The sequence below is a fragment of the Plectropomus leopardus genome, chromosome 21 (genome assembly GCF_026936395.1).
Source record: "Plectropomus leopardus strain MGB_pleo_1.0 chromosome 21, ASM2693639v1, whole genome shotgun sequence".
Lineage (NCBI taxonomy): Eukaryota > Metazoa > Chordata > Actinopteri > Perciformes > Serranidae > Plectropomus > Plectropomus leopardus.
Genome location: NC_142196.1, coordinates 13224076 through 13368254, shown reverse-complemented (window position 1 = coordinate 13368254; position 144179 = coordinate 13224076). Strand labels below are relative to the sequence as shown.

Below are 144179 nucleotides of genomic sequence, written 5' to 3'. Positions count from 1 at the left end.
CATTTCACTGCGGAGAGGAAGCCATTTAAAAACCGCACAGAGCCCCTCTCACCCTCATCCCCCTCTTAGCCAGCCAAAAGCAAACACACTCTCAAGGGATCATGCTAAAATAGGCCTCCCTTCCCTGCTCCAAAGAGTGACTTGCAATATTAAGTACACTTCAGAAACTGTCAGGGTTAATCAGGGAGATGACAGATAAAGGCTACAGAACATCAAGGCAATTTAAGATAAATTGCAAGCAAAATATTTCCGGTCAAGGCATATTTTTGCTTGTTCAACACAAAATCCTCTGCTTTTGACCCAATTTTTTAAAACCTTTTTTTGTCTTTCAGATCATGTCCTATATTTTTTGCCACTTTGTGCACCTCCCAACCCATTTTGAGATGAAACTCAATCCAGGATAAACAGTTAAATGGCAGCTTACACATCTGCTGTGTGTTGACCACTTCATTCTTGTGCAGGTCCTCTGTGGGGGGCTTGGTGGGGGCTGGGGCGGGGAGGCTAGGAGGCTCGGGCTTGGGGGCCCTGGACCGGGGCTTCTGTGGAGCGCGGGGGGCCTCCGGCTCAATGAAGTTGTTTTCTTCCGTTTCCTCTTGAGGAGGGTTGGAGCTGTCATCTTCAAGTAAAGTCACAAAAACAGGGTATAGTAAGCATATTTTCCCTCGGGCTTTCTGGCTCTGTCTTTCTCTATTTTCCACACACATACCTTTGTAGCAGAGGTTGTCTTTGCAGCCTCCTCCATAGCTGGGAGGACAGGCAGAGCATGGGGTCCCATGTTTGTAAGGCGAATGCCCCCACCAGTTTCCCCTGTTCAAGTCATATAACAAACAAGGCTTTTGAAAAAGAAAACATGGCTCCTACAGACTGTAAGATTTCAGCAGTCATAAGTTTAGTGCAGCTACACTGTGCTACATTGATGTAATAGACTTGGGTAAGACATATGCAGACTGTATGATGACGCCTGCTGATACGCAGGTTACGATACACATATGAACAAATGTCATCAGTGTACACAGCTGTAGTGGTAAGAGAAAAATGAAAAGAAACATGAAACATGAGTCTATTTGTTTTGGAGAGAACTTTTGAAGAGACCTCTGTGGATAATTCAGCTCCTGGTAAAAAACTGCTAAAAACTGAACTCTGAAGGAATTGTAACCAGCAGCTCTGGTTACTGGATACTTGCCACATGAGGAGATGTTTCAGCTGACTGCAATCTGCAGTTCTCACAGCTAGAGCCCACTTAATCTTACACACTGCTCCTTTAAGTATAACTGATAACCCATTTTTCTTTTCTTGATTTTAAATTCAGCAGCAAATGATTATGAATTCTCTTTCAACCTGTGTGTCAGTCATGCAGCTGTTGAAAGAAAACCATAACAAATATGCTTACTTTGGTGAATAGTTGCACACAAGATAGACGGCTTTGGCCCAAATCTGTCCCCACACATTCATATTGTAACACATGTTGATGGCGCAGCCGATCCGACTGCTGGTGGCCCACACCAGCTGCAAAAAATGACAAGACAAATCATGAAAAAGCGATTATTAGTTGTTACAATAACTGATGGATTAAGTCTAAAGAGGATGATGGGTGAATAAATGGTATGATCCAGACCTATCTACCTGTGTATAATGAGTACAAACTGGGCCGGAGCATCTGAAGGGGCAATAGGGGTTACACTCCTGAGGGTAAGGGAAGGTGTAGTCTTTCACTTCATCATACCAGGCCTGCACATGGAATGTGGGTGGACGATACCTGGAGAGATGAGTAAGCGTACCTCTGATGACAATGTTCCAAAAAAACCCCAAACAGTTCTATTGTCTTGTCTCTTTTGGTGTAGGAGTTGGTATTGTGTGTCAAAGCGGTTTTCTCCTCACTGCAAGTCCTCTTTCTAAGACTCCTATACAAGGTATACCCATTCAGTTTATTAAGTTTAATTTAAAAAAGATACATGTGAACATTATTCAACTATTTACATTTACAAAACAACTAAGTTTCAAAAAAGGTTCTTTAAAATGTGTTCAGATGCAAGCAGCAAGCATGTCACAATTTAAAAGTATAGCCTGGCAGTGTGACTCCTGGCAAAGTAATTTATACTACACTCAGCTATACAACATATGCATTTACCATCTGCAGTTAGCACCCATTGGTAACCACAGCAATGTAAACACATCTGCTGCCATTAAGCTGCTCGCTGGCAATCAAACATTTGTGCTCTCTAAATTAATTGCAGTGACCGAGGGCTGACACTGATTCGGCACCAGGTGTTGCCAGTTAATCTGATTAGAATCAAGCGGACATCTTGACTGTGAAGTGATATGATTAGATGTGGAACAAGAGACTCTTATGTGAAGCGGTGCTGTTTTCAGACGCTCTGTGGGGGACTGAGTGAACAAATGAACAAACAAATGAACACAAGTCACAGCAAATTTATATTAATATGTCCTCTGCATAAAGATGTTAGTGCTGGGACTTACTGAAATGCTATGTACAATGTGGATGTAATGCATTTTAGGGTGTCATATAAACAGTGCACCTAACAATCATGCTTGCTAGCAGTTGTGCAAATCTAAAGATAGCAACACATTCTTTTTAATCGCACATAATTTGAAAAACGTTGAAATGACAAGTTTTATGGGGAGTGTAACAAGTGGATTTAATGCATTTTCATTGTTGAATTGGTCTTGGAGGCTGTCCTGGCCAACCTCAGCAGTCAGCTGGCTGACATGGGCCGGTTGTCAGCTTGATCTAATTCACCTGGGCATTCCAGGCTATAAAAGCTGGTCCATGTGCATAATCAGTCTCTCCTTTCCTTACAGCTGGTATCCACCTGTATCATTGTCTTTTGGTTTTGCACCCTCCGTACCTACACAGCACACATGCCACATCTACACGTTGCTTGACGTGTTGATAGTGCTGATCTACACACACATTTTTCATTTAAGTTAACCTTTCTGTGTTTATCTCTTGCGTGAAATCCCGCCTTTTTACATTCCCTGATCCAGTTTGTTTATTCATTTGAATTCATAAACGGTAGAACTTGGAACTTGGCAAATGCTGCTGAAAAAAAGCTTGACCAGTTTAAGATGGTTAAGCTGGTTGACCAGCTTAAGGTATGTTTTCACATCATTTTTGATGGTTTAGCTGGTAATACTAGCTTGAGATGGTCACTGTAGTTGGTTTCAGCAAAGCTATTTTTACTCACAACCTTTGAAAAAAAATCAAACTCTACAGAAAGTCTGTACTAAATTATTGTTTACCTTCCCCAGTGTGCTCCCAGGTTCTGTCCAATCTGTGGCAGTAAACCGGCAGGACCATGCTCCCACAGACAGGTCTCTGCCCACTCCTCCGCTGTACGCTCCAACTCTGTGTCCCATACCTGCGCAGGATACGAGATGGAAAAACGGTAAGAAGTTGTTTTCTAAATTATATTTGAAAAGAAGTGGAAATAAACTGATCCAGTACAATGCAAAGCCGCTTATATTGCTACTAATGGGTGATAAGATACAGTAATGTCAGGTCAAAGAATGTAAAACTGGAAATATTCATGGTTTGTTCAGCTGTTAATGATGTGAGGATGTATTAAAACACACACTGAACAAGGATTACTTATCATATGTCATGATAAGTAATGGGGACTAGGAGCTGCTACGGCTAAGTAACTGTGCTAATCTCTAAACTAAGTGCAGCAGCATGTTGATGTGTTGCTGCTGCTGTATAAAGAGCTTTTTGACTCTCTTATTGCTGCACAGCTGACTTTCCCCAGATGGGTTTTCCCTGTAGGATCGGGTGTTATTCAAAAAATGCAAAAGCTGTTTTTCCTTAAGTAATACCTTCCATATGTCTCTGGTGAGATGTCTGGGTGCAAGCTTTTGTTTCTCTCTGGATTGCCCTCTCAGTTAAGTTTGGCTCTGGTTGGATACTGAGGGATCATATTCCCATTCTGGGGTTTTCTGGGAATGCAGAGAGTGTCCTTCCTCTCTGCTGACCTACATTTTACCATAAAAAAAGTTAGAATAACACCAGCTGTAATTCCTCTGAAGGACACTGTGTGTTCCTTTAATTGCACACCTTCACTTTCACCTTCAGTGTGGGGATATCTAACAGGTTTCTACGAGAAAGTCAATTAGTTTGCAAGTGTGTGTGTGTGTGTGCACACAAGTGTGTGTGTGTGTGTGTGTGTGTGTGTGTGTGTGTGTGTGTGTGTGTGTGTGTGTGTGTGTGTGTGTGTGTGTGTGCGCAAGTGTGTGCGTTAGCATTAGTCTACAAGCGGAGGTGTCAGAAGTTTTCCCATTTCACACATTGGGCCCTGGAAGTCATAGCTTACCCTCACTGAAATCTCATCTAATAACAGACACTAAAATAACTCCCCCGCTTCCACCACCGCCTCCTCCATCGTCCGTCACCCACTTCCAGTCCCACCAGAAACAACTGCTGTTCTCTGCATTATTCCCGAAACACACACCTACCTAACAACAGGATGTCTGGCAGTGCTGCAAATTAACTCTTAACTGAGCACTTTTTGCAACTCTTTCTGGTAATCCAGCAAGCTGCTGAGATGACCTATTTGTTTAAATAAACAAGGTAACATTGGCGGACTCTTCTGTATCAGATTTCAACCTTGATTCCTTGTAGAAATGTTACATAAGTGACATATAGAACAAATAAACTGTCGGAGGTGTGGAGTATATTTTTCATTCATCTCAACATGTGCAAAGTGGGGGCCTATCGGTGTTACAACAACCCCATTTGTACCACCTGTGGTCTGTCTTGCACACTCAGGCCAAATGATGACTGACAGAGCCAGGGCTAAACAGGACTGAGAAATTGTTTACCTGAAATTCTATCTCAGCTCACAAATGACCTCTGTTGGCAGTGAACTGCAAATAAATGTCAGTATTGTCATATCTTGTATCCCTTTTTGCAACTATAATGGCTTATGATGCCAAAACAAAAACATTGAAGAGATTTAAGCCCAGTCATCATCAGCAGTGGAAGAATGCAGATGGGAGCCATTCGCTTTCTATCTGAGTCATTTTCCCCTTCGATTTTCTCGACGAGTGACCTCCTTGCACAAAAATAATCAATGTTTACACTGATAAGCAGAGTGAAACACATTGCATTGAGCTGTGGTAACAACCGAACGATCTGCAAACCGCAGCATACAGGACGTTCTATGCTTGAGCAGGGTCAAGACGATGTTTTAGACCATTAATGGATGGTTATGGGTCTGAAAATGTTTAGCTGTGGCCACAAGTACAGTAGCCAAAACCAGTGACAAGCTAGAAGTTACAACCATGACCAAAACTCTCTCCATTGTCTTTGGGGGGGGGCTGATTGCAGTTTCTGATTTGTGATGCTCTTGTCTTAAACAATGATAAATACAAGCATCACCTTTCCAGCTGAGGAATTCATTCCATCGTCCTCAAACGTGCAGAGAAAGCAGTGTTGACCGAAACACATATTTTTCAGCTGTTGTATCTGGTGCAGGGCGCAGCCAGCTTGTCAAACTGCTGTTGTTTGCACAGTTAGCCCAGCAGGGGAGGCCTCATAACCAAGAACCCCCCTCCGCCCCACACCACCCACCCTGACCACACTTCTGCTGGGGCCCGTAAAGAAAAACACCTCCACTGCTTAAGTCTTTCAGCACAGTGCTGTAGCATTGTGTATTTCGCTTAACACTTCATTTGCGGCCAGGTTTTTTGGAGGGTGGGGGGTTCTCTTCTTGGTCATCTGGTTGCATTCCAAAGGGTAAAGAGGTGGACTTCCTTTGTAAGTTTGGGTTTCCTGTTTGTAATCAATGGTGCATGCAGAGAAATAAAAAAAGGAGGGGAATGATATGGGAATTGGAAAAAGTTAAGTTAAGGAAAAGTAGATAGAAAAAATAAACTTGACAGAGAATAGAGGAGGAAGAATCAATACGATGATGTCACTAAAAAGATGGGGAGGCCAATGGTTAATTGATCAATAGTAAAACTGCCTTCCCAAACCACTACACTGTAAAATCTGCCAAGTTGATCTTACTTTAAAAAAAATCAAGGAAATCTATTGTCTTGAAAAAATGTACGAAATACAACTATAAATCTTGATTTATGTTTACTTTGTAACTTTATATAAGTTACTTAATATTGTGAAGTTGTTGCAACGAAAATGACAAATTTCATTAAAGCAATCTTTCCAAGTGTTAACACCTTCAGTAAACCAAGTATACTGTGCTTTATATCCGTATTCTGCTGGTTCAAACTATCATATTTGTATTTTCTTAAACATTTTAACAAAACAGAACTTGCAGATCTCCTAAGTACACCTTCGGCGAAATCCAATTTGTCAGGATCAAGTTAGACAGACTAAATTGATTTACTAACACTCAAGAAGACCAATAAAATAATATTAGTATATGAAAAAAATGACACATAAGAGAGGGAGAGATGCTTGGTGACAATAATAACAATCACATAATATATAACAATGGTAATAGACATATGAATATTTATAAATGTAGCTTATTATTGTATGTATATTACAATATTTAATGCAGTGCATTCTACTTACATCAGAGGTCCTGGGCCTAACCATTGTCTCCCATTAACAACTTATAACAGGAGCAAAGTCCGACCAGAGCAGCACAGCCAGTTTGACTTGAACAGGAAGCTGTCTCATGTACTGGGCATCATAAGTGAGAGAGACATTCGATTGGGTCGGATTTTGGTAGACTGCGTCTTCATTATTGCTCATATTTTGCTGGAATTTGCTGATTTGATCTACATGTGTTTTGCATCTCTGAAAAGATTTACCACAATGTGCCAGGCAGGCTATTTAAATACTGATCACTTTAAACCCTTTGCCTCGCAATCTTCGTGGTCACATCTTATTGCTTCTTCTTCTATTCTCTGCCAAGTTTATTTTTTCATGTATCTACTTTTCTTCACTTTTGCTCCAGTGTTGGTTAAAGGTGATGTTGTTGCAGGCCATTCGTTTGCATTTAGAGCAAAGCTCTGTTTACATTCCTTTACATCAAGCAGGTTCGGTACGAGCACTGCACTCCTATACAATTACATCTTGTCTACTGTTCCTGGACAGGTTAAGGTTGGTGCAGGTGAGGCCCAGAGAGTGTCCAGCTTTGGGACTTTAGGGTGGCATCTCTGCTATTTTGGGATGGCATTGTCCTTTTGGCTTCACTGGAGTGTGACCTTGGATGCAGTCTGGAGCTCTGGAGCTACAGTATGTTAGTTTGGAGAACCCTGGGGTGGAGGTGTAAACATTTAGGGCTCAGTCCACACCTATGACAGTCGGGGGACATGCTCCCCCATAGAGATTTTTTACTATTTACAGCTATTTTATAAATCATTTGAGATCATAGAATCCTAAAAATATGTGTATCATTTGAGAAAAACATGATGTTGACAAAGAAAAAAACATCCTGTAAAGCCTTCATCCTATTTTTGCATTTTATTGTTTTCCAGCTGTCGTCATCACTTTAAATCACAACACAACAGCTATTTAGGATTACTAATTTTCACCCCTGCCACATAAAAATAGGCAAATACTATTTTAAATTGCATAACATAGGTAGGGTAGGAATTCAGCATAAACAGCATTACTCATCTTGAAACCTATTTTTGTTATACTGCAGAGTTCACAAAATGAATGTTAGCTGACAAATCCATGCCACATTAATCTGAGCTGCTATAATTGCAAATCAAGGATCCCAAACAATGCCAAGTAAATGTCTCCAGTACTCTAAATTCAATATTAGGCCAACAAACAAATTATATTAGATTCCTTTTGAGAGTAGCATAGTAGGAAAAACAACAATGGCACATATCATCTGAATGGCACAAAGTTAAAGGCATCTTAAAAACCTTAAAGATTCAGGGCTTTTGAGAAAACATTCGGGACTGGAGCTCCAGAGGCTACTCCACCTCCTCTGCCACTGAGGACCTGCATTTTTTCCCATATTGTTCACGATAATACTGCTATAATTTCTGTTATGATATGAAAAAGTCACATTGTGATATTGGCAATATTTCAACTTGTTGATGTAATGACATCGGACGGTTACCCACAGCACCAATACGCATGGCTCCACTGTGGAAGTTTGTTTGTTTTTTTGCTGTACTATTTATATTTTAAAACTACTTTTTTGTTGAAACTGTATATTATAGAAATTAACAAAATATTTTTCAGTATTTCGTCATATCATCAAGAATATTGTTATCGCAAAAATGCCCTTAAATATCATGATAATATTTTAGGGGTATGTTTTGAGCACTTGTTTTGGATGCCGCCCCGGGCCCCTTTTTTCCTGGGCGTAGCCAGCTGAGTCAAACCCAAGACACACAAAAGAGATTGTCCTGTGAGCTCTGAGGAAATCTGCAGTAAAACAAACTGCATAAAGTTGCCACTGGTGTCTGATAATTTCTTTAAAATGAATGTACTTGGCAATTTTATTAATCTAAACCACTTTTTCCTGACACTGAAGCTGTCTGGTTCACATGCTTGTACACATTACCATAATTAAACATCTTGGGTAAAGTTAATTCAAGGCTAATTTATGCGTCTAGACCCTAATTATTGTCTGATTGGACAGCCACATTATCCAACAATAAATTAAAACGGCCAACGCTTGCAGCAACAACTCTGACTCAGCCTGCAACAGAAAACTGTCAATACAGCTTTATCTTAAACCACTAACATCGCCGCCACCTCAGACCTGAGCGCAGCCCGGCAAAGCCAAGTTAAACATCAAGGCAGGTGGGGCGCTTTCTCCCAAGATGCCATCTGTTTGTCTTGCCGAGCTTCAAACACTGACACTCGTCTGTTTATACCTGTGGGTCAACATTTGAGTGAGAGGCAGAACCGCTGCGCCCCCCCCTCCTTCTGAAGGCGCATTGAAGCTTTGTGGATCGCTACGGAGTGTGAATGCTTATCCGGGGAATTCTTTGGGCCTCTGTGTTGGATAATGACAGAATGGGAACGGAGCCACAGGGATAAGGCAGAGGGAGGCAGAGAGAGAGAGAGCGAGGGGGCAAGAAAAGGAAACAGATGAAGAGAGGAGGAAAGAGGGGAGGGATTTGAATTGATGTTATCTCTGAGTCTCTGTGATGATTGCCACAGAGGGTCACCCGGGTTATGGTTTAATACAATGGCAGACAATAACAGCGCTGATGGGCAAATGGCCATGTATATGCGCTTGCTCAGATATGTGTATGTGTGGTGTGTGTGTGTGTGTGTGTGTGCATCTGCATGCATGAGTGTGTAGGGAGAGCAGAAGAGCATGTCTATGAAGTCTTCCAGTACAGTGAAGCTGTGAGGTTTCTGAAAGGTGACAGCAGTTCAACACAGACAGAGGGAAAATCTGAGAAATATGGAGCCCCTTTCAAAATACAGCACAGAAAATCACTGAAAATCCACTTTACATGTGACCTGAACACTTCCTCGCCTGAAAGATATCGACATCTGCAAGACTGCAAACAAGATTTCAGAATGATCCTTACAAGTCATTGTCTCTTGCCCTTCCAAATGTCTCCATCTTTCTTTTACTCCTTCTCATTCTCTTTTCAATTATTGTCACACCTTTCTTATTCTGTACCTGCCTCTCGTTTCTCTCCTTAATCATTTTTACACCTCTGTTTTTATTTACCTACCGTATTCTTTCCTAGCGTTCACTCTCTTTCTCTCACCTCATGTCCTCTTGTTGCATGCCTCTCCATATTTCACCCCTGGGTGCCCCTGGAGCTTAAAAAAAAAGTCCAGCCAACTGTAACAGGAGACAGTAGAAAGGAGCTGTGTGCTGCTGGCTCAGCATTTCTCCACTAGAGTGTGCCTCAACCAGAAGCCTGCCAGGCAGAGTGCTGCTTTCACACACGTACACACACATACACACAAGGGGTCCTCAAGTCCAACCTCTCAATTATACAATTACACAGTCCAGCAATTGCCCCCAGCAGGAACTGTTTATTTGCCTTTACCACCGAATAATACTGCCTTTTGTTCTGTAGCTCTTTAAGTGGCGATGAAAGGACGATAAAACCTCATTACTTTCTGCACACTGTATTGATTTTTAACCTTCTAAGTGCTGTTGGTGGCAACGCACTGTGGCGATGAAGCAGCGCCTACACATGTAGTGTATTTGGAAAAGTTCCAGGCTTTCACAAGGTGTGGTGTGCATGTGTGTGTGCACATGTTTAGTGGGGGGTAGACAGCTGGTAAAACAAGCCGCGGTGCCGTGCTCTGATTCTAATTGCGCTGTGAAAAGTGATCTGGCACTGTACACACACGTGATGGCCAATGGATAAAGTCAAACAAATCTCTGAGCATGAGTTTAAAAAAAAAACGCAGTAGTAATGTGATCATTGGCAAGTTGGTGGAATTCTTTTCTTCTGGCAAAACAACCAAAGTCACATGGGTGCAGACTTGCGTGTGTGTTGGGGGGGCGGGAGGGGGCTCATGTGTGAAGGTGCTTAGATGCTGGCATGCTGCTTGTGTGAGAGCCAAGAGGGACAAGTGCCAGGCGGTCTGGTGACTGGGTCAGGTCACTAAGCTATATGGTCGACAAGTGTGCAAGACTCTTAGGGAGTTCAGAACAGGGTCAAAACATTTTAATACATAACTGCTTGAGGTATAAGTGCATGAGAATCTTAACAGACAAAAATCCTCCATCCTTCCACCTACCATGTGCTCCATGTTGGAAGCTGGAGGGTAAACCTGGCCTCTGAGCTTGTTGTGAAGGTCCAAGATGAGCTGAGCATCACTGTCGGTTATGGCTCTCTTCCCCCTCTGTTTGGCCTCCCACCAGTCCCCCTCCTCATCCAGATACTTGTCCAGAATCTGCCCCCAGCCTGTGGAGTTTGGAAGCATCACCATGGAGGTGGCCGTCTGGAGCAGCAGAAGCAGGGACACACCCCTCAGCCAGCACAGAGATACACGCCTCATCCTGGAGATAGTGATGGGGATGATCCTCTAAAACTCAGGCGAGGTGGATGGGGTGAAATGGGGAGCGAGCCAAGCACAGAAAGACACTCTTCTCCGTCTACAGTGTGAGCTGGCAAAAGAGCCGAGAGGAGAGAGCAAAACAGGATTATTGGACGGATTGAAACTGGTGTTCTGTATCAAATTTGCTGAATAACTTGGGTCAATATTGAACTTGGTGAGGACAGCGCATTGGCTTGCAGACACTTGGTTTGGTGCAGTGCCACGGGTAACCTCATGGAGTTCACTGGGGGAAAGCTGGCAGACTGGGAATGACTAGTGAGAGTGTGGATTAAAGAAATCACTACTGGTGTTGAGCTTCCTTGATTTTACAACTTTTTTCCTAAATAAAAAACAAGTTAAGACAAGCTTGGGAGCTGTTCAAAATAAATCTCAAATCATATTAAGCAGTACAGCTGTAATAGAAGCGTGTAGAATGATGCATAAAGTAGTTAATGCATTCACAATATTGTATGTATACATATATTTTCAGCTGAACTTTTTGGTATGCATGCTGCAGTGCTGATAGAAGCTGATATAACATGCCAATACCTAATGGAAAACGTGAAGAGTAATGCATATTGAAATAGAAATGGAGTGTTGTGATTTAATGTAGACTTTGGAAATAATTTACCTTTAATGAATTGGAATGCAGCCCGCTTCTTGAGCTCTTGACAGAGATCTGGCTGGGAGAAAACTTCAGCAGCAAGAAGAGGAAGAAGAGAAAAAAAAGTTCGCCTTCAAAGTAAGTTGCAGAGCTCAGGTGGCGCGGTGATGACTGTCGCTGGCTGCCATATGACATAAATCAAAGATGTGGTGTGGTCGCTTCACTCCGTTTTGAGAAAAGAGAGAGTGGGTCTTTCTTCTTTCGGGATTCTTGCACGAAAGCCGCTAAAGCATCACTTATCCACATTTTATCCTCAACTTGGCTGCGCTTCGAGAGTGCCGCCCCTGACCACGCCTCTCCAAAAAGTTGGAAACGGCCCACTCGATCATGCCAAGACCTCTGTGCGCGTCCGCGGTCGTGCGTTTATATACTAAAGGCAGAATTTTTTTTTCTCCATTGTTGTACACGTTAACCTCTGAAACGCACAGAAAGTCTCTTTTCCAATATAAAAACAGACTCTGTCATGTCCCTGCAGACACTTCTTTCTCAAAAGTGATTTTATGATGACTTTACTGCACCCATTGGCATTATACATTATTGTAGTTGTTATACATATTTTTGTGGTTTTGAGTCTCCTACTGGTTGTTTTGTGTCTCTTTATAGTTATTTGAGCTATTTCACGAATCTGTGAGGTAGTTTTTTTTTTTTCCTTTTTGTCACCTTGTACTCAATTTGTGACTTTAAGTGGCTGTTTAGTGTCTTTTGGGGGTCCATTTTTGTAACTTTGTGCCATTTTTGCAGTTGTTTGAGTGTCTTTGAGCTAATTTTGTATCTGTTTTTTGGCCGTTTGGTCACTTTGTAGTGATGTAGTGACTCACTGCTTAGTGTGTCTTTGTAGTCAATTTGTGCCTCTTCATGGCTGCATGGGTTTCTTTGAGCTAGTTGGAAATTTGATGGGGGGGTTTATGCAGTCATTTTGTGACTCCCCGTGGTTGTTCAGTGTCTCTTTGTAGGTAATGTGTGTCTCTGTGGTTATTTGGGTCATTTTTGTAGAGCTAATTTTGTATATTTTTTTAGGTAATATTTTCATTGTCTACAGGTTGTTTTTTCACTTTGTTGTCATTTTGTGACTTGCTGTGGTTGTTAAGCATCTTTTTGTAGTCATTTGGGTTTCTTAGATACAATTTGGTTTCTCCTTGTAGAGGTTCTATGTCTCTTTGTGATTGTTTTGCTTGTTTTTGTAGTTATTTTGTGGTTCTTTGCAGTTTGTTCGCATTTTGTTGTGGTCACTTTGAGTCTACCTCTGGACAGTACGTGTGAATTTAAATGACATTTTGCAGGCAAAGACCAGAAGCACCCCAACACTTGGATGACACTTTAGTAGTCCATCCATGGGTATTGATTATGGTACTAAATCTTCAATATGTCTCTATAATCTGAGAAGAGATAGAAAACTGAGATGAGATTTGTATCTTATATTTAGTTTCTGTTAGTTTCTTCGGCAATGGCTCATCTTCAAAGCAGTAACATGCACTTAAAGGTTGTTGACTGACTGATGCCCTCTTACCTGCTAAATGCTTTGGTCAAAAATACATTAATTCAAACCAGATCTTCCTCCTTTGTGGAGCCTGCCAGCAAAAGCGGCCCCATCCTCCCGGGGTCTAACTGTTCACAGGTGACTCTTTTGGGGGGATTATAACACAAACCAACTCTCTGTTAATTCCAAACTCCCAACTTGTCGTCACTATTTCCCCTCCCGCCACAACACAGTGCAAATTCCATAATGGAAACAGGCAGGTTTTGTCTTTTGTCATCTGGTCATTTTCACTGGTAGCTGTGGCACATGTGGAAACAGTAGCTAATCACCAGGCCTCTGTGTGTGTGTTTGCCCCCTGTACAGACTTATTTTCCACAAGGGGAGACACAATCTTCTAGTATTTTAACTGACAAACATAATAAACCATATGCTGGCCAAGCAGACCATGTGCAATGCTTTTCTCTGTCTTTTTCAGTAAATCCCCTTGTTTCCATGACTCCCTAATGTTTTCATGCCTTGTTTTGGCCTGTTGCCCTCACCCATCAGGTGAGTCAGGGACTGAATGAACGGTTCTGTCACTGATGTATGGATATAGAGTTGAGCTTTGGGATTCATAATCTGTGCCACATTTCAGTTTCAATGTGGTCACTGTAAGCTGGGGGACATGTCAATTGGTATATTGTAGAGTGAAAGGATAGGACATGCTTTTGTTTTTAAATAGTGTACATTTTTAAGAATCCTCCAGTCTGTTGTGGAAAAAGCAAGCATTTCAGTTGAAGTACCAATACCACAATGTTAAACTACTCTGCAGCAAGTAAAAGTCATACATTCAAAATCTTTCTTGAGCAAAACTTTAGAGTAATTATCAGCAAAATGTGAATATCAAAAACAGAAGTTCTTGTCCGGCAGATAATGATGACTATGACTGATATATTGTCATATATCAGTATTGGGCTGTTAGTACTGATGCATGGATGCATAAGTACCATTTAATGTCGTAGTTCGTCAAGATTGAACTAGTTTTATTTATCATTTACAGTTAGTTAAGTCCAGTGGTTCCCAACCTAAGGGTTGGACCCCCTCTTCTGGGTCGCAAGATAAATCTAAGGAGCCCTGAGATGATTAATCTGATATGGAAGAAGAAAAAATAGATTTGTGATAGTGGCTGTTTAATTCATATTCACATTTTGGACAATTCTCTAGCCATTTTTAATAACTGACTGAAGGGTTGGTACCAAATTTTTGTGATGATGACGTCCCAATATTAGTGGTAACCACCATAATGCTGGGTTCACACTGGATATGGAAGCGCCCTGATTTGATGATTTTCTCGCAGCGGCCCATCAGCAGTCGCCTGGCCGCTCACACCAGGAGTGTATTTTTCTGCCCAGGTCAGCTGCGATTCTCTGTTTCCACTGCTTTGTAATCACACAGAAAGCTCTGTCCTTGTCTCGCTGTCCCTGCTTGTTTCTGTGTTGCATACAAAACATTTATTATCAAACAACCTGAGAAGTATGGAGGGAAAATGTGTCTTTTGTGGAATTGCAATAACTCATAGATATCTAAACTCTCATGCGCTGACTTGTTTGTAAAGAATCACAAGCCATAGAGGTTGGTAACCACTGGTTTAATCTTTAATAATACATTGTATCTTAGAAGCTCATTATATGTATTAATGTAAAATCTCAGTAGTAATCAGTAACTTGTAATAGAGCAAAAATGACAATAGTATCCTCCAAAATGTTGTCAAGTAGAAGTAACATAAAATGGAAATATTCAAGTCAAGTACACAAATTGCATTATTTTATCGTACTTGAGTGAATGTACTTAGTTACACTCCACCACTGCCCGTAGTTAAGATGCACCAGATGAGTGTGAGTACCATAGATGAATATAAAACCCTCTCTTCCAGGGCGCCTTTGCTGTCTAACCTACTTCTGTATATGTACAGAACATGATACAAGAGCTCTCACATTGAGGACCCACCGCATTCTGAACTTCCATAAACCCAGGGTTTACTGTCTGCTCCCTGGGTCAGTAGCAGGGGCCTCGGCCACAGCCTCAGCAGCGGCCCTCTGTCTGCGGTCAGACCCGGCAGCCCCCCCCCAACCCACCCCTCTTACACCGCAGCTGAAATAGCAACGCTGTAACTCCCTGGAGGGAAGCGCTGCCGAAAACACTCATTCATCTGCTATAGAATTAATGCTGCTCTACATTTAGATGTGTGTGTGACAGGGAGGAAGAGAGTCCATGTTTGTGTGTGTCTCTGTTTGACAGTAAGAGAGTGAGAAGTGAGGCAGCAAAGGAGTGACAGGGTGCATGTGTGTGTGTTGATACACATGTCTTCATAACATAAATAAATGAGTCAATACATAAAAGATGCAATTATTTTAAACACTCAGAATAAGTTTTATGGCCTTGGGATATGACATGACTTATAATACATTAAGGTTAAGGCTGAAGTACACAAAGACTGACTGTACAAGCATGTCTCTGACCCTGACTATAAAATGAAATTGTGTGGATAAAAGAAATATTTACCAACTGCTCAGGGATTTCTATGATTTACAGTGTGGCAATTTAGGTCAAGCCATCTGTAACAGACGGGGTATTCTCTGATTAATGTTTATTACAATGCCTGCTAGTAAATAAACACTATTTGTGCCTGCGGTAGAGCTATATAAATGATTTCATGCTTGGGTTTCTTGTGTTAGCAGCCTTTCACAAGAGTACTCTCTATCATCCCTTCTTTTTTTACTACATCTTTGGTTTTTCCTGATGCACTGCCCATCTTAATATTTCACATTTTTCCTTTGCTTTGTACCTGACGTTATCTATCTGTATGTTTCTGTCTACACACACTTTCCATTCCTCTGTTTGTCATTCTTTCTCTCTTCAAGCTGTTTCTCCCCCCTTTGCTCTTTCTATCTCACCCACACAGTAATTGTTAAGCCATGGGTCCAGATGCTCCACTTGGTACCTCCTCCATTCAGCATGTGGTCTTGCGAGAAACCCCATGAACCTAGCAGAATGCTTCAACTGTCTCAGACTCCGCATCCACACAACAGTAGCCTCTGGAAACAACAGCAAACCACACAAACACTCTTGAAGAACACTTTTTGTTGGCCAATGTTATCTGGCACGTTGCTCTCTAATGGTTCTGGTTGAGCTGAATTGAGGTCAGAGCATTGGAACGGCATCGGGGTGAGAATGAGAGCAAAGAGCATCAAGGTCATTTGGCAGACGTTCTACATCATTGCTTTTGTGACATTATCAGCAGTGTTTAGCAGAAGGCGGCCTCAGATATCTACTTCAGGTCAGCCAGGCTTTGTTTGTCTGCCTCTACCCCCTTGTGGTGAAGAGGTGCCAATGCATCTGTGAGCATAGGTTATAATGTACTGAACTGTGAGTTGTTCTTTGGTTCGATCACAGGTGCTAACTGCACAATTGTATAAACATCAACATCAACCGCCCTTTTTGGTGTTGCCATGTTTGAAAAAAACAGCAGATGTGCACTCTTGGGTACCTCTTTGGTAGATAAAACATGATGATAGGATACCCATTCCAGTAGTGAAAATATGATGATGTGCCATATGGTGCATTTAAATGGAAAAAACGTGATGAAGTGCCCTCCAGGCTATTGTTGCAGTGGAGAAAATGCATCAAAATGCCATTTTGGAACATGGTAAATGGCCCTTTTGGTTGCCATGACAGTAGAGAAAATATGATAAAATTCCCTCTTAGGTGCCCTCTCATTGGTGAAAACTAGATCAATTGCCCTCTAGGGTGCTGTTCCAGTAGAGAAAATATGAACTGCCCTAAAGGGTGCCCTTGACTGGAGAAAACATGCTGGAGTGCCCTTTACGCAGCCCCTTCAATAGACAAAACACCATGAAATGCCCTCTAGACTGTCATTCCAGTAGAGAAAATGTAATGAGGTAACCTTAAACTGAAAAAGAAAAATAAGTAATTCTGTCTAGCATACTTTCCAGTGGAGAAAAATTGATAAAGTGCCCTCTTGGGTTCTCTTTAGCTAGAGAAAAAGAGATATTTGCCCTCTAGGGTGCTGTTCCAGTAGAGAAAACTTCAAGTGCCCTCTTGGGTGCCCTTAAATGGAGAAAACATGATTAAGTGTCCTTCAGGCTGCCCTTAAATTGAGAAAACATGATGCAGTGCCATATAGACTGCTCTAATGCACTGGTCCCTCACCACATGCAGCTGTTGCTCTCTTTGAATATTTTGCCCCTGCCCTTCAGACAGCTTTATTCTACCACAGACACCGACATCAAATGCCCTTCCTGTGGAGAAAACACAATGGCGTGTGCATTCACGCCATTCAGTACTATACATGTACTAATGTACTAATGTTCTAAGTACTTAGTACTCATATACTAAACATTCAGTATTATATCCTTAATTTAAGTAAACGTTAAAGTTCCACAATGTAAAAATACATCATTACGAGTAAAAAACCTGCATTTCAATTTGTACTTGTCAGCACAAAAGTATCAAAGCATCAAAATTAAACATTCTGGTCATGCAGAAACGTGTGGCCCCCACAAGTGTTAGAATATATCACTGAATTATTATTACTGCTGCATCCATGTGTTAACAGCATCTTACTGTTGTAGTTGTGGTTAGATGGAGCCAATTGTAGTATTTAATACACTGTTTGATAGTTTACTCCTGAACAATACAACAAATTTTATGTCAATATTTATTTTTTTGCATGTTCCTGCACTTTATCTCTTTCTTTAAACCTATTATCCTTCTCATGTAACACAGTTAACTGCTGGCACCTGTGTGTTTTTTAAATTGTATAGTACCTCAATGTGTTTTCCACAGTGTCATCAGTCACCACTTGAGGAAAACCTACATGGCATCTTCCATATATCACCTGATATGCTTTATGTACACAGAAACATGAGGCATACATCTTGCATATAAAGTAAATCCTTAGGTATAAGCGGAAAAAAAAAACAACTTAGAGCAATAGTCACAATACTAAATGAGCAATATGCAGACAATTTTCTTTAATCTTTCATATGTAATCTATGAAATATCTAAGATTTTTCATTGCTATAGGGAACAAAAGGTTTTAAAAGATTTATGCATTTCTGTTGTTAATCACATCATACCACTGACTGCAATCTACAGTCAGCATATGACACACAGTAGATAACTGAATTATTCTTGTGTTTTTTTTCTCCTGAACAGGAGTGTATAAATTCAGACCACTAGCACACTGTTCACATAACCACCAGGTGTCAGTGTCCTTCAACATACAATTAGCATGCTGCATATTGAATGCATCTCTTAGGGAACTAGGTTGGAAAACAAAACAAAAAAAGACATAAAACTAGTCCATGATGACAAACTAAAATGTATGAGCTCCCCCTCTCTCGTACCACAAAGGCAACTCTTGGCATTTTCTTGCAAAACTGAGGATCTTATCCATCTCCACGTCTGTTTCAATACAGTCCTGAGCCAACACAAAGACTAAAATTTTGGTAAACCGATGATGTAGAGGCACTGGGAGCTGGGGAATTGTGGGTACCCAAATTCTCTTTGTTTTATGTCAAATTGTATGGAGCTTCCAATTAAGTAATCCTGCCAGAAACTTCTATTACACTGTGTGTTTTGCTGCTCTGTGCTGAATGTTGAATGGATTGCTTCTTGTGGTGCAAAGCAAGAAATTTCACAATAAATGCAGACTGTCTTCTTGAGAAAATGTCCTCCATGCATTCTCTTTTGATATGTGGGTTGGTTTGCCACATGGGATGTCAAAATACTCTCTCTTTTACGTGGTCATAAATATGAAAATGGACTTTGCTAGATTTTATGATTCGAGGTAATAGAAGAGAGACATATCTTGTGAGCTTCTTGTCTTTACACAGAATGTTAGAGGGAATCAGGTAATGTCACAATACACCATGAAACCAGAGAGGTCCGTTGGCCAGTATAAGCATCAAAGCTTCACTGAGCTTGTTGACTGCAGGTACAGAGAGTTGAGAGTGAAGGAGGAAAGCCCATCTGATTATGCAGTGCTTTCCCAGCACTGTGCTCCTGAGAGGACATTGATTTTGGCCCACATCTTGCAGCTGCAGGATGTCGCTCGTCTGAAGTCCCTGCTAGGCCCCGCTAGGAGGTTATCATGGCCTCGTCCAAAACAAAGACTACAGTAGGATACGGAGGGCAAACATAGAACACGGGCCGCCTTAGCCTCAGTTTATGTACTTACACTGAACCAGAGGGGTCAAGTCTAGTCAGGGTTGGACGTACTGTAGATTTTTTCGTATAGCCTCTGTGGTGGAGATAAACAGTGACAGGGTCTGACGTGTTGGATCGACAACTTGTCATTAGTTTTAATGTCACATATGAGGTGAATACAGACTATACAGTTTTATTGCATAACACCAGCTTATGTCCTTTGTCATAAAATGGAATATCTATACTGAGGTATGCCAAATATGCTTTATTTATATTTAACTAGACCATGTGAGGAGCTTACTTTGCCAAGGAAAAGTCACTAGACAAGAAAAGTGACCATAACATAAACTAAAACAGTGTCTTGTTTCATTGTGGCTGATGAATCAAGCATCAGCACCTTGCTAGCATAGGGAGAATGTGTAAATGCAACCATGAAAACCTGGGAAAAATGAAATATATCCCCACATGTTATGGCAGTACCCTCCTAAATAAACACCATTATGGACCAAAATAGACACCTGAGACACCGCAAAAGATTTGTGTACCTAAAAAACGTTATTTTTTACCCCTTGTTTGAAGTAAAGGCATCCCACTCAAGAGACGAAGGAGTGCAAAAATGAGCCCTGCAGTTAACTCTGCTGCCCTGAGAGATTTATGGTCGCAAAAAGGGTTTTAACATGTACATGCCAACATTTGAGGAGATCCCAAAACATGCTTCAAGTAGCTGACATCAGTCTCTGGGAAACACATATGTCAACATACTCACGTCTGACTTAAGCACATGTCAGAAGTGTGAATACAGCAAGTTTTTCTCTGTTTAAAAGTTATATTTCAAGTATCTGTATACGTTCTGTTTAGAGGTTGAAAATGTGTTCTACTTTTCTTATTCTGTGAAGCTGCATTGGGTACTTGAAAGATGATATATGAATCCCAGTTTTTATTATTATTATTATCATTATTATTATTATTAGTTGTAGTAGTAGTAGTAGCAGTAGTATTAGTAGTATTAAGTAGCCATAATTCTACTGAAGGAAACACACAGTATTTGTCTGATGATTTCTATTAAATGCCCTACCAATACATAAACATAATATCACTAATAATATCAAATAAGCCTGTTTTTTTCTCTCTCTTTCAGTCAAATATAATTTAACTGTAACAGTAATTTTTGAGTTTGACGGTCTTGATCTTGGACCTTAGATGACAAAAACTAAATCTCAACTCAAGGTATACTCACTGACTTGTTCCAGAGCTTTTAACAGTAACACTTGGTTTTCCTCAGCCAATGGGGTTTGCTCTGTTGTGATGGAACTGTTAAAAATTAATCAAATTATTTTTTAAATTTAGGGCAGCTTTGGCCTCCTGGGACATAATCTTTAGTTTGGTGCATATTTTTAATTTCTCCTAGCAATTTCTGATTAGTAGGACCCAATAAGTATATAAGTATATAAATAAAATCAAAGCACTGTCTTTGAACAGGAAGGAGTTTTTGGAAAACAATGATATCCTCATGTAGGGACAATGGGTTCATTTTTGATAGTTGCCAGTATTAAATTGTTTATCTCAATTTATCTCTATATGCCAAGCTAGAAATGTCCTTTTTGTCTGTAGGAAGTCTGACACATCTAATTGGCTGTGTGAAATAATGCAATAATTCAATAATATAGTCCCAGTGTCCTCAAAAAACACCATTTAGCATAAATAAACAAGATTCAACTGTAGTCTGATTGGGTTCTGTGCCGTGTCCACTTTTGTGTCAGAAAAAAAATATGAAATGACTTGGCAGACATGGCAGCCATTATTTTTTTCTTTTTTTTTTTGACATTATAAGTGTATTGTGCTTTTACTACCACTAGATGGTGCAAAAATGTCCACAGTAAAGGACAACAGGTCTTAGATAAGCAGAATGAAGTATGAGATGCAGCAAACCTAAAATGCAATGTCCTCATACTGTATGAGGATGCAGGGTCACAGAGGGTTAAAATATGCTCAAAAGCTCCAGAGCAAGCATGTAAGTGGACCTTGAGTTGAGACTATAATGTCAACTGCTGTGTCCCAGATCAAGAACAAACTGTAAAGGTCAACTTCAAGTCTTTAAAATTTACAGAATAATAAGAGTTATCAATATCTATAGTTTCATGACAACTGAGCAAAGTCTATGTGCTGATGAAGACTGTGCTGTATGGTCAAAAAGTTCAGAACAAATAAGTAAGTGGACCTTGAGTTGAACTGCTCATGCTTGGATTATGATCTGAAGGTTGATATTATCCATAACCAAATTCAAAGTATTGTATTTCTAAATTGAGAATGAACTCCAGCTTCGTTCAGATGTCCTCAAGCTGCGGTGGCAGTTGTACATTTTGGGGAGGTTTAAGGACAGGGGAAGGTTTGAGGACAGAGCAAGTCTTGGACTGTTCACAGGCTGCATTTCCGATGGTTGAGCTGCAAGGGGAGCAAAATAAACATAGTTGTTGCGCTTCCAACAGAGACGGGAGGAAAAGAAAAAAATACAATGAATTAGAAAGAAGTCTGTCCCAATATCCCCCTCGAGGCACAGAGAAGCCAAGTTTTCAACCATTCAGTGCTTGATGTCAGGGAGGGCACTGAGGTTGTGGAGTACAGAGACGATGAAGGAGAGGAGAGGAGATTTCCTGCAGCTGCACAACAAACATCAGAAAACCTCTAAACCATTACCAAGCTCCCCTCCACAAAAGATTTATCCTCCTTTTTCAGCATTGTACTCACTCACACTCTTTTTCATACCTCTCTCCATTATTGGAGTTGGATGGCTGCTTGCACATTTTGGAAACTGACTCCATCAACCTCACCCTCTCCCTGTTAATAATCGATCCCCCTGCCGTGGTCCCTATGAAGCCTCCATCTTCTTTCCAAATAAACGTTTCACCACCTTCACACAAAAGTGTTTTAGCAATAACAGTTTATCTGACAGGTCAGTATTTCACGTGTGTTATTAGGAAGAGTGGCGCACCTTCAGATGAGCTTACAGATGCGTCATCGTGGCCTCAGTAAGTGTTGGCACTGGCTGATAGCATATGCCAGTTGGAGAGGATTTATTGCTGCAGCAACTGGAGACTTAAAATCTGTTTCTTCTCCCTGTCTTTTTGATTTCATTTCTCCCTCCTCTTTGTCTTCAAGTGAGCAAACTGAAGATTGTATCCTCCTTGCTTTGGTGAGGAATCCATTAAATAAAACAAGAGTACTATCAGACTACGTAAAATGAAGACAAACAAGAGAAAGTTATATTTTCAGAAGAAGATTAAGATATGCTTGATGCTCAAATAGAGAAACATTTGAAGTTGCAGTTGAATTACAGATGCTGATAGAAGAACAAATAGCAGTTAAAATGGAAGTGGTGAGAGAAGATGAAGTTTCAGTTTAAGTATAAGCCTTGATCAAAGTTGAAGTGTCGATTTACGTGTAAGTGCTGAGTCAAATAGAAGTGTCAGTTTAAATACAGCTGCTGAAAGCTGCTGACGATTTAGCTGATGTTCAGGCACTGAAAGGAGCTGAAATATCAGCTGAAGTGTGGGTGATAAATTGAGTTGGAAGTGGAAGACCTGGAAGGAGTTAGTGCCGGTTAAAGTGTATAAATTGGTAGATGATGTCAGTTAAAGTTTCAGCTGAAGTATAAACACTTAAAACAGCTGAATTAAATAAATTGTGTTTTGAACCATGGAACTTACGTGAGTTAAAAGAGCTTAGGTTTTTGTTAAAGCCTGAAAAGGTTTGTCTATGTGAGACAACTGGAATTGGAGACAAAAAGATGCATGCAGTCTGCGTGTCAGTTGACGTGTAGGTGAGAAATTCAGTTAAAATGTCATTTGTAAAGAAAGACATGAATCAGTTTATTTTATTTTATCTGTGTGAGTGCTAGTGTGGGTGTGGTCTCTCCACCTGACATCCCTGGCTCCTGGCTCTGTTCATCGCACACATCTGTCTGCTATGAGCTCATCAAGCACACCTGCCTGTCATTAGTTCATCCACATGCAGTATTTCTACTCCTGCTCTCCAACCACTCACTGCCAGATAGTTGTTCAACCTTTTGAGGTAGTTACACATGGAGGCCTAATGTGGTTTTTTGGGGTTTTTTTTTTGTTTTTTTTGCTTCCTAGTCTTTTCCTGTGCTCCAGAATCACCATTCACTTGCCTGCCAGCTTTACCTGCTCTCTTCGATTCTCTCCGTTGTCTACTCTCGCAAGCCTCATCTAAAGGCCCAAGCAGACTATTGGCTGATGGTCAGCGTTGGGCCATTGGTGAGTGTCTGTCTCCATAGTTGCTTCGATTTGTCCCACACCATTGGCCCTTGTCTGCTTTTGTTTTATGAATTCAGCATGTCGGGACAGCCCATCAGTGAATGAAATTACTCTGACTGCTTGTAGCTAGTTGTAGCTGCAAGTAGCCCCCCGGCAAAGCATGTTGAGTATCCCTGAAGTAGAATGTAAAAGCTTTAGGTGATGTGTAGGCTCTGTTAGTTCAAGTGTCACTGACATTGTGGTGGGTGGTTCATTGAGAGTGTAAGTGATGAAAGCTGTTGAAATTTCTTTGAAATTGGGACAGGTGAATCTTTACACTACACATTCAGGTGTTCATTGTTCTTATCACTGAACAAGCAGACGCTGCTTTCATCCTGAACCAAAAATCCATATCATTACCCTTTGCTCTGCCTCTTCTACTGATGGAAAAGCCAAGTAAATGTCAGCAGCAGGTTGTCTAACTCATCAAAACATCTTGCTCCTCATCCCACTGATGTACCCTCTAAATATCCACCAATCATCTGTTTGGCTCGGGGTCAGTCATTTGCTCAGACAGAAGGATTTTTCCCATGCATACTAATGTGTTCCTCGAAAACTCTGTGCTGGCTGATTCCTGGGACTGTGCTGGTCTGTTAGCGGCTGGCTGCATAGATGAAGTTTCTTAATAAAGTGCAGGAAGCGGTTTGAAAACCCTCACGCCATGCAATGTTTAGCATGAAAATGTGAGTGCAGCTCAGACTGGAAAAAGGTTTTCTGCAACCCAAATTGCACTTGAACTAATACAGATGTTTATGGTCTTTTGTTTTGCTTGATAACCTGTTGATCTAATGCATATAAATTTAATGCAAGCTGGCCCAGAACCACATCCTGCAATCCCAGCTGGAGAACAGAGCAAAAACTGCAGCATCTGCCCAACACATCAGAACATTTATGGCTCTTCCTCTATGTTCGTCCCTCTTACCAACTCTCTTACTTTCTTATCATCCTCCAAACAATAATTTTAGAGCTGTAGATGCTGTCAGTTTTTTTAAGACTGTCTTTTTTTCTTGCCCAGATTTTGATTTAGTCTCTATGTATGGTAGTGACACACATTCTCCTTCATTCTGCTTCTAGCATTCCACCCTGCTCCCTGTCTCTCCCTCTGAGGTCAACGGTTTCATTGGACAAACTCAAACAAGAGGGTCCCCTGAAACCCTATCAGCTGTCTGTTCATTTGTGTAGACATGGACAGCTGGGTCCAAAGTCAACCTTCTCTTATTAGGATTCAGATGTAGCCCCAGCGTGTTTTCTCTTCTCCCTCTCAGCCTTTGATACGCAGGATGTGGGACTTTGCAATGGCACTGTTTTAATTGAAAGTGAAAGCTGAGAATCAAAGAGCTGGAGTGGTACTGTGGGCAGAGCCTCTAATCAGTATCAGACATGAGGAAGCACTCAGATAAACACAGCCACAGACAATGGACAATGATACCTTTCTGGCCAGAGGCAAGGTACGGGCTGAACTGTGCAAAACAAAAAAGGACACAATCAAAATAGAGCATTTTATTACAAATACAAAATGCAACAGGAAAAGCGCAGTTCATTGCACAAATAGCTTGTTGTTAATGTCAATTTCAAAAACAGTCAGTGCGGAAAATGTTCCTATTTTCATGCATAGTTTACCACTAAAGTTTGCGTCAATGGCAACATTTTTTGTCGTTGTTGTGTTGCTGAACTGTCCCTATTTGGGGAAAAAAAAAATCTAATGCAGTTAAAAGTTAAGTGTAGAGGCATTTGCTTGCCAATATTACCCTAGTGCTTAGTTCATAGAAATGTACCAAGTAACTTAACATTATGGTCAATTTCCTTCAACATTATAAAAGTTGACATGCAAATGAACCATATTCAGTACTTTTTAATCGCTCAGACATATTTACAATCCTTTTACAAAACAATAAAAAATGAATATCAATTAAATATTTTTCCCATATAAAAATGAATAACTTACAGTATAGTACTTGTTTTAGGATAGTCAGAATATAATGATTATCTACATGTACAAAAAAATAATAATTTCCTTGTATTTTGGAAATTTAGAAAACAATTAAGGTGCACTCAAGTGCCTAACTCCGAAAACTACATCAGTGATCATAACAAAATATAAACAATAGATTTGTCCAATATCAATATATTGGTATATAATATACAAATATGATTATAAAACAGATACATGGGTCAGATTTATTGAATGTGCTTTTGTTAGCATAAATAACCTGTGAGAGTATGAAACTTGTGTGATGAAACAACTTAATCAGTGCAGATTAAAACTGCAGATTCACTGTATGAATGCTGTAACAAATAGGGCTTTTGACAACAGAGGCAACAACAAATAAAGACCCGATCTAAATAATGTATATTCCCTCTGTTGTAAATTTTCAGTTTGAAGTAAGAGCACTTTTGCAAGGCACAAATGGAAATTGCAATAGACTTTGAGTCTGTAGTGTGTTGTACCTATAGCAGCTACAAAGCTGACACTACCGGTGTAGGTTTTGCCCTCTGAGGTCAAAAGCTTTGATCTGTATATCACAGCATTCCTGTGAAGGCAGAGCACACAACATGAAGGTGTGATGCCCATAGCACCAAAGTGAGCAGGTATGAGCAGCTATGATCCTGTTATGCCCTTAATTACCACATTGTCAGTGGTAACAAGTGAAATATGCAGCACCACATACAGTATAGACTGTGTTTAAGGACCCATTCTACACATAAATTACACTTCATCATTTCAAATGTAACAAATTAATTTACAATTTATTTACAAGTCATCAAAATCGTCTGCTGCCATCAGATGTGTGTTTGTGTCTTTAAATAAGCCCATATATACAAAATAGTGTGGTCCACGACTGTTGTGCAAATCCTTACGGGATTAAAATAATGTCTCTGTGGTACTGTAGGTTGTCAGCTTATATCGAGAGGAAACCTGTGTTTATTTGAACCAGTGCAGGTAGTTTGTCTTGAGAGCGGGGAAACACATGTTGTTGCTGCAAGAGCCCCCATAGCTGGGTGGGCAGGCAGAGCAGGGCACGCCTACTTTGTAGGGAGCCTCTCCGATCCAATTGCCCCTAAAAGACAGAAATATAAAGAGTCAATGGAGGTAGATGTGACCTGAGAGTTATTTTCTCATAAGATGTGAGCTCTAATCAGTGTATATTTTCCAGTCTAAAAATGCCTGAAATGCAGGGGTAGAAGATGATGAATGAATTCGTTTCTATTGTCAAGATACTTATTATCAAGAATAAGTTAGGGAAACTATTTGTCAGTTTCAAACATAGTTAAGATGACTGTATATAAAGATGGTCGACATGACAGCTCCACACAAGCAAGGCCAAAACATCTTCATTGCCCCCCAGGTAGCTGGCTGCAGTATAGTTTATAAAACCTGCCTCCTCCATGTTAGCAGATGGGACGAGCGCTAAACTCAAAAAATCAAGTCCAAATCAAATAAATCTTCCAAAAGGTGGTTTAGGTCACAAAGGTCACTTTATAAAAAAAAATAACTGATATTTCTTCAACTTTTCGTTTTAAATTCATAATTTGATGCAACTTAAGGGGGATTTGACAACATGACTGACAACTGTGTGCCAACTGGTGCACTTGTCATCAGTGGTGCTGCTCGTGATTGGTTGGACGGATGTATTGTGGAAACTTATTCCGCAGATATCGCTACTGCCCACTAACGCATAGATGGCAGTGGCCAAATGTGTGATATTTTGGCTTCATGTTGTACATTGGTAAGATGTGCAAACATGTTGTCCGGCTTTATATACAGTCTATGGTTTCAAAGAGGAGAATACTGACGTTCACTCTTAGTATTGAAAACAGCAGATGAAAAAACAGTCTCATCTTAATGCCCATTTAGTTGCTGCTTTAGAATTTTCACTCATTACACATGATCTTCATCTGAAAATTAAGTTTGTAAATGGAAATCTATAAATAAATGACAGCTGTTCAAAATCTTTATGCTGATGATCATGTAATATGATTGAAAGCTCCAGAAGACCATAGGACAGACTTTGAGATTATATTAAAATAATGTCAAAATGAGATGGTTTTGTCAAGAGCAGATAATCACTTAACAATCTGTACAAATGAGAAAAGAGCATGTGAATTAGTGAGACAGAGTGCTATAAGGTGTGCATGGAAAACAGCTAAATTCAATCTTGACACCATCCAGACTCAAGATGCAAGTGCCAATTTGCAGAAAGTTGACATTTGCAGAAAGCCTGGTCCAAAATTCACTAAAAGGAGGCTGTGTTTAAATTAGTAAGCTAAAACAGGTCATTGTTGTCTTGAGCTGCTTCCCATGCATATGTCACAAACCAGTGGGATTAAAGAACTTGGGTCACAAGTCAGTCACAAGTCCAAACAGGCTTTGATTCTTGGAATTTTTTGAGAATTTTTCTTAAGTTTCATGGCTCTCCAGAGCTTTGCTAATATGGTACCGCTTCACAGGCTTGTATCGAGGTTATCTGAACCTCCCGAACAACATGGGTGGCATTTCACAACTCAGCACAGAACAGAGCCGTCTGTGTCAGGATTAGGCCTGTCGTCATCCTATCGTCATCAGGTCGATAGGTTCATTAGAATGAAAGTAGAGTATACTTACTTGGGGGAGTAGTTGCAAACTAAATACGTCGCCCGTTTCCACACCGAGCCCCATACGTTCATGTTATGGCACGTGTGAACAGCACACCCTACTTTGTTGGATGTTGCCCACACCATCTGCGGAAAAAGGCAGATTAGCAGCCAGTTAAAGGCATTAATAAACCAATTTATACTATATTCAAGAGATTTTTTTGTGTGTACCTGTGTATAATGGGTGCACATGGGTCCGTAACATCTAAGAGGGCATCGGGGGTTGCAGTCTCGGGGGTATGGGAAGGAGTAATCTTTGACCTCATCATACCATGGCTTCACCAGCTGCAAAATGGATCGATAGCTGTAAACAGAAGACAGACATGCTCAGTAAACTGCTCTGTACATGCTACAGCTGCTGATAAGCAACTAATATGGGTTGACCTTGTCACCAGACATCAATCAATCTTGACTGACTTGTCAATAATAAATATATTTTAGCAAAAATTAGTCAGAGGTAGTTGTGCAGTTTGGCTGCAGATGTATTCAGGGTTTGGAAACACAGCAATCTTTAAGACACTGACTTGTAGAGCTCCTGGGTCCAAATCTCTGTCCTGTCCCAGTGTGTGTAGCATTTGATATTTTTTTTCTATGTTTGTGTTCCTTCTAGATTCTCCTGTAGTATACATAAGCTACTGAAATGTAGTACCAGCAACTTAAAATAAATAAATAAACAACTCTTCAATTTAATTAGTTATGATTTCAAATGTATTCTGTGTCTTTTATGGTATTTACTGACATGCAGTTCGAGTAGAGAGAAATCTAAAATGCTGTGCCATCGTGGACGGGGCCATCAAAAACTGTGAAATGAAACATTTTAGTGTTGGATGTTAGTTGCTGCTGCTGTGTTAGCTCTTGCTAATCAGGCAGACATTGAACTCGCCAGAAGGAGAGTGACTCCAAAGATGACAACAACAGAAAGTTTGCTGATCCAGTGGGGAGTCATGATGGTCCAGGATCAGACTTCAGATGCAAAAACGATTTAATGCATTTATCGTTTGACATTTAGTACTTCTTGGCACTGGGTTATTTCAGTTTAGAGGGACATTGGCCTGACAGAGCAAAATGACTGCAGACCCCCATGACCCTGGATGTGACTGAACAAAGTTTTCTGCACCAATCTAAATTAGGGTTTAAGGGTGACTAGAATTATATAGCTGCATCATGGCACAGGCGCTCTAAAAATGTACAGAATAATAATTATCAAAGTTTTGATCTCCAGCAGGTGACCTCCAATTAACGGAAAAGTTAGTCAAGTTAGTTAAAGTAGATAACTATTTCTTAATAAACAAATCTAAGCATTGATTTGTATTATTGTCTACAAGTCAACAGGAAGATTTTGCTACTTTTAAGTAGTTCTCTCAGCGAGTCACAAGGAACGGTCAAAAGAAAATATATTCCTGTGAGTCTCATGCTGCTCCTCAATAAAATCTAAAAGTGTAGGAACATGTGAAGGTGCCCTGTGTTTCCAAATGGAAAGTCAAGACCCACTAAAGGGATGCGCTTTTGTCCTCAGGGGTCATGTCTGAAAACACAACTTTTGTTTATTTGAAGGGTCACAGGAGCATTCCTCAAGCAGTCACTGGGTCACAGTTCACCTTTAGGAGAAAAGAAAAAGGGGGTGGCAAGGCAACGACCATGACTGCTGAGAGAAAGAGAGAGAGACATCCCTAAGAGGAGCAGCAGATGTCAGTGAGGGGGAGGGGAGTCAAAGGTCACTCACCGTCCTGTCCTGACAGAGAGGTTTTGACCCAGGAACCTGAGGAGGTGAGGTGGCCCGTGCTCCCACAGGCAGGCATGAGCCCAGTCCTCAGCCGTCTTAGCTAGGGTGTCGTCCCACACCTAAATACACAGGGACACGGATGGAAACATAGAAACCCATTACATAAGTGATGGAAAACATCAACACTAGATCTTCATTCAGCAGCGAGATGTGAGATAAGAGTCGGCACTTGGGTTCAGAGCACTGTTACAGGTGTTGCCATGGCAAGGCGCAAAAGTCATCCATCAAATCAGTTACGTAAGAAAGTTAGTTGCCTAGTGTCCAATGTAACTTTTCACTGAATAGACAGGGAGTTGGAAAGCCGAAACTTAAGAACACCAGATATCCATCCACACTTGTCATCAGCCACACTCCTGTATGGTGTCACTGGGAATGGATTGTAACTGGAGCAAGGAGGAGAGACTCTCCCTGCTTATGTCATTCTACAGTAGTTTTGTCAGGAGATGCCTCCATTGCAGATTTTTACCAGTGCAGTTACAGAGGAAAAAGGTTTTAAAAATGGAAATACAGTTCAGTTGCTATTTTTGGTTGAAGCAGCTGCTGGAATATCCTTTCAAAGTAAAATGAGCATTATACTGCTTCATGCAACATAATTTTTTTAGCTCAAAATATAAGCTTTAGATAAGTCAGAGTCAGATATTTTGGGACTTATCAAGCGAGTAACAGCTACTGCTCTCTCCATGTCATGCTTCCAATGGGCTAGTCTTACCACACATGACCACTGTTCCTTAGGAAGTTACTACTTTGGTGGTCTCCTGCAGTGCAATCTGCTCAACAGCTGAAGGTGCCAACAAACTTGGAGACATTTGTGACTGTGCTTCATAAAATCTGATTCTCCATCTCTTCCTATGGCAAATAATTTTACTTGATGCATGCAGTTTGGCTACTTGCAGAACATGCATAAAAATCTACTGAAATACAGGAAGCATACAGTGCATGGCCACAGGAGTATCAATTAGAGATTTATTCAAATGATTTAAATTTTTAGTTTTCACTCACCATGTATTCCATGTTGGATGCTGGTGGAAACACCTTCCCTCTTACTTTGTTATGGTAGTCAAGAATCGCCAGCATGTCGTTCTGACTAATATAACGCTTCCTCCTGGTTTTAGACGTGGTGTCTGTTCCATAGCTGTGCGCTGCGCCAAGATTGGTGAAATTGGCGGCTGGCAGGGAGACAGGAGCAATAGTCGTGGCCAGTGCACTTGCTCCGCAAGATATGCACAAAAGTACGAAGTCTATGGCAAATAACTGACGTTTCATGTTTGCTTTTTAGGAAACTGAAAAAAGAATATCCCGCGTCTTGGAGTGATCTAAAAAGAAGGCAAGAAGGAAAAATTAAAGTGGTGCGCGCAAATGTGGTGTACTACAGTTCAGGCATGCTAGAACAAAGCTTCAAACCTGCAATTCTGGACAGAAATGCCGGTGACATTCCTCCATACAGTCTTTGGTCCTACCTTTTCTCGCGCAGCGGTGCCTTGTGCCTGCGTTGCCAAGGCTGTGTCACCTCCAAAGCCTCAGTAATGGGTTGGAGGGAGGGAGGGCTGCAAGTGAGCAGTTTTTGCGCTTTGCAAACTTTGAGAATGCTTCAGGAGAAGTCGGTCTTTGGGGGTTTATATAGGCTATTGCAGTGGACGATGCAGGAAGTGCGCCTGCCTCGGAGGTAGACGCGCAGCTCCTCCTTGTCACCTGAAACAAAGTTAATTTTTTTCCTAACCGATTCCTGGTCAATTTCATCACGACATCTGCTTAACATTTGCGCAGCTGCAAGGTGTAGGACAACAATTGATTAATAAACTACACAAAGGTGGATTTGAGCATATTAAATGACAAAAAATGACTTCTCAAAAGCAAATATTTATTATGCATTTTGTGGCTGTGAAGTATGTTGCCAATTAGGATGCAATTTATGTTCATATTTGAAACTTTATCTTAAAATACAGACCCTCAATCCATTGGCATAGATTTCAGGGGTGCTGCAGGGGACAAGTCCGTTAAATATTTAGAAAATGTGCATTTGACCCCCTAATAAAAAACATAATAATAAAAGTCTTTTATTTTGACAAAATTAGCAAAATTTTTGCCGGATATTGATGCAGAAAAGGCACTAATTGGTGGATAAACATTTGCAAGAGTGCAGGAAATTAAGTGTTTGAGTTCAAAATTTCCTTGGGGAGGACCCCTCTATATATGGTCCAGTGTTGAAATGGACCCTTTGCCCTTGCCTCAATCTCACAATATTACATGGCTTGATTGATCGAAGCTCTTAACAGTCACATTGTCACATGAGCTCTACATGCAGGTGAAAACCTTTGCACTTTCCTCAAGCGCCGCTGGTCACTGCTCAGGACATCCACATAAATTCATGGAAAGCAAGCAGTTTTATGAGTCAAATCAGTGCGAAATCCGAATCCATGTGTCCTATCAGTCTTCTTTGTCGTATTCATTATACTATAAAGATTACACTTGTTCAGTGCGTGGCTCCAGCTGTTTGGTTTGCCAGCTGCAGATGCAGAGCCAGGAGAGAAAAAAACCCTCTGCAGGTCATCATTTTCATTGGCAGCTGGAGAACAAATTAAAGAAACGTGACGCAGGAACAATTTTCCTCCCCCTCTTTTTTCTTCTCCCTCTTGCTCTTTCCCTCCTCCTCTCTTGTTGCCGACAACTGGTGCTTTCCCAAAAAACCTTCTTGGAAGTGATGGACTTTTCAGGTGCTGGAATTGGTGAAAGGGATATATCACTCAGAGCGAAGATTTTCTCCTCCCTTTTACTCCATCCATACATTTTAGCTCCGACTCTCCACTCTGCTCTTCTTCAACAGACTGAAGGTTTCATTGGGATGGAAAATTGTCCGAGTTAGATAAATCACGACAGATTAGTTGAATATCTCGACTTCCTAGACCTGATCCAGGGGTCTGCTTAATGCCAGGACACTAAGCAGAATCTCCTGACTTGAATTTTAAGGACAAATATTTATAAGTGCTGGCACTTGAGAGGACTGGAGATGTGATGTTGGATTTATTTATTCCTAATAACACCGCTGACACCTTAGCGGGCAGCCAGGGAGGAAAAGTTGGTGTACAGTCAGAAAGCATAGGACTACAGTTTTAATTTCAAACTCAAATAGACCATCAGCTACCTCTGAGTGAACTCTTAAATACTTGCAGTGCAATACAAGTTGAACAGAGCATCTTTGGGGCAGTTTAAGAGAAAAAAAAAGGCTTTTTACAATATTTTTAAACAATTTCCCCTCAACAACCAATATATTAATTTAACCCCTTAAATATATTTTGAGATATGATGTGATTTTGCTTTCTTATTTCCCCTGTTATGACTATGCAGCATCACATCTGCTCAGTATTTTGACTCATCCTCTCATCTGGTATCAATAGTGAGGCCACTCTCCAGCCAGCACGGCCCGCCGGCCAAGGATTCTGATCGACACGGCGCTGAGATTGTATCCCCATGGTTTATAGCCATATTATTGTCCATATTATCAGATTATCTTAACATACACCTGTTTCACAGCATTTCATATTATCTTTATGTCTATTTTGCCTGAGGTGTCTATTCCGAGACTAAACAATAGAGTCAAAAGTTGAGTTTCATTGTGGAAAACCAGGATTTAATAGAATACTGTACTTCCACTGTAAGTCCCTCTCCCCCTCTCTTTTTCCCCTACACACAAACACACACACAGTTTCTTCACGTGCAGTCTCCTCAAGGCCCCAGATGATATTCCCTCAGTCTCAGTGTGCTGGTACTTGTTTGCGCAGTGAACCCAGTGACTTCGAAAGAGGTCGGAGCATTATTATCATATTATCAGAGTAATTAGGGCATTATTTGGGGCACATGCTACTCTGAGGGGCCTTGGGTCTGTTTTGGAAAGGCATTCTTTTTCAGACAGAGCATTTATTTACCTACAATATATTGTTCCAAGTCCCCCCCCCCCGTGCTTCTCCCCCTCTCCGGAGGCCTCTCGAAGCCCAGTGTTGGTGCCAGTAGAGGTGCAGTGGTGAGCAAGAGCAAGAGGGAAAGCAAGAAAGAGGAATAGCATACAGACAAAGAGACAGACTCAACAAGTGTTGCAGGGGTTATGATTCTAGATGCAATCGAAAACTAAACTAATTTGCGTAACCAGAACCTGCATTGTTTTGACTAGCATGGAGCATCATGTGCATGTGCAATAAATCCAAGATGAAAACCACCAATCATCTGTTTTTCATGCAAAGCAGATAAGCGTTATTGGACATATCTTTGACCCAGGTCTGCAGGATAATGTACTGACCTGGACAATTCAATATGTAACAGAATCTCCTAAAGATGACTCCTTGCTCTGTCCACTATTCCAGCAATCAAAGCACATGCTGTAGACTCCAACTCAGCTGTGCACTCCACCCAAGGCTATTGTTACTGTGCTGGCAGACTCCATGGTGCATGGGAAAGTCACTAAGAGATCGGCAGCATTTGAATGGATGAATGAAAAAAAATAGAGCTCTAATGTACTTTGAAAGACCAAAACTTTTAGAAGCGGTCTGAAAGATGAGATAGTAAACTGTGGATCAAGTTGTGTGGTTGTGGTGGTTTATAGTTGGATGTGTATTTATTCTGTGACTTATAAATTTGATTTAAAAGAATAGCTCAACATTTTGGAAAATATGCTTCGACTTTTTGCTTTGTTGCTTAGGTGTCTTCTTGGAAAGCATGAGACTCTGCTACCAATTTTTCCCAGAGGCCACTTGTGGTATTGCAGCAAAAAGTTTCCTATCGATGAAAAAGTGTTTTCTCCATAGAACAACATTATAAAAGGAATGTCTGGAAAACTGTTGACAGGACAGCTTGTATATAGTAAGCTTGTACGAATTAGTGCCCTATGAATCATGTCGTGTACTTAACCTAAAGTTACAGAGATTCGGTTTTGGCTACTACAGCTACTGTGGTTAGGTTTCAAAGAGAAAAACATTGTGACAACATACAGTAAAATGACTTAAAGTTCACTCAGTGTTTACACCAACACGTTCTCGTCTCAAGTTGTCACATATTGCTGCTTTGCAGTGGACTTCAGCATCTACTTATTACACTGTAGGTATCCTTCTGTGTCTGCTATTTACATTCCAGGATGATACTACCATTATGTCAACACAAGCACATGGTGGAATTACGCTGCACATGGTTATGTTTAGGCAGCAAAAGCACCTGGCAACCAACACTGGGGTGTCTACAAAAGCACATGCTGCCACAGATGGTTAGGATTAGGAGAAGGAGGCAAATGATAAGGCGTAGAAAAAAACGTCACATTCATATGGGAAGCAAACACTGAACTCCCATATGAAGGTGTGTGGTTCATTGGACACATCCGCCGCCCCTCCTGCCTGCCATAAAGGGACTCTTGCGCCCCTTTACATCATTACTGGCAGCATTTCAACCTGACGCCATTCTGTGGCGTGTCATGTGGTTTCATCCGACCGTGTTCTTAACTGCTGCCATCCATCTGTGTATCAGGCTGCTGCAGAAAGTGCCATCCAGCAATCCAGGCACCTAGCGGCATTTAATAACAATCTGATGGGTGCTTTCCAGCCACATTCTCAGCTGATGCCATCCAGGGACATATCATACTGATGCAAAAGGTAGCTTTATTGTTGCAGTTGTTCGCTGAAAGCATTGTCAATGAGGCAGTATTTGACAACTTCAGAATAAGAATGGGATGTTAACATGATGCCAAACAACGGTCTCCTTGGGAAAGTCCCATGTCCCAGTCCTGTGTTTTGTTAACAGCCTTCCAAAATTTGTGGAACATGCATGAATTACTGGCTCATTATTTCATGGGATATGTAAGAATTGTGATGCATTTATTTTTGTAGTAATAAATAGTCCATGAGAACAGCCTGAATTATGACTCTCTCTATTATGATTTTTTGTTTCATGGAGGTTTATTCTTGTAAAACTTTGCAGCATTAACCTCAAATAACAAAAGCACCAGAGACTCTTGCCGGTAGAGCAGCTAACTCACAGTTTATCCCTCTGTTAACTTGAATGAGAATAAAATGAAATAATTGTGCAGCTCTCCTAGATTCAAAATGATATCACACAGAATAGATCAACTACTGATAGTGGAACAGATCATTTCATCTGGGTTATGACGCTCAAAGAAAAAAGTTTCCACACATTTACAGACGTCTCTTTCCCAATGCAGGTCTATGAGAAAGAGTCTTTTGGTGCCAAATGGCTGCATGTGATGGACCAGGAATTTGTAGTTACACTGTTTGGCCACTTTGTAACTTCAGCTTCAATGTCCGGTGCACTTCTTGGGTGCCTGCATGTAACCCATATAAACCACAAAATCTTGTTGTTAAGATTAAACGAAGACACATACAGTAACATGTTAATTAGTTGGCTGCTTTTGTTACCATTGAGCAGAGTGAAGCGAGCTCTTTCCCTCTTTCCAGTTTCTTTATTCTAAGCTAAGCTAACCACCTGCTGGCAGAAGCTTCAGTATATTTACCGAACATTCAGACATGAAAGTGGTATAAATGTTCTCATCTAACTCTCCGCAAGGAAGCAAATCGTATTTCCCAAACTGTTGGACAGTTCTTTTAATCACCCGTGCCAAGTAATGCAAATATATGGAGTTTGATAAAAGAGAGTACTCATTACTACGAAAATAAGTCTTACTGTATATTGGCTTTTTGAAAGGCAATTGTATTGGGGCAGCTGGGAAGTTGTTATGTCATGAGTTGGTTATTGTTGGCCGGGGGGGGCAAAAAGAAAAAGTGACATTTCAAGAGTGGCTTACATTGGTAAGAAGCCCAGTCTCTAACTTCAAGCTGTCCAGGCTTCTTTCTTCCACACACAGCTGTTAAACATTGTATCAGTGGAATATGCAGTTACATAGCAAATACTGTATGTTTCACACAGTCTGCTAACTTACGACGGGGCGAAGGCTTGTTGACAGTGAAGAAACCTGTGGGTGAGAAAGCTTCAACCCTGTGTCCCCGTCAGAAGTTCAGGAGTGGATTATTACTCCTCCCTTGTCCAAAGAGTAACAAGCAGGGTAATTAAGTCAATAAATATCTGAGTCTTCTGATCAAAGAGCGCCCTCGCTGAGCTTCAATTTAATTCAAAATTAAATTCCTGCTGTGTTTAGAGTGTATATAGACCAAGGTGCTAACATAACAACACTGATAAAATATATTTTTTCTCACAGAACTGGCAAGAGACTAACCGCAAAGCCAGCTGGTACTGTAACTACAGTACTTATTGCTGAAAGATCACCCAATATAACCCAAAGCCACACTGTCTCGTGTTTACCGAATAGCGACCTCCACAAACATGAGCGTAGAGAATCTGTTCCAGACTGGATGTTTTCCTCCTGTTGTCTAGATACAAGTCTGGCTGTTGTTTGGCTGCTCAGCTGAGGTGACTTTGTCCCCAACCTGGGTCACAGGAAGGAAGCAGACAATAAAGACCATAAAGGCAGCATGAAGTCTTAACAGCAGATGATAGCGAGAGACATTCAGGTTCAGATTATGCAGATTATAAGAATTATTTTTTTTTTGGTAATGGATAAGTAGATTTTCCCAGAAGAATATGTCAAAATGTAGGGGAAACAAAAAAATAGCAAGTTTCTGCGCCATTAGCTTTATGCAAGGGCCTGTAAAGTGCTTCAAACAATCTTAACAAACATTATGCAGACAGAACATACACAATTAACCACCCTTTTCCCCGAAATACTGTTTAGACTGTGGGAAAAACCTGAAGGATTACTAGCGGTGGAGGGGGGGCTTTTTTGTCAAGAATAAGTAGCTCAGCTTGTGCATCTATTTTTGACATGTTACATTCCTTTGCCCCCAGATATTCTCACCCATCTATAAGACATTTACAACCATCTTTGATGCTCAGGCCTTGTAAGACTGCACAGAGACGGGGCTGTGGTCACACACAGACATTTCTCAAGAGGTTCAGATGTCAGCTCAGAGGGAGAGAGACAGGCAAACATGAAAAATCCAGCAGGGCCTAAAGTTAGAGCTGAGGCGTTTTATGATGTATCTTCATGACAGCAGGTAACAAAAAATATCACCTGGGACTCAGGAGGGAGCTGCCAAAACCAAAACAACCTATGCAGAGTTTTCAGAAGAGCTGTGATGTACATTTTTAACCCTTTGAAACTTGAGCAAATTAGTTTGATTTCTTGCAAAAATAAGGGAAGAAGGCAATGAGCAACTTAACAAGACATGGTCCAAAAATTATCAAGAAATTATTTATTAGTTTCCTGGACATTTTTTTTTAAAACTAACTAACTTTAAATTATTTTTTAAATTTTCCTTACACTTATTTTAGGTGGCTCTTTTGGTCACCTTATACTAATTTCTTGTAATGTGTGGGACATTTCTTGCTCGCTGCTTTTCCCCATGTTTTCGAAGGAAATCAAACCAGCTTGGTCAGGTTTCAGAGGGTGAAACAGCTTGTAAAAGGCGTCTGAATGCAGGGCAAGAAAATTGATGTCGCTCCAGGTTTCAAAGGGTTAACCTGAAGACATTTGCACATATTCAGATTGGTTGCTGATTCTTTTGATAAAGGTGGATTTCTTGTGACCTGCCTCAGCCAGTTGGGAGCAAAAGAGATGGTTCGATGCATGCTGGCTGGATCAGTCTGTGGCTGGGTAGGCCTGGAGGCAGTCTAGACAGCAGATGAGCAATGAACTGGGCTCTGGCAGACAGGCCCTGTGGCTGGGACTCTCTTGGGCAGGGCAGGGCCTTTGGGACTCCTGTCCCTGGCAGAAATAATGCATGCATTGGACTACTCTGAGGTCAAGACACCCGAGTCTTTGTAATTCTAATACATGCTTTTGATGAAGTTTAACACAGATCATATATTAGTTGCTGCCTCCGTCCACTTTTATACCTCCCTGATCCCTGTTCTGCTAAAATCTGTTTTTCCTATAACCAAAATTATTTATGATTTGGCTGAAAATTTTCATAACTCTTTATGAAGAAGCGGTCATTATCACAAAGTGAAAGAAAAGCTTCAGTCCCAATCCCTACGTGGGTGGTTTTAAGGCTTGATCCTTGCTTACTTGGCACCTGGTAAGAGCTTTTGTGTGGCTGGGAAAGCACTGGCGAGCGCTGCAACTTGCAGAATTTGCGTCCAGAGTGCAGCGGTGACATTTGGTGAACCGTACCATTCATCGTTAAAGAATATGCAAATTGTTATGTCGGATTATTTTTTATGTCAGCTTTTCTTCCTTGATCCTATTAGAGCCCGTTCAAGCAACTACCTGCCAGAAAACCGTGAAGCAAAGTACAATAACACAAGTGATTCCATTGTTACACTCGTTGGTTGCTCCTTTCGTGATCTAAGTAGACACTATTGTTACAGAAACCTTCATCTTGCAGTAGTTAGGTTTAAAAGTGGATTTGTGCACTATGGATTTGGCACAGTAGCTTCAACAAGATGTTGGACTTTATTTTGTCAATATTGTAAGTTGATTGGACGTGCCAGGACATTTTCCAGCTGTAACATGTTTCAAAATATTGTGCAGAGTGTTGAAAATAAATGTTGTGTTTCTTCCAATATACAGTATCGCTTGGTGGGATGCTTTGTGCTAATCTTCTGTATTAGCTCAGAAGGAGCAAATGAGGCCACAAACAATTAGACCTACAGAAAAAAAACTGTTATTCAGAATTTTTCCTCTGCTCGTTGGTGTTCACTCTCTTGATTTTGGCCTTGAGGATGACAGAAATCTGGGAATCAAGCCTGAAACGAGAAGAGTTCAGAAGGCCATGTACAAAAAAAGCAATATCGCTGGAATTAAAACAGATTCACATTTGATTTGTGAGTAACACGATATCATAAAAGAAACTTAAGATGTTCAGGATCAGACAGACTTCTTGCGTATCTATCTCACTTGAGTTTGGGTCAATGACGTCGAAGGAATAATCATCCATCTGTCATTAGCAGGCTCTTGCCCAGGCCATATTTGTGATGACATCAGTGTTTTCGTTGGATCCAGCTTATCAGAAAAGCTCGAGCTCTCTTGTGCTCTATGTTCCATGGAAGTGATGGATTTCAAGTTAAGATGAAGCAAACTCTCTGAGGATCTCTGGGAGTCCCCCTTCTGGCCTCTCATTTTCGTCATCCTTGCACTTGGCATTGTGCACTTTCTAGGTTTTCCCAACTGCAGTTGATGGGACTGGTCAAAGTGTCTCATACTTATTGAATATTTCCCAAATGCTCGGCCAGAATCGTCTTGGAGTGTGGGGTCAAGGCTGGAAGCATGTTTGTCGCACTCTTTTGTGTTGTTTCATCAGTCAAAGTTATTGAAAATAACCGTCTAGGGGTTTAGTGGTCACTCAAGACTAGGTACTTCCTCTTCCTTTCTCTCAGACTGTTTTGGTCCAAACAACATGATCTCAGATGTTTTGCACTGCACCCCTCTTTGTGAGGCTTGAACCGGCTGCGGCAGGTGGCACCCCTCGTAAGAATTTACGGCTTGGTTCTTCTGGTTCAGTGCAAACAAACCAAGTTTTATGGAGCAAATACTAAGAGTTCATGGCCCCTGCAGTCTGGTTGTACCATGACAGAGAAACCTGGCTTCATTTATCCAGTTGCGCCTCTGAGACGTTTTCAGAAATGTGGACTGATACAAATTTGGTACACTAATGGATATCTAATGCCCTTAGAATTTGGTAGGGACCGGGGTGGCATACATTAGCTGTCACAAAATAATAATAGAATAAATAAATAAATAAGTATTCACCAAAAAATAAAGAAAACAATTTACAAAATATGTAATAATGTTCTGATCAACTGAACAGAATTTAAATCACTCTATGCTAATTTAACACAAACTGAACAGAAGCAAATGGACTAAACTGACCTAAAATACTGAACACAGAGGGGAGCATATTCCATATTGGCTGATCAAACCATTTTTTGAACAGAGAAGTAAACACAAACTGCTCCAACTTATCTACAAATAAAGCAAAAAGGACATTACACTCAGTATAACACTTTTATCAAACTAATATAATGTAAAGAAAAAAACAAATCTCTAAACCAGTCTCCCCCATAATGTGGGAAGTACTTGGTACATTCTGATTGGCCACTTCCTGTATTTAAGAGCTCTGATTTATCTTCTACTCTTTTGCTTCAGCCTGTCAAGATGCCCCTCCGTCAGCAGCAACCTGCAGTGACACCCTCAAGATTGGTAAGTCAAAAAAACAGAAATAAGAACAACTTAAAGAAGCTCTGTAGGACATTCAGAACATTACAACAACAAACTGTTTCCGATGTAAAGTCAAGCTCTCTCTGTGTGTGTTTTAATCCGAGCTTCTCTGTTCTTTGTTTTGGTTGACAGCCAAACGTGCATGCATGTTGGTGCATGCAAGTCCTTGTGTGTGTGCATAACACTGGCTAGCTGATTGGTGCTACTCTGTAGTGGGCTCACATGGCAGTTATTATTGTTAGCTGCAAGCTGCCAGCTCAGCAACCTCCATGTTGAGGGCTTTGTGCAGGCAATCTCTGAATCATAGATATTCTCTGTATGGCGTAATATAGAGCTCTAATCTAAAGACAAACTAAAGGGTGATTGAACAGAAGTTAACAAAATGCCTACCCTGGCCAATTCACTGCCAGAAATACTAAATAATGAGTATGATGTATGAAACAAGAGCTATTTGTCATCATTTTTTTTGTTTGCTGATGTATGTGCAAGAGGTCAAAAGATCAACCTGCTCATTGAAGAAAAAAATGTTGTGTGTAAACCAGGGGTTTTCAATGTTTAATCAGGCCAAAACCTTGGTGGCTGAAAGAGAGACGGACCAGGAACCCCTTACTACATATACTGAATAAAACTGAGCTCCACCGGGCAGATGGAGGCAGGCAGAGGGCCATATCAGCCTCAGGCTGCAGTTGTGACCTGCATTTGCTTCTCAGGTAGGTGAGTATGAAACTCTGCTTTACAAATATAAGCTGTTGCAAAAGGCAAAACCTGTTGGATTCATGTTAATATGTATTTTCAGACATATTTTCATTTTTGATAATTAAAAAAAATCCAAAATGATCAAACAATAATTTGGCGGCCCCATGTAGCAACTCTGAGGCAGGGGTGCATCTAGGGAGTGGTCTGAGTTGGCACAGGTCACCGCTGAAAATCTGATTGGCCATCCTATTATGGTTGGCCATGTGCCTAGTCAGTTTGAACCATTTGACTAGTAAACTGAATTATTTTTTATAGGTGCAATTCGGTGTAAAACCTCAGAGGCAATAATGTGCCAGAAAGGTAGATAGGGGTAGTAGAGACAAAAAATGGTAAAGCTATGCCAATGAATGTGCTTGCAGCATCACTTGTACTCATGCCACCCCTGCACAAGTCAGTGCCCCATTTGGACTACTGGAGTTACCAACATTTAGGCCTGAATCTGTTGTGTGGTAGTGAATGCAGCCATCACATAAATGTTTTTTTGGAATTAACTCAAACTAAATTATGGTGGTGATGTTCCTTGCAAAGCAGGAGCATGCCATTTATGCCATCCATAAAAGTTTTGGAATAAATTTAGAGGTTTATGGCATAAAGGAGTGTGAGTAACTCCATTTTCAAGTGAAAGCTTGTTTGTCCAAAGAAGAGTGATGACAGTCCATAGTGTGTTGTATTTCCCCTTCCTCGTAAAAAAAACAATCATTTCTTACATTTGTCATGATTGTGAAGAAAGGTTCTCTCCCCCTTCTCATTTCTGATGTTTACATGAATATGAACTAGAGTAGCTTTTAATCAACATTGTCTTGAACCCAGGTTCAAATTTCTGATATTAATGACCTCTGTCAAACTTTTATTCAAAACCTTACATCATACAAGCACTGTTTTGCAATTCTACCCTTTTGAATCTTTCCACATAGTAAACTTTCTCTTTGTTTCCATAAACCTTTGACCCATGTGGCGTAAATATGCGGGTGTGTGTCTGGCTGTTGTGGATTGCTGTGGTGGTTTTAACCTGCTTTGCATCAGCAAGTGTTTTGACTCTTCTCTGCAGCTTGGTAGCTTTCCCATTTGTCTCACGGTAATCCCATCTGCCAAACAGTTTCACACCCTACAGACGGAGGTGTAATCATCTGAAAAAAGCAGGTGATTCAAATCATCCAATGCATGCACATGTACAGCTCATCACATGAGTGACCCTTCCACTGACATACAGTCTGCGGCGCATGCAAATGATCACTAAATTTCTAGAAAACAACACATTATTACTTCACTTCCTATCAAGCTTTCCCAGTTTTTGACCTAGTTAATAGAGTGGCGGCAGATACGCATATGTTTCTCTCCTGTAGCACTGAACATCCAAATTTCACAGAAAAGAAAGCCATCTTACTATGAGCACCATCCAAAGGTCATCATTATTTTTCACGTCATTGTTGTATAACTGAAAACCGCTCCTATAATTTTGCCCTGTACCTGACCTGAGCAGCGTGTTCAGTTTAATATATCAGTTTTTTGCCTTTGATGTGCTTGGCAAGAGTTGTAACCTTTTGCTGTGTTATCACTTTTGAAGGAAAGTCCCAGACTTGGTTAGTTTTAAACTATCATATGACCTCAGTATGTGATATGTTTTTTTTTTATGAGCAAGTCCTATGATTTAACTTTTATGTTTAACTTTTATGTTCCTACCTCTCTCTTGCGACGCCTTTCTGGCTCTGGATGCACTTTGCTACCCACATGACAAAATCAGTTTCAGTGATCCCCAAACACACATTTTTTTCACAATCTAGTGAACTAGTTTTGAAACATCTGAATATTTACACATACAGAGAAACATTAGCTTTCATTTAGAGTTGTGACTGACAAATGTAAGTCCCATATTCACGCTTCTTTAGCCTTGTGCTTCATTCTAACAACTCTTGAGGCAAATATCTTTAGCTGCTAAATGTTTCACAATGCTGTTTGGTGTTGGGAAAGTAGCATACAGTTGGTTTGCAACCAGCTCAATATCTGGCTCATTAGCAGCTAATATCACTTTTATGTTCTCCAGCTAGTCACTTATGTTGCGGTTTGGTTGTTGTGTGGTGCTGGGCAGAAGTGTGCACTGGGTTTTTCAGTGCATTTTTGTGAAAAATTGCTACAGCTGAAAGTAGTGCTGATGAGAACTGTTAGACTGAATGGAAATGTTGCGAGTGGTAAAAACCCCCAAAAAGGTAAACAATGTTAAAATGTTTCATAAAGCTATAAGAGAAAGTGCAAGGTGACAATTCTCTGAGTCTGTCATCACATGCGACTAAAATAAAGCAGTTATTTGGTAGAACTTTAAGGCCGATTTTTTAAAACATTACATCTGGCATTTTGTGTGACAGTTTCTGGAAAAAAAAATTTAAAAAACTTAAATAGTGGATAGGTCATGTTGGTTTGACCTATCCACCTCCCCTCCCGCCTGCGCCCTTGTGCTCCTTATATTATGTCCTTACTGACATTGATCAACCTGACACCATCCTTCTGTGTTTTATATGCAAACGACAAGTTCCATCTGGCCGTATTCTCAGGTGACGCCACTTGTGTGTGTATTGGGCGGACACCAAAAGCACTGACAAATTGGCTCTATGTTACCAGTTTGGAATGAGAAGGGCTGAAATGCCTCCACAGTGACTGAAGAGTCTGAAAACAGAGATAATTCTTGATGAACAAGAGAAAACAGGGCTGCGTATTATATCAAAACCTATATAAAACTATATCAAAACATCTGTTTTAAAACTCCCACACAACACATGCAGTAAAATGCACATCTAATATATCAAGTCATATGCTCAGTACTTCCCAAACACATGCATTTTTACTAAAGCCTTACAATTTAAAACACTTATGCTTAAACAGTCCCACGCATTGATGAGTAGTATACCCGTGTGAGTACAAGTGTGAGTATTTGAACTCTGCTCAATTAAATGCACAAGCAGAGATCCAACTTGTGCACTCGCCCAGGCATGCTATTCATATGCTGAAGTGTCTTTAATACGGTTTTAGCATTATGCATTTGTTTTGGAGGTACTGAGCATACGACTGGATATGCGAGACCTGGATTATACTGTACACATTTAAGAGACGTTTTAAAATAGTTTTGATGTTAAGTGCAGCCCCCTCTTACTTTCGTTCATTGAGAATTTTCTCTTTTCTTCTTTACAAATTCAAGGTAACGCAGGGTGAGTAATTGATGTATAAATGGTCAATTGGGTTAAATGTTCCTTTAAGTGCAGACCTTTCCTTCACACACCCTTCTGAAATGTTTAAATAGCATTCAGAGTCAATCTTCCCAAAGCTGCGTTGCTTGTTGTGACAGAAATTGCTTGTTATCAACCAGGAAATTTGTCTGGGTCTTGCTAGGCCCTGGATTGGTCAGCCCTGGGCCAAAACAAATCCAACCAGCTGCTGGATTTCTGCTCTAGTTTGTTCGCCGGTTAGTGTGTAAGATGTATCCCAGCATCCCCAAGCCAATGCACATTTCCTGTCCCTGTTTCCTGCTGAATATCAAAGTGCTATAGAGACTCATCAAGAGACGCTGCTGCTGCACAGGCAGTCAGTGTTCCCACGAGCTGCACATGGTTGCAATTAGTGCAAGGTCTTTTCTTGTCTTATTGTCTGTTTTTATTGCCTTTAACCAGATGAGCATCATCACAGAAATTGAGGCCACAAGAGGAATGAAAATAGAGCAAACCTAAACTGCAGATACGTTGCTTTCTGGGATTGCTGGCGAGGAAACCGAAGAATTTGTAGTCCTTGGAACAGTGGTGTAAATGTATTGAAAAACCTACAGCTGGTCAATGAGAGCAAATTCACAGTGGTAGGATTCAATGAAATGTGCAAAGGCAGAGAATTCAAAGCCATGCTCAGTTTTCACTGCAGTAAATCAAACTGTTTGTCATTTTATAGGCTGACATTTGTCCAAAAATGACAAAAAAAGAGAAAAAAAAACATAGGGTGATTTGGTTGACAGATGTGAAACGGTGATTTCCTCTCCTTCCTGCCAAAATATCCACAACTGTCCTCACAACTCATCAAGAGGTCTGATGCTATGACTGCCCGTGGCCTGCCTAACACCCACACACATTTTACTACTAATTTACATTGTGCATTTATTTTGTTACACTGCCTTTAAATTTAGAAAATGAGCTTGAGCTCTTTAACTGCTTCCCTTTCATGCTATAGCCCATTTTAAAGTCTCAAGAGCATATTTAATTATAAAATATTACATGATCTTATTTTGCTGTGCATAATAAACCCATAACCTCATATGTTCTTTCTCTTGCTTTAAGATCTCAGCAGGCGGCCCTTTATATTTGCCTGAGGCAATAGTGCCTCTTTTCTTTAAAATAAAGTGGGTATCAAAGTTATGAAGTTCAGCTGGTCTGCTGGTCTACCGCTGTCTGCCATGTACCCCGCTGGCCTCCTCAGGTTAGAGGATCCTGTGCTGCTCCTTCTACTGTCTGGGAGTGCCGGGCCTCCTCCATATTTCAAGTTTATTTGCCCACGACTCCAAACTCCCAGCTTCCCAGTGCACTAACCCTATTCTCTCTAACCCCTATGTGCTTGGCACAATGTGAAGAATAGGTGCATAGGTCCATGGGTGCATTTTATTGGTCTCTTTTTGAAATTTCTCTTCACTTCCCTTAATTTTTATGCTTCCACCCTGGCGATAGCTGAGGCTGGAGGCGTGTTTTCAGGTTGTCCGTCCATCCTTCTGTACATACGTCACGCCCGTTCTTGTGAATGCGATATCTCAAAAAATTCCTTGAGGGAATTTGTTCAGATTTAACACAAACATTCACTTGGACTGAGTGATGAACTGATTAGATTTTGGTGGTCATAGGTTAAAGGTCAAGGTTACTGTGACCTTGTCAGTCTCATTCTTGTGAATGCGATATCTCAAGAAAACCTTCAGGGAGTTACTTTAAAGTTGACACAAACATACACGTGGACTCAACGATGAGCTAATTACAATTTTGTGATCAAAGGTCAAGGTTACCTTTGCTGCATTCATCCTTCGCCATTTTATACCAAAATGCTTAATAAATAACACTGATTTGCTTCTTCTGTTGCACATAGAGTCAGTGAGTGAAAACATGGACAACGCCACTCTGGCACTGCAACCCACAGTGTGGTCAAAAGTGGGATTGCAGCTTGAATGTCTGCATAAATGTATAGGTCTGTGGTCTGCACAAAGTTTTTGTGCACACATCTCCTGACATCTGCATGGAGTTGCAGTGCATATATCCTCGGTCTGGATTAGTATGACTAAATTGTATAAACTGGACCTTCAGGGCTGGAGTTAAAGTGCCTAAAATCGATATTTCTATGATAACAATGGAAGAAATGACAATGGTAAACAATGTGACAATGTAAAAGGAGTTGCTTGTAGTGATGAACATGCAGAGAATTGTCACCAGAATCTGCAGCTCTTTCAGATCGAACAAGCATCTAGTTCTCCGTATAAGACTACCTATTTTTTTTCTCCTTTACATTAATCATTTGATAGGGCAGAAACTTCTCTGTCTCTGTTTATTTATTTATTTTTTCGGTTAACTAAGGTCATGTTTTTATTCCCGCACATTGTTCATGACAGCCATTCCCATCAGCTTGCATTACACCTCCTCCTCTATGTCTATTGTTATTGCTGGATGGATCATGGTTCAGCAGAGTAGCAGTGTCCTGCTGAGGTATTTCTCAGCACTGTTGTAATGACAAACCTTTCTCTGCCCTCTGACCCACAGAGCTCAGTCCCGAGACACACAGTAGCAAAGTGATTCCAGATGGAAGGAGTCTGAGGTAGAAAAGGCGTCACTGTTAGAGCGTCATCGCCACAATTCTGGGTTTCAAAACCCAATAAAAGCAGTGACCATCGAAGTTGTGAATATGTATTCAGATTTAGAGTTATGCCCCAACTTGCCTTAAACAGTTTCTATTTAAAAAGCAGTTTCCATATTTCAGCATCACCTGTTTGAGTGATGCAGACTCGCTGACAATCAAATCCATTACTTAAAACAGTACCAGGTGTTATATGTAAGAGAGCCTATTTTCCTTTTCCTCTCTCAAAGCTTTATAGCTTCTGTGAAAGTAATTCCAATCAATGTGCAGTACAGTGTGTGTACAAGGGGTTTAGTGAGTCCACACTATCGAATGACTTCTCACCCAGTTAAATTTTCCCTGTGCCAATAACGCAGTCTGTGAACTTCAAAACCTCAAACTCCAGTCCAACAAGTGTGGATACACTAATGGTATAAACAAGCCCATCAATAAGAAAAACAGGTGCTCTTTCAAATGCGCTCCATTCACATGTCAGGATGCACTTCAGCTGCCATGATTGCGGTCGGTAAGAGGAAGAGGTGGTCCCGAACCCTGGTGACCTTTGGGAGGAAGAGACATATCCAAAAAAGCTTTAGTGGTCAGTCTCGAGAGTGATCATTCAATCTGGAGCAGTCACGTTCTCTCGCTCATTCTCTCATGTTTGGCTGCAGAAATCACTGGGAAAAGGTCTTTTTTGGACGCAGATCCAGTTGGTGTCAACTGCTGTGAGGACGCATATGCTCAACAAATTATGTAATACTACCTACTCTTAAAATTCGTCAGTGAGATCAGTTGGCAAAATATCCTTTTCTTTTTAAATGTCTTTTCTTAATGCACTCTGAGTTACCAGCATTTCCATGAATCACACACCAGCTGGATTACTGTTCGCTTTTTGGCGGCCTGAGACGACTATATTGGGTTTATATTTGAAGTAAAAGTTGAAGAGGTTGGAGATTAAGATCTCTTCTGATTTAAAGGAATACTTATATATGCTTATTTGCTGTTTTGCCAAGTGTTAGATGAGAAGACAAATACGAATCTTGTGCCAGTATGTTACATTTGAAGCTAGAGCAAGCGGCATTTTGTCTTAGTTTAGCCTGTTAAACTACAACTTGTTATTTTTACTGTGCTGTTGGACCAACCAAACAATTTAAATTATTTAAAACCACCCTGCTTAATTATTTTACTGCTTGCTGTGTGCCTCTGCAATTAAATGTTACAGATATAAATTTGTGTATCTTCCAGTTGTATTTATGCTATGAGAGAGACATTATTTTTTTAGTACAGACACCACAGTATGTTAAACACGGGCCAACTGTACATAAATATCTCAATTTAGCATTCAGCTGTATCCAAGTGGCATCTAAGTGGGAATCTACAGGCTGCAGAGCTCTGTTTTAACTGGAAGACTTTGAGCTCCAGATTTGCTTCAAATCCCCTCCAGCTGGACACAGAGACAGCCTTAACACCAAGCACCACCGGGTGTGAAATGGATTATTTAATAAAGATTTCTTTACTTTACATATGCTCTCTATCCAAGATTCTCCACGGCTCAGAGATAAAGCTGCAATATGGGAAAGAGTCAAATGCTGTCTAATGGCATGTTTGGATTTGGTTTAAAGCACACTAAATTGGGGATTTCCAGCCTTCCAAAATCTGTGAGTTTTATTGCGTTAGTGTCGCTCATTCTGGGACTTTCACTAGTTTTTACAAAGTGTAACATATTCATCATCATATGGAGTGAAAAGAAATTAGATGTCTAGCCAATACAAGTAAAGTCAGCCATCCTGCCAGTAAAAGAGGGACCTGGCCTGGTCTTCTGCCATCAGTCTCATTTATTTGACTGTCATGGAAAGAAACTGAAATGGTAAATCTGTTTCAACCCAGGAACCATGATACTGCTACTGCCACATCACTTCCCCAAGATGAAGACTTGAATTAAATTCCGGTTTTGTTAGTTTTTTTAATTATAGATTACAGAGTTTAAAGCAAAAGTTTTCAGTTTTAATGAATAGGCTTATAAGCTTTCATACCAAGAGCTGGACAAGACAAATAGAAATGACAATTTGTGGTTTGGGGGCGGGAGGGGTGCTCCTGCTTGTTGTTGGCCAAGGACAGTGACTTCCTGAAGTTTTTGCTGGTTGCCTGGTGACCTCAAAGTGACAACAAGGCCTCAAACGTCACATCACAACTTTATGTTTCACACTTTGTAGAATTGTGTGAACACGTTTGCTGTAGACAAATTTTATTACCTTTGAACAGTCTTTTTGCTAAACTAACTGGCTTTAGCTGTTTATTTAACAGGCAGGAGTTTCGTATCAATTTTCTCATCTAGTGAGTAAGCTCATGTCCCAAAATATTGAGCTAAAATTTTAAATGGCTCTGCCAACTTGTCAGCCCATTCTCATTCCGAATTAATAAAATACCGCCACTTTGACAGTGCTTTTGGCATGATATCACCTCAGAAAAGGAACCTTTTTGTGTGCGCATGAAATACCACTAAACAGCATCTGGTGAGAACGCGGCCTGACAGAACCAGTCACAGAATTAATATATGCCATCGGACGGCCAGACAGCCCCAGCCGCGTCCGCCTCATACGCACACGGGCGGCGTTACTTGAGATCATCGCACAAAACGTGTTGCACGTGTATGAATCACAGCAGGACAGCGTTAGATTGAAACGCTGCCAGTAACGACATAATATAAGGAGCACGAGGGCAGTCAAAGAGATATTAAAAACAAAAAAAAACAAACAAAAGTTTTGCATATTCTCAAAAGTACATCATCGGCAATCAGAAAGCCTGACTTTTTAGAAATTCAAGGTTACCATCAAACAACACTGAAAACAGTATCCATCCTTCAAGCGCTTTAAGCCTTGAGTTGTCGGTCCATCTCTCCAGCATGTGCAGTGTCAGTGAGGTGACCCATGTCATCAAGAACAGGCTAAGGAAACGCATTCCTGGAATCCAGCCACATGTGGAGGAAAAGCAGTGGGTGGTAGTGACGTAAAACATGCTCAAAGAACGTACTATTAAGACCCCCAAACAACATTCCCTTCTTGTCTGCTTTCCATCTCATCCGTGCTCCACAGGTTGGACTTATCAGAGGGCACTTTAGGCATAAAAGTGGCAAAAAAAATGGCAGAGAAAGATGGTTTACGCATGTTTAGGTCAGCTGCAGAATATTAGTGCTGCAAGATTTTTGTTCCCCCTCGTTTCAGTTTGCTCAATGCTGGTTGTGTTGTGTGCTCTTATGTTTCTGCATCTCCTTCAGGGAAATGACTCCGACAAACTAAACAGGATGGATGTCACGGCTGTGAAAGTGTGCTCACCTCAGTCATGTTTCCTTCCAGTATACCACATCACGTAGTTTCACTAGTCAACAAGAAATGTCGTCAAGAATATTATTTAGTTTTTGGCAGTTTGCCCCTAAGAATAATATTTTGAAAGCTGACACAGATAATGTTTTTTTTATGTGAACGCTACCAACGACAGATGATTCGCAATGTCTCATTAGTGAGCTTTTATTGAACCCAAGAGTACCCATGACTGGTTCTTTTCCCAAATCTGTACAATTCCCAGTGGATGTAGCTGACGTAACTTTGCCAGTGTTTTTGCAAAGAGCCATTAGAGAGATGACGCAGCCTGGCACAAATGCTGGTGTTGTAAAATACATGCAATTCACACACACACACACACACACACACACACACACACACACACACACACACACACACACACACACACACACACACACACACACACACGCACACCACTAGGGCATGTTATGTACAGTGAGAGAGAGATTGTAAAATGGACCTGTGGGGATTGTTGGCAGAACCTCCCGGAGAGAAAAAATGAACTAGTACATGTCAGATGATAAGTGTGTGTGCACGAGCTCATATTGGCATGTACACACGATTGTGCAGGTTTGTGAAAAAGCACATTTTATGCAGTGAATAAGTGGATTTGTGACTTTGTTGCAATTGAGACCAATAAGAATGATTTTCTCTCTGACTTAGTTCAGACAGATTGAGCTGAGAGCTCTGTGCCTCACCATTTACGCTCTTTAGAGAGGACCTATTAGGTTCATTTCCAGGTTCATACTTGTATTTGAGGTTTACCAGATCATGTCTGTATACTTTAATTTTCAAAAAACACCCTTAGTTTCCCAGTACTGTCTGTAGTGAAACACCTGTATTCACCCTCTGTCTGAGACACTAAGTTTTATCAACTGTCTCTTTAAGCCCCCCTCCTGAAAAATTCCAGTCAGCTCTGTTTGGTCAGAGTTGCTGAATCTTCAGAGTGCAATGAGCAACTTAAGAAGACACAACCTGAAAATTAGTGAGAAATTAGTAAAACGTACGAAAAAATAACCTGAAAATTTGCTAACATTAAAAGAAAGATTAAAAAAACAAAGGAAATAACTGGAAAAATGCTTAAAAATTAGACAATTCTGAAATGGTAATTCTATAACATAATTTAAAATATGTTATTAAGATAATTACAAATATAGTTGACATTTTTCCCTAGCTTTTAAAACATTTCCAAATTTACTTATTACTTGCAAATAGCTAATTACCTTTTGCCAAGTTCATCATTGCCTTTTTTCCCAGTGTTGAACGACATTTTTAAAAAATGCTCAAGGTTCCAAGATTAAAAAACTTGGGAAGGATGTATGATTGTAGGACAAGAAAAGTGATGTTGATCTAGGTTTAAAGGGTTGAACAGGCTTTATTGCAACAATTCATACATGTTCTACAAATTTTCCATCAAAACCTCTAATGTGGTGGCCTTTTTGCTCAATGTGACCTCTTTAATAGTAGTATGAACCCTTCATTGAGAGAAAGCGAAACTCAGCGAGCACATTCTTGCTGAGGTTATATTTGTACAGTTATAATCCATTCACTAAGCCAGTATGCTGCAGTGTAATGGAAATAAATATCCAGCACAATACATCATCCAGCCCAAAATCAAAATAATGGTTAGCCACATTTTAGGCCAAATAAAGCCAAGCACAGATTTCATTGCCTGACATACAATCCCTCATTACCTCATTTTACCTCTTGGATGTCTAGTTATACTTTACTCAATAAGATGCGCATTCTCCCTCTGAGACAAAAAATGCCCAACTGTGAAGGCGTTTCCTTTTGTTTATCTAGAGGGTTTGAGTTTCAACTCCTTCAGCTGATGATGGGGTTTATTTTGCTTTGGCCCTACGGGCACAGCTCCTGCTGCTGGTTAGCCTGTCGCTGTACTTTAGGTGAGCTTCAGGACACGAGACGTGCAATGGCTGGCCAGGGGACAGCGGTCACACTCTATGTTGGGCTGAGTCTAGTCTGGACTGGCTGGGGATGGACAGGGCAGGGCAGAGTGGACCAAGCAGAAGTCTGAATAAACTGAATCTGTGCATGACTGAACTTAAAAGCCAGAGCGTGAGGTGAGGGTGAGAGTAGCATTACAGTGGACAAGAAGTGCTTCTTTGCTCCTCCCCTGTATGTCTGTCTGTGGGCTGATTTTGATACCTTAAAATATATATATATTTTTATAAATGCTCTTCCATACAAAAGTGCTGTTTAGCACTGCCCTTCTTCACATTCTTTCATCCACACACAGTCTCTCTTTGCTGCCAGTCAGAAGATCAAGAGTTGTCTCCTCTTGGCCACTCATATGTTGAGGAAAAAAAAATGTATTATTTCTATTATGCTGTGGAACATTTTTAGCAAACGGCTCCTCCTCAGACTTTTAATAAATAACAGAGAGTTGTCATCTTGAATTACCCATAATGCATACAAGCCTTGCATACAAACTTTTGCTGAATTTTGACCAGTGTCTTGCAGCGGTTGTATCACTTGTGCTTGTTATACATATTCAGCAAATAAGACAACTATGTAAGTGAAGATCTTTATGAAGAGATTACTTACTTATTGGTATTAAAAGTGTAGTATGTTCTCTGGAGAGCGTAGTTGATTGTTGAGTCTTATCCCCGGGTCGTCAAATACACATGATTTGGGTCGGTACTTGGACCGAACCACCAACCCAAAGCGTTGCCCACACACACTGTTATAAAAAAATATATTTATTTCAGAAGCACATTCTGACTCCTCTGTTCTTCAGTTTAGTGAAACTGCACATTTATGTGTAAACATGTATAAAGTCCTGTTAGCAAGGTTAGAGTAAGCACTATTTTGGTCACATTTCCCATTGCACTAAATGCGGCCTAATTTTTGATGCCTCATCAAGGAGATAACGACACAATACAAGCCAAAAACTCAATAGTCAAAACAGAGTTTCTGAAAATCTTAACCGTAGGCAAAGTGGTTCATTTTAGGGACCAAAAAAATGCAGTTTGCATGTGGACAAAAAGGCCAGAACACGTTAAAAAAGCTATGATTACATAAATACCCATGTCCATGTGGACTAAGCCTGAGTCATCTATCAACTACCTTTCTCCGGAGTTGCACTCAGCGCTTTTAAGATGCCGATTCTCTGTTATTTTCCAAGAAGCCTGAGGAATAGCCCTTTGCTCGAGATGTTACACAGCATTAAAATCCTCCTTATGGGAGCTATTTGATGTGTGGATCTATTTGTTTCAACCCTGCCAGATATTTCTTTGATCCAGCACCCACTCCACTGGGCACTTGGATGTGGATGTCTTTTTTATCACTCCTCATATATTGAGCTGACATATTCTCGAAAATGTTTCATGAAATGATCCTCAAATACATATCAAAGTTACGTACACAAATGCGCAAAAAATGTTTCTTTCATTATGAATATATTTGTATATTAAGGAATTTTACTCAAACATAATGTACACAAAATCTTGAAAGTTTGAACTTTGGTGCAACGATGGAAAAGAAAGTTTAGTCATATCTAAAGTCATTGCTTCCCTTTTTTCAATCACATTCACCATATGAGATGGATTCTAGCTGTCTGGATGAGGACAGTGTTTTTATTTTTGCTTTATATTTCACTGCTTAATATTGGTCCATATTTCTGATATTTTATTGCCTCCCTATTCAATTTTTTGTACATTTCCTTCTCTCCTCCTCTGTCCCAGGGTGAGTGTAGAGAGAGGGATGATGGATGGGAAGAACAACAGAATTACTCTGTTTGGTCCCATCTGACTTTATTCCTATAGCGTTTAAAGAGTGGGGAATATGGGCACACACTTGAACACACACATCGCAGCATTATGAATGCTCCAATGTGCGTTGTTGAAGGACAATATAAATTGCTTCTCCTGCATTCACTTTTAACAGCTGTGTTCTGCTTATTAAGTACAGAAATCCCACAGCGTCACATTTCCTAAATATCATCTCAGAGTGAGTTTCCACCAGTGTTTAGGTCCAGCTGATCTTGCCAAATGCACACAGAATAATACAACAGTGTGTGGAGGCATGACTGAGATGGCAGCGGTGTATCATTTTCTGAGAGCTCTGACTCACAGGACTGAAACGCTGCATTTACAGTTTGTTGGTTTCAGTGCAAGTCCACATCAGTGCAAATGTTTGTTAGTACAGTACTGCCATCCAGGAATGGAGCCCTCACACCAGACCTCCAAAAGCATGAAGCCCCTCAACGTGGCCTTCCGCTTCTCACCCCACATGCTGTCGTAATGGCACAGAGGAACACATGGCTAATTGTCTCACTGACAACTCATTTTAGTCCATTTGCCAGCCTATAGAGCTCCATTGTGAACCCGGAAATGTTGAGTACCCCAAAGTTTTACGTTATTTAAGTGTAGTATGGGACCCCAACATTAGGAAACTGCCGGATGCTAACTTGCATATGTGGGACAACTTGCATAATATACCTAATTTGCACAAATCCATTACCAATACTTTCACATTTCAGAATTACATTTTACAGACAGGTAACTTACTCTGTATATTTAACGTATGTGAAATAACTGAAATAACTTCAAATTAGTTATAAATAGTACTATAATTATAAACACATGAATAGAACAATGATTGAAGTTAACATTTGAATTCACAGACCATCACACTGAGTTGATACCCAGCTGGTAAATGTTGGTAAGAAAGGCAGGAAGCATGGCAATGAAAGTATAATAAAGTCATGTTTAACAAGTGGTACACACAAGTCCTAGAAACAGTTTTTGTTTGGGTTTTTTCTTTAAACGAAATTACATCCAAAAATATCAGAGCATTATAGAGAGAATTATATGTACGCTAGTTACACATGTTATAACAACTTATCAGAAATTGAAGATCTGTGTTGAGGCCAAAGTTCGACATGCTTACAAGATTCAAACAGTGGAGGGCAGTGCTGTAGCATAATTCATCCTAGATAAATTTCTACCATCATTTGATAAAATCATGGATGTAGGCACTCTGACAAAATCATTTGGTTTGTGGACTCTCCTTTCGAAGTTCGAATTTGGCATTTTCACTGATGCCATCTTGGTTTTTTGGAACCAGAAGTGACTGTATTTGGCGTCACCCCCGAAAACACTGTCCGAGCGGCGCTATTTGAATAGTTTGGAGTGAGAACAGGTAGGCCTGTCATTCAAAGTTGCCACACCCTTAATCATATGTCATTTTAAGTTTTAGGAAATGTAAAGAGTTAAGTTATATGGTGATGGTTCAGGCAGTAGTTGCTCCCTTCTGGAGGCTGTTTGGAGCCCATCGATGATCCCAACATCACATTGCCTGGTCAAGAGCAGTTCAGACTTTCCAAAGTCCAAAATTCTCAGTTCTCTCGCTGCCGTTTGGAGCTGGGGATGTGCAAAATAGGAGGCAAGTGTGATGTTTGTCAGCACGTCACCTTTTCATTATGAATGAGAACGTGATGATGTTAACTCGACAGCTCAAAGATGCATGCTAGCTTGAGGCCACAGCAGTTGTTCTAATCTAGAGCGATGAATGGCAGCCATAAGCAGTGACGAAAAAAGTACCAATACCACCCTGTGAAAATACTCTTACAAGTAAAAGTCCTGCACTGAAAACGTATTTAAATAAAAAATAATTATCATCAGGAAAATGTATTTAAAGTACTAAAAGTAAAAGAAAAGCATATCAAGAACTTAAAATTATTAGAAAAAATAGAAAAAAAAAAACCACCCAAATAACTCAAAACTATTGAAAAAGAAGAAAATAACCAAGAAAATCAAAATTTTCCAATAATTGCCAACTATTTTGATAAACATTTAAGTCTTTTTTATATTTATATTATAATATATACTATATATAGTTTCAGGGTGTTGCGTTTTGGGTGTTCATATACGTATATGTGTGTGTGTGTGTGTGTGTGTGTGTGTGTGTGTGTGTGTGTGTGTATATGTGTATATCTATATGTATATGTGTGTATACACACAGACACAGACACAGACACACACACACACACACACACACACACACACACACACACACACATATGAACACCCAAAACGTTAAAAAAGAAACACCCCAAAACTCAAAATTCTTTTAATTAAAAATAAAAAAAAAACTCCCTGAAACTATATATAGTATATATTATAATATAAATATAAAAAAGACTTATATGTTGGCAATTATTTTTCTTTGAATTTACTGTTTAATCAACTAATTGAGCTGGACTTGTAAAAAATGCTATATAAAAAATTAAGATTAATTTTTGGTAATTTTATACTCTCTTCTAATGTTTTTCTCTGCGGAAAATCTTGATTTGTAAAGCAACTAAAGCTGTCAAATAAATGCAGTAGTGTAAAAAGTATAGTGTTTCCCTCTAAACTTTAGTGAAGTAAAATATAAAGTAGCATGATAAGAAAATACTAAAGTATAAGTCCCTCAAATTCATAGTTAAACAGTACTTGAGAAACTGCACTTAGCTCCATTCCACCACTGACCATAAGTAAACACACATCAGCTCCTGTGGTTTAAATCAGAATCAGTACACTTCATCTCAGACCAAACCATCATGTAGTTTGACTCTTCTCTTATTATTCAGTAACTACAATAGCATGGCGCACTCCAAAACCCAGTTAGATTAACCTTCTCCAACACTTGTGTTTTCTCTCTCATTAACCGAGATCGGACACGTCGTGTTTGTCTCTTGTCTATTGATCCAAGGAAGTTATTAAAACGCAACAAGCTCGGTCTAATAATGCACAATCTTCCTGAAAGCATCTTACAGGAAGAATTTCACTGTAAAATCATTACTATCACTTCCCTTGCCCTCATAGGGTCACAGTTAGCACTCTGTCTCCCTCTCAAGATTGAGAACTCCGAGCAGTAGGGGAAAAAAAGCCTGGTGTTAATGGGTTCAGGCTACTCAGAGAAAACAGAGCTCTCTAATCCTCCATGGATACAGCCATGTCAATAAAACCCTCTGCCATTTAATGCCTCTCTTTGTAACAGTGAAATACTGCTGAGATACGCAGCCAAACGAGAGACTTTAAAAGGCCATTTTATTTTCAGTTGAAACAGCATTTCTATCTTTTTTTTTTTTTTTACAAGTCAACAGAATTGAAATTGGCATCGAATAAACAAACACAGACGCGCTGTGTATGGATCTCTTTGTTTCTGGTCGAACGAAATATTACCATGCAATTTTCCCTCGTCTCTCTCCCACAGATGCATTAACTCTGAAAGCCCAGTGTTGTAAACTGTTCCAGAGATGGTAGCATAGCATTGACCTTTGGCATCGCACAAACCCACTGACAGAGTGATTGTGCTGACGCCATTTCTTCCATTTAGCGTTTTGCCACCATACTCAACATGCAGAGGCCGTTATAAAGTTCTGATTATGGTTATTTCAACTGATTTATGTTACATTTGTTCTTGGATTTGCACAGAAAGTTGTTTATTCATTTGTTCTTTCCACAACAGTATGTCATTTTGGGCATGTCTGTCTGACTCCAGAAGGGTACTGAAGAGAAAGCGTTCACAACGAGACAGCAGTTTAAATGTAACTCTTTTTTTCATATCATTGGTAAGCATTCCTCAGAATACTGTACGGCTCACCTCGTGTTCTCCAGTCATGATCTACACCTCTCAGGCATCTCTGGAGCAGACAGACCTTTAATCTTTATGGGAATATTTTGGTGGCTCTGAGCCAAGGCCACCAAACATAATCAATGTTAATGATATACAGTAAAATATGAGCTCCCTCGGTTGCTTTTGAATGCTGTGAGGCTCGGCGGATTGTTCATTTTGAAACAAGTGTTTCTCATTATGTCGAGTATTGTGCTTGGCAAGCAGGCCACGCGGACCCTGCCAATGCAAAATCTGCTTTCCAATGCCTGCTTAGAATACCATATATAGTTTCACCTGTTATCCTGCTCCATTCTCAGAGATAATCCACACAGTCAGCATGTTCTCATGTCTTTGTTAAGTTTTTGGAAGTATTTTATGGCTTATGTCATGTGAAAACGGTGTTTCACGCATGTATAGTTAATTTAATTTCAATGCTGAGGTCAAAGTTTTCTTTTTGTTATTTATTCTTTTTTTTTAAGTTCAGATTCAGAGCTTAATTCTCTGAGTTCTTTGGTTTATCCCGAGTGACCTCTTGAATTTGTTGGTAGTACTGTAGGTACTATTTGAACTTTGCACTTTGAAGAAAGTGAAACCATGCAACAGGTAAAAATGCTGAGCAGACCTTAATTAACAATAATGAGCACAATTATCATAAAATTAGTGTAGCAATCATATTTTATGATTTTAAAGAAGAAATTCTGCATAAATTATCTATTTTGGATTTTAAATGTATTTAGTGCCATTATTAAGTGCTCTGCTCCCAATGAAGCTTCTTTTCTGGCAGCCATCTTGAAAATAGCATGTTGGTTTGTAGCAGAGACGTGGAATTTGTGACACACCGATGAGAGTATCCCGGCTTTGACCCATCTCTGTAAATTTAATGTCTCTGAAGATATGTGGACATTTAAAGAACTATACCACCAGCTCAGATGTTGCACACCACACACACACAAACACACATAACGCACCACCCTCCTTTAAGTGGATTTGTTTTTCAAATCTTCACATTGTCACAGAAGACTCCCCTTAGGAAAACATTTCTGCAACTAACAAAAGTCAGATTGTATTGCTGTGTTGAGTCAGGTCATAGAGGACAAACTGTTTGCTTGCGCACTAACAGTACGACTCAGCTGATTTTGATCAATTCAGCTCCTGACATGAGTTTTTTTTTTTTTCCGTCTTGATCTTGAGTTTCTAAATTTGAGCAAAGTTTTCATTGATATGATCCGACTATTGGAGATTGTACTATAATAAAAGAATAAAGAATATAAATATTATGGAACACTATGAAATTGAATCTAAAAAGATAAAAGATCACAAAAGAAATTAAAGGGGACCTGTTATGCTTTACTGTATATTGTGTCTTATACATATTGTTACAATGATGCATGTTCATATGAGACGTAGCTAAAGTTTCAAAAAATGAGTTAAATTTATGCAAAAGTATTCCCTGTGAGCAAAAAACTCAGGCTTCAGACTGTTCTCAACACTGACGCCAATGTTTTATTCCACTCTGGCTAAAGTATGAAGTCATCATGTGCAGGATGTCTTTTTTTTTTTTTTTTGACGTCATCTGCTCCAGGCACGCTACTGCAGGTGTTAAGTGGCCTACACTACCACATGTAGCTACATGCTAAGGGGAATGTGATTTTTTTGTTGTTGATGTAGTTTATTTTTCCCCCATTTTATATCATATTCCTGCTGGAAAATGTCCTGTTGTGTTTAGGTTTATTGGTGGTTGGTGATTTTTCACCATAAAAAGTGTTGCTATTCTCTGTTATCTTCATTCCCCTGGCTCTAATATGGATGCAGAGCAGATTGGGCTTTTTCAGAAGGGGGGGCTTAAAAAGACAGGTGCTAAAACAGAATGTCTCAGGCGGAGGGTGATTCCATGTGATCCAGCACAGACACTATAAGAAAAATAGGTTTTTTTGGCCGTTAAAGTATGTACTAGTAGAAACATTAAATACAAGTAAAACACATTCTTAGTATTAATACAGGAAGGAATTTACCAGAGAGATAGAGCAAAGAGTGTGAAAATCGTTTACAAAAACAATGATGAACAATATGTGTTGGTAACCTTTTTCACACAAGAACAAATAAAAAGTATCCTTAAATTATGAGAACAATGACTAAGTGTGCAAAAATTGTGGCCCACAAATGAAAACTAACTCAATAATCTAAAAGCAAACATATTAATACAAAACTAACCAAAACAGATGATTAGCATTTGACTTAAACTAATATGCATTTTTGCCAAAAGACTTTAATAAAAGCAGGTGCCAAAATTAATCAACAAGCAAAGGCCGGTGCAGTGTGAGAGCTTGCATGCATGTTTGCAGAGAGCCAAATCTGCTGATGTTATGATTGGCTTCAGTTCATTGATCTGTGATTGAGGAGACTAGCCCCTTGAGCAAAAACAAAGTCAGCAACAAATGAATCATTCATTTTACCATGTTTGTGTGCATGTTGCATATTCAGCAATGGTGTATCAGATTGGCAACACTGGATTCAAACAAGTTCACCACTTACAATAGCTCAGATTTCATGTTTTTCCTCCTCCAGTACATGGCAATACAGACTCTTTCTAGGAAATGAGAAGCCAAACACCATGTGGTTTCACCAAAAATGAGTTGTCAGCAGTGACTGATTACTGCAGATGTCGGACGTTTTTCAAACCACAGCGAGTGCTATTTTGGTATTGAAGCTCTGAGCACGAAAATGTTTTCATGCTATTATAACAGGTCATGTAGAAATCTATATTGATAGTCAGTGTGTGAGATTTTAAAGTTTTGACACCTAGAAACAAATCATATTTCATTTAGATCATCAATACTACTGTTATGTCCTTGGTGTCAAAGTCAAACTATAAAGCAAAAATCTATAAAAAAGAGCTCAGTGTCCTGGATATCTCATAGGAAGTTGGACCTTATTGCTTATGCGTCCTCTGTCTGCCGACAATCAAAGAAAATACCTGGGAAAATCATTTCTGCTTTGCTTTATGTCCCCGCACTTCCACTAAGCCTGTGCCAAACCTAGGGACCCGTTAGACAGTTATACTTGATATCTCCGTAACCATTAAGTCTCTCTTCCTGTTTGATTCATTTTGAAATTATTTTTCGGTCCTTTCCCAGTTGGAGGCCGGGTATGTAAAAGCTACATTATCTTGACTGGAGAACGTGGACCCATAAATTTGACCTAAATATGTGTGAAATTCAGAACGCTGTGCAGACTTTATAAGGGGCTGTTAGTAGTAACAGAGAGTGTAAATCTCTTCATGTGTCCTCCAACTCACTGGACACATCAGTAGCTTTTCTGACCTGATTGCAAAGTGCTTGCAAGAGCAGTGACCATGCCTGTAGGTACCTTGGCTAATCCAAGTAAACCCCTATTAATTTGATATTTTGGGAGTTGTCTTGTTTGCTGAGCAGGAATGTGATTCCTATATAAATGAAAGAATGTTGTATCTTAAAGGCAGGTGGATCCAGGATACATGCAGTTCTCTGGTCTTATGTGTTCTTAAGTTAACAGTTCACTTTTGTCAGTTTTTACTGTCTGTGATTATTTTTCAAGGCTATTCTTCTTTTTAGCAGATGACTGGTGTTGTATATTGTTTCTGATTGCTGAGAAGTTTGGGCCTTATTGCTTTAGGGGGTCACGGGTGAGGAAGTGTTTTAGAAACGTGAGTTGAGTTCAGTGTTTACACTAGGATATCCGTTTGTATGGCCTCAGCTGCATCCGGCCCCCTCACAGGGTTTGTTCGCTGTGACAGTTACAGCAGGTGGAGCGACCTTCACTGACCTCGAGGACCAGACAGACAATCCATGAAAGCATCAGTGACATTAATCTGTGTCAAGTTGATGCATGGATGTAAGAATACACACACAGACACACACTAGCCTCCTTAGTTGCATGAGGGGACTATGAGACAATGGACCCCTGGGCACAGATATGTAAAGGGCCCCCTACCTCTTCTACAGGAGCAAGAAACACAGACTTTGTGGTGGTTTTGCCTCTTTTTTTCTTTACTTTTTTTAGCGTGTCTTTGTCATCACTGTGCATTCTTAAAAGGTTTTGTGACTCTGTGATATATTTTTTGTCTCGTTGAGAATATTTTGTGCCTTTTTGACTGTTTTTTTCGTCACTTTTTTGGCCGTTTTTTTGTCTCTGTAGTTATTTCTATGTCTCTTTGAGGTAATTTTGATCTTTTTGGTTATGTGTCTCTTCATAGTTATTTCCATCTCTTCGTGGCAATTTTTCTCTCCTTCAGGTCATTTTGTGTCTTTTTTTATCATTTTGTATCTCTTTTTGGCTATTTTGTGTCTATTTGTGGTAATTTTGTGTCTCTTTATGGCTATTCTTTGTCTCTTTGAGGAAATCTTTTGTCTTTTTTAATCATTGTGTGTCTCTTTGTAGTTAATTTGTGTCTCTTGGGGGTCATTTTTGTCTCTTTGGGGTCATTTTTGTCTGTCTTCTGGCATGTTGCATCTTTTGTAGTTATTTTGTGTCTACTAGTGATATTTTTGTGTCTTTTGAGGCTATTGTGTATTTTTATGATTGTTTTGTCAGTCCTTTGTAGTTATTTTGTTTTACTTTGTAGTAATTTTGTGTCTTTTTTTTGTTGCTTTGTGTCTCCTTGTAGTAATTTGTGCCTCTTTGACATAATTTTGTCTCTTTTTGTGGTCAGTTTGTGTCTCTTTTTAGTTCCCTTACATTTCTTTGTGGTTATTTTGAGTCTCTTCCTGGTTGGTACATGTCTCTTTCAGGGACATTTTGCAGGTGATGGCCAGCAGGAGTCCTGACACTTTGGGCCTCTGGGCCTGTGTCCAGTGAGTCTGTTCTGTATGCTTAGTTGTCATCTCTCTTCTTTTTCAATATGGTATTTTTTATTACCTCACTTTTACCACTTTAAACTGCAGTTACTCAGATTACAGGTGTTTCAGTTGTCCAGAAATTGAGCAGTATCTCCTATGACACCAACTGTCAAGTTTGGAAACTTTCCATGCAGACACAGAAGAGCTGGAAAACTTAGAAAAATTATTTCTTCCATCACCTCAGATCGCTGCTGAGATCACTGTGGTTAATTTACATGGTAGTGGCATGCCTATCATACACAGAAAATTCATTAACACAATAAAAAGCTGATAGTCTGTTTGCCTTGGCCACATCTGGCCAATTGAGCACAGATTTATAAAGCAGCAGGTCCACTCCAAAAGGCGTTGGGTATCATCTCTCCTGCACGGCAGTGTTTATGTAGGCCGAGTTTAAATATTTGAGGAGCACATGTGGGGATGAATGGTGGCACTGGATTTCATCATAAAGCTGTGAAGGGCAAGCCGGCGGGGGGTCATTTTAACAGTAGTGTCAACATCATGAGATCCCACCTCTTGTCGACTCAGCAAACAGTATATCGCAGACATTGTGAAAGGCGGTGACGGCTGCTTTCTGGAAAGGCCCGGTGGTTTTCTCAGAACACCTTTGATGGTGCCAACAGGCTCTGGACATCTTCCCTCATTGAGTCAGAGTTGCCAAAGTAACCATGAGAGGAAAAATAACAGTGAGATATAGGAGAGAAGGATTGAAGACTGATGCAACAATGCTCAGTTGACAATGGTGACAGAAGTGCTGTTGACACTGTACAAAGAGCAAAACAGCTGCTGCTCCATTCACTGAGGTACTTCATCTTGCCTCGTCGTTCCTGTGTCATTACGTAATGTAACATTGCGTAATGTCGCAGGAAGAAATGAAGCTCATTATCTTCTACATCTTTTCCTTCTGTCTTGACCAGTTAGAGGGCGAGTATTGTGCTGGTTTTGCAGATGTGACGGAGAATATTAGATGCTGCATTCCTAAAACATTGTTCCTCTTTTCTCATTGTTCCTCTGGTTTATGTCACAATTTCCCCTCTGCCCGAACAGTATCCCATCCCTCCCTAAATCCACCACTCTACCCATGCAGCTCACAGCTCCTGACTGCAACAAGTGTCTGGAAGTTTCCATGCTCCCACTCACTCAGTCGCTGGTGCAAGAGCCACATCAAGCGGGCTTAGCTGTCAGCTCCTGCTGCGTGGGTTTCTGTTTACCCAGCCTGCCTGTCTGTGGACATCTAACACAGCTTACATATCATCACTTCACGGTCCACCTGCCTCTCTCACTTAAAACACAGTTTCAATCCAGGAAGAAATCCCTCCTCTTAAAGAATTATTGTTGAAAATTATCACTTGTCCAAATAATTTCTGCTTCTGTCCCTCTCACTTTTCACTGTGCATATTTCCATCCATCACTCCCAGCCTCCCATGCCACACTCCACCACAAGCCACCATCTTTCTCTCTCTCCACTTTCTGTTTGTCTGTCTGTGGGCATGCATGTCTGCTGGGCCTTTCCATGCAACTCTCCCTTTCCTAAAACACCTGCAGTACCCCACCCATCCCCTATGACGTAGACACTCCCTACGGGGGAATGTCAAAGAGAAGAACGGTGTTGAGAGACAAGGGAGAAAGAAATAGAGGACGTCTGTGACGCCTTGAGTCTCATTCATTTTTGTTTATTTGAATGGCAGTGAAGAAACTGCATACAACTCTCTGTTAGTGGTCTGACCTGACGCCAGTTACCATCTCTAATGTACACCAGGGGGGTTTAAAGACGCTCTAAATGGGAATACAAATAATCCACCAGTTGGACTATACGCATTACAGTACAACAGAAGCTTTGCTGCAGAGGTGACTCAAGTCTAATGCCACATCATCACAGATGTCAGCCACTGTTTGGTTTCTCATCATTCACGCTGTAGAATTCACTGTAGAACCTTTGACATGGCTTAGACCTGGGCAAACCTTAAGTAGATACAGATGGGATGTTAAAGCTGCCATGCATGTACCTGGAAGCTGCCAAATTCATCTCTGCATCCTAACCTCAGTCTGTTCTTTACTCACAATCATAAGGTGGCTATAAGATGATTAAAGGCATCCTTTTTCTTCAGAGTGCCTGCTGGAGATGAGGAGACTGCGTTCGAAAATTTTTGTGACTTTTTGAGAGGGACAGTCAGTTCAGCATGCCCACTTTCATCCCATTCTCATCCCAACTCGTCAAATACCACAGGATCTACACAACAAATACGGTGCGCTAGGTACCCTACTGTGTCAGTTTTGGACATTCAGGGATTACATGTCAGTTGACGCTTGCTATATGCATGATGTCTTTTCAAAAGGCACGTCTGTTTTCACAGGAAATGTACAGTTTCTGCTTGTAACATGTATAAAGACCTTAGGTTTAAGTAACAAAAGCGCACAGTTAGATTTAGAAAAGTCATCATTAAAATAAATAGCCTGCAGTTGTTACTAAGGTCATGTAACATCACGTGACATACGTCATGTGACATCATTGCATAGGATGCTACACACACTAGCACATTACATTGTTCTTAAAATCACTCTATTGACATTGAGAAGCAAACATTGGGCTTCTGGGTAAATGTTTGGCATTTGTTTGGCCATTAACCACTCCTCCCACCCTCTCTATACAGAATTCTTTAAACGACAGTATCTGCTACTACTGCGCGATGCACATTATTCCACCGCAAAAAGCTGCCTTCGAGCATCTGCGTCTGATGCAAACATCCACTGAAAAAGCAGCTATATTTGACAAGTTTGGTTGTTGCTTGGTATGTCAACAATGTGCATATCATGTACATGCATGGTGCATATCATAACGTAATGAAAGGTGCCTTTGTGCATCTGTGCTTGACACTGAGTTCACTGACAAAGCAGCGTTATTAGATGGGTTAGTAGTGATAACATACAGCCACTTAACAGTGATTAGTAGTGTACAGAGGAGAAAAAATACTTGGAGCAAAACAAAGTAAATGCCTTTGAGGAGAAAGTGTACATAGTTTTCTACATTTATACATTTCATCTAATGTGGCTGTTGAGTACAGGTATAAGCACTTTGTCCAAACCATCATTTGAAGCATATTGAACCCTTAAACCTCTTTAATCCAGCCTTAGCTTTTTTCCATTAAAAAAACTTCAGAAGACTCTGCTCTCCTACTACTTTGATTTTTTTTTTAAAGTTTCAAACTGTTGTGACAACTTCTCACCAGCACAGATCCAAGCCTAAATCACTGTTAATAACATTTAGCAGCTCACTAATACAGCTTGAAAAGCTTAAAATGTGAGTGCTTTCCTGTGGTTGCCTTCATTTCGTTGCTGTAGATCTGGCTGGCCACATTTTTCAGTATCATCACCTAAAGTAGAAGCAAAGCTATTAAAATCAAAGTCATTTTACAACTCTGGCCCCAAAAATACTTGACAGAGGTATTTTCCAAGTCCCTACTAATCTTCATTCTGCACATTGCAATTTGTAGATGTCACAATAAACCTTCCTTTAGCAGGTAAATTAATGTGATTGACAGCTTGGGTTCAAAAAGGAATCTGACATGTTTCTCCAAGGTGTCTCAAGGTCTGTGATCCACATATTAGTAAAAGCCAAATAAATATTGAAAACATGTCCTTTAAATGTCTCTGCTAATTTATCAAACCTGTCAGCAGCTGCTATAAACACCCGACCCACTGTTTAGAGCAACTCAAATATTTAGTTGTATGTGTCTGGCCAACGTGTTCAGGACTGTTAAATGATACAGTAATAAGCTGACAGCTTCTTCTAATATCACATGACATTAACATTGCAACAAAAGACAAAAAAAAGAAAAATCACCATTGTTTTTGCAGCCTGAGTGCAGAGAGCTTTGTCCAATTATTGTGACCCACCTGTTGGATTTTAAACAACAGAATAGCGAGATGTCAGAAACTATCATTTACACAGAACCTGACCATGTCCAGCCCCAACAAGAGGTTTATATTGTCAGCTGGACGAAATGTTGCTGGCGGCAACTGCGATTCTAATATGTAGCAGTCCACACAAAAATACAGTTCTCCAAAATGATGACGCTGCTTAAACGGCATGCATATCACCCCACATGATGTTAAGATTAAAGGCATTCTAAAAAAATAAAAAATAAAAATACAGGTACTTTAAACCACACACAGGGAGTTTGCCCCCCCTCCCTATGAATTATGGGAGTGATGGTGTTCTCCCTATAGTTCAGAGGTGAGAGTTGTTGAGGAAATACTGCCCCCTTGTGGGAAAAGGTTTATTTTTTTCAGCGTCATCAGATAGAAAATGCAATGTCAAGTTTTTTGAATGGTAACACCATCTAAAAAAAAAAATCCAATGTGTTATTACCAAGGCTATAGACAGTTTAATCAATATTTGTGAACATGTGTTACTTTCTCAGAAACCAGAAACCAGAGAGGGAAGTCTCAAACTTATGTATAAAGTCTAGAGCTGCTCCATTGACAATGAATGGGAGACTGATTTTGTAGATGTTTGTTTTCATTTTAATACTAAAAATGAGCTTAATTATAATGTATTGTTCTTAGTTCTGAAACTGAAAATGCACCCATATACTCAGAACATTCTCCTTGACTACAATTACATGCAAATAGTTTTTTGCCCTTATTACAAAAGTGACAATATTTCTGCGAAGCTTTTTACATGGCTCAGGAAAATGAATATTCCACTAAAATTTCCATTTATATGCAGCTGTGCATACCCTGATTAATGTGCCCTAACAAGCCATTTATCATGTCAAAACAGGGGAAGGTGGAATGGCTGTCCCTTGTGCCAGGATTTTTATAAAGTTTCCTACCAGTGGCGGACTTGTTTGACCCTTCAAACACAGCCTCCCTCTTTCATTCCTTAAACCGCCTCTTTGAAAAGGTCAGTGTTGCAATATTTGTGCATATCCAAAAACCTGTTCTTGTCTTTCATAATGTTTAAAAGTATGTGTGTTTCTTCTTGTGACTAATAATGTGGACTTTTCTTTTGGGCATGCATCTCTGACCCAGTTTTGCAAACTGTTGTCGGTTTGTGTGTGTACCACATACAGAGCTTGCCTGTTTACAGTGTTGCAAACTACAGTAAAAGCCCAGATTAAGATACATATTCCAAATGCTTTTTTTTACATGTCCAAAGAATGCTATTAAAACCTGAATAATGACATACAGTATGTTACACGTCTTAGTCGGAAAAAGGCCTAATTTGAAATATTCAAACAGAATACGCTGTTTACATGACGTATCAAATCCAAAAATTGTCATATTCAGAATAATGGTGGAATATTAGTGTGCTTGTAAACATATCCTGTGTTATCCATAATATCTTGCCCAATTCATTGTCTATGAAGTATCTCCAGACAGTATGCTTGTTGACATCACAAATTTGAGTTTTAGCCTTTAAGTTCTAAAAAAACTTTCTTAGATTAGAGGAATAACATGTATGATTTTGAAAATACGTGCAGTTCCCCTTTAATGGCAGTAGCAGAATTGTTTTTAAGGATAAACTCTATAATGTCAATGATAACTATTAAGGTCAAAATTGTGTAACATGCAGCTATTATGTCTTAAAATCAGCTTAAATATGTCTTTTAATAGGGTTTGGTTCATATATTACCATACTTTGTAACTCACAGTTGTCTGTTTATAGAGTTTTTGTAGTTTAATTACACCATGAATCCCTCTAACAGACCTCAGTGAATGATCTGCTGAGATATAAGACATTAAATGCTACTTTATTAAATTTGGCAGTAGTCTAATTTTATTCATAATAAGGCACAGTAGCACCTAAAATATAGATCATAAACTCTGTCTCTGCATCAGAATTTATACATTTCCATTTTATTTATGACTTTGAGCCTTATCCCTTAAAATGACACCGGTGTGATATAACCTCGCAGCAAAAATGATGTCATTTTGGTTGCCATTTGCAGGTGTATGATTTTCCAGAGCTAACACACTGGTATGAGGTTATGGTTCTTTGACAGCTTGGCTCACATGTGGCTTTAACACGTGTTAGGCATTTCTTTGACAGCTACACTACCCAGCTCTCTGGACACTGAAAACAAAGGCCGGGCTTTGTTGAAAGGTCTCGCATGCATCTGTGTAATGTGAGGCTGAGCTCACGTGAGGAGGAGTTTAAATCAAAGCTGAGCATATGTTAAATGTCAGTGTTGGCCTGGAGGTCCTGACTGAGCAAACAAATTACTGAAGATGTTGACTTACATCCAGACCCTGGGGAACGTGATTAGTTTTTAGATGTTTCCCTGAAATGCTTAAGACCTTCACGATATATGATAGTTTGTTAAATGATGCTGAGTTGTGAATTCTTAATGCCATTCTCAATTATACCTGATTGACAGGAAACACTGCAGATTGTTTGGAAGCAGTTTAATGTCACACAGATGTTGAATATGATGGTCTGAAGAAGATGTAAATGATGTTGGAAAGCATCCATTCATATATTGTTACATAGAGAATAATTCAAACAATTATCCATCAGTCATACAGTAAAACATGAGTGCACGTGTGATAACTGGGAGTTCCTATAGAGCCTTTGTCAGATGTTGACACCAGTTTTGCTGGCCGATCAGTTTGTTAAATGCTGGCAGACTCGGTCACAGAAAGCAGACTGCAGGCTTTTATTGTACTTGTTTAAAAATTCTAACATGCAAATATGGATGACAATAAAAAAATAAATGTCAAAGCACATATTAGGCAAAACATTAGGCTCTTAATGGTGAGCTAGGTTAAACCATGCTGGTATTTTTGCACATTTTAGCCCATATATTATAAATCACGTAAGGCTTATATTAGTAGTGATGACCAACAGTACAGTAAGAAGATCTACATGCACCGTATAATGTGTGTTATGCTTCAATTGCATGACATACAGGCAAAAGCCTTAGGACATGTATTTTCTTTTTTCTGAATGTATGTTTTTGTGTTTTTTTAAAATATATATATTTTCTAGCTCTTTTTCTCCATTTTTTAAATTTTTTTATTTCACTCTTTTCTCTTCTTTATTTTTTGCTGCACAACAATTTTCCACACAATAAATAATGTTCTATCTTATTTTATTATATGGATTGCAAAAACAAATTGCCCAGCTAAAAGATAGTCAGGCAACTTTTATTTATTTATTTTTGATATTTGATTTTTTCCATACCTGTTAACATTACATGGATTGTCAGTACAATGCTGTTTTGAAGCTGGAGCGTAAAGGAGCTTTATACAACATTCAGCATGAGCCGGGATTGTCTGCACACGGCTCTCAACATGGAGGTGGCTGAGCTGGTAGCTAGCGGCTAGCAGCAATGCTGACAGAGCTTATAACATTAACATGTTGAGGGGAACCGGGGGGGTGCTGTCCCACCATCATGAGACTGTGTGACAACCCCAGGGCCTCAGCCAGGGCAGTGTGTGTTGCTTGTTGTGCGTTGTGTGTGTTTTTAGTGCTGCTTGTTCCTGTAGCTGGAGGTTGTTAAGGAAATGGAGGCAGCTGGCCACAAGATGCTTAAAATCAAACCTATCCCATATATATATATATATATATATATATATATATATATATATATATATATATATTTAATTCTTTTGCTTTTGTGTTTAGCCTTGTTTATTTTTGCATCATGCTAGTTTACCTGGTAGCATATTTTCCTGCCAGTATCTGTTAGAAACTTCAAAATTGTTACATAAGTTAAAATTTAACCTTGGTTAAACAAAATTCCTTTGTTTTAGTTTATCCCTCAGGTGTGTTTCCCTTTCTTGTTATGGTCTCAGAGTCGGGCTATTACAGGTGTTATCAGTGGTAAATGCCGTATGCGTGCAGTGCAGAGCTGTGGCGATTAGCTTGCCAGTAGGATACTCACACAGCGACTCATATGCACGAACATGCACACATTGCCGGACAGGCTACCACAATAACAAACAGAAAAGCTCAGATTACAGCATACAGAGAGGTAGAGTGAATCCATTCTCTGCTCAGGATGCCCTTACTCCACTCTACCTCTACAAAGCAAATAGCTGTTTGCCGCTTTATCAGTGTTGTGAATGTTGTATAGAGTACCTTTAATAAATAGATCTACAAAGCCACATAAGATATGATGTATGTGATTTATAAGAAATGGCAAAAACATGTAAAACTACCAGTATGATCCTTTGGTGCATAATGTATCAGTCACATACTGATGATGACTAAAAGTGCATTTTGCGCAACCAGCAGCACAGAAAACAAGACAATTAAGATTTGTTTCAATTATATATCAGTAATGTTTGTTGAATGATCAAATTTCTCTCTGTACTTTAACTCAACACATTTTTTTTTCAGTGTTTATCTACCTCCCAGTCCCCAAATCAGTCCCAAAGCAACTCCAACACCCGCTGGCTCCCTCAGAAGGAGACAGCCAGCCTCTTCTTCATGTAAAGAAAAGCTAGGTATGTAGCTCCTCCTAGAACGCCTATCAACAGAGTGGTGCCAAGAATAACCGGTGCGTTCTTCCTGGCAACACGAAACGCCACAGGAAGGACAGCAGAGATCAGGATGTTGTTGACATGACCCAGGACTCTCCTAAAAGCTGGGCGTTCCACCACACGGTTGTAGTATGTCTCCAGGTTCACACGGTTACCGTTGCCCCAGAAGCGGCGCGAGAGCCCGAGGAACTTGAGGCGGTGTAAGGTGACTGCCAGAGAGACGTCAGCCATGCTGAAGAAGTCCCCACACAGCCAGGATGGACTGCCTTCCTCTATGAGTGGAAGAAAACGAGACAAGGGGTATGTAAAAAGAAACACGACATTCAAAAAAGCTCAAATTTTGACCATGTTGAAAGAGCCACTGCTGGCACATATGTTAATATTATTACACATATAAAAATGTGAATGTGTCTTTTATTGTGTTTGTAAAGTGGTTGCTAAATAACAAGGTTTTGTAGTTATGTACCTGGTGTTTCTTCCACTCTCCTCTGTAGCTCTGTCTCGACCTGGTCCATCACGCTCTCCAGTTCATCCAGAAGTTTCTTCAGGTACTTCATATTGTCATGGTCAAACAACTTAGACTGCAGAAACATTTTCATATATAAATGAATTTTTGCACATTTATATCAAAATATTACACATTATGGGCAGAGAATCATTCACAAGAAAGGTTAAACATTTCAGGCTGACTGCTTAACTGCACATGGAAAGGCTCTTATTTTTTATTTTCATGCCTTTCAGGCTATTAAAACCTACATAATACCCCAAAAATGTTCATAATGTACTCTAGTTTAAGAAAGTCTTTGTTGTGGGTATTTACAGGTGTCTGCTGGTCCACTTATTCATAGTATTTAAATGAATGAATTGAATAACATTCATTTAAATGCCTGATTTCAAAATGTGTTTGGAAGAACAAACCGAATTGCCAAGACTTACAAAATGGACAAATTTCTATCACAAATAAGAGATATTTGGGGGAGATAATTTCAGTTTAAGCTTTTGCTAAGGCTGGCCGAGGCATCCCCATTTCTCACTAGTTAACTAGATCTCTCTATTGCTTTAGCTAGCTGTTAACATCTGCTGGCCCAATCTTATTTGTTTTAAACTAAGTATGTCATGTTAGTTGCTGCGTTTTAACTCTGTTGGGCAGAGTGGCTCTTTTAGGGATACAAGTATCAAGATCCAGTGTATATCTTAAAAAAACGCAAGTGTATCTCTGTTCCCAGGGTTCTATGTTTCTTGGCTCAGTATGCTCCGAATATGACTCTTTAGGAACCTTTTTTTCCATCTTGGGCAAACGTTCAGTTTAATAATAGGTCAATAAATTGAAATAACCCACCTACAGCTTACAGCCTGCTGATATAACAGGCTACTCCTTGAAACCTGCACCCTCAATTTTTTAGGCAAGACAGTTTTCTTGACTTTAGACATTGATATCTTCACAGTGGTTTAAAGGATTTGTGGCACTCAAACTGCATTTGAAACGTTCATCTCCCTTCATGCTTTTGCAATTTAAACTGCAAAGATAACCCTTACCAGTCTCTGACAGTACTAGTTTATATAACGAGACATGAATAAATATTTGTAAATCTTTTAAATCACAAGGAAGACGGGTGTAAAATGAGTGTTATATTAAGGGAATATAGAGCCAGGGAACATAGGACCTTGAGAACACAAGGATGACCCACAAAAAACAACAACAGTTTTGCTTATTTCACACTCTGCTAACTTAAATAACTTACTTTCAAGCGTCTCTGTTTTGCTATGTAGGCATCTTTCAGCTCTGGGTTCTGCTCTGCCAGTTTCTTCAGCTCAGACTGCGTGCTCCCGATCTGTGCTGTCACACAAAAACACAGCATCATGTTACAAGACAATTAATTACAGCCTGATTTTCATTACTGCAAAACTTTGTTGTGGAAATGAATAATTTCACACAAAAAAGAAAAATTATGGTAATATCCAGTTAGGTGCCAGTGTATGTCTCGGTTGCATATCAACTTTATAGCATTAGTATACCTTATTCTTCATGCAAACAGATAAGCATTAAGACAAGAATAAATTGCATTTAGCAAAATAAAAAACTATCTAGTATTAGGTGAATTTGGCAAGGTGGACACTGTTATGTGTTTTCATACAGATGTATAAGACCACCCAAGTGCATATCGATGTGTCTTACTTCGTATACACGTGGCAGCATATGCAGGTATGTGGGAGTCCACCGTGATCTCAGGGTGGAGGATGCAGCCATGAGTGTAGGCGTCCATCTGTAGTGAGTCCAGCAGCTCTCTGTAGTGCTGCACTCTGTGATAGTATGTACTGCCCTCTTCAGGGATCAGCCTGGGAGTGCCTTTTGGAGACAAATGAGTCAAGAAAAGAAGAAGCAATGGTTTAAAGTGTCACTTTGTTTTCTTACAACTTTTCTCAAAAGGGAATCAAAGTTGTTTTATACAGCTAATTAAAGCTTGCCTAAGGGAGAATGCATGAGGGTAATAAACAGTTATGTTTGTGAACATTCAGTTTAACAGTTGGTATTTTAAAACACTTTATTTTTCATTATCTTTTATAGGTATATGCTTACCAGATTTTCTCTCCTTTTAAGGCAGCTGGATGAGACTCTTAGTACAAAGCTCTCATGGATCAGTGTAAACCAAGAGAAAATGAGAAATTAAAAACAAATGGTGATCCAAAAAAATGAATAAATGCACTTCACAAAATGACAAATTAAAACAAACAAAAATAGATGTAACTTAAAACAAAAAATTCAACAAAATAGGCTAAAAAGGAAATAATGTATGAACAAAGTAGGAAGCTCAGTTGACTCGAGCTCACCTTGTACCTGTCCAGCTTTGCCATAGTGTATTAAGACAGTTAGTGAAAGTTTGGAGCTGCCATGCAGTTTTTTATTTAGTCTCACCATCATTGAAACTCTGCTCCAGGTAGTCCATGATCTGTATTGGGTCACAGATGACGTTTTCATTGTGGACGAGAACTGGCACCTCACCATTGGGGTTCAGGTGCATGAACCAGGGCTCATTGTGTTCACTAAGCGGCAGGCTCACATCATACTCTTTACACTTCAAACCCTTCTCTGCCATGGCCAGACGCACCTGTAAAACAAGTAGTGCTTAGACTTGTGGAACTACAATAATTACATCCGTTTGTTGTCTCCTGATTAAAGACATCTGGTATCCTTATTTCTACACTTTTCACTCGTGTTAATTAAAGATCACAGCCAACAAGTTCACAACGGAATGACTGCCACCTTAATCTCAACTAGGAATATATTTCCGCAGTTATTATTTACCTCATATTGCAATAAAAAAAATAAATTATGTTGGGTTGCAGTCTAATCATATAGCCAGCTTATTGTAAACTAATTGTCATTTTAACACTAGGGCAGTTATGATATATAATGGGAGTACAAATCCCAGCTAATATTTAATATTTTGATTTTAAAAAAAAATTAAAAGCTATGCTATGACAGGCAACTACACACCACCGTCCAAAATATTCATTAGCAAATTTAATCATAATCATAAATACATTATTAAGATTATAATCTTAATTCATTAAGAAATAGCCATTATTATAACTACCCATTCTAATATCATGGTGTACTGCAGTTTTGTGTGTAGTTTGTCCAATTCATGTTGCCATACAATAAGGTCATACTAAAGTCACAGTGTGTGTTATTTTCCAGTGCTGCCCTCTTTATACTGGTTCCCTTAAATGGAACTCAATGACCAAAACTTTTTGTTTCAATTTGCTTAAATTTGTAATTTTAGCTGTTACATTTTTTAACACCCCCACTGTTAAATAGGTAATTATGGCCCTGTTTTAATAGAAGTAGCCAAACAACAGCAACAAATACTACAAGTACTTTTTGTAACCAGCATTTGGATGATTACTTAATTAATTCTTCATGTGTGATTTTATCAGGAGAAAAATTAAATCAAGAACCATCATAGTATTCAGTTTAGTTAACAGATGAACAACCAATTAGCACACGTTCACAGGAAAAGAAAATGTCTTTGCAGGTATAATGCAGATAAATGATCGTAAAAGACTTTTCATTTCTTGCAGTTGTGACCAGATATGACGCCACAGCAGAGGATATTTTTGCAATAAAACGAGCTGATTCTTCTTTGAGGAAAAACGGATTTGATGTGCAACCACAAATGGTACTGTCCAAAGGTAAGACGTCTAAATATCTACTGTCTTACAGAAAGCATAATAATACCAGGAGATTTGAGTCGGCATCTGTTCAAACCTGTGAAGATGAGGAGCTGTCCACTGAACCGTGGTGCTGAACCGAGAAGACACTCACCTTCTGAGAGTTAAAAGACTGCGTCCAGTGATAAAGTGTTAATTTTGACTCGCTTTGTTCTGCGACTGTGCCACATTCCTGCTGTTCATCTTGTTCTGGGTCTCTTTCTATAAGAGCTGTTTTCTCATCTTGGGATTCGGGGCTGTTTTCGGACGCCATTTTATCTGTTAGTATGTTAGGGGACACATTAGGTCAGCACACCACATCGCAGTCAGCAAAACACCTCCCCTACTGGCTCGGAGTGGAACAATAATCCGCCTCTTGTTATGACAGAAATTCAAACTGTTAAAAAATATAAATTCATTCTGTAATAAGGCTGTGTATATTTATGGGAAGGATGGGCTGATAGAAATTTTTATTTTATTAAACTTACACATTTTCTTCTTAGTCGTCGTCTTCTTCTTCCTCCTCATCTTCCTCCTTTTGTGATCGGCTATGTATATCAATGGGATAGATAGATTGAAAACTTTATTTACAATTAGCTTCTAAAAGTAGGCTGTTAAAAGCAAACGAAAAAAAAACACCTTTCAAAACTCAAAAATATTCAAAATAGATGAGAAAATGACTTACATGTTTAAATAATTGCCTGTTAAATTGATTAATTGACTAACTGTTTAAGCTGTACCTGTATTAACCGTGGGGTAACTTCTTGATAAAGCAAAAAAAAAGTCATATAATGCAAAAAGCCTTTAAATAAATGTAGCAAAGATAAGTAGTAGCTCACAATATTTTTTCTCCGATAGTAGTGTCAAGAGTGAAGTTTATTTTAGGCCGTCCAAACTAACTACTTTTTCATATGCTTACATACATTATTGCGGAGCAATATGAGAATTTAAAGTTTAGAGAGTATAAAAACGCGATGTATAGGGGACAACGGGTATTTTAACGATAGGCTAACGTTTCACATGACGTTTTTCACACCACACAGCTCGACACGCACTTTGCTTTTCTCCAGCTCTGTAATGAAATCATTTGGACAGCAGAGGTCCTTGTTATCTACCACTTCAATGGGTCGCTGCTTGTCGCCAAAATGAGTTTTGGTCAGCCCCAATGCTTTGGTGATAATATTAAAGGCCAGCGGTATGACTTGAGGTGGTACTTATTTTTAATTAATTTTGTGTCAGTTTAGAGAGGAAATAACGTACCACATTCATTGACTAAATTTTGCCACCAACTATAATGTGCATTAAAATGTTTAGGCTTTTTTTTCTTATACTCTTATGGGGCCATTTTGAGGTCAGGTGGGCTCTTAAAATTATTTTTAACCACTTGCATACCAAAACTGTGTTTTAGCTCTTATCTATAATCGTCATATTAAGACATTATGAAAATAAATTGAAAAAAAGAATGCATAGAATGCACAATCAGACAATAATGTTATTATAATATTAATGTGCAAATGTTTATGATCTCTAAAATGTAACAAGGCTATTTAGTAAGGGTGTCTAGCCTACTTGCCCTTAAAAACTCTTAAAATTTCTCACATTCAATTTTATAAACATCTGGCCTTAAAGTCATTAAATAGTCTTAAATTTAAACATTTTATCTGAGCTCATTTTGACTATTCAGGTTTTTTTTGTTTTGTTTTGTTTGTTTTTTTGCATTGGTGAATCAAGCTTTTCTGCATGAAAGTCCATAATTCTGATGTTGCAAATCTTTACACCCACCACTGAACTTCATACTGTCTTTTCACTTTATTTGTACTTAACTGTTGGCAAAATGTAGATTAACCCTTTGAAGCCTGAGCATAATGGTTTGATTTCCTTCAAAATCATGGAAGAAGGCCCAAACATTTGGGGAAAATGTAAAACAATGAATACAATTTGGTCAAAAATATTTATTGAAAAGGTTTTAAAAAGAATTAAAAAAATATCTGACACCTGACAGTTTTCAGTATAAATATATTTTTGTCTCACAAAGTAGGCAATAGGGATATTGTTGTATAACTATCAGCAATAAGAGAAAGTATAATCATAAACTCACGAGTAATAATCACACATAAGTACTGTAATATATTATGGCAATTTATAATTTAGGCATTCATTTTGTTACTTTTTCAGGTAGGCCTATAGAGGTGCCTTATTTTTGGGGTGGATTGTGGCGTCCACAGAGAGGGAGAGAGAGAGGAGAGTGGGAGGTCCCTGCGGCGTGACGTTGCGATTGGCCCAGTGTCTTTCCTCAGCAGGGACTCGACGCCTCTCTCTCTCCCTCTGCGATCAGTGGGTGAGAGGGGGGAGACGCGCAACACACAGCGGAGAACCCGGCGTGCGCCTCCGGTAAATGACGCCCACCATTCATACCTTTACACTTCCCGTTACGCATGCCTTTTGTATTGCATGACCGTGTCTACAAGTACCAGTCCACTGTCCTCACCCTGCTATTTTTTTTCCTCCACTAGTCATCATCTTGTTGGCTCATCCTTTCATCACACCACCGGTCCTGGATCCCCCAACCTCGGTCCTGGAGACGCGTGAGTCTGCAGCAGCGCACGATCGGCTTTATTTCCAGCCTATATCTGAATGACGGGCGGAAGGTTTGACTTCGACGACGGTGGCACTTACTGCGGGGGGTGGGAGGATGGCAAAGCCCATGGACACGGCATCTGCACCGGACCCAAGGGCCAGGGCGAGTACGCCGGGTCCTGGTCTCACGGCTTTGAGATAGTAGGGGTGTACACCTGGCCCAGCGGGAATACCTACAAGGGCTACTGGTCCCAGGGGAAACGGCATGGGCTAGGTGTGGAAAATAAAGGCAAGTGGATTTACCGCGGAGAGTGGAGTCACGGTTTTAAGGGTCGGTATGGTATCCGGCAAAGCCACAACACACCTGCGAGGTACGACGGCACCTGGAGCAACGGGCTGCAGGATGGATATGGGATCGAAACCTATGGCGATGGCGGTAAGTAACCCTAATATGGCCCAATGTTTGTGTGTGTGTCGCTTTAACGGCTGCAACTGATGATGTGTAATGTAGCCGTGTGTGCGAGGATGCTCAAACTGAGGGAGGCTAATGGAAATACATCAGTGCATGAATCTCCATCTGATGTGAGTTGGTATTGCGCACTGCGCACCGTGGTCAAGCGCATCATCATTTACCCCCCAAAAGCTATGATTTATCATCCTTGCAATGTGAACTTGGAGGATACAGTTTAAGATTATGTTTCTACTCCAACGCACATCTCATTTGGCAACTACCGGTTGCTCCTCATATGACAGGAGGAGGAGAGTGACACCCGCTGCCAGCTTGGTGGCACCATGCCCCGGCTCGAAGGAGTTTGGAAATCAGAGCAAATCAGTCAGTTTGGAGCCAATTATAGCCAGACTGTCACCTACTCTTCTATCATTTTCACATTAAATTGCAACAAGACACTTCTCCAAGAGTGTCTTTTGCATGGATGCCAGAATAACATGAACTTCATTTTGAAGTGCTACTTCTAATAGCAACTCACCCGTTGAAACCTGGAGTGATATCACTTTTCCTGTGTTGCTTTCAGATGCCTGTCACAAGTATTTAAACCCCCAAACCCTGAGCAAATTGATGTGATTTCTTTCTAAAACAATGAGGTGAAAAAGGCAATGTGCAACTTAATAAGAAATTTTCCACAAACTGCAAGAAATTAGAAGATTTAGAAAATTATTTTTTTAAAGCAAGGGAGACATATTATTAAAATTACATGTTTAAAATTATTTTACAAATTTATTCTAACTTTTAATTAATTTTCTTTTTTTCCCAAGTTATTTCCTTGTTTATTTATTTATCATTTTCAGGTCAATTATTACAGGTGCATGCACTAGTATGCAGACTTGATTTGTTCTTTGAAACAAATCAAGGGTTAAGCCATTCTGCAAGTGTCAAGACAGTGGCGCTTGTTTAAAATTAGTGAAAACATTTTTTTTTTTTTTTATGCATTTTCTAATTTCTATATAACTTCATAAACTGAAGATATACCTCACCACAGTGCTGAAAATATATAAATATCACCGATGCTTACAGCCAAGTCATATACAGAATACATTCTTTGACATACTGAGAGTGGGAGGTCAGTGCACGCTCCTCTCAGAGCTTTGATCCCACTAATCGGTGGTGTGTTCACAGATTGTCTAGAGACCTGTGATCTGGGAGGAAACATCCCGATAGGCCCACAAACACAAGTTCCAGCGTGCAATGTGTAAGACCATATTAAAGACGGTCTTCTCTGCGTATAAAACATCCAAGTCATTGGGTTGAATTGTGAGCATCATCTCCACTAACGGAGGCCTTATGGTGCAGAGTAAATGCCTCACATATGACGGTTGCAGAGGGCCGGGCTTGGGAAATCAGCTGATCCTAGAGGATCTACAGAACATCTGGCTGTCTGACCCTGCAACATCCTGATAACTTGATCTGCAGGGTCACCGATTTGAACCACAGCGCAGAGCCAGCCTGTTAATCTCACACTGTTTATCCATCTAAATTCCCGCCTGGGCTAGTATATAATTTTTTTGTAAGAATCTGACCATTGTATCTTATTCGATTGTACTGATCAATGAGATTCTGGCTTAACAAGCCTTTCTTATTATTAGGATCGTAATACGATGCTCCGAAGAAGCTACAGTAGGACAGCACATGCTCATTTGGGCTCAGCAGCACCAAATGGGATTAATGAAGTATTCCTCTCATTATGTGACTCATAGCAATTCCCTGTCGTCAGAGACAAACGGATGGTGGTGAATGTGCCTACTGTCAGTGGGGGAGTTATTGGCCGCCCTGAAAATAGGCTCCTAGCTGAGTGATTCACATTCATCCCAAGTGATCCTCAGTATCAGTGCCTTAATCAAATCTCTGTGATTGAGTTAGTTATGCTCATAGTCCCAGATCTGAGGGGAAGGAGAGAAAACATTTCATTAGCTGACATATTCTGCACCCCTACAGCAAAGCCCCTCTGTGCTCCCACGTGTAACTCTGCTGGAATTTAGTGCTGATACGGAGAATATCTAACCAGCAAAATGCAGAGAAAACAGATAAACCTTCTTGTGACTGTCACCACAAGTACCAAAATAAATCCAAACTCACTGTAACTGTGACGTCAAATTTCACCCTGGTGTGACTTAAAAGCATTCTCAAAATAGGTTAAGCTGTTCAGACATACACATCTTCAAATAATCTGCTGTTATCACCAGTGATGGTGCAAACACTTCCCTTAAGGACTCATCTACAGGAGCACTTTAAATTGTTTTCTTGGATAGTTTATGGAAATCCCACGCTGCAGATATTTTCTAAGCTTGTACACTATTTCAATTGATTTAGATAAAAGACAGCCACTTTTTGGAAGTGGGCCCAGTGAGACAAACACACAAGCAAACACACACACAAGCAGCTTGAGACCACTTCTGACTGTGCTTTATCATACCAGCCGAGGCTAACTGTCTCTTCTTGGAATTGATGGGTAATGGAGGGAGTTTCTCAGAGTAAGGCCTGATTTAATTTGCCCCAATAGTGCTATAAAAACATAAGCTCACACCTTTCTTAGTGTGACCTTACATTTTTCCTGCACTTACTTCTCTACCTGGTAAATACCATGCACTTTTTCAAATTAGTAGGCATGCAGGATACTATCGGCAAGTCTTCGATATCGGCCGACATTGGCTTTAAAATGAACAATCAGAATCAGCCAGCATGCGTTTTCTTATTTTGCACTATGAATGGATATAACATACACTGAAAGGCATTGTTACCATCTTCTGGTGGGCCATTACGCTAAGAATATGCATAATTTATAATGTTAATTTCATCACAAAGGAGACTTGATGGTCACTTAAATTAGATGGGGCAAAAAGGTGGATATATCGATAATGGTTATCGCCCAAAGGAGTTGTAATATATCGGCATATGGGATGTCAGTAAAAAATCCAATGTCGTGCATCCCTACAAATTAAAGACTGTAAAAATGAGTAATCCAATTTAAAAAATAGCACATGTTTTAAACACTGGATTATTTTAGAGGTGCCAGGCCATTTATTGCATTGGTATGCCTTTTTCAATCCTGTGTGTCATTATTTCATCCTATTTGGAAGTGGTTCCAACTGCAGTGATTTACAAAGAGATGATTTATAGGAAACAAGACAAAATATCCTTCTGCTACACAAAACATTGTATTTTTTGTAAAGAATTGGATGGTTTGACCTAAAAATATTCATATGAAACAATTTGAGACGGAAAATTCATTTTTTGGTGGTATACATGTGATGATAAGTCTTAAGCAAAATATGTTTCATTTAAAGTGGCCAAAAGGTTAAAATGTTTGAGAACCACTTAAAGCTGTTGTATGAAGTCATTGTGACTAATCTGTTTCACTCATGTCTGCTCATTCTTCAGGTACCTATCAAGGTCAGTGGATGGGCGGGATGCGGCATGGCTACGGCGTGCGTCAGAGTGTTCCATATGGCATGGCCACTGTTATCCGCTCTCCTCTCCGCACGTCTCTGGCCTCCCTGCGCTCCGAGCAGAGCAACGGCACTGTGCTCCAGGACCTCTCCTCCCCTGCAGACACGCCAACAGGCAGTCGCGGTGGCTTTGTCCTTAACTTCCACTCAGATAGTGAGGTTGTCACTGGCAAGAAGAAGGGCCTGTTCCGCCGAGGCTCGCTCTTTGGCAGCCTTCGACAGTTGCGCAAGTCTGATTCTCGGACCTCAATCTCCAGCAAGCGCAGCTCTGCACGCAGCGACGCTGCCATGAGCCGCATCAGCTCCAGTGATGCCAACTCTACCATATCCATTGGTGATGGTGAGCTGCAGGATGAGGACCTACCTCTAGAGGACCATGTGGATGCCACCACGACCGAGACCTACATGGGCGAGTGGAAGAACGACAAGCGCAATGGATTTGGTGTTTCAGAGAGATCCAACGGGATGAAGTATGAGGGAGAATGGCTTAACAACAAGCGCCATGGTTACGGGTGCACAGTTTTCCCAGATGGCACCAAAGAAGAAGGGAAGTACAAAAATAATGTGCTGGTGCGTGGAATAAGGAAGCAGTTGATTCCTCTTAAGAACCCCAAAACCAAAGAGAAGGTGGATCGGGCTGTGGAGGCGGCGCAGAGGGCTGCAGCCATCGCCAGGAGTAAAGTGGAAATAGCAGCTTCCAGGTAATGTGTTCATTTATGTGTGTATGTGTTCATTCATGCTTCTGTGTGTGCATGTGGGTGTTTTCTGTGTAAACACAAGAGAGACGGGGCAAAAAAGCTCAGGAGTTTATTGTCACCATAGAAGAGCAGAGGCCTGTTTGACAGATATCTCCCGGTCTGATTGAAGGCTCTGTCCTGTGTAAGTAGACTCCCATGACAACAGCTCTGACCTTTATACATCATCAACAGTCAAGGCTTTTGTGTAGCGGGTGTGATCATCCCTGGAAAAGGTTCTGTTTCTATTCTCTGCCCATATCTTTCATTCCCAGGCAGAGGGGTCAGGCATCTTGTGTGTGTGTATGAGAGACGGATTTGTGCTGCCGCGAGTTTATGCGTTTGAGCAGTATAGCCATACCTGTGCCCGTGCCAAGTGCGTTTCGTGTGCCCAATAACGATACCTGCGCCTCCTGCCAAGTATTGCTCTGATGTGGCATCTGCTCTTTAACAGGTGGATGAGATGTGACCTTTTCATTTAAAGCCTCCCTCCTACTGGGACACAGTTCAGTGTGCGCAGCATCGCTTTGACATCCTCTGGTTTCATAGCATCGGGGAATCATTAGACCAAAGACTGTGAGGATGTGTACAAGCTGTGAAAAGGTCTCTATGCAATCACGCGTGTTTTGATTTTTTTTTTCTTCCTCTCCAGAGGTGCACATGAATTTGCATGCATGAAAAGACATTTGCATTTATAATACACAAAAACAAAAACATGTTTATAGTTCATTGTGTGTGTCTCTCTCTCTCTCTCTCTCTCTCTCTCTCTCTCACACACACACACTCACACACACACACACACACACACACACACACACACACACTCAACACAAAGATAGCAGACTCATACTCACACACAAACAAGGGCACAGTAGTTCCAAAACAGTGAGTCAGTCAATCAAACAATAAATGGATAAAATAAATATAATGACCTATAATTTAACTTTAATCAATGAATAAGTTCAATTAGTCTTTGAAGAGTTTACAGCTATAGAAGCTGTTCTGTAAGGCTGCACAATACGCCTATTTTTTTCCTAGGATAAGGAAGCCATGACCAGCCTGCTGTCTCTCTGACTGGCTAGTATTCCTTTCTTCTTTGGTTGAGTTGGTTATGTTCAACTCACTTATCATCTGAACTGAAGTGTTATATATTAAATATTCTGTAGAATCTGAGCCCTCTCGTGCATTTAGAGATGTTTCTGGTGGAGCGGCATGTCCACTCGCTGAGCCCCTTTAATCAGCAAGTGATGAGTGAATTTTAAATTCTAAAGCAGAAACCTGTTTTCCATTTCTTTTCCACTGATCTGACACCTTGCATCTTTGTTTTCTTACCAAACTTGCTCCACATTACATAACCTTATGGATATGATTTGGATTGTGATATCAAAGATAATAATCTTAAACAGAACATGATGCTGTAATATTGTTGTTCCAAGCATAGACACAAGGACGTTTTAAAGCTGTTGTTTCAACAGAGGAGATATTGCTTTTAAATTGATTTTTTTTTTAAAGTTTAAATATTTTAAATTAATTCTTAACACTCTTCTAAATCATCTCATCTCCTGGCTATCAGGTTGCTTTAAGGAGTTCCCAAGTAGCCATAGTTACAGGATTGCTCATCTCTACTCTCTAAGGGTACCATGATTATTAGTCCAAAATTTCATCATTTCATTTTTTCCATTCAATAATTGTTAAGATATTTCAGTCAGGACCCAAAGGTTGGACCGACCAACAAAGTGACATTCCTGACAAGCAAGCCAAAACATTATATTTTGAGGAGGTGATTTATACAGGATATCATTATTACATTTATTAGATTTAATGTTGATAATTCAAAAACACACACTCAATATTATAGGAGCAACGAATAAAAGTAATTTGACTTTGAGCTGAACCCGTCCATTCAGCAGTGCAGTAATGGTAGACTATGAATAGCCGGCTTTATTATAATATCCAGACATTCTTTTAAAATATAATAATTCCTCTCCAGCGAGCAGGGGATAGGAAATGCTTTATTCTGCAGATTTCAAGGATATAAGATAAAGATTACATAAGGTGGATTTAACATGCTTAATATTAAAACTCCCGCATACTGTTTGTCCCACAGATAAGACCCGTGATATTATGCGTCTGCATCTATGTCAGCCGAGGCCAGTGAGGCTGCGACAAATCTTCTGGGAATAGAGAAAAATGAATAATGTGTTGAGAGAAAGAGCCATCAGATCTCTGTGCATTACAGGAAACAATTTAGAAAGAAACACATGACCTGATGCATGGCGCTAAAGCATCAACAGTAAAAGCATTCAAGCTGATGCAAAGTGTTTATGGCAGCAAACAAGGTCCCCTGTACTGTAGTGAGTGATCAAATTACTGCCTGGTACGCGCCGCTCCATCATGTGCTGCTGGAAATCTCAAAACAAGCTCTCCCGTTCCCCCTGACTGAAATCTTTTTGAGACTGTATTTGTGTAGCTAGCATGGCAGACTGTGACGGTTGTGTGTAAGCAGGTTATGTAAGTCTCATTATACAGTGCATGGCAAAAAAAGATGCACTCGTATCGATCCAGTTCTGGTCACATGACTCTCTGTCTTTGGATGTGGAGCGTACCCGGCGGATCCATGGGGAGGGGGGATGAGAGGAGAGAGTTGGTGGAAGGGGCAGAGAGGAGGAGGAATGGATTGAAGTGAGCGAGGCTGGGGGATAAATGGTGATTGGATAAGATGGGGGATGTGGTGACTTTGCTGAGAAAGATGTTTCTGAGGAGTCCGGAGTGGACAGAAATGAAAAGAAAGCAGAATTAAAAAAGGGCACAGAGGGGGCACACCCACCCCTCCCCCTGTGGATTACAGTGCAGAAGAGCTATCCCATCAGCCTCTGGAGTGGAGCCGATGACCTCATGCTTGTGATCAGCCAATCGATAGAGAGCTAGTGTGATGAGGTGGAGTGGAGTTCTGTGTCTGTGACCCCCATTCACTGTTGTCAGCCTTATCTATGTAAAATGGACTTCTACACAGACACACACGGCGTTCGGTGTGCTCTTGTGTGTGTGTCGGAGGCCTGTGAAGTGAGATAAGTGACTGTGCCATTGAACAGTTTACTGTGTCATGATGCTTCTCCCACAAAGCCTTTTTGTTACAGATCAGCAGTTTAGGTATCCTGGTGGCTCAGTGCTGGTGTGCCTGTATATCCACTGTGTAATCCACTGTAATGGCCTTTGTTACACCTAAACTCACTACGCTATCTCATAAAAGCAGAAGTCTTAAAATGAAGTGTGTAGTGTTAAATTGACCTTAAAAAGTTTGTTTAAATTTCTACATAGCTTTTGTCTGTGGTGAAGTTGATTAAGCACGCTGCCTCTACAATGCTAAGAATGATAAAAATGCCAAAACAAACACTGGAAGCCGGTCCATGCACGGAGGCCAAGGGTGTGTGTCCATTTGATAGCACTGTTTGCTCTGCAGGCTCTAGTGAAAGGTTAAGCAACACCTAATATGCAAGTCCTGCGGCTCCAGAGAAGGAAAGATATTTATATGGTGCTTATTTTTTCTTCACAGCAATCAGCAAAAAGTTGAGACTAATGATATTCAAGAGTGTTTAGTGTTTGCCATCATCACGTTTTTGCCTCTGTCAGCGAGGCTGTTTTCGGCCCTGTTTTGCTTGTCCATATGCCACACACATATGAATAGATTTTCATTAATTTTGCAAAATAGGACTGACTGGTTAAAAAATTGTATTGATTTTGTTGGTGACCTGATCAAAGTATAGCTTATGCATGCCTAAGTGAAGGTTGATAGGTGTGCAGGAGATGACCTTACCAGAAATTGAAGAAGCTTACTGTGGTTAAGCGTGGTCACACACAAGAGAATGTAGGCAAGAGCTGCAATGATTAGTTGATCAATCTGTTAGTCAATGTGAAGAAAATTAATTGACTACTACTTTGATAATCCATTGATCATTTCAGTCCGTTTTCAAGCAAAAATGTCAAACATTAATTGGTTCTATCTTCTTGAATTTGAGAAATCATCTACAGTATTTATCTATCTTTCATTATTATTGTTATTATTATTATTAATAATAATAATAATAATAATAATAATAATAATAATAATAATAATAATAATAATAATAATAATAATAATAATTTAGGAAATTGTGATGAGCATTTTTCTTGTCTGTAAATATTCCATTTTCTTATGTTCCATGCCGGTCTCATGGCTCCCTGCTAGCCAGGCAGCATCTCTTATAAAGGGCAGTTTGTACTTTTCATGTCCAATATCACACAGTATCAGATGGTTAGACACAGCAACAATCAATGTCTCCACCACGCACGGGTAAGGCTCCGAATACGCCAGTCAAAGTTCACCAAAGTTGAACTGCACACAAAGCAAAGATGCAACTTTGCTTTGTGAGTGGATGGAAATGTTTTATTTGTCTCTTAGCTCACATTGACTGGAATTAAATGGATGGCAAACAGTCATCAGTGTTTCGTGCATGTGTGACCGTGCTATTATACCTCTAAAACAGTTGAAAGCTGAACTGCTTTCGGCTGGGATGCTGAGTAAAACCTATTTTGTCAATGGCTCAACTCAACATGTGACAACTGTACATATTAGTAGTAAAACATTAAGTGCACATGTTCACGTGTACCCATGTGGTCCCTCTCTGTCACACACACACACACTTCCAATCACTAACAGACGCACAGACTATCTATATGCATTCATCTAATCAGAACTCGACTCTCTACACAGAAACACCTCACACACGCACGCACACACACACACGCACAAGACAAACACATACAGTGAGGGTGCATGCCATGCGGTGTGTGCTACTCTGCTAGCGTGTCAGCAGTGAGTACTGACTAAATAAGGCAAGGCATCAGTTGGCTTATCAGCACCAGCCAGGAATATATACCCGTCCCACCACTGATATAGCATCCCGCCATCTCACTCGCACTATCATCTCTCCTAAATGTCTGTGTGTGTCCGTGCGTCCCCACATATATGGGAGTACAGGATTTAAAGAGAATGAGAGAAACTGTGTGTTTGGATGTGAGAGTTGAGTTAAGGTTGCTATTATTTGGCAAGAGAACAGAGAAAGAGTGTGTGGTGTGTGTGGGGCGTTTGTATCCAGGGGTGTTTGTTTATCACCTGCTGTGTGATGACCTCAGCCACTCACCACCTGCCCTTTTTGGAGAGAGTTATAGATCAGCCTGTGTCTCAACATGTGAACAAAATAATCCCAACGCACAGTACATCACGTAAGATTCCATCTTGGCTGCCCTCGATGGGGATGACTTCTTCTGCTGCAAATAGGGGCCCGAGGCACAATTAGGGTCATTTTTTCCTTGTCTGTGCAAGTGTGTGTTTGATCTAGTGCCGGTGCCACCTTTCATTATGAAGTGGCGCCACACACCTTTCAAAAGTATGTCAAGTTTGTCCTTTTTATGAAGTGACAAAATGTACAGTAGCAATGAGGCACGAAGTGTACAGTAACTGTAACTGTGTCCTAGCCGTCTGAATCACGAGTCAGAGTAAAGTAAGCCACCTCATACAGTATATTTATCCCCAGACATGCCTCATATTTATGGTGTGAGGTGACACAACATTTATTGCTGACAGAATCAAATGATCACACACTCACGTGCACACAAGAATTAACCAGCCTCATCTCATCCGTATCAGCACCATTAATGTCCAGCGTAACTGCCAGCTTGTACATACGAAAGAGATATAAATAATGTAGCTGATGCAATGGCGCAAGTACCATGGAGCACTGGAGCAGTTTTCAAATGACCCACAGTGAAATCAAATTACAGTGTGTAATGTAATCTTAATTTGTACCCAACTATATTATCACCATGGGCTCAGTTTAAACATTAGTATTTTTAAACCTGGACCCTGTTTTTTCTCATGTTTTTGTGTGTAAGTGACTAATAGGAGCAACAATTTTTGAAACTCGTCCAGTATTGAGCGGTCACCGTGAAACAGGCTGCAACGTAACCACTCGCGGCAATGTGCACCCTTAGTTTATGTCCACTAAAAGTTCTTGTTTTTGCCAATGACAGACTCAGACTGTTATTCTAAATGTCTGACAACTAGGAATAACCCAATCAAGTTTTTCCTGATCCAAGTCATTTGATATTGTTGGATGACATTGTTTTTTTATTTATAGTATCTGCCGATGTTTACTGGTCTCACCAACTCTTTGGAACAAGACTGAAATATATGGAAACGTCTCACAACTGTTGAGTGGATTGCCATGGAATTTATGGCTGCCATGTTGATGTTAGCATTTAGCTTGCATGACTGATTATTCCCCATTTTACAGACAAGAGACATCACTCAGACTAAAGCAGGAAGTCTTTGTGTCTGCTGCTGCTGCTCCTCTTGAGTAGGGTGATCCCAAATACCATGTTCTAGGCTCCAATGACTGCAATGACTCAAAGTTGCGGTGATTGGACAGAATGGCAAGGCCATGCAGAATTCACAGGGATTGCCTGATTTCGCATGAATTATTGCAACCTCAACATGGCAAAATCCTGGAGGGCCTGAATAAAGGCATTCCAAACTCCACTTTTTGTTGCACTTTTTGTGACATTGCACAGCTCGTTACAATTTTTTATTATCGTGGCCATATTATTATAGACAAAGCCCTTTAAAGCAGAGCATACTAACTAAATATAAGATTTAACATGTTTAAAATGTTTTGTTTGTTTATTTGAAATTACATTTGTCCTCTGCAAAAAAAAAAGTATGTCCAATCCCCAACTTAAAAACAGAATACCTATCCATTTAACAAATATTCAAATAAACGCATATTTGGGTCCAGTCCTACTCTTGATACACATTATGATACTATATCCCTGTAAATAAGAAAGACAGAGATATTAAGTTGGACAAAGAAAAAGAATGAAGTCTGTGTGAGAGTAAAAAGCTATTTTTCTCTCCATTCCCTTCCTAATATTTCTCCTCCCTGGTGGGAGACAGTTGGAAGGCGAGAGAAGAGAATTTTGGCAGAAATCAATGCTCGACCTGCAAGTCCAGCAACAGGAATTTACACCAAAAGAGGTTTGATAAGGGAGAGAAAGTGTGAGGAACCTATAGTTAACTGTATGTGTAGATGAACACTAGTATAGGCTACATTTTGTGACTTACACTGTGTGGAAGCTTTGTTCCTGGGGGAGCAGAGGAGAATAGCCTGTGTAAAAGTGAGTGGAGCGCTGGGCTGTGTCAATAGCAGTGGTGATAGGATTGGGTTTCACCAACATGCCTTTGCACTGTGTGGCTGTGGCTTGTAATCTCTCTGAGAATGGCACATATTTCTGCAGCTTCTCAAGAAAGAGTAGGATGAGTCAGGCAGGCAGGCGGGCAGAGGGGGGAGTCATGTGGAGTCCAAGGCTGCTATAAGGAGGTTAACTCATGTAGTGGTTCACCTGCAATCATTAAAAATGTAAAAGTACTCCTTGTACTGGTTTACTCACTCCTCCATTTCCTCTATAATCTTTCCTCGCCTCAGTTTCTGAAGAATTTCCTACAAGCCCGTACTTGCTCCATTATTAAACAGCGCGTGTGATTGTATCTGCTTGTCTGCGTGTTAATTGTGTATGTAAAAGCGGTTAATGAGAGTCAGTGAAGTGAGTTTGACAGACACACTGTGATTTGAGATGTACAGAAATAATGAGCGCAAGAAAATAGTGTTTCTGTTCAGTAAGCTTGATCCCCAGGGATTTCCCTCTGCTTGTGTGTGTTCATGTGTATGTGTTAATTCTCCTGAGAATTCCCCGTGACGTGACAAGATATTAAAAAAAAAAACCTCAAATGTCAATGTGTAATCATGTCTAACTCTATGCACCTGTTCAGGAGATGTTTACATTATTTTACATTGGCACAATATGTCAGTAGTCAAACACGTGTGCAACATGTTAGGATCAATGACTCTGCTGATGAGGTGAATCCAGATAAAAGTCATTGATTTAAAAGTCCATGACAATTATATTATAATGAGTTGTGGGCCCTGTTAAAGGTGCTGCAGTTCGAAATAAGGAAGGCATCCTGTCAATTCAGTTCAGGTTATATGTTCAACCTGTTCCTGAGGCACCAAAATGTGAATGCCTCAAAGTCGTGTCCACAGCATGCGGACTGTCTTTAAGTAGATATACATTGGAGAGGCCCAGCATACTTTCTAGTATTTATTTTATTTTATTTTATTTTATTTTATGTTTCAGCTTAACTGTTTTGCATTTTGTATTTATGATGTTTGCTATGTAGATGATGGCATATATTATACACAAGGGGGTTTGATTTTAGGGCCTAGCAATATATTGATATTATATCGATATTGTGATATGCAACAAGATATTAGAGATGAGCGAGTACATCTTTTACTGTATGTCTTCAACCAACTAAATTCTCTGTATCTGTACTCAGAATAGGTGGGGTAAGAACAGGAAATGGACACAGGAGATTGAATACAGCTACCCAAATAAGGATTTTCCTTCATCAGGAGTACAGATATTAACACAATTTACTTGGATAATACTGGCACTCTTAGAAAGTACTTTATCTGTAAGGACTTACTTAATTTCTTTAACACACTTCTTGTCATTATATCCACGTTACTGATGACTATCTAAAAAATCTCATTGTGTAAATATTTTGTAAAAGCACCAATTGTCAACTCTACGCAATATTACCATTTAGGGATTTGGTATATTGTCTATAACAACATTGGTAATTTTATGTTGAAATATTGTACTTTATTATGATTTGGGCTGCAAGAGGCAATTAGTCTCATTAGCGATTAATCTGTTGATTATTTTCTCAATTAGTCGTTTGATCTATAAAGTGTCATAAAAATGCCTTTTACAATTTTCAACAGTCAATAAGCCAAAGATATTTAGTTGGCATTATTAGAACTCTAATTAAACTGGCAAATATACAGATTTAATAGTCTGGAAACTGAAAAATGTGGCTTTTTTTCCTGGTAATGAATCAAAAGTTATTAATATTGTCACAGATTAATTTTCTGTTGATCGACAATATGTGTAGTTAATAGTTGCGGCACTAATAAAGATCAAGTACAATTACTGGATATTCAGTTTAGATGTGTGTATAGATAAAATGACAAATGTTTTTTAGATGCAGAATTTAAAACAACAAATCAATGTTATTCATCACATTGATGAAAAAGATTTAATACTGCCATAAACAAGCTCACTGATGCCCAATATAGTTGGCCGTGTGCTAAAATATAGATAGCTACACAAGTATGACTGGCAAGGGAATGTTTGTAGACACATTTCTATTGTCTCACACTACATATTCTGATATGATCCAACCATTTTTATATAGAGTATAGTAATATCCAGTCAACACACTGACTTCCACCTGTAATGTCTTTAAATGCACACATAAAAAATAGTAGCAACAGCAGATTTAGCCATAATAGCTGGCATCTGCTTTTCTAAGGCCCAAAGTGAGTCTGTCATTTCCACTTTAGTTGCCTGAAGCAACTCTGCTGTCAATCTGTCTGGTTTTTTTTTTCTATACCTGCTTCCACAGCCGTGTGTCTCTGACCTCTGGATACTAATGTGCCCTGCTAAATCTGTTCAGCTACTCTGATTGGCTAGCTAGGCTGCTTTCACTCCAGATGTTCACGGATTGGATTATGGAATTATCACTTCTCTTGTTGATTCAGAGTATTGCTTTTCCACACTGAATCCCTTCGTGAAGCATGCAACCCCTCTTGTAAGCACATGCATGCATGTTACTATATGTGTGTTTGTGATGCATTTACTTTAGGATTTACAGAAGTAAACAAGGCTATGTGTGCAATGAGGATATTTCATTTGTTACCTTTTCACAACAATCCACCAGATTATATTCTTGTACTGATGCAGAGCCTGACCCATATATAGTACACAGTTGCAGTCAATGATCGTGAGATATTATTATATAAATCTTTTTCATAATAGTCGACTTTTTATGTCACTATCAGTCACATGTCTTCCATTAAGCTCATGAAAAAGCCATAAAAGATAGATTGTACAAAGATTGCATCACAATTTTTTTCAGCTGGGGGCAGATGTAATCTAATGCTAATGCTCCTTTTGGCTTTGCACTGAAGAGGAAATTGATGGTTGTGTGTGTGCGTGTGTGTGTGTGTGTGTGTGTGTGTGTGTGTGTGTGTGTGTGTGTGTGTGTGTGTGTGTATGTGTATGTGCACGTTTGTGTGTGTAGACAGTGGGGTGAATGGTGGCAGGAGATTGGAGGAGCAAGCACAGACCATAATTAAAACTATTCCTTAAGCTCAAGTGGTTGCCAGGCAATGTGACCTTTACTCGCACAGGTTCAGCTTCGGATGTTGAGCCTCGTAGTTAAATGAGACACACCATGGAGCGGCTGTGTGTGTGTGTGTGTGCGGTTTCTCTCCTTGTTTTCAGCAAAGTTGTGAACCTTCTTCAGCGCTTTGCCAAAGCACATCTAAATTGATCACATTTTAAAAGACGTTATTGCATGTTTATGTGCAAGATTATACTCCTACAGTAGGCTGTAGTGTGGGTTTGTTCATTTGCAAATTCATTAATACAGGCCAGATGCCTGGTTGGACAGCTTGCTCAAGTGTCTCTGGTGGTTACCATGGTTACTGCCTCTCCGCCGTCATCATCGTGTCAGCTATTTGTTGATTTTCTTTATGAAGAAGTGGAGTGAAGAGGCGTTGTTGGTTTAACATTGTGTTTATTCATCCTTTAAGGCTTGAACAGCGTGTCTGGTTCCATTTGGAGATTTACAAAAGATTTATGGACTGTTATTATAGATACAACACTATGAAGCCACCTCAGTGTGCCCTTTATTCACACTGATTCCCACTGGGTCTCATTATTGCACGTTCCACTAATGGTCCTTTTCAACTTCTCATGCAGATTTGATGTGTGTGTGTGTGTGTGTGTGTGTGTGTGTGTGTGTGTGTGTGTGTGTGTTTGTGTGTGTGTGTGTGTGTGTGTGTGTGTGTGTGTGTGTGTGTGTGTGTGTGTGTGTAAATGAGAGTTAACACAATCATTTGCATGAGAGGCAGACATTTTTCTGAGGTGTAGGTCAAAAGCTTTTGCATGTTTGCATGTGTATGTGTTGTAGGTGGGTAATGTTTGCATAGTCATGTGACAACATGTGTTGATTTGCATTAGTGGAGGCCTGTGTGCGTCTTTGGGTGCAGTGTGAGTGCTACTATGAGGCAGTGCAACCCTGGGTCAAGTTGTTTGAATTGTTCACTCTTTGACCCGCTGGGTAACAGCAACTTGTGAGTGTGATTAAACAGACAGATGCTGACAGATGACAGTAACACAGACATGAGATCAGGTCTTAACATTCATTTTGACTTCATAATATTCACATAGGTGATGTTTTTTTTCATTATTGTTATTATTATTATTTAATTGTTTTCATCTTTCTAATTTTGCTGTTGAAGCAATTAGTCGGTGTGTCAGTTGGTCAATAAACAGAAAAGTTTAGGTCAAGCAAAAACAACAGATATTCCTCTCTTTGTGTTGTCCTTTTAGAGTTTAGGCTCATTTAGGCTTGTGGTAAAGGTTGTAGGAATGCACCAATCTTATTTATTTTCTCCCAAAACTAAATTTGTTAAGTGCCATGAGGTCAGTGAATCCTGTGGTGCTTAAACTGAGTCAGTGGCATGATTGGCTGATGTGTCAGTATTTATTTTTTAATGTTAAATAGGATGGGTTAAAAGCATTTTTAAGACTATAAAACATTACAGATATTTATACATTTTATAAATAGGCCTATAAAATCTTGAATATGTTTGAGCTAATATGCTATTCTGTGCTTCTGTTGTAGCCTAAACTGCTTTCTCAAGTGTTATCTCAGATTCAGAGCCTAGTATCATGATCATTCGTGTAGGTAGGTCAATAATTTATCCATGATAAGAAAAATTGCCACAAGCTGTTATTATGTCACAAAAAGTGCATGGATTGGACCACGTTCAACCAAACCCCCTCAAGTGTACAAATGTGCATTAAACACACCAAACCTGTAAGACTACAATGCTGATTACTATCAAAGCTACGAGGCCCAAAAATGGTCTTCAGGACAGGCCTTGTGTCAGCTTTGGTTCCTCCACAGCATATAGGCTAGGGAAAACAAAAATTAAAGCAAGAGTAAAATCAAATTCAAGCTCCAAAACATCACAGATACTACATCCCTGTTTTCCTGTAGAGTATGGTTTGGCCACCATGGCCCCCTCCCACTTTGTGTCATTAGCTGTATCAGCTGTGGCCATGTTTCACTAGCAGTGTTGACACAAAGAGCACAGAGCTAAGGTCAGAATTGCTGCCATTGCCCTTCACCAAAACCAGGGGGATCATCTCAGTAAGGGATTCTGTGCCACTCTCTCAACGCGCCAGTGAGGACTCACATCAGCAGTCCGAGGAGAGCGTATTAGACCTTCAAACAACAACAGAGCTTGAAACGTGTGCTACTACAGAAACACGTGTACATTCAGTGTTGAATATAATACCAGGGTTCCCACGGTCATGGGAAACCTGGAAGTCATGGAATTTCAAAATCACATTTTACAGGCCTGGAAAATTCATGGAACTAGAGAAAAATCCTTGAAAATTATGTAAAAAATCATGGAAAATGTGTTGTGTGTGATAGATTAAATGACATTAATGTAACATAATGATGAATTTATTAGCTGATGACATAACGTAGCTAAAATATGCATCGATGTGTGACGTTTTGTTTATGCTACATTTTTGTTAATTTGTGCATCACAAGTTTCTTCATTTTCTTCCCGCATTCCATCTCTCCCTTCCTGTCGGCCGAGTAGACAAGTGAAATCATTTTTTAAGCCCTTCTGGCTTTAGCATAGGGGCATACAAGTTTGTATGGCTCTATTTACTGTTTACTTTACCACCCATTTGTTTTGTTTTGGGGATTTCTCTTACATTTTTGGAAGGCATGTTTTTTTGGTTAAAAATCAGCAAAATGACACTTTTTTATCACAGCCGGAAACTGTAGAAATTATTACGGATTTTCACATTTGCGATGGTCATTGGACACATCGTGTGGGATGCTGAAATTATGTTTGATCAGACTGTGACGCTTATATGTTTGAATGACACCGGGCAGGTGGCGCAAGAAAAAAGTATCTGTTTGGGGTTCTTAAAAAGTTAGGGAAATGTTCCATGAAAATGTGAGGGAACCCTGTAATACTGCCATTCAGTATTTTAACAGTAGTTTCTGAGAAGCACCATCCACACAATAAACTCCTGATGCAAAGGCATACATATACACACATACCTGTAACTGCATGATTTTTGGATGAAGGCCAGGTGAAGTCTCAGTTGAGGGTTCAGTGCAGAGCTCCTGAGTAGAGAACACCAGCGGGAGATTAGGTCTGTTTGTAATCCACAGCCAAAAATGTCAGTGGAGTTTAGGGATTTTTTTTTCCTGTTTAATCAAAACGGATTCGACTCATTCTTCTTCCCAGAAATGAAGTCTGTTTGGGGGCTGAATTTCAATGCGTCTCTACCTGCCAGTTCACTCTTTGTATCATGAGTTAACACTAGAATGCTATTTGGGGATATGGATTCTGAATCTTGAAGGTAGGGCTACAAAACAAAAATTGTACCAAATAATTATATCAATAAATACATTGATAGATATTAGCTTTCTTGCAAAAAGATAAGATTGATACCACGTTACTGTGACATCACTCTAAGAACAACAATCAGTTTTGAGTGGATCTGTGAAACCAGCAAACTTGTTTCATTTCTGTCGTTAGAAATGTTCAGCTGTAACGGAAGCATTTTGAGATATGTAGTTAAACATGGTCTTCCAACCTTTCTGATGTTTCTGCTGTGCTTTTTTTAGGTCTATCTTATATTTTCTGCACTTTGCTGCATTGCTAGCATCATTGATAAACCAAGTCTACCGGCACGGAAGCTAAGCAGTGTGCTGCTGTGGACAGGGGCCGCAGCAACAAAAAAAGAATCAATGTCTGTTTAAGTGTACGCACAATATTTAGAGTATTTTCACCACTTTACTTCACTTTACCTTTTCCTCAGAGCCATTTCATTTTATTTTTTGACACGGGAGGGTTTTACCCAGAAATTATCGTAAACAAACACTGAGTAGTTTTTTAACAATACAATACAATAACAAAATTGTAGACACAACTTTACATTAATAAAAATAAAATTAGAAAAACAGAATCATCAGGGTCATCCTTCAGATCCATTAGATTACCAACATCACCTATCTGCTCTTTTATATTTCGTATACAGACATGAAAGTGGTATCAATCACCTTATCAAACTCATATCAAGAAAGCGAATAGGTGAATTTCCATAATCGTTTTATCTTTCCCTTTGAGCCATTTCATACGGTGCTGTGAATTTAGTAAAGATGGTTGTTTTTCTCTGGAGTTTCTTTAGACAAAATCATCCGTGTTTTTCTCTTGTATTCTTCTGCAGTCTGACAGGTCTATTCATTACATGACACAGTTGTATTTTCCCCACTCATTGTCCTATTCCCCTGCACCCTGCCATATGCTTTTGTCCTTGCAAATGTTTTTCATATTGTTGCACCGCTTACATTATTCAAGTGCCTGTTTTTTTTGCTGCTGCAGTGCTCTTTGTATTTGTGTTTGCATATGCCATTGAACAGACCTTGCATGTTTAATGTGTTCCCTATTCAGAGAGAATATTATTCTGTAAGGCTGGTCACAAGACTGGAGGAAATTCAATAAGCCTAATTGATCTTAGATGCTGCTTTTCTATTTTGGAGAAGCATATCTCTACTTTTACTAAAAAAAGAGTAACGGAAAGGAGAAAGATGGGGAATGAGCCCAGAGTCCCAGCGTGCCAAACCACCAGGACGTCCTGAGATCTGAAATGCTTTATACACTACATGGCCAAATATTCTCATTAAACAGCACCACAGCTCTCTCTCCAGGATAAAGTTAGCTTATCTCATAATAACAGCCACTCCGTCTCCCATTTAAAGCCTCATTTGCTGCAGCCATTGTCCCCCACCACTGCAGCCCCTGGTAATGTGAGCCCAGACCTCAACCCAGGAATAATTCCTGAATAATTTCAGAGTCGGTTTTAGCTAACCACTAATGATGTTAGTCATGGTTGAGTAATCCTGAATTAGCACCAGCCGGGAATTCAATAGCAGGCCTGCACGGATAGACGAGATATGTGCAGGACAAACTAAGTGCTAATTTGTGCAGACTTTATGTGATGTTCAGTGTTGCTCTTTTGGACCTGGGGACTGTTTGGGTAAGACACAGGGCGGCAATTTCTGTTGATGTGTAATATATCCTTTGCCTTTGGAACAGGAGCAACAAACAGAGCGCAGTCTTGAAATGATATATTAGAGTATTTTTCTTTAAGTCATGGGCAATGAAAGAGATTGATGAGGTTTAAAGGAAGATTGTTGAGTGCTTATGTTTACCATGGGCAAGGTCATCTTCTATCTTATTATATACTGTAACAGTCAGCATTCCAGTTACCAAGCTTGGACTGATGGGGAGGGGAATGGGTCACTGTGATGGAGAGATGGAAGATGGGGGTGGGGGGTGGGGGGGGTGTTATTGGAGTGATTGGAAGAAGCAAAAGAGGGGGTGGAGAAGAGACGAAAGGGGTGCAGAACTGTGTCAGCATATGTGAGAGAGATTCCTCAAATAGGCCATAGCCTGCGGAGGGATGGACAGAAGCTTCACTCGGGGGAATGTGCTCAAACGACACACAATCACACACAACAGGCCCAAAATAAAGACACACACATGCTAAATTCTACGGGTACAGTATGAAAACCCTTAAAGGAGGATTCACCGTGCCACATGGGGTTTCAAATTTAACCCTACAGTAAAATTAGCGGGGCTGAGATGCATAACTCAGCAGTTCTAAATACCCAAGAGTCTTTAGAGGGTCTCTTTCCAGTCCTGTCTGTCTCACCTTTCCATTACCGTACTTTTTTTTCACTTTTCTCTCTTTTTATTTCCCCACCCTCATCCTTTATCTCAAACACACACACACAGACACACATTCCACAGAGAGAAAGCGCCGCACCCGCTGCACCGACTGCCAAACTGACTCAACACTTTTCGCACAATTCATTTGTCACAGTAATGAAACAACCATGGACCTCACCGGGCCTTCATCAATATCATCTCTCAAACAGGGCTTCAGTCCAAAATGTATTGCTTCAAAGTCTTTGCTCCTTTCTACGCTTTGTCCAAATTTCTCCAAACTGTTGTATGTGTGTGTTTGTGTGGTATTTGCATTTGTGTCAGCAGGTGTGTTTATGGATTCAAATACCTTGATTTGCTTGGACCTATCCCCACAGCGCTCAACCAGACAGGAGAGCCTGCAGAGCCCCAAACTAGACATGAACAGGTGTTGCTTTATATTCAGAGGCAGATTGACTTTAAGTAGGGAGGTGGCAGACTGTCTGATAAGTTATGGAACTTAAAACTTTTTCAAAGGTCAATCATGAGCTTGCATATTGTTGTTTACCCAGACTTTTTGCCAGGAATGTCTGAAAAATGTGTTTGGCTGTCTTCATGTGTGCTTCTACACATGGTCAGTGGGCACTTCAAGCCACTAACTGGTTGGGTAATACATATTAAAACTACTCAACATACTTTTGCTTTAACAATGGATCACTATTTGGAATGTGAAAGAGGTCATCGTAGTGACGAACCCACAGAGGAACGGCACCTCATTCTGCACTTTCCTTCATCTATACAAAGCATTTTATCATCTTTCAGTAAGTTAGCGACTCTCTGATAACTAGGCTTGGGCAGTATCTAATATTCCTTCCTGAAATTTCACCAGCTTTACCGGCTCGTAGTGGTGGCAACGCGACCATAGTGTATTTCGCATTAGCCCTAGCATTAGCTTTTTGCCTCTGGCAATTGCATTTAGGCTGCGAAAGTCCTGAAAGTGGTGTTCATTTGTTACTTATCTTGCTGAATAAATGTTTGTTTACCACAGAGCTTATTTTCTGCAATGATCCAAAGTCCAATGGAAAAATTCCATAGGCTTTTTGATGAGGGAACCAGGGTGACGTTAGCTTCCAGGTTGATCTACAGAAAAACGTTATTCTTGGGGCACTCTATAGTGGAACACTTAGCAGCTTAAGAGCTGAATGGTGAATACTGGCAACGTAGGTTAGATTTAAGAAAAGAAGCATGGTTGGACATCTTTTGGTTTAGACAATGAAAGTAATGCAGGTTGGGTTTTGTGACTCATCCACCACCCCAACCTACTGTCAACTTTCAGTCTACATATTACTTCCTTCTTAACTGCCGTCAGGGCATTGGTCACGTGGATTATACGCAAATTAGTGGCTCAAAATTACATAGGTTATGAAAAAATTGTGGTGCATTATTTTTCGTATGTGGACATACAAACAGTGCATGAGAACAGCCTGATAACAGACTGTGATATGCTGCCCACAAGTGGATTTAAAATAAAAAATTGCAGGTTTAACATGCATTGTGGAAGGTGCTGGTGACCCTCGCTAGTTTTAAAAGTATCCATACTGTAAGATGAAATTTTCCAATGCCTGGAAGAAAACCAACCAGCCCTTTCGTCTCTGCGCTCCACATGCCGTTGTTTTCTCGCCTTTCATTTCACTCTTGTTCCACTGCTCTATCACACCTCTACTCCCATCATTCTCTGCCTGTCACCTCCCACCACCAGACATCCTGTCTGCGAACAGTCCGCATTGCTTCCTGTGTCTGCCCGTGACTTTGTGCCCACTCTACCTAAAGGGAGTTGTTAAGATCCTTAGGATATGTCATGCACACACTGTATGCATTCATGACGCATTCAAACCTCCTTTTATTTGTCTGCACATTTCACACATTTCAGAAATAGAAGCATGTATGTCCTTGTGGTTGCATGTGTAGCAAGTGGATGTCTGCGGTGTACATGTCAGCGGTGTGATGTAACTGGAATGCTTTAATGTCAGTTTCTAACAGGAAAGATCTGTTAAGTAAGATGTGAAGCTGCTTTTAACCACAATGCTGAAATCCCTATGTGTTTGTAATAACTCCTGGCAAGAAGCAAAGGATTTTTTGATATAATTTCTTCAATCTTATTTTTATCTGCAGCTGGTCAGTGTTTTCCAGAGGCTTCCTGTAAACAGTGTGTCTTTTGTCTGTGATGCAGGGATGTATTTCTGGAGAGGAAATGGTCCGTCTCTCCCGCCAGCATATGGTTCCTCATGCATTTTAATGTCTTACTGTCCCTGCTTGTCAAAAAAACAGGACAGCACAGAGTCCAAGGACAGAAAAGTAGTCTGAAATAGAGACATCTGTCCGTTGGGGTCATTCTGACAGAAAGACTGAGGGAGGCGAGGGGATGAGTAAGGATGAGGGGACGCGCTGTCAATAGACAGATGAAGAAGAATCGAAAAAAACAAGAGCATTGATTGAAAGAGAGAGGGGATGGTGAAAGAAAGAGGGAGAGGAAGATGGATGAGTGGGGTTAAGCAGGGCACAAGGCACAGCTGTCAATACTTACAGTGATACTTGGACAGCCCATGTTGCGCTGTCATGTATTGTGTAAGAGTTCAACTCACTGTTCATACAGTAAGTGGCAAATCCATTGGCTCAAACCGATGCATGTCATATTGTTACATAATTAGGTCTTTTTTGAAGGTATCCTGGTGGTTGTAACATCCTACCTATCCAGTGCATATGTCCTCCCACACTTACGGCTCTGTGTTTGCATGTGCAAAAGCATGTTTACATGTACAGTATCTTTCAGTGGAGTTTTCAAGGGATTTGTTAAGCAGGTCAACCCCGGGACTCTATCTGTCTCACCATGGTACGCTCCCGTAATACCTCTCAGTGCTAATGCTAAGCTCACATTGATCCCAGAATGTATTACTCTTCTGCCTTTTGGTGTTTTTAGGCATAGTAGATGTTGTTGCAGGTTTTCTCATCTGACATTATGTCACTTTTTCTTTTGCTAACTGTAGATCAGCATTATAGAGTAGGGTTAAAAATAGCTTTTATATTTATATTTATATATATAGAAATATATATAAATGTTGTTGTTTTTTTCATTAACTAATGTTTAAGTTGTTTAGCCTAACTTTATTTTTTTATACCTTATCAGTCACATGAAATTATTTTTCGCTGCTAACTTGCATCGGATTCAAACCTAAGACTTTACCACACCACCTGCTGTTTCAAAATGATATGATATGATATGATATGACATGACATGACATGACATGACATGAGACAACATGACATGCATGCGTGCGTGTGTTCGTGCATGCTCGCTCCCGTGTGGTCCACCAGCAGTGCAGTGCTCCAGACTGGATTAAGGTCTTGCTTGGATGTGGCTGTGCTCCATTTGGAAAATCAGGATTTGGATTTGAGATAGAAGCACAAGGGGAGGTGTTATGTTATCCCCCAAGAGGGACAGGCTGAGTGATACAGCTCAAAGATGAGGGAGAAGAGGCAGGGATTGATGGAGGGTCAGAGAGGAGGAGCAAGAAAGAGAAAAAGATAGTAGATGGATGCTCATGACGATATAAGTGTCGTGGGTTGAGTAAAATATTTGTTTGTGTATGTTTTTATGTTTTTATCTACCTCTTCAAACATGGTGGTTTACATCCTCTTTATTATTTTATCTCGAAGTTACCGTGCATATCTAATGTTTTTGTGCCCATTTGTGTTTTTTTTTTTCTAGAACGGCCCATGCCAGGACAAAAAGCGAGGCTGCAGACCAGGCTGCGATCTCTGCTGTGCACGACTCAGAAATTGCCAGGGCGGTTGCCAGGGAACTCTCCCCCAACTTTTACCAACCAGGTAACATTTAACAACAAGCCTTCATACACAACACATCTGATATTTTACCAGTGTTCGTAGTGGAAAAGAGTGGACATCACACAGCAGGGTCATGTGTCTTAAATCTCTCCAGATACTCTCCCACTTTCTAAATGTGAAATACTTAGACTGCAGGTGCACTAAGGGGTCAGGGAGGTCAGATGCATGATGAGATACAATACCCCGACTACATTTCAAGTGGCTTTGGCAAGTTATACATGCAAGAAAGGTTTTAAAAAATGTTTTTAAACATTTTAGACACAATTGAACCAGAGATGAAGTTGCAGCTCTTGCAAAAAGTGACGCAGAAGCCTGGAGGGCAGTGTTTGAAGAAGTACTCAGAGCCTATATTTAAGGATTGGAAGAAATAACACAGTAGGGAAATACTCCATTTCAAGTAAAGTCCTACATTCAAAATCTTAAGTAAACATACAAAAGTTTTAACATCAAAATATACTTGAAGTACCAAGACTTATTATAACATTTTATTTGCAGAGCACTTTTCAAGCAAAAGCACAAAGTGCTGTCCAAAAAAAAAACCCATAAAAACAGTAATTATGAAACATATGCATAAACATATCAATGTACACACACACATAAACACAGAGACATACACATATGTATGCAATATTTCAAAAAGAGGACATATTAATAATAATGAATGAAATAGAACAGTATGATTATTAAAGTCCACCAACTTTTAGGAAAAGCCTTACTATAAAAATAAATTTTCAGATGTGATCTTAAAACTTGAACAGAGTCAGCAGCTCTGATACTTATTGGTAGGGTGTTCCACAACTAAGGAGCAAGCACTGCAAAGACTCACTCAACTTTAGTTTTTTGGGTGTTTTTTGTAATATTTTATTTACTCTATTTAACATATATACAGTACACATCCCCACAGCTCAAAACAGAATCCCCCTACCAACACCTTTAGTTTTTAATCTGGACTCAGGAATAGTAAGAAGGCCCAGACTAGCAGACCTGAGGGGCCTGTTTGGATAGTACGGTGTGAGGAGCTCAGTGATATACTCCGGTGCCAGATCATTCAGAGCCTTGTATGTGAATAATAGTACCTTAAAATGTATTCTAAAAGAGACTGGAAGCCAATGCAATGAATCCAGAACAGGTGTGATGTGCGAGGATCTTTTTGTTTTGGTTAATAATCTATCTGCTGAATTTGGAGCTGTTATGTGGCAGGATAATATAAGTGTGTGTAAGATGCAGGATGTAAGTTGTCAGTGTAAAATAACACAAACAAACTGAAATACAAACAAAACAAACAAACAAAGGGAAATACAAGATATCACACAAAAATAAAATGGGCAAAATAAATCAAAATAAATTGTAAGCAAGTCCATAAAGATATGTTTTAGGATTTAAAAGAAGTCACTCATGAAGACAATTTTACGCCACTGATAATAATAATAGCGTTATAATGCAAATACACCCTTTCAAAGAGCAATAAAATTTGAATTTGTCCAGAAATTTTAGCAAACAAAAATGTGTTGTCATTTGTTGTCAATAATGTAGCATATGTAGTGCAGTGGAAAACTGCAATATTTGTCTCTGAATTGTAGTGAAGCAGAAGTATAATGTAGCACAAAATGGAAATTAGTAAAATATCTACAAATATCTCAAAAATATACTAAACTACACTACTCAAGTAAATGTACTTAGTTATGCTTGGGTCAGCACAGACAGTGGGGCATTTACCCAGTCAAGCTATTTAAAAAACCCTCCTCACCTCCACTATCCCTTTTTTTAGCCACACCATCCTTGGAGAAACCAGTTTGTCATTTCAAACCATGTTTTAGGAATTGGGTAACTGGTAAAAGGTTTGGTACTTTGTAGGACTAATGATGTTTTCACAGTTTTAGCGTTGTTTACACAGACTGCATGTGAGTCAGAAATTAGCTTGTTGTGGTGCACAAAAGCGTAGAGTTTTCCAGGACTGTAATCGGAGACTAGAGGTATTGAGGATGACTTCTATCACCACAATGGGTGCCTGTGTGTGCTTCAACAAAGCCGAGCCTGCTTGAAGCAGGGTGCTGTATTCTGGATGGAAGCCTTGTCTTTGCTCTCAAAGGCCTGTTGTAACGGCTCGGAGACACTTGCTAAAATTTGCAGCCGTAAACTCTGCCAAAAAAAAGTGAGAATAGCAAAAAATGTTTTCTGTTCTTTTAGTTTTCTGGATCATGTCAAAGTTGTGCTTTAGTGGAGCGTAGCGATGTCTTATTGGGACAGTATGTTCGTGGAGGTCAACCAAACCTACTGCTCCCAGTACCAGGCAGTTCTCATCTTTCCTCTGCCTGGAGGTTTAACAGGCACACTGCCATACTATACTGCAGCTCACAGCGTAGGATGTCGACTCAACTCTGTTTAGTTCATTTACAAGGTAAGCTGAGATTCACAAGGACATACATTACTACGCAAATAGTGAAGGGTACAGATCCTTTTTGGTCAAAGAGATGGGGTCAAAGGTGGAGCACAAGAGCACAGAGAGGGCAGGAAAGACTCAACCAAAACTGAGTTTTAATGTTCCTTTTTTGTTCCCCTCTTAATTAATTCTGGTATATTCTGCGAACATATTTGTCTTTGCAATTCTGGAGAAAGATAGTTGCTTGCTGATTCTCATTCCCAGGTAAGGCTCAGCAATATATTAATATTCTATCGATATCGGAATATGAGACATGATGTCTTCTAAGATTTTGGATATCGTAATATGGCGAGTGTTCTTTTTCTGGTTTTAAAATCTGAAATAAAATAGAGTAATTTTCTGAACTTACCAGTCTATTCTACCTTTTATTATTATTCCCTTTACCCACTAAGTCATTTTAAGTCATTTTTGCTGAATATTTAGCAAAAATGTCGCAATGTAAATATGTAGCGCAGACATTCGGAGGGAGCTTGGATTAGAGCCGCTGCTCCTTTGCATCAAAAGGGGCCAGCTGAAGCGGTGCGGGCATCTGATCAGGATGCCTCCTGGGCACCTCCCTTTAGAGGTGTTCCAGGCACGTCCAACTGGCTCCGGGGCAGACCCAGGACATGCTGGAGGGATTATATATCTCATCTGGCCTTGGAACACCTCGGGGTCCCCCAGGAGGAGCTGGAAAGCGTTGCTGAAGAGATGGAGGTCTGGATTACCTTGCTCAGCCTGCTGCCTCCCTGACCAGGCCCCAGATTGTGAATGACAATGGATGGATGGAAATATTTAGTTAAAGGGACAACAGTCAACCATTCAGTATTGTCACAATATTAATTTCAAGGTATTTGATTAAAAAATAAATGGTGTTATCTGATTTTCTCCATGTTGCCCAGCCCTATAGCCTGGTCATCAAGTACCGATGGCCTTGCGCTGGTAGTCGGACCACCAGCCCAAAGCACCGGTATCTGATGACCCGGGTGTGAGACTCAACAATTTGCTGTCTTTCTCCAGAAGTTTTGTAATAATTATTACCAATGAATTATTTGAATTTGTTTCATAGCTACTGCTTTGATGGAGCAGAGTGCCAGAGGTGCCAAGTAACACCTTTTTTGTTTATTTTGATTTACAGTGTAAGATCTATACAAGCCTTGCCTCTTCCACTGTTAGTAGTATATTTAGGCCTATGAGCTTGCCGACCTTGGGCCCTTGCCAGAAGCCACCACAAAATAGTGGGTGACAAATAGATTGACAATGGGACCCATTCAAGCATGTCCCTGCACTAAGCCGCAGAAATGGCCAGCCGGGCCAGAGACATCCTGCGGCTTGTTTGTGTTGTGGAAAACGGCGATCATGCTTGGCAGGCCGGGTGATCTCCGGGGTTCACAAGTCTGTGCTGAGAGTGTCCTTGCCTTATAAGTCAGATCATGAATGAGAAAGCAGGCAATGTCATTATAATGTGCAACGCACGGCGACATCTGAGACGCAGTGTTTAAACATTCAGTTACGTAAGCGTGTCTAGTAAGCCAGACAGGCACCTGCAAGTAGCCAAACCCCATTTTCCATACATTCATTTTATTGCTTGTTAATAAAAGTATTTATTATATAAGTTGGACTCTTCCTGAGTAGTTCTGGGAATCTACAATGGCCCACTTTTAGGTTTGTTGCTGGTTTGTCCTTTGGCATGTTTTGTAAGCATTTTCCCCTATTTGCAGCTCCCTGGCAAAATGACCACCACTGTTGTTGATTTCAAAGAAAAACTTTGCTGTTTTAAAATATTCCAAAACAGTGTAGAATCCAGTTTTTCATGTGTCGACTTGTCTATCCTAAGTGTAACAAAGCCACTCAGTGTGACTTTTCCAAACTAATCTTCTTTGCTTCCTCAATGTCTACCTCTACAGTGGAAATATTCTCACTTACCCCCATCCCACAGCTTCTATTAAGTCCTCTAGGGTAACGACCAGAGGTCTAAACCCCTTGTTGTTTGTAATTGGCATTTCAGACTCATAGCAGATTATCACCCAGATTGGGAGTGTGTACTTCAAAAGGGAAGAGAGGGTCACAGGGAATAGGACCCTGACCTTTATGATTGGTTCACACACAGTACCCTGGAGGGGGAGCAGCGAGGGTTAGCTATGGGCGTGGCCTGTGTCATGACGTTAATTGGGCTATATTTGGTGCTGATGTGTGCTCACTGAGGTCTAATGGAGACATAGCTGAAATCCTTGTGCACTGAGAGTAGCTCGGCCCCGCGCTCGCCCCTCTCAGGGCTGACGCAGAGCAGCTGTCCCTTCCTTCAGCCGTTTGCTGGGGGAGGGTGGAGGGTGAGGGGGCCCAGCAGGGATCCCGCTCCGCCCTGTTTGACCTAGTCAAGGTACACTTGGACCAGGTGGACCCATAAAAGCCTGGACCTGTCAGGGCTAAGAACCAGACACGAGCAGGTGCTGCTTTATATTCATGGCAGCAGGTGTTAAGGAGTACATTTCAAGACAGTAGTTCAGACAAAGTTCAAAGTTATGCTGCAACTTTTTATGACTTTCAAGGATACAGCGTATGAATTTTCTGAAGATACCACTGATCTAATCCTTTTCCAAACAAATTTCAAGTGGATCGGAATTGAATAAAAGCCAAAATTCCAAGAAACATATCAAATTTTAAAAATGGTTTCCAAATATGGGGATGAATAACAAACCATAAAATCTAGAGCTGCAACAATTAACTGATTAATTAATCACCAAACAATCTGATAATTAATTACTCGGTTTAAATAATATTTTGCATAGCTTTATTTTTAATTTTTTTATATAACACGTACTAGAGACATGACAGTCGTACGTATGACACACAAATCTGTCACAAAAAGAAAAAACAAACAACAATTATATTGTCTCTGGTGACTGTAGCAAGTGATAAAACATTATATATATATAAACAATATAATAGTACTTATAAAAGTGTGCATTTCTCAAAAAAAGTAAAAATTCTTAGAAAAATAAATGATCATAATAACAATAAAAAAAAAAAAAAAAAAGCAAAAAACTAACAATGTTTTAGTAATGTTTAAGAAAAAAATTTTCATCATTTTCTGACATTTTATAGACAAAACAATGAATCTATTAATAGAGAAAATGATAAACAGATTTATAGACAATGAAAATCATTTTTAGTTGCAGCCGTAGTAAAATGTTTGATTATTTTCCTTCTTTTTCTCCCAGCATGCCCTGTCTCCGTCAGTCACATGTCAGCTCATGTGAACATGAAGCCTTCCATGTTCTTCTTTGCCTGTGGCCACTCACAAAACAAAGCACAGGAAGACAGCAATTACACTCAGCCAGTAGCCACAGACAAAGGGGCGTCCTTTATTTGCACGTGTGCGTTGTCATGCTCATTAGTATGCCAGTTTTGAGACATTTTGAGATTTTGATCTTATTCAGTATGTACATATGTAACATGAATAACATGACAAACGTGATCATGCATATCCCGGTATTCATTATTCTTACAGTATCCAGTTGTCTTATCATCTGTGTGTAGCTGTACCGTCATTTCTTACCAGCTAGATAAAGTGTTTACACGCCACACTCCTGGTTTCTATCACAGTTATCCAGGCAGCATATTCTCAACTGTTAGATACGGCCTTATTCAGTTTTCTAAAACCAGGATATGATGTTTACATGCAAAACACACAGCTCCAAAAACCTGATTGTAATCAGGATACTATTGTGCATGTAAACGCACACTATGTACTGTAAAAGTAGTGGAAGTAATCTGGCTAAACAATGACAGCTCCCTCTGCCCATCTGCCACTGTGAGTAGGAGGAAGAAAGAAAATCTAAAAAGCTACAAACTGAGTCATGAATATTAAATATAACAGTGTAGAGAACATGCTGAGATCATAACCCACAGAACAGACTATAATAGATATATAACAAATGTTATATCAGATTGTGAATAGAAAAAAATATATTATTTCTCAAATGCATCATAAATAAAGGACAAAAAACAGGAAAATAACTGTCATTACCACTTGGAGGACACGTTTTACATATAGACAGACACATTCATACGTAAACATGCACTACATATTTTGTGTTCCCTTATTTGGAAAAAGGAAATATTCCTACTAAGCAGTTTACATGGCTAATGACAATGAATATACTGTGCCCCTTTGCTTCTTTGCATCAAAATAGGATTGTTTTCAAAGTTTTCCACTAGTGGTGGACTTGTTCACCCTTGGAAACACAGCCTCCCTCCTTTATCCATTCAACCACCTTTTTTTAGGGCATGCATCTCTACCCCACAGTCTTGAAAAGTGATGGCAAGTTGGATTGTATACAGTGTAAACAGACAAGAGGCCATGTGTTGCAAACTGCAGTTAAGACCCCAGCTGAGACGCATATTTCGAATGCGCTGTTTACATTTCCAAAGAAAGCTCCTAAAACCTGAATAATACTGACATATTCTACATGTTGTAATCTGAAAATGCTTCATTCAGAAGAAGACCTCAATCGAATTAGAAAAACGGTTTGTAATAAAAAGAAAATAATAATGTAATATTAGTGTACATGTAAATGTAATTTATGAAATGTAGGGTTTTTTTTTTAAATCACTTTTCTTCTTGAAGAAACTGTACTCAGCTGAGTTTTAAAGCTAAGTAATGATACTGGTATCATATGAAACTATCCAGTGGTACCAACCATGTCATGCTAGCTTCTCAGGAAGGGGGCTAAATAACGCTCCAAAGTTTATTTTGGCGAAAAATGGCAAGGTCATTTCACAGGGGTCTCTGGACTTCTGACCTCTAGAATGAAAATAGGTTTTATGGGTACCCATGAGTACCCATACCCTTTACAGACATGTCCACTTTAAGCTCCCATGAAGCTTTTTGCTGTCATTTGATTCTTAATCAAGACAATCTGGAAAGAATTGCTTTACCTTGTCAGTATGGACTTCAAAACTGTTTTGTAATAGGTAATAATTTAATTGAAAACATAATTAAAAATTGGGATTAATCATTATTAACAATTGTAATTCTGCAATTAATCACAATTTAAAAAATAAAAAGTTTGACAGCCCTAGTATATTTCTGTCGTGGTTGACTGCTCTGTGCATCTGAAAATGTTGTAAAGGCAAAGCAGCACAAAGACCTGTCCTCATTCATACAGCAACAACAGCCTTGGCTCAGTGATTTTTACTGTCATGAAAAACAAGATTCAAAAGGTGGAAATACATATTTCCTGTTGCAAAACGCCCTTTCAACTCTGGGGTTTATCACACTAGATTATAAGAGAACCTTCCGCTCAACCCAAAATGATGTAAAATGGCAACAGATGTGATAACGGCACACACTGTACCCTTTCCCCCTACTGTGTACACACATCCATGCATGTACACTCAGACTGAAGCTACCCTCTTGATACTGCTGTTCATCTTATATTAAGGTCAGTAGTGGTTAGGCAGGGTCTTAAACAGCCGATCTGTTGTGTTTTCTGAGAGAATACAATCGCGTGTGTGTGTGCATGCGTGTGTCAGCGCGTGTGTTTTGCCTAGAGTGCACTGGAGCAGAAAATGTGCTGTGGATTAACATGAAGTTAAACAAAAGCTTGTATTCTGTTAACCTCAGAGAGACCATGATGAGGTGACAAGTCATAGTTACAGTTCTTGAAAGGAATAAAATGCACATATCTGGAATTTAAAGGGGAGAAATGCTCAAAATGTTCTAATTTATTAGTGTTTATTTGGGTTGGTGTTGAGTATTTTTGTCTTGGTCATGACTAGCACCATGGCCCACTTTAATGACCCTCTTTGGAAGGCTGCAGACTCAGCCCAGCTGATCAATGTTCAGATGAAAGAAACACCATGGCCATTTGGGTAAATGAGTCCCAGCACATGTCCCAGCTGACCTGGCTGGATTCCTTGGTAGAGTACATCTAATATATCTTCCCTCACTTATCACAACAACATCTACAAAGACTCAAGTATCTACAGAACAACCACAAGTTATTAGATTAATCACAGAAACATTTCCCCCCAAAAAACTTTGGCAAGATTCTTGGGTTGAAACAAAAAAGCATGCTCAGTATATTTTGGAATCCCTCAAGTGTAGTGAAAGTAGTTTGACTGCCGGTGTGGTTTTTCTTCATGAGGCTGGGGGTCCTTTTAGTGTTGATAACCATTCAGAAAATGTCTGGAACCCCTTCACAGGAATCTGTCCCTAAACAGAGTGAACCTCTCAGGCCTGCCCATGAACCCCTAACTCTTATTGAGTTATGGTGTGAAATTAAGCTTGTCGGATACATTAAGCCCCGCAGATGTCCAAATGTCCCCCCAGTCTCTTTGTAGTGGGTCTTATTGGTTGTGGCGGTTATGAAACAAATTAGGAATGCCATGCAGCCGAAAAATACTTCGGACTTATGAGTACTGAGGCCCGACAGGTTCTGTGATAAGGCCGATTACGCAGATGTGGGATTGGTTACACTTATTTCCTTCTGGATTTGATGTTTGCACAATTGGTTCCTAGAGGGGATGAGTGTCAAATCTAAATCAATATGAATTCTTTTACATTGAATTACCATGCACAAACTTAATAGGCAGCATCCATATAAGAGGCGTCTCGTTAATCCTTTTGATTGATCCTTAAGATTAACTCGTTTTTAAACACAATAGCTCAGTCAATGCTGATCACACCAACATGAGCACAGTAGAGTCACACCCCTTTACGCTGGCACAGTTTATTATCTGGTGGGGGTGAATTGGAGTGGAAAAACAAGCAAAATGGTATGCCTTCTGCATAAAAATATATATTCGATTGTAAGTAATTTCTTATTTCTCTCGATTTCAAACTGGCTATATGGGATGCGAAGGATCCTCTGCTCATACCATCTGATGTACTTCACACAAAGCGGTATTGTCCCTCTCTTAGTCACTCTGACACCATCTAATTTAGGCGAAGTGAAAAAAAAACAGGCAAACAAAGAGCCTGATGTCTCTAATAAATATTAATTCAGCACAGAACAAAGGGACGAATAAAGTGTCATTTTTCTCGCATGCAAAAAAGACATTTACATTCAGATTCAGGCCCTTTTGCACACACATTAGAGGATGTAACACTCATAATAACAATTCAAAACACAGATAAAAGAGGAGTGCACATTTAGTCTAGATGCAGTTGTATCATTAGACTGTCTGTGTCCACTAACCCCGCACCTCAGTCCATAAACTCCTGAAAGCAGAACGAGCGTCCCCAGATAAAAAAGAGATATTGCTGCACCTTAAGGTCGACTCTCTTTATCTGTTCAGCTGTGTCGCTGAGATGCTGAGAACTGATGTGACAAGGGCCTTTCCAGGAAAACAACATACTGATAAAAGAGAATGGCTGATGATAAAGATGAGCCTGCAGAGGAGGCTTCCTTTGTGAAATGGTGTTTGTGACCCTGCATTAATCAGTCTGTTTCACCTCCATCTCCTCCCAGTCTTTGCAGAATGATTGCATATGTAATGTTGATTCATGAATATTTTAATTGAAAGTTCATCTGTGCTTAGGGCCAGCTCTGATTTAAATCTAGCTTGCGGTGGAAGTCTCCAGTCAGGCAGGATGGAGAGCAAATTACTCTGTTCTACTAATCTGGTATGTTGGATGTCGGCTGCAGCAGAAGTTTCAGAGTAGCATTGATGTTGGTTAAGGGTTTGGTTGGACCTCCTGTGTCATCATTGAAATATATGGTGATCTTTGAAGACCAACAGTTAGAAAGTTACACTCACAAGTCCTTCAGAAGAATCATAAGAAAAAAGTAAAGTGTAAAAATAACTTGTTGATTTAGCAAACAAGGTACCAGTAGGCTGGTTTTATTACCACTGAAAAGAGTCCATCCATGTTACTAACCTAAGTGGCTAATAGTGTTTGCTTCATATTTACTTTACAGACGTCAGAGTGTTATCAGTCTTGTCCTCTTATTGTTGGCAAGAAATTGTATTTCCCCAAATGTTGAACTGAAAGAAGTACTTCACCTCTAAAATTACCACTGCATGTTACCTTGAATTTATGATGAAAACTTTGTTTTTCTCATATGCCTTCATGGTGAACGAGGAGTCCAAAAAGGCAAACATTCTTCATGAATTGAAGTTTTGCTCAACTATTAGGAATTAAAAATGTCTGTACAAATACAAGGCTGAGCAGTGTGTTTGATCTCTGCTCCAGCAGAGCTCATATGTATGCTCATGCTAAGGCAAAGTCATGGCGCACCATGTGCAGGCATAAGTTTTTTATTAAAACTTATTTATTAAGTCATTGTAACATTTTTAGCAAAAATGCATGTGTTTGGGAAGTAGTCTTTTGAGAGTATGAATAAATATAGCAAGACTTAGATCATACTGCACAAGTTGAGTGAGAATTTGTAAACAGTTGTTTTGATTTAGTTTTGCTGTTGTAAAGTGTGGCCCCTAAAGACTTAAGAAGAATGAAGATGTTCGCCTTTTTTGGATTCTTCGTTCACAGTGGAGGCAGGCAAGAAAAAAAATCTTCTTGAATTTAACGTTCCATAAATAATTGATATACAAATGGTCATTTTGCAGGTGCAGTATTCTCATAAACTGTTTCCCAATTTGTAACCAAATCAAACTAGTAATTAGGAATGACACATGTTTTTGCACTGTGGCTTGTGGTAATAACTGAAAGATACAAACTGAGGTGATGCAGATACTCAGCTTTAGGTAAATATTTATCATGTTAATGTGTGTCCCCTCTCTCACCTCTGCAGGGCCTGACTATATAAAACAGCCGTTGAAAGAGCCTGTGGAGATTAAAGAGGTCCCTGTTGAAAAGAAGGACAACTCCCCAAGAGATTCTCCCCATTTCTACCGCAAAGGTACCACTCCTCCCCGCTCCCCTGCAACCAGTCCTGTAACCACGCCACCCCCGTCGCCTCACTCCAGCAAGAAGAAAGGTCAGCTCGCCAACAGCACCAGCCGCAAAACCAGCAAAGAGGAAAAACCTTCCCGCAAGACAAGCAAAGAAGAGAAGTCAAGTCACAAGACCAGTAAAGATGAGCGGTCTAGTAGAAAACTGAGTAAAGAGGAGAGGCCGTCTGTCACTGATGGTCCCAAAGGTTCTTACATGCACATCGAGGCTCCACCTAAACCTGCTAAGAGTCAGCAACCTACCGCAGAATCTGCTCCTCCTCCACAGCCTCCTGCAATTCCAGTCAATGGCGAGCTCCATAGCGAGTACCACAGTTACTATGTCAAGGCCCCTACAAGGGGACGTCCACCTCCTGACCCTCAGGACGATATAGAAGAAGAGCCTACTATCCAGGACCTAGCGCGTATGCCCCCTCAACCCCCTAAATCCTATAGTATCCCCACTCCTAAGCCAGCCTCCATACGGGATAGCAAGAGCGACCCGAAACTCAGGAAGCAGGATTCCCTAAAGCCAAAGAGCCTCGCAGACACAAAGAAAGCCAGTATGGAGATTGCAGAAAACATGGAAGAAACAGTAAGTATCAATGATGGGACAAGAAAAAAGTGTACTTAAATGAAGAGATGATATTGTCTATAAGAAAATCATGAAGCTGGAGCCAGCAGCCAATTAGCTTAGCTTATTCCAGAAGCTTGAAATAGAGGAATTAGCTAGCCTAGCTCTGTCTAGGTGACAAAATCCAACCATTCACACCACTAAAGATCACTAATTAACCCGCGATACCTTGTTTGATTAATCCCAACCTGCTCTCACTCCCAGGTTGTCAAATACAGTTTGTAATGCCCCCTCTGCATCTCATGCTGATGGACAAGGCACCCTTTAGTGTCTAAATGTGACACACAGCAGTCCTCTGGGTGCAACACATTGTAAGACATGGTAAAAACTGTCAAACTTTCTCAGCTACATTTAGGTAACAAAACATGGTTAGGTTTAGGTTTTGTCTTGGATTAAAATAAGTACTCAACATGATGTAATTAGTCACACTAAGTTGGAGCTATGTACTTCACATGAAGCTATAGAAGTTACATGACATTACACTAAAAAAAATGTCTCGAACAGTGGTCTCCTGGGTGGAAGTCAGTGTTTGTTTGACCGATTCACCACCACTCCCACCCCATCTATGCAGAGTTTCTCGTTCTTTATACTATATCAGTGCTCTCTGCATCAAATATTGTTGTGTAGGGGTTTACACTGTAATTAGTTGAAAGCCCGGTGCTGTTGGCGTCAGTATTACATGTTGGTCAGTAGTACATGACAGAGCGTCAATATATAAAGACCTGTGAATGAGAACAATCTGTTAATCCATACAAAATATGAAGTTGAGAAATTACAATCACCATTTTGGACTAGTGAGGATAAGGACTAGTAACTTCTTAGATTGATCTGACAATTAGTTCCAGATACAAGCATGTTAATTAGTAAACTGTACAGGTGCAGATAGGTGGATTCACTTTCTTTGGGCAGATGAAAGCTAAGCTGTTTCCCCCTATTTCTAGTCTTTGTGCTAAGCTAAGTTAACTCACTGCTGGCTGTAGATTTCTATCTAGCATACAAACATGAGACTGGTATACATTTTCTCATCTAACTTTGACAAGAAAATGAATGGGCATATTTAATTTGAGGAGGGAATTAGCCTTTAACACCGCCTACTTCTTTTTATTCAAATAGTTCTTAATAACCTTGTCATGAAGAGATAGGCAGTATATATAATTTGATTGCTGTTGTAGATTATGTGATATCTGATCTTTATCATAATGTCATTTTTTGCAGGGTCCTAATTCGATCCTTGTTGCTATGGTAATGCTGTTGAATATTGGCCTTGCAATTATATTTGTCCATTTTCTGACATGATGATGCTGTTTCTCAGGTGAGTTCGTTTATTTTCCCAGACACTTTTATTCATCAACAAAAATTACTGAGGTGCAGATGAATCTGTCTCTAAAGATGAATCTGCTCTTTTTACTCACGTCTTCTACGTCTGCTGTGCCACAATGTGTGTCTGAAATGTGACAAGCAGCCAATTAAATCCAAACAAACTGTTTTATGTTGCAGTGAAACCATGGCAACCGGTACAGTTGCATCGCCGGCCTTGAAAAATGAAAATGGCGCCAGAGAGACACGGGGGCGGCCGTAGGTGTTTAGGAATCAGCGTGACACCGAAGAGAATCAGGAGGAAGGCATCACCACCACCAACCTGTCATGGGCCTTCTTTATGGCCAGCCCTGTGAATTAGCACTCCTTTGGCTTCTCTGAAAGCTGAGGTGAAATGTCGTGTCTAGTGAGATATAAAAAAAAAAAAAGTATAAAAATGCAACCAAACATACACAGTCTGAAAAAAGAAGTAATTGAAACCCACACGTGTGCTGATCCAAGCACTGGTCTCTGTAGCCCACTGCCTTGGCAGAGATAGCAGTGGGCTGGCGGACTTTGCTGGAAGAGTGTGGAGATGCACTTTTAGATGACGGGAGCAAACAGCTGCCTTTCTATTTTGCCATCTGACGTTTTGATGGGGAGATGTGAGCCCGTTGGCGGAGGGAGGGGGAGGACAGTCGCAGCGGGAGCGTGCTCGGGTGTTTGGAGCGTTTTCTGGGGTTCACACCACTCTTGCAACAGGAAACTGGGCACGGCCGTTGCCAGCAGTCAGTGCTAGCACGGTCACTAGCCAGTCTTACTCTGTTTACCCAATCATCACCGCAGCTTTCTCAAGCTCCGTCCATTGTAACCCAGGATACACTGCTTTGAAACACTCCCCGTGCATGGTACAGTTTTAACATTTTTGTTTGTTTTCTGTTTTATTGTAGCTTTTTTTTTGTTGTTCATTGTTCTCTGAATGTTGGTTACCTGCAGTCCTATGCTTGTAGTTGAAAATTTCTTCTCCTCTCAAAATGAGCTAAATACATTTGTTTCCCTTTTATTTTTAAATAATTTCTAACAATTGAGTTGTAATTTGACATTACACATTCATGTTACTGAAAGTGCAATATGTTTTATTTATTCAGAGGAAGAGCTTATAGTATATTTTGCCAAAAAATGGGGGGTTTTGCCATTATAAAAAAATCCTATGTTCCATTTATTTTGTCAGACTCTCATAGTTTGAATAGACTGGTTTTGAGAGAGGGTGTCGCTTAACAGCCACCATTGTGTTCAGGAAGGAGGTTCACACTCTAAAAGCTACCTAGCTCTGTGAGAGTGAAGTTACAAATGTCTTATGTTATTTATTAAAATCAGAAGGAAAATAATTTCATTGCACACGTCAATGAACCATTTTGCTTGAATTCCTTCGTTCTATTATTTGCTTTCAGTGTTTCAGTATACCACTAAAATGCAAAGATGCAGTTCACGTGGCTGCTTCTGTAGGCCCAGCAGTACTTGCGTGCTTGTGAGACTGGATCGAGACAGTCTTGTGGACAGTGGAAGGTGAATTTATTCAGGTTGAGGCCATGGGGAATGTGGCACCAGGGAGAAAGAGAGATGCCTTTAAAAGTCTTTAACAGTACCACTGTTTACCTCAGAAAAAGATGAGGAAAGGGGGGAGGGGGAGGGGGAGGATGCCATCCTTGTCTTAACTTTGTCATGTAGGGGATACTCTGACTGTTGTCATCACCTGAATCATGCTTTTAACTTGCCTCATCATAGCTGTTAGTAGTCTTTGTTGCAGGTATGGCATGAGTTTCTTTGATTTTAAATAGTGGATATTTATATGGTTGACATTTACTGTCATCGCCTCCAAGGTTAATTATTTATTCATCGTACAACTGATGTGTTTGTAAACATTGGTCATAATAAAAAAGGGCTTTAATATGGCTAGGTTTTCTTTGCTGCAATTCAGTTTTAAAGCTCAACTTGACTTGATTGTGTGTTACACAAAGAGCAGCACGACATTTGGGGAATGCAGAATCCAGTTGGATGTTTGCAAACTGACCATATAACTAAAATCAATTCAGGATGTGGAATAAAAGCAGACCAAGACACTAAATCATTTAAAAAAAAAAAAAAAAAGAAGTCATTATATTACAAATGTGATGCATTAAGTAACGATTTTTCACCCTTTCTTTGCTACACCCTCTTTTCTTGTTTTAACTGTCTTCACACGAGCATGGTGAAGACTGAAGTTTCAGAGGGTTTAACAGAGCAGCCTGTTTATGGAATATTTTTTGAAATGCAGCATTGCATGTTGGAGTCATTTATATATAGATAATTATATACTATTTGTAAGGATTTTTACAGAGCACAATCCAGAATCTGGTATGAGTTGGTATTTTTCTAACAATTTGCACACCTGTATTTTGACAATGAATATAACTTGTTTGTAACTGGTAATGTAATGCACATGATAATGTTTGACAGTGGAAAAAAGTACTTTATTTCTAATTGGTTGTATTGTATGTACCATTTGGGGATGTGAAAGGCAGATGTACTTGTTTGAGTATTTTAGGATATAACGAGGAACTGCAGGAGACTTTTGATATCTCAAGGTTCATGTTACCCCACAGATTTGTGCAAAGTCTTTGGAGATGAAGTTATGTGTATAACAATAAAGATGTTATGCCTTGTTAACCCACATTTTTCTTATTTGTGATGTTTTGATTCTCTTGCATGTTTTGATTCTCTTGCATACGGCGGCCAACAAGCTAAGAGACGATACAACAGCCCAACACATTTCCGAAATGTGCTAATTCAAAAACCCATGCAAATAGTTTACAATTCAAAAAAACATATGAAAATCCAAAACAGGTACAACAAAAAGCGCTGCAAAATGAAAAGGTTAACATGATGGAAGTCCTCCACGCCTCTAGGGGGAGTGTTAGTTGGATAAGCTTAATTTTTGATCCAAAGGAGAGAGACTTAAGAGAGAGTAGTGGGTTTATGCTGCAGTTGATATCAGCGCTTGACATTGTGTTTTGAGCATACAAACGCTGTAGCAACATTTCTGCAGACATGTTGGACAGTATGTATGCATGTATGACTGTTTAGGAGAGACACAAATAAGAAAGAAGTGCTAATAAACAGTGTGATACTACAGTTTTCACTGCTGTTGATGCACAGAGCACTCATTTTGGATTTTGAGGCTGATGAGGTTCCCCCAGTGTGACTTCAGGAGTCACTCCAGGTGAAATTTCTGACTGGGAACTGGGAAATTCCGACAAATGGAATGCACCAATATTTAAGAAATGGGAAGAAAAGTGGAGTCAATCGGCAACATAATAAGGTATGTCTTCTTTTTTACATTGGACCTTTGTCTTCTACAATATTATAAAATGCCTATTTTGCTACGTGTGTTTTTGACTTTGCATTTTTTCTGTATTTTCTGAATTTTGGCTTTCTGCAGCAGGTTTCTTATTTTATTTTCTTTTTTCCATTTGCAGCATGTGTTCATTGTACTTGTTTTGGATTATCATGAGTTTTTGAATTGGCGTTGGTTCTGAAGCTGTAGAAATGTTCTGAGCCAAAATAGTGCATTTTGCCTTTTTCAACCACCGTACTTGAAAAGCATAATACAAACAGCACAGCTCAGCACTACACAACAAACGTTAATGAAGCACACACAGTTACACTGGCATAAAATCGACAGCTGGATTTGAATTGATGGATGCAAGGATTTTCACTTGTCTTATAAGAATGTTTTAAATTCCAGTCTCATGTTCACTTCTGTGTATCTCCGAGGTTCATCGTCTCATCTGTGCTTAGCCTCCCAGCAATGATGGCCTCATGATGACCTTCTCATAATGAGATCCAGGGGGAAAAGAGTAGGCATGAAATCAAAGTATCTTCATCGGGGTCTCACATTAGCAGTGCGAGTGCAGGCAGGTGCCCAGTTTGTCTCGGGTCAGTTTTTAGTGTTTCCACTGCTGATCAGCCTTGGATTAGTGTAGTGTTACACCAGTGATGGCACTTGCCTGGAATCACTAATGCCATGTCATGCACTTGCAGTGCCCTCTGCCCTGACACCGGCGGACACTGCAAAACCTGCAGAGTTGTCTCATCTCACACCATTTCACTCACATCGCTATTTGTTTATCATAACTACATCATTTGTTTACTTTGTCTCAGGTTAAAATATTAGGTGTCATACTGACAAGTATATCACCATAGACTTTTGCCTCTGAGGGAAGATTCTGAAGAGTGTTTAATCCTGGCACTTAAAATGAAGTGTGTATGAAGTATGTGAAGCTGAAGTTGTCAGTAATAGTATAGAATATCTCTGTTACTATTCTGATATGGCATAGTATGCTGGAAAAGATTTGGTTGCACAAGCAGTCCTGGACAAATATAAACCAAAACCTTATAAGTGTATCCTACCTTCATAGAAGCCATTTAACAAATTCTGGTGACAGATATGATCCTGACCAGGGTGGAGAATCCACAATCATCTTGTTTATACTCAGCTAAGATGGATACTGTCTACTCTGCTGGGAACAGACTCCATATAAATTCACTGCAGCAGAACTGTGGCTGGCAATCAAATAACATGACACATGCCATGGCATGTATTTAACATGTATTTCATTTTGGTCACTTTGCACCTTGGCCTGTTAAAAGCTTCCCACTTGTGGTTATTTTACAGCTACCTCATTGTTTCTCAAGTTTTCACAGCAACCAAACCTGATTTGGCAAAGAGGGAAAAGTCAAATTTAGAGGTGCAATATGGAGGGCCAGTGGTGTCATGATAATAGTCATGTTGTTTTGTTTAAGATCTTTTTAGTGCTTTATTTTTATTACTATTGAAATGTAAGTCAAAGTGCTAATTTAGACTCAAAATTTATTAATTGTAATATATTTTTGAATTTCTAATAACCATTTTTGTGACACTTTTGGTCCTCCATATCGTGTGACCAGTTTGGACACAGTGCTTCAATTTTTACATATAGTGCTTTTTTAAAAGTCTTAATCATAAAATATTTAAAGGTCCACCGTGTAGGATTTAGTGGTATGTTGCACTAAGGCTGCAGAAGTGCAACTTCTCCTGTGTATGAAGCGTGTCAGTGGCTGATGTAGAAATGGAAATGGCCTGATCTAGAGCCAGTTTTTGGCTTTGTCCATTCTGGGCAACAATAGAAACAACATGGTGGACTCTGTGGAAGAGGCAATGCTGTGTATGAAGATAAACAGCTCAATCTAAAGTAACGAAAACACAGCAATTCCTATTTTTAGGCGATTATAAACGAATTAAAACATATAGGCCCACATGAATATTACATATCAGTTCTATTAATATACTTCTAAATCCTACACAGTGGACCTTTGATGACAGTGTCTTAAGAATTGAGCCAAAAATTTTCAAATTCTTTCTTTAATCGGTCTAGATCAAACACTAGATTCGTTGGAAACACTTCAAAATGATCCTCTAGCATTTTAAAGCTGTATCAGTTGTTTTAAACACACAATAATGTAGTTATTAGCAGGTGTAAGGACATTTACAGTCTTCAACAATGTATTTGTCAACAACTCCAACTCCTCCTTAATAACTTCCTTTATGAAGCATATATAACTGGTGTATCAACTGTCAATAAATGCTTTATAACATAATATCACAAAATTGTAATCATGATTATCTTCATAAGTTTTAAACCCCATTGGATTACTACTATTAGGCCTAGCAGTTGATCGGCTTATTTCTGAAAAAACAGTTAACAAATGGTTTTTGTGAGTAAACATGTCATTAATATTAATGTGTATACCTATGTTATATACTGTGTTATGATATAGTATAACATGGGTGTATCCGTGTCTGTAAGTATTGGCTTGGATCCAGTATAGAAATGTCTGGTATGTACCCACTGAGATGAAAGGAAGAGTTTCTCTTGTGTATATTTAACTCTTCTCTCTGAGACCAAGCCTCCACCTTCTGACTAAAACTCAGCTTGTGCTTCTAAAATTGGATTAAGGCTTGTAAGCAGTGATGAGATATCGGTGCCTGGCGTTTTTTTAAAAACCATTGCTAAGACATCAGTATTAAGCAGATCCCCTTTCCATGCCTTGCATAGCTAGCTGAGCTTAGCATCACTTCATCTGTTATATTTGCACAAACAAATTTCAGTCGTAAAAGCCATAAAGCTATTACCCTGTCATCTAAAGTAAACTATTATGTCTTATCATTTAGACACGCAGCACTTTATTCTTTCAGGCTAATGTTGCCATGTGCTGTTTTTGGAGGGATAACTAGTAATAGAAACTTTTCCGTCAACTTATGTGATTTTCTTTTTTCTATGCATATATTTTATAAGCATTGTTGGAGGGAGCCTGAGATCCAAGATCTTCATTACCAACAACTGTCTCTCTGTGATTATTGGATATAATAAAGAACTCAAATAAATGACATTTACTTATGTGCCATTTAAACATGAGACTTTTCATGTCCTGTTTATCTAATTGACATGTTAGTTATGGTGAAGGTTTTATCATAAGGGTCTGTGGGGTGAGTCATTATAGTTCAAACAAGCAAGGCCACAGTGCATTAGCCTCTAGCTATCAAAAGTAAATGGTTGTCACATCCACTTATCCGTCTGTTATGCCATTTGAAGCATTCACTCTATGTAGGGGCAATAAACTAATGCTCTTTTATCAAAAACAAACATGTTTTGGGTCATTTTATGATTTCGGAAGATGTTATTTCTCATGCAACATACTCTGCTTATGACTATGAGCAAATTACTTTGTTGAAATGGTTGCATAAGTCACTAGTTTTGAATCTCTGTTGTACTGCAGGGTGCACTAATGACAACAATAATAATGTTCACTCGGTGACTCAGAATGCATTATGTTAGAACTTCCATTGCTATAGCTGTAATTTTCAGAAACATTTAAATAGATCTACTACTTGTGCATCTACTTACCCAAGAAACACATGGTGGAGGCTCCACCGCTGTGTGTTTGGGTATATAAGGGTATAATTAAGTTGTGTGAGTACATCTGGGATGCCAATTCTAGCCATCAGCTTGTAATGAGATTCCTGAATAATTGAATGATTTAGCAGTTTGCCAGACGTTATGTCCGTCAAAGAATCACACATGACAGATGTGGGTGCCGTGTGAGTCAATGCTCAAACTATCACCAGATGATGTTACTGTATGTGGTGTTGTGGAAGCAACAAGAGCTGGTATGCTGTAGCATGTCTGAGCCTGAAATTACACACTAATGACAGTTTCCTATGTCTTTCTTACACATTATAACTGTCACTTATTAGAAAAAAGGCCATTTATAAACATATGTATATTATTTTTAATTTTTGTATTTTTTTGTATTTGCTTTCAGATGCCTTTCACAAGCATTTAAACCTTTGAGCCAAATAGGTGAGATTTAATTTTTATAATGTAATAAATGTTTCACAAATTGCAAGAAATTAGTAGACATTTTAATTATTAAAAAACATGAAGAAAAATGTCAAGGGAAAAAAGAAAAATGGTGGGGAAAACTATATTTATAATGATCATAAATACATATTTATAATTTTAAGCACTTTTAGCTGGTCTTTGTTTTAAGTTTCTGGTCATTTTTACTCATTTCTTGCAAATTTGGGGTCCTTTCTTCTTTCATTACTCATTTCCTTCTTCCCATGTAAGCCAATATGCTCAGGTTTTGCAGGTTTAACAGTATTGAAATAAATGCATATTATTAATTGCATTCCATTATTATTTTAGCTTTCATCTAATGAGACATAATTGTTCATGGCGTGCCCTGGGTTGCTGATGATACTCCTCTCCAGCAAAGGTTCCTGAGATTAGGAGCAACATGAGAATTGCGGGGCACTGTGACTCGCTGCAGGCAAAAGGGGCAGTACCCTCAAATTCATTGTGACAAGCCTTTCCTTCTTTTCAGAGAAGAAATGCCCAAAGACATTCCTCCCCCATCTTTCCCCACCATGACGAAAATTCTGACCTGGTTTCATTCGGGGCCTGTTCACCGAAGCTAATGTACTGTTCATAAATGATCCTATGTGTTGACATTTGACCGACTGCTGTTGAGACTGGTGAAATTAAGACGTGAAAAAATAGATATGCTAGTAAAATTATTGTAATGCTTAGACTACTTATACCAAACCCACAATTAAATATTTTTTTTTATCTTAAAAAGGGGAACACCACCTAAATGAAGAATTCCAGTATATATTTTTTCTATAGTCTAGTTAAGTTCTGTTAATATTTGTGAACAAAAGCCACTCTCTCTCAAAGCAAAAAACTAGAGACGCAACTCTCAAACTTGTAATTTCATTAAGCATAAAGTTTTGAGCTGCTCCATAGACAATGAATGGATATTGGAAGCCCTTTTAACCCCTTTAAACGTAAGTGTATTGGCTTATTTTTTTCAAAAACATAGGAAAAGGATGACAAGCAATTTGGCCTCAAAACTACCAAGAAATTGGAATTAACACATGTTGAAATTTAATAATAGATATCTTTAAATGACTAAATAGAATTAAATGGTTAAAAAAAACATGATTGTTTCTGAACATTTGTAAGCTTATAAAAATGTAAATCATGCTGAATGTAGTGCATTTCACTGTCAAAGATGTCAAATAAAGATGCACATTTGTTTAGACCTATAAGCATAAAGATGTACAAGTGCCTTTTTTTAGCAAGTTAACTGCATCCCACCATTTCCAGAATGACCTGGGTGTTTTCGAGAGAAAGTGTGAGAAAGTATACGACCAATGTGTTAAAGGGATGATATCACTTGGCATGACGAGATTGTATTAATGTATTGTGTGTGTGTGTGTGTGTGTGTGTGTGTGTGTGTGTATGTGCGTGTTGAGGAAGCCCTGTTCTAAGGGCCCACAGCAGCCTCCCCAAAATAGAGCTGAGAGCAGCTGCAGCGGGTAAGTCGTATCAGAGGGACATCAAAGCGGCTGCCGCCCCCTCCTCTCCACCTCCCCCCCATCCGTCCTGATCATAAGCACTAATGGTGTAATGGGGGACTGGAAGGTCAGTGATTGTTTTTGGTTGTGTGTGTGCGTGTGTGTGTGTCTGTGTGTGTGTGTGTGTGTGTGTATGTATGAGAGAAAGAGAGAAATAGATGGAGAGAGTCAACAGGCAGGAGGCTACTGGAACTTTCTGGAACATAAACTGACAGCATAGCTAAGCCTGGTATTACTGTAAGACAAATACCAGGTCAGGTGTCACCTCTGCAGAAGTCACTATTGACATCTGTTGTAGCTTAAGCACAGCCAATTAAACCAGTCTGGTTTGAGAAACTGTCTGTGTAAATGAGCAACAGCAGGAAAAATTCCTCACAGTCTTCAATGAGGAGCGTTACACGACTTTAGTGAGCACCTTCAGGTCAAACGGCACAATTTACAGGCACACTCAGCTCGTTGGTCTGCTCTTAGTGTCACAGCTCAGATAACTCTGCGTCTATATGGAAGCCTCGGATTTCAGCAGTCATCACTTTTCCTCCATGACAGGACTCCAGGCGGGATCAGGGCAAAGTCACATTCTGAACCTGACCGTGACTTCAGTATGTGCCCATGTCTCACCTGTCTCTGATCTATGGCGGACACCCACTTGCATGTTAAAAGAGACTTTAAGCGTGTTAGATTTTGATGCAAACAATAAACTTAAATATATAGTTTAGAAAATGTGGATCTTTTTGATGGCCCTGCAAAGTTACAACATTATTCTCACAAGTAAAAAATACTCAGTCAAAATACTGTACAATATGGTGAAGTGCAGACCTTCTCTGTGTGTCTGTCTTTCTGTCCTTCTCACTATCTCTGTCTCACTCTCTCATTCTTTCATGAATCCAGATTTATGGGCCTGCAAAATGTCTCTGTCATGTCCAATCAGCACCTGCTGTTGCTCATCACAGCCAGTGTTGACAGTTCAGAGAGGTAACCTGAACCACAGGGGCCCCCTACAGGCGAAACAGGACAATCTCATCTGCTCACAGACTGGCCTGTAAACCAGTGTAAATTTGACAAGTCATCCCACCTCTATATTAAAATTCAAAATTAATCTTTGACACTGACTCATATGAATGAATGAGATATGTGTTCATCCTGCAGATATAGTCTCTGCTTTGCACATTATTTATTCACCAGCGCATTTTGTGATTACAGCTAGTAGCATTTTATATTAAAAAAAAAATCTCCTTGGAAATTTGAGACACTGGACAGAAAAAAAACGGATTTTAATTTTGAAATGGCCATTTTTGCGACGATCAGGACACGTGGGGACCGTTTCTCTCAAATTAAACTCTACGGAAGACATATACCGCGGACGGGTGCTCACGTAAAGTAGTTCCGGGTATCAACAGCCTGGTGGCTAAGTTAGCTGAAACGCGGTCTCCACTCCTGATTCTTCTACAGAGTGGTAAGATAAAGTGTTATGTCTGTGATAACACACAGTTTTGCACCGTTGTGTCTCGGACTGTTTATCCGGTTTGAATTTTAATCACTAAATACTCTATAACATAAATTATAACGTTTGTTTGGCCGGGCGTTAGCCTGCTAGCTAAAGCTGACGGCTGCGAAGTCACTTAAAATATTTGGATGAAGATAAAAAAAAATGTCCACTATTCAATTTTAGACTGGATTGGAGCAGATAAATTACAGCTTTAGTCATTCAGATTTATTTCAACGATAGACACATTATATTGTAGTATATTGTGTATGTTTTGTCTCTTGATCCGTCTTAACGTTACACGACGATTGGCAAAAAAATCACTACAAAGGCCTAATTTAACGTCAGTGTTGTTTTACATGACTGCATTACAGCTAGTGTCCAGCCCGGGCGGCTTTATAATGTACGGTCTGTGGTCTTGTTTGTCTTAAATAAAAGTCGTTAATATGGGTGTTTTGTATCTGACGTTTTTGTGTTCCCTTTCAGGGTCAACATAATTAACGGAACAGGATGGGTGAGTGTTAACCGACCTATGTATTAGAATGTACCCAATTTATTTATTTAATTTACCAAGTCGTTAAATGTCTGTTGAATCTTTTTCAGTTTTTGTCTATTCCCCAAAGCCTGTTGTTATTACAGTTGTTAAAGTGTGTGTGTGTGTGTGTGTGTGTGTGTGTGTAACTGTAACTGATGCCATTTGGCTCCACCTGTTTGTGTTTCCTCACAGACGGTGAAGAGAGAACCTACGGCGGCTGTGAAGGCCCAGATGCCATGTATGTGAAGTTGATCTCCTCAGATGGCCATGAATTCATTGTGAAAAGAGAACACGCCTTGACATCTGGGACTATCAAAGCCATGTTAAGCGGACCAGGTGAGAATTTGGACAAATGAGTCAAATAAACAGCTGTATTTTCTCATTTATTTATTTATTATTATTTCTTTATAAGCTCACTGAGTATCCTTGTGGATAATTTATTGTAGGTTAAAATTAAGTCAATTTTTAAAAACTATTTTGCATTTTATTTTTATCAATTAAAGAATGTACTGGGGTTTTATATTATGTATTTTTATTTTGGCTTTTTCATACTGTCTATGAGGACTCTTAAAGAGCACTATATATGTTTGACATTTATGATTATCATTATTATTATTATTATTATTATTATTATTATTATTATTAGTGTGGACTAATTTCAGGTTCTTTACATTAACTGATATGATTTCAGACCTGGTAAAGTAGTAAAAAATAAAATCCACTGTGCCCAAAAACAAATACAATTCTGAGCATATTTAATTTTACACTGTTTGAATTTAAATTATTATGATGCAACAACATGACAAATAAATGCAACCCTTGAATGTTGTTACAGCTGTGAGGGTGCTGCTTAACAAAAATGTTTGCTTGGATATTTTAAGGTAGCATTGTCTTAGAACCAGAAAAACTGTGTGCTGTATGTGGATTTAACTTTAGATTCTACATACTGGGAAAAGTAGCTAAAATCTATTGTAATCTTTACTTACTCATGCGTACAGTTAAAAATTCTGAGCTGTCAGTGATTGGGATTACAGGATAGTGGCTTAACCCTTTGCTCAACCTGTAACTATCTAATTGGCCTGCATCCTTATATAGTGTGTTCAAAGCTATATAGGAAATGTGTAGTGATGATACTTTGCTTAAGATTTAGATTTATGGGAATTTGAGGCTGCTATAGTGTTAAGACCTTCATTTGGGTTTTGGTGTTTACTGAAGCACGTTAATTCTGTCCAGTTGGTGGCACTATGCTCCCTCCAAATAACATTTTGTTCCCTCCTGTTAAACATTGATTATGTTTTTCATGTCATATTTTTGTTCCACTTTATGTTGTGGGTGCATATGATAGAATTTGTTATCCATGATAGATCATTCAAAGGTGTATTTCTTATATAGGAGGAATTCAAAATTGTACATCTACCGTAATTATTTCTAATTATTACATCAACTGTAACCGTCCATCTGCAGGTCAGTTTGCTGAGAATGAAACCAATGAGGTGAACTTCAGGGAGATCCCATCTCATGTCCTTTCCAAGGTCTGCATGTACTTCACCTACAAGGTCCGTTACACCAACAGCTCCACAGAAATACCTGAATTCCCCATCGCCCCGGAGATCGCGCTGGAACTGCTCATGGCTGCCAACTTTTTGGATTGCTAAAGTTGTAGAAATAATGTAGCAGCTTAAAACAGTTTTAGATTTTTTTTTTTTGAATATTTAAATTGTTTTGCCATTTACGTATATGAAACATGAATGAATATGACACCACGAGGAGTTTGTTCATTTTTCCTTCTTTTTTCTTTGCACCTGACTTTCTGTCATAATTTTATTAGTATTAAAGGATTTCATTTTAACGTAATAAATGGGTATGGTGGGTTACATCACCCACAATGTGATAAATGTGCCCCAACCCCAAACATCCTGCCTCACCTCTGCAGATGAATAAAGACCTGTTTGGTGAGCACACGTACTACTCGTTACTACCTTGCTATGCATGTTCAATGTTAAACATAAGAAATTAGACAACATTACAAATATTTCTCTTTATACTAACCTGCTTAGGATGTTTGGAAGATAAAAAGGAAACCTAGAAGAGTATGTGCCAAATTCTCTGTCAGTACAATAATGTAATAACAGCAGGGAAAAGTAATCAAAATTCCAATAAAATGTTACAAAATTAATAATATATTTCATTATGCCCAGTGGCATTTGAAAGAGGAGAAGTGTAATAGTTGATGTTTTCATTTTGAGAGGTAACAAAATTATTGAAATCGCGACCCCCCTAAACAGTCAAGTTTTTAGGGTTGTTTCAGGGGTATATGTTACAGAAAGCTACTGATACATGTTTCAGGTGTGTTCTTTTCGGGTTCACACAAGAGGAAGTAGTAAAAAATAAAATTATGAGCAATCAAATTGAGAAGTGCGAGTAGATGGATGTGATCTAAAAATTCTCAATAAATATTACTGAATAAGTGCATACTGTATGTCACTGAATAGCAAATGTTCGATGTTACATGTGACTGCATGATATACTATAATGCTAATGCCTATAGTGGATGTAGGAAATCTCTTAAGCTATTTTTGGCCCATTAAGTTTCTCCTTGTGACAAACATATCAGGTGGGAGCTCATATCACATCTCAGTCAACATGGACTTCTGAGGGATTTTTTTTAAAACAGAAACCTTAGGAGGTATAGTCAAGTTACAGTTTAGTTGAATAAAACGTTCTGAACTTTGCTGACACACCAATAAATTGATACTCTTCCTGTGGTTTAGAAAATCTGGCTCGAACAAAGGGGGATGAAAAGGCACGCAGTTTTTAATAAATTATTGTACATGTATGCTTCGTGGTGATTACACCTAAGATTTTTTTTAAATTTAAGGGCACTTTATATGACATAAAACAGTAATCATTTGACACAACCAGTGTTAGTGTAATAGGAGATGCACTGATACAAGCCTTTGAAAGTGTAATTTAATATGAATATATAACAGCATGACAATGTGAATCAGAATTTTTAAAAAAATAAAAATAAAAGCCACACCTGAGTAAAAGTACAGATATTTTCCTAGAAAAAAGTTACTTTGAGTAAAAGTCTAAAGCATCTGATATTTACTGTACTAAGGTATTAAAGGTAATTGTATTATGTTAAATGTAATTAAGTATTGAAGGTAGAAGTATAAGGAAATACTGTTAATGAAAAACTTGAAGGATTTAAAGAACAAAATCCAGTTTTGCTTCCCTCCCATTTCCTCCATCTGTGCCATCCTTCCTTTCTTCCCTATTTTGTAGTAAGAAAATAAAACACTTATGAGAAATGTAGTGAAGTAAAAGTATATATTTTATTTAAGAAATATAGTGGAATAAAACAATGTTGACAGAAATATAAACACTCAAGTAACATACAGATACTCCCAAAAAATACTTCAGTGCAGTAACAAAGTATTATTACTTTATTACATAACACCACTAAATATACAAAGTGTGTAAAAATATAGAAATATCAAAGATCTTAGCCTTATGCAGCATTACAATGTACAAACTAGTATGCAAAGGTTTAGAAATAGAAAAAAATACACTTATTCTGTCACAAAGGTGGTAGCATATGGTTCATGGGAGTGTGTTTTCAACATGTCACTTCAAGTGAATTTTTTTTCATGATTGTGAAAACATTTAAACATTAAAAAAGACAAAAATAATGGTATAGCTGTGGATCAGGGAAGTCAGGGAGGTCATTTTCATCACTGAGCAGAGGTCATTGACCCACGTGACTTCTGTATATTTTAACACCACATTTTATGAACTCCTGTTATAAGGTTTATAAGTACCAAATTTCAAATAGTCAGTAACGAGCTGAAAGGAGTGAGAGGTGACCGGGGTCTCGGCTTTGACTGCACATCACTGGGCTGTTTTCTTCTGTCAAAACAACTTCTGTCACGTGACCGGCTGACGTACAGTCCTCCACTCTGCGCTGATGCAGGGGGGTTTCCATCATGGCGTCGATGCAGGTAAGAATACAATTGACAGCGATCGCATATTTATAATTTACCTGACCTTCAGCCTTGTCTTGCGTGGTAGTTTATTAACCACTCAGTTTACGTACACGTATTTATTCGAAGTAGTAATGACATTAAAGCAAAAAGCGACGAGATTGATCCTAAACTGTTCCGGTTTAGCGGTTGGTGTTTGCTAGCAATACAACTAGCATCATCACCAACAGCACCAAGTCAAAGCTAGCACTGAAACCAGACTGGCGATATATTGTTGTCACAGAGACACGTATATGATAATTAAAGTAACGTGATGTCATGAGCTCAAATTCATTTGTGTATTTTAAATGAGTGCTAGCTGCTGTTTAGCTGGCGTTGACGTTAGCTAGCTAACGAAACAGTGCGCAGATTGACCAGTTCTAGTTTCCTCTCGAGCTGAACAGGTGCATCGCTTTCTTAAGTTAGCTGCGTCGTAACGACTTATGTAGATAAAAGATAAAGACGAATTGGAAAAATAATCTACCGGTGAACTGGTTTTGTTGCTTATGTGTAACACTTGACGTTTCTTTTGGCACAAATCGCATGGTTTGGCTTATGTAGGTAAACGAGTCATGTCAGTCAGGGCGGAGTTTTGTATTTAACTACATTTATGCTCAGCGATGTAAAGCTAGCTATATTAGAAACAGTATTTCATCAAACGTTTGTATTTTACGGAGCTTTTCTATGTGATACATTGCTTTTTGATTTGCCTCTGCCATTGTTCTCTTATAGTTTAACATGATGCTAAATTTCAACATTTCTGAGTGAAACCAAAACGTATTTTCTCCTACAGAAAAGGCTACAAAAGGAATTATTAGCCCTGCAAAATGATCCACCCCCAGGAATGACGCTTAATGAGAAAAGTGTACAGAACACCTTGACACAGTAAGTATTTTCTGTTTTTTATTTTTGCTTGATTTGTTTCAATATGACTTGACAACCACCTACCGTAGTCATTGATTCAGGTTAGCTATTTATCTATGACTAAACCTAAATCCAATCTGGCTTTTGTAAAAAAAAAAAAAAAAAAAAAGTCATGCCTTTTTCATCACTCGAAGGAGGCAGTGTGACTTTCATGTCTGGCACCATTAAGATAACTGTTGCAGTTACAGTGGTAAGAGACGCAAAGCTCTTGTAACTTCAGCAGCGACTTGTATGGAAGAATCCGGGTCATTCCAGTGACTGGCAGCTCCGGCCCTTCAGTAGAGTGGCTCTAATGCACAGTGTCACTTCATCCTCATAAAATATTTAATGGTTGGCATGCAGGAGTTGGGCTAGGGTAGCAAGGAACAGAGGCAGCTTAGCTGACCTTTCTGTCTGTGCGGGTATCTTGGTGTTCCTCTAATGTTATGTTAACTGAGTGAGTCAAATTGTGTTTGTTAAGCAATAAGGATGAACTGAGTTGTGGTCCTGTAAACGGATTCGAGACAAAATTCTGGCTGCCGTTCAACTGCCTTTCAGGTTCGAGCTTGCAACACTGACTTTCAAAGGTCCTCCCTAGCCTGAATCATTGCTAGGGGACTTTTTCTGCCTTAAAGTAAAGCTACGTGTTACAATGCTTGTTGGTAGTATTCTTGTGACGATGAAAGATACATTACTATGACATCTACCTTATTAGATAACAATCACTGGCTCAGACTGAATGAATGTTCTCTGTTTTGCATGACTGACAAGTCTACAAACCAGTTCAGCTAGCTTCCTTGATCACTGCATCCCAGGTTTGAGGTGATATGTATGGGTGTGTCTTTTCGTCTTCAGCTCTGATGTTGAAACTTTGATGTTGGTTTTTTTTGCCGTGGTGATTGACAGTAGTAGGGATTTACCCGTTTTTATCAAGCGTGTCCCAGTGGAGTAAGATAGTCTGTTCCTGCTTGACATTCAAGTTCACCTTATCCTTTCTAAAAAAAACAAATAGAAAAGCAGTGACAATGCTGTGCATGTGACGGTGATAAGGTGACCATGTGTTTTCAGTTTTATAGCTTTTGTTTATATAGTACACTTTGTCTCTGTGTGCTGCTCATTAGATTATCTTTCAGCTGACTGTATGTTAGTGTAGTTGCTGTAATGAGTCAGCCATTGCATACAAGTAAACTGCTGCTTGAAAGCACTGCAGTCTCATTTGTACTCAGTTTTTTCCCCACTTTCACTAAATTGCTTGGTGTTGTTTTTGTTGACTGGATCATGTGACCACCAGGCTATAGGGAATTTGAGTAAGTTGAGCATGATGTCCTTGGAGTCCTCGTCTGTGATCAGCGTGGGTGGCATCAGGTGTACTTCAGCATCATGTACGGTGATACTGCCTCACTCTCTAAGCTTTACATCCTGAGGAAAAATGAAACTCCTTTCAGGCGCTTCGACCACTGTACTTTGTAAGGACAAAGTTATAAACAGGGTTGACCTCATATGTAGGCCTGAATGACCATGTGCTCGAGGCTACATTTGAAAGAGACACAAGGCTATAAACCCGAACAACAGCCACAAGTCTCCTCGGTGACCTATCTGCACTGCTTGCCTGAAAAAAATTAGGCCAGAGATTGTGATGCAGCCATCAGTGCTCTTTTTCTTCTCTTCTGAGCAGACAATCTCCATAAATGCTCTGCACAGGACCTAAATATTTGTCTATTTTGCCAGTGAGGCCTCACGGTTACAGCCATCGTTGTATATTTAAGCAGGTAGACTGCCCTTTATCCCAAAGACCAAGGATCAAGCCCCTTGGTTTGAAGTCATCTCCCATTCTGAACAAGACATTGAATCCCTCTCAGCTCAGTCAGCACAGTTCTGTAGCCAGGCTACAGAGGCGAAAATGGATTTGGTCCACTAGATCAATAGAGTATCACATTATTACTAAACCGCTGTCATAACCTCGCTGAATATTGGATGTCACCGGAATGAGTCAGACTAAAAGCCTTTGATTACACACTTACTGCAGCATTGTCAGCTCGCAGTTTGTATGATCCTTTTCTAATGATAATGAGATTTGATTCATGCAAGTCTTTCAGTACATGCCTCCAACTCATCTCCAGAATGATGAGACAGAACATCGAGTGTGTTAATAATCAGTAGTAAACAAGACTTGGGCTGCGTACTCAGTATGCATGTACTGCATACTAAATGAGTGACTAAGTGTGCCATTATTAACAGACTGTACACACTGAAGTATACTCAAGCGACACAGTCCTGATGGTCGGTCTGACCCAGCTGGGGGTTCTCACATCTCCGAAAAGCATGCACAGCTTTCCAAGCAGGAATTATTTAGATAAATTGATCACATGGGAGTCTAAATAGTTTATTTGTAAAAAATATTAAAATTTAATAAATTGACAGATTAAACATTTGAAACCTGGATCAACATAAGTTTTTGTGCTGCTTTCAGATGCCTTTCACGAGCATGTAAACCTCTGAAACCTGAGCAAGTTGGTTTGATTTCTTTCAAAAACTCGGTGAATAAAAGGCAATGAGCAACTTAGCAAGAGATGCCTGCAAACTGCAAGAAATTATGAAAAGGTGGCATGAAAATGACCTGAAAATCACTTAAAAACTAGGTTTCAAAGGAGAGAGACAGATAAAGAGAGAATTAATCGATTTTTTAAGGGGAAATGTCCAGAAAACTCTTTTTATAGCACAGATTTTAGGTCATTTCCGTGTTTGTTTGTTTTTAGCCTATTTCTTTTCCTTTTCTTTGCTGAATTTCAGGTCATTTCTTGTAACTTTTTAGTTGTTTCTTTCTAATGTAAATGTCTGTCAAGTTGCTCATTGCTGCCTCTCCCTGTTTTTGAAAGAAATCAAGCCAATTGACTCTGGTTTCAAAGGGTTAACAGCTCTTTTGCTTACTCAAAATCTCGAACGTTGCCAGCCGTTGTGCAGTCTTAAGAGACGTAACACATTGTGGGGCAGTTGGGTATGTCAAGTAAGCTCACATCCATCATTTCTCGTGTATACAAAATCCACATGCTATGTCGTTGGAACACACGTCATATGTTGTATATATATGGTATGTTAGTATGTAAATTTGAACAGAGCCCAAGAGTCTACAACCATGCTAGCAGCTCTGCGGGGCTTAGGCATTGTTCACCATCTTAGTTTAATGAGCTCTGTTAGCATGCTAACATTGGCTGATTAGTAGGTTGATAGTGATGTCATTCATTTGATCATGATCACCAAATTGTTTGAAAAATTGAATTTTGACTTGATGTTGGCGCCAGATCTAAAGTCAGGGTGACCAACTCTTCCTGAGGAAGACAAGACAGCGTGTGCCAAATTACACGGCAACCCGTCCGACTGTATAAGTGCTGAGAAAAATTACATGCCACTGTTGCGGTGGAGCTAGAGGAAAAGTCAGGGAATCAACAAAGTCATACACCATCTGCATGTTTGTGTTAAATTCCATGGCAATCCATCCAGTAATTGTTGAGATCCTTCAGTCTGAATTAAAGTGGTAGACAGATCAGCTGACATTACCGTCCCTAGACTTAAGCCACTAGCATGGCTTTGAAAAAAGCAAACATTCCTGTATTGCATAATCCTATTTCTTCCGAAAGCACAGGCAAGGTTTGTTGTTAAAGGTGTTAACCTGATAACGTGACTTGACTTGAGGAATTCAGGTGTTAGGTGCTCAATTATCTGTCAAATGTCTTGCAACAGCCTTAAGGTTGTCTCAGGGTGTAGAAAATGAAAAACTGAAAAATCAACTGACAAATTTCTCTTTCTTTGGTTGTTTTTTTTTAAACTGTTGAATGCTTTAGTTATTTAAGTGTTAAAGTGAAAAAAGTGAGTATGCTCAAAGCAGCATTTAAAATGAAAATCTCTAATGAATCCACTTGTTTAGCCACAGATACCAGTGGCTTAGAAAGCTAGCAGACGACTGGGTTTAGGTTTAAAAACAGGGCTGCTATAGTTCATGAACAGCAGCCTCAACTCGTTTTGTTTGAGTGAAATGTTTAACGCGTTTCAATTTTGTGCTTTCTTTCAGGTGGATTGTAGACATGGAGGGAGCACCTGGCACACTGTATGAAGGAGAGAAATTTCAGCTGCTTTTCAAATTTAGTCATCGATATCCTTTTGATTCACCTCAGGTAAGCACCGTTTGCTCTGTGGCCGTCAGCGTGAGTTTATGGGGAAATGTGAGCCATTTTGTCTTGTTCTCAGCTTGAAGAGCGTCATGTAAGTGCGGTCCATTTACCATCTTGTCTCAAGGACCTACTGAAGAGAGCCTCGTCTGCTTCAAACATGATGCACATGCTGCTTCGCTGAGTGTGGACACCGATGATAAACAGACCTAGAATCTGTTTCCATTTAGTTTCGACTATGCAGTCTGAATGTCCAAAACATTCCTAACTATTTATCAAAATGGGTGCAAGTGCTGCTGGTACAGTGCCCAGAGGTGCCCCTTTTCCAAAAACTGAAGACCTGTGTAAACAGTCCTCTTTATCCACTGTCTGGATGCCTGCAATAATCACATGAAACACATTGGCTCTGCGGTTGTTAGTGGAATGAATCTCTGCTTGGAAACATTGGAGCCAGGATTCACTGACACCAGAGCAGAGCTTCCATTGAAGCCACAGTTGAGGGGATTAGTTTATCTCAACAATCTTGTTTCACTCATTAGGAGCCTGGCCACCTAAAAATAGAGAATGAGTAGGTGTAGAGAAAATTAGATAAACTTAGCTACTTAGCATCCTTTCAAACAGGAAGGACAAGCTGTCAAAGTGAGCCGCTGCTGGATTCCTCGCCGATCCCCTGAGGGAACTTGGGTGTTGACAGCCACAGTGCATTATTTGTTGTGTGAGGAGCTTCAATGGTAATTCAAACAAAACAAAACAAAACAAACATTGTGACCGTGTGGCTAAATGGAGCTCAGGTCATAACTTTTGCATCAGTAGCTTGTAGCTTCTGTTTTTGTCGAGTTTTGTCTGTCTGAGAAGTGTCCTCTTTTTATGCTTTATTTTCAGTTTTCAGTTCTACAATGATAAAATATATTGAATGGACATACAATGCAATACAAAGAAAAGCGGAAGCCAAACAGTACAAAAAAAAAAGGCTATCAGCCAGTTTATAAGATTACACGAATGGTCTGTAAAAAATGTCGTCAAACTGGTCCCGTACCAAGAGCAAGATAAAGCAACATGAATAATCAAGTTAAATACAGACCCACTCATGTAGCCATGAAGGTCAGAGTCCCTATGGATGCGGGGTAATATGACACTGCGCCAAGACAAGTGCCCAGATTCTCTCAAATCTATTCTGTGTATTGGATTTGTGCAGACCCAGTCTCTCCATTTGTATAATAGACGACATGTCCTTGAGCCAATGCGCTTAGACGACCTCCTGTACTTATTTCTGTCACACAGGATAAATTGCAGGTTTTTAACCCAAAAATACCTTATTTGTTTTGTTTGCCATGCTCTGCACAGTATTGTCTCGCTTGTTACAGCACATTTTTGCACTTTAGCACATTTTTTTCACTTAAGTTTACAGTGATGCCTTTTTTTAGTAAATAACCAATTATTCAACCAATCACTAAAAGACTAATGAAAACCGATCACGGCCAGGCACCTATGAGTAGGAATCACGTGAGGCTCCATGAGTCTTTATACAATATTATTGCAAATTTAAATAGTCTTGCATAACATAAACATTAATATGTACTGCAAATGTTTACCTCTTTTTCAACTACAAATAATGTCTTCAGAAGAAAACTTTGTCAACATCTGTGTAAGATGAAGTTTTCAGTCTTTTCATCACGTATCAGTCATTTTTATTGCAGAAAAATGTTTTCACTTTCTAATACTGACAGTTTATATAATGAAAAAAAGATGATTCTTGTCCATGTGTGTTCAATATTACCAGGGAAAATGTTTAGATACTATGCTTTCCACCCTGACTCACAATTGATTTTGTTTTGAGTAAACAGTTTCCTTACATGGTGAATGCAAAACTAGCTGAATGCTGTGCCCCTTTGTCTGGTTGCAAAACTGTCATTTTGCCAGTGTGAATGAATTGCAAATCATAACTTGCAAATTACAGTCCCGGAAAAGAGTCCCAGGAGGTACAGCCGGAAGAAAATGCTCCCTGCTTGCTAAAGTGAAATTATTTATTCAAACTTCTGCTGAACACAAATCAACAAAAGCAGCAGACAACAGGATACAAACATGCTGTAATATAACAAGATAGGAAAACATTAAAATAACCAACGGTACCTGTCTGCTCAGAGCTCAGCCCCCTGAGCTTTGTGTGTGTATCTGACGTTTCAGTAAATATTTGGACTTATTGTTAGCAAGGAGCTTTCAGTTGTCTTGATGTTTTGGGCAAAGTGTCAGCTTTAGTCTCTGCTCCTATCTGTAAAACTCATCCTGTCAACCCCCCTCCAGCCCCATGATGCTCTCCTGTGAGGCCCCGTCTGGTGCCAGACTGCCTCGACCCATTGTTAGCCTTCATTCCCACTCTGAGTCCCCCTTCTCTCTACTCCAACACCTCCATCTTAAGTCCTTGTATCTTCCCCTTCAGCCATGACTCTTGCACCCTTTTACTTGCTAATATCTTCTGATCCTTTTTATAGAGCACGTATCCTATTTTTATTTTAATAAAACACGTCTCCTCTCTTAGTCTCTCATTCTCTCTTTCCCTCTGTCACCCCTTTGCGGCCCCTTTGTCCTAATCCCAGAGCCTCATGTCGCTGTAGAGGGCTAAGCCTGAGCTTATACAGCAAGTCTCATTATTTTCTGTCATTAATGGGAAAAATACTCAACTTTTTCGAAACAAGTGTTTCGAGTTGTGTCTTTGACCAAAAAAATGTCCCCAATTCGGTGTTAACCATAAGTCATTTTGGCATCAAATAAATGCCATCTTAATAGGCTTATTATTATGACATATTCAGTCAATCATCTTAATAACCACTATTTGTTTTTCTTTCTGTCGCAGGTAATGTTCACAGGAGAGAATATACCTGTCCACCCTCACGTGTATAGTAACGGTCACATCTGTCTATCTATTCTAACGGAAGATTGGTCGCCAGCCCTCTCAGTGCAATCAGTTTGTCTTAGCATTATCAGCATGTTGTCCAGCTGCAAAGAAAAGGTAGGCCGCGACAAATGTAGTGATTCATATAAATTACACACTTGTTAAGTGTTACATCTAAAGGCCCGTTTCTTTCCCTGCAGAGACGACCGCCTGATAACTCGTTTTATGTAAGAACGTGTAACAAAAATCCAAAGAAGACAAAATGGTGGTATCATGGTGAGTATTTTCAACCTCACACTGAGGACACGTGTGAGGGGCCCAGGCACATCAAGCCGACATCAAAGAATTAGCGACGATAACGGCCAAGTGTTGCGTCGGCTCATGACCTGAGTCTCGGAGAAATAGTTGCAATTGAACACACTACAAAAACTACTGTCAACAGCCATGTCAAACGTACGTTCTGCGCCTGTGTGAGAGGAAATAACTCCCCCTACTATGGCAAGTGCAGAATGCAGTAGTCTGTATTCATAATTCAAAAAGGGAAACTGGACAGACGGGCAGGATTGATTCAAGATGCTAGTTAGCCAGTTAGCGCATTAATAACACAGTCCACCGTTTAAATCACAAAGGATATTCAGCCTACGCCAGTGAGCAAAACCACGAACATTACCAACCGATTCTGATAAAGAGCGTAATGGCAAAAAATAATCTTACCTACTATAACAAGTTAGCTTTGATATTTCACCCTTGTAACTTTAACTTTTTGTTTGCTTTCCTCGCTTCCGTTTCTCCTTTCGTGTGCTGAGCTGAATAGCCAATCAGAGGGTTTTTATTTACCAACGGCTCTGACACTGATTCAACCAGGCCTCCAGGAAGTTTTCAGGCTTTGAAGCCAATATTCATAGTAACCAACACTGTACTTACACTGTCACGTGATTCCCTGTGACCCAAAAAGACTTTTTCCCATTAACTTGAATGGCGAAAGAAATGTCTATAAATCAGTGGATACAATTTTTTTAGCGTCACAACCCCCGCAAAATGAGTTGTTTCACTATCAGCATCTGATCTATTCGGTTCGACATCATTTGGAAAGTCTAGAAGAGCCACATAATTAAATCGTGTTATCACCATTCAAGTTCGTGAAGCCCTGAACCGGAGATTAGCTGTTAGGCCAGCAGAAATGAGCTGTTCTTGGCAGATCTACCACTGCAAGTCTCAAGTGCACATGCCCCATGGGCCGCACAGTGCGGAAGTGGTGCTGATTATACCAGGATCATCATGATGATTTCATATGGGGCAGTTGAACCATTTGGGCTTCATGCATCACTGAGCAGCCCTCATAGAAATGAATGAGACCCCATTCTATGATTTATCCAGTTCTCTTAATACATCGGATTCAACATACTGAATCTGCAAAGAAACAATGCAACAAGTGCTAACAGTGCGGGAAAAACAGATTTGGGCGATAGACGTTCATCAACGCCCCGACACTGGCCAAGGGTCGACCGTCAGTTTGGTGTGTCAGGGCCCTAAAAGCAATTGCTTGTAAAGGTGATGTCACTGAAATCATTATTTCTCTTTGCCTTCACAGATGATACATGCTAATGTACAAACTTTGTAATAATCGTAGAAGAAAGAAGTCCTACTGACCTACGTAAAGCACTTTTTAATCATTCAGTCTTTGAACTCTGACCTTTGACTGGAACAATGGACACCATGCGCTGGAGGCTCTTGACTGCATTTCCCCCCCCCCTGCGGGCAGTTGGATGCATGTTTTAGTCGGTTGTAACATAGAGAATGGAAATAAAGGAACGTTTTAGATGCACCCAGGACGGACCGTATTTGGCAAAAAGGTAGTGATGCAGCGAGCGAGCTGGCAAGCAAGGTGGATTTGTATTGAGATAATTATAATTCCTGTTTTAAGATTATTATTGTTACTTTTTTGTTTGTGTGTGGGTGCATTTAAGGTCCTTGTGTTGTGCAATAATGAATGATGGATGCATGCTTGGGCCTACAAAGAGATATCCAAATCAAGTTGTTTCCTGGAAGGGATCTGAACACCATAACCCCAAGAAAATGCATCATTCGTTTTTTTTTTTCTTGTTGTTGTTTTTTTTTAAATTATATGCACTGTGAAAGTAACTAGATTATCAAGGCACTATTAGTACGATTTTCCCAATTTGCAGTTGTACTGTAGGCAGTCCTCCACTTATTTATCGGGTTAAAGGGTTTTTAGTTTATAACCACTGTATCAAGAGTAAACAATTTTCTTCTTCATCTTCCAACTTGAGAGCTGGTTGCAGCTTGTCCTTCGGTTGGACAATAAGTCGGTACAGATTGGAGTTGAACAGATATGACGAGAGATCTCTCAGTCAGCAGGTGACCACAGAGTGCGTCTCCTCGTAAAGTTGGGCTGAACTCGTGTAGTGTTCACTTGTCCAGCCTTGAAGATGCGTAAGCGGCCTCTCTTCCATTTAAAGAATGTCTGTAAGAGAACGTTGTCGCACGATCCATTTTTATTTGTATGATACTGTTTTTTAATTTCATGCTTTAATCTTCTAAAACATTTGATTTTAAATGTTCTTTTTTTGTACCGTTTTTCAACTAGCTGATACTTTGAAAAGGGGTCGGGTTTGTTTGATGGGTCAGTATATTTTGGCTTTTTTTTTTTTCTTTTTGTATTTGTTATTTAATTGAAATCTTCGTTTTTGATCTCCAAAATGGTAATGAATGACGAAAAAGGAGAGTCTTTATAGAAGCCGTAAAGACGAGGCTTTTGTGATTCCCCCTGGTCAGAGTTTTGGCTCAGGTACTTTTTTCAATAAAGAGATCACCTCTAAAAAGATACCTATCAGATATTTTGAATTTAACTATATTTTCACCAAAAGAGACTGTTATGTTGTAAACTTCTAACATGTCTGAAACTATTGTGTATATAAGTCTTGAAATTGTTGAATGATGTGAAAGAAATTAGCAGAGGATGCATTTACTTTATAGCCGACTGATAATAGGAGTGCTTTATTTCTTTGGAAGTTAGTCTGCATCTTTTGCTAATTAGGATGTGTACAGTCAGCATCAAACACTACTGTTGGTTTAAAAATAAAAAAAAAAAAGTTTAGTAGTTTTACAGTGGGGGTGCATGCAATTTTAAACCCTACTTTTTCTTATTGGCATAAAACATTGTGACAACTTTTAGTCTTTCTATAACATAGATAATGGTTTATGGGGTGGATATTACAAAGCTCACCTCCAGAGGCTGTGTGGCTCTCTGTCATTTCAGACTGTAATCACTTCATTCCTAAAGAAATGTTTATCGCCATCCAGTCAGAGATACTTGAATTTTCCATCTTGGGTTTGTTTGTATTGCATTTGCTTTTTTTCCCCAGGGTCTAGCAGAGTTTCTTGAATGAACTTGAGTGAATGTGATGATACTCTATACTGTAGAGGAGATTACCACGGCACACCGCTATCTCAAAAACTATATTGATAACTTAAAGACATCTATTTAACCAATGATTTTGTTTTTTTATTAGATTCATTGTAATGGTCTTGTCTGCTGTCACTGTGCTGTGAGAAGAGGAAGGTAGGCCTGAAAATGATTGTGTAAAAGCAGTCACAACGGCATTTGTGTGGGGGGAACGAGAAGCCTTCACCCAGTGGGCAGTATAGATCAGAGGAGATTTGAAAAACATTTGAGTGGAAATGTTACAAGGATTTGGATGTGACATGTTTTGTTTTTTTTTTTTATAGGTTTTTTTTCCTTTTCAATGTGGTTTGAACTCTTAGCTTGCAGGTTGTTGTGAGTGATGATCAACACTAATGAGGGTGTGTTATTTATATTTGAAATTTTTGTTCTGGGATGTGCAAGCTCCATGTAATAGGTGCCTGTTCATTTTCATAATCAATAATAAAAAGCAAAGATTCACTTTTATTCAACCTTGGTTTGCACAATGTTTTTATAATGGCTTCTGTGTTGTTTTTTTTCCCGTGGCCTCTAAAAGCCTTTTATGGATTTTATGCTGACATGTTTTAAAACTTAATAGCCCCACTCTAAAGGAAGTGTAGGTCAGTGTAAGGGTGATGACTGCCAAATTCAGAAAGGCAATTGTATTGTGTTTGCCAAAAACTATGTTTGAGGACATGTAAGTCACAGCAATGATGTCCATGGATGGATTATTGAGGGAGCACAGGCCCAGGACGCAAAGTGGCCTGGGCCCCCTTGGCCTTCACCTGCAAAATGTCACCTAAATGAACACATGCTGAACAGAAAGAGACTCAAAATGACAAACGATCAAAAGATGCAAAGGAACTGCAGAGAGACACAAAACAGCTACAAAAACAGACAAAACAA

The 144179-nt window shown here is 39.7% G+C and overlaps 6 protein-coding genes and 1 long non-coding RNA gene across 9 annotated transcripts in view; 4 read left to right on the top strand and 3 right to left on the bottom strand.

The window, feature by feature from the left end:
* LOC121960721 (cysteine-rich secretory protein LCCL domain-containing 1) overlaps window positions 1-11903 on the bottom strand; it is a 17533-nt gene extending 5630 nt beyond the window's left edge. The window contains exons 1-7 of the mRNA XM_042510561.2: window positions 11607-11903; window positions 10676-11045; window positions 3262-3380; window positions 1624-1756; window positions 1391-1506; window positions 707-807; window positions 425-616 (exon numbers count right to left, since the gene is read on the bottom strand). Of these exons, the coding sequence (XP_042366495.2) occupies window positions 425-616; window positions 707-807; window positions 1391-1506; window positions 1624-1756; window positions 3262-3380; window positions 10676-10936 (922 nt within the window). The 5' untranslated portion in view covers window positions 10937-11045; window positions 11607-11903. The remainder of the gene's footprint in view (window positions 1-424; window positions 617-706; window positions 808-1390; window positions 1507-1623; window positions 1757-3261; window positions 3381-10675; window positions 11046-11606) is intronic.
* Window positions 11904-25124: 13221 nt separating this feature from the next.
* LOC121960791 (peptidase inhibitor 15-A) lies at window positions 25125-31634 on the bottom strand. 2 transcript variants are annotated; one of them, XM_042510650.2, is made up of 6 exons: window positions 31512-31634; window positions 31054-31367; window positions 29995-30113; window positions 28443-28575; window positions 28243-28358; window positions 25125-26698 (listed from the first exon to the last, which is right to left on the bottom strand). In XM_042510650.2, exons 2-6 carry the CDS (start codon window positions 31315-31317, stop codon window positions 26563-26565), a joined length of 768 nt encoding a protein of 255 aa, XP_042366584.1. In that variant the 5' UTR covers window positions 31318-31367; window positions 31512-31634; the 3' UTR covers window positions 25125-26562. The 2 variants fall into 2 exon arrangements, with proteins under 2 accessions (XP_042366584.1, XP_042366585.1); XM_042510651.2 differs by having other exon boundaries at window positions 31456-31624.
* Window positions 31635-70118: 38484 nt separating this feature from the next.
* Window positions 70119-76740, bottom strand: gdap1 (ganglioside induced differentiation associated protein 1). Its single transcript, XM_042510640.2, has 6 exons — window positions 76543-76740; window positions 75130-75322; window positions 74392-74562; window positions 73958-74052; window positions 72682-72796; window positions 70119-72487 (listed from the first exon to the last, which is right to left on the bottom strand). The coding sequence occupies exons 1-6, from the start codon at window positions 76699-76701 to the stop codon at window positions 72135-72137; spliced, it is 1086 nt and encodes a 361-aa protein (XP_042366574.1). The 5' UTR covers window positions 76702-76740; the 3' UTR covers window positions 70119-72134.
* A 1911-nt stretch (window positions 76741-78651) lies between these two features.
* On the top strand, window positions 78652-119540 carry jph1a (junctophilin 1a). Its single transcript, XM_042510708.2, has 7 exons — window positions 78652-78818; window positions 78941-79440; window positions 82897-83665; window positions 103442-103560; window positions 114760-115493; window positions 116748-116844; window positions 117030-119540. The coding sequence occupies exons 2-6, from the start codon at window positions 79062-79064 to the stop codon at window positions 116826-116828; spliced, it is 2082 nt and encodes a 693-aa protein (XP_042366642.1). The 5' UTR covers window positions 78652-78818; window positions 78941-79061; the 3' UTR covers window positions 116829-116844; window positions 117030-119540.
* Window positions 119541-119832: 292 nt separating this feature from the next.
* On the top strand, window positions 119833-125879 carry LOC148186033 (uncharacterized). Of its 2 annotated transcripts, none has more exons than XR_015775402.1 (3): window positions 119833-120186; window positions 124230-124267; window positions 125732-125879. It is a non-coding gene; the product is annotated as an uncharacterized LOC148186033 (long non-coding RNA). The 2 variants fall into 2 exon arrangements; XR_015775401.1 differs by lacking the exon at window positions 125732-125879 and adding an exon at window positions 124616-125300.
* Window positions 125880-127151: 1272 nt separating this feature from the next.
* On the top strand, window positions 127152-129808 carry elocb (elongin C paralog b). The gene is made up of 4 exons (XM_042510428.2): window positions 127152-127282; window positions 127799-127826; window positions 128040-128183; window positions 129312-129808. The coding sequence occupies exons 2-4, from the start codon at window positions 127823-127825 to the stop codon at window positions 129500-129502; spliced, it is 339 nt and encodes a 112-aa protein (XP_042366362.1). The 5' UTR covers window positions 127152-127282; window positions 127799-127822; the 3' UTR covers window positions 129503-129808.
* A 1975-nt stretch (window positions 129809-131783) lies between these two features.
* ube2wb (ubiquitin conjugating enzyme E2 Wb) lies at window positions 131784-143759 on the top strand. The gene is made up of 6 exons (XM_042510527.2): window positions 131784-131851; window positions 132666-132757; window positions 136842-136944; window positions 139790-139945; window positions 140029-140104; window positions 141420-143759. Exons 1-6 carry the CDS (start codon window positions 131837-131839, stop codon window positions 141431-141433), a joined length of 456 nt encoding a protein of 151 aa, XP_042366461.1. The 5' UTR covers window positions 131784-131836; the 3' UTR covers window positions 141434-143759.
* The last annotated feature ends 420 nt before the right edge of the window (window positions 143760-144179 follow it).

Coding starts and splice junctions, on each gene's coding strand:
- LOC121960791 (XM_042510650.2), bottom strand. CDS start 31,317: ATGAAACGTCAGTTATTTGCCATAGACTTCGTACTTTTGTGCATATCT. Junction 30,114..31,053: donor CATCCAACATGGAATACATG/GTGAGTGAAAAC, acceptor CTGTGTATTTAG/GTGTGGGACGACACCCTAGC. Junction 28,576..29,994: donor CTCTCTGTCAGGACAGGACG/GTGAGTGACCTT, acceptor TTCTGTTTACAG/CTATCGATCCATTTTGCAGC.
- elocb (XM_042510428.2), top strand. Junction 128,184..129,311: donor AGCCATGTTAAGCGGACCAG/GTGAGAATTTGG, acceptor GTCCATCTGCAG/GTCAGTTTGCTGAGAATGAA.
- gdap1 (XM_042510640.2), bottom strand. CDS start 76,701: ATGGCGTCCGAAAACAGCCCCGAATCCCAAGATGAGAAAACAGCTCTT. Junction 74,053..74,391: donor TGCTGCCACGTGTATACGAA/GTAAGACACATC, acceptor TTTGTGTGACAG/CACAGATCGGGAGCACGCAG. Junction 72,488..72,681: donor GAGAGTGGAAGAAACACCAG/GTACATAACTAC, acceptor TTCCACTCATAG/AGGAAGGCAGTCCATCCTGG.
- ube2wb (XM_042510527.2), top strand. Junction 136,945..139,789: donor ATCCTTTTGATTCACCTCAG/GTAAGCACCGTT, acceptor TTTCTGTCGCAG/GTAATGTTCACAGGAGAGAA. Junction 139,946..140,028: donor TGTCCAGCTGCAAAGAAAAG/GTAGGCCGCGAC, acceptor CTTTCCCTGCAG/AGACGACCGCCTGATAACTC.
- jph1a (XM_042510708.2), top strand. CDS start 79,062: ATGACGGGCGGAAGGTTTGACTTCGACGACGGTGGCACTTACTGCGGG. Junction 79,441..82,896: donor CGAAACCTATGGCGATGGCG/GTAAGTAACCCT, acceptor CTCATTCTTCAG/GTACCTATCAAGGTCAGTGG. Junction 83,666..103,441: donor GTGGAAATAGCAGCTTCCAG/GTAATGTGTTCA, acceptor TTTTTTTTCTAG/AACGGCCCATGCCAGGACAA.